Genomic DNA, 141995 nt, shown 5'->3' with positions numbered 1-141995 from the left:
CGATCAGGACTGAGCTGCCTTGGTGGAGCTTGGCCTGAGGCTTCGGTGATGAACAACAGGAATTTTGCAGGTTAGGAGTAAGGTGTATTTTGCAATGGTGTGTGCAGCCCATGGTTGGAACATCAGGGATGATAAGTAACTTCCATGTCAGCTCATTAAACAAGGGCTCCACTGTATTGCATTTGGAAGTTAAGCCCTTGAAATGTTACATAGAATTCTGTTTGTTCTTTTTCCCCCTTCTCGTCTGTTTCACTCTTTATCCCACTAGCTCCTCACTGAGATCTAAATGAGGCAGGAAGTAGGAGACGGACAGCACAGAAAGCAGTACTAAAAGCTTTCCAAGCCTGCTTTGGAGAAGTTTGCTTCCATCCCATCCCATCACTGGCCTCGCAATACCACCAAATCTATTCTCCCTGCAGGAACCTTGCTACGAGGCTGACTCACATCCCAAGGTGGTTTGTGGAAAAATCTGTATCGAATCTGTTATCTTCCCTCACTGAAACATCGGCTTTCTGAGGGTCTCATCTGACAATCTGGGTATATTCTACATACCTACCAGGGCTTATAGCTCCTGGTCATGCTGTATCCCTAAGTGTAAATGTGAGAAGCAGCGAGCGAAGTGCAAGAGTGGAACTCCTGGGGTCTAATCCTGGTGGCTGTGACACTTTGGAGGAGTAATCTGTGCCTCGTCTTGGGTACTACACTTGCCTCCCAGGCAGGCTGAGGTCTGAGTGAATCTTAAACACTAAGATGCTGTCGTGAAAGGTTCCTTACCCCCTTCTCATGTTACTCTGCATACTGGAGTGGAGGGCTAGGGTAATGGCACCTCAGCCTCAGGGACTTGGCTGATTTCTGTCCCGACTGGTTGTGCTGGGATTGCAACCATACACATCCTGTGTGGAATGTCCTTTTAAAGGAGCAGGAGCTTTGCATGTGCTAGAATGGCAGGTGGGCTTTGCTAAGCTCTGGGATTGAAACACCCCCGCTTGGAAATGGTGCTCCTGATCCCCTATCTGGTCTTCTGACAGCTGTGCTAAAGCAGCTCATTTGAATCCCAGTGAACCGAGGTGCTGTGTAGGTCTGGAACAGATGCTGCTCCTACCACAGACCTCACTTCCTGCTCTGTGCAAACTGGTGGCCGGCCTTCCCTAAGCACAAAGCCTCAAAGTAACAGAAATGAGCTGCGTGCTTTGCTTTGAGTGGAAGGTTTAACTATCTGATCTCTCTACACCTAAGGCTACCGGGACCTAGTAAAGTTAAATCATATTTTCAAATCAACTTCCTTGCTTATGCTACAAACCCCAACTTAGATCATTAAAACTCAGCTTTTAAAAAATACAGACCTCAAACTCTTCACTTCCTATGGTTTGTTTGCTTTTGCCATTTTCGCAGCTTGGACCATGAAAGTAGCCTAGTTTCACTTTACCTACAGTCCTCCTCAATTTCCTGTTCAAGTTCTCCTCCACCAGCACTTCCATGTCTGGACTGCAAATGCTGTAGAGGAAGATTCTGGTTTAGACTCTCCACTGGCATTTTAAAAATGTCATTGAAATACTTATATTGGTTTTAAGTTTTATGTGAACTTTTTACAACAATTTAGAGGTTACATTTGACTTGAATTTTTGTTTACTTACTAATCCATTTAGGGTTTTCTACTCAGTACGTCCTATCCTATCAATTCTGCTAGCTCACCTGAAGCAGACAGATATGAGCAGGGCTCAAACTCTAAATGCTAATTTCTAGTTGGTCCTGTCTGGGAAAGGATGCTAACTATATCCTTCATTTTAGCCTCTAGGACCCTGATTCAAATGCAGCCAGCCTTGGTTGTGATTGGGAATTACGGTCCCCTGACAGTTTGCTAGTCTGTGTGAAGTGGATCAAGCCAATTTGGAGTGGGCAAGTATCTGCATTCTAGAAAATAACTGCTTGTTAGCCGAAGTCTGGCTAGGCTGTGGGGCTGAGCTCCTGGGAGTCCTCATCATGGCTGGTACGCAGCAGGAAGCTTGTTCTAGCCTTTTGACAAGGAGCTTTACTACTTTTGAGCAATGTCCCAGGCTCTCCATCTTACGCAGAATGTTACCTTCCCAAACGTTTCGGGTTCAGGCAAAGGATAAAAGTAACACCCACTGGGTGTTCCTACCTGGATCAGTGCTTCCTCTGGACATGAACACATCACAGGCTGTTCTGACTTGACGCGAGTCAGATCCGTTTTCTATCTAATCACAAATGCCAACTCTGGGAAGCAATTTAGAAAACTTCAGATGTTTTATTTTTTTAAATATATATATATATAGAGAGAGGGGCCTTCCTGCATACAGCCACCGCTGATGCTTGAAACCTCGTTCCCTGGGGATGAGAGAGAATATTTGGTCTCAGAGTTGGGTGCGGAGGGGGAAGTATGATCCTGCCAGGCTCGTGTGGAATTAAGCTGGACATAAAATTTTCACACCCTGTCCCACTCTCCCAAAAAACTCAGCTTCCAAAGTCAGGAATGTTCTCTCTGGCAGAGTCTGGGTTGCAGCATCTGGAAAGAGGTGAAGTTTTCCCATCCCTAAAGGCCAGGGCCCTTTCTTTTTCCAAACCAGAACTGCATTAAGAACATGTTATTTATTTCTTACTGTCACGGGGCTAATTAAGGTACAACAGTGAATAACCTCTGTCGTCTGTATTTGAACAATACAAATTGTTCCACCACCCCTTCTAAGATGATGCTGTGAGGTCCCTCTGCTCTCTCTTGCTTGTAGTCAGCCAGGTAATCCTTACATGCTGAACATCCTTCCACTCCTCTATTAATCTGAGGGACTCTTCACGAGTTAACAAAATCTGCCTTAGCCCCTGCGGAAAAAACCCCCACCGAACTCTGTGGAAAGTGGGGAATGTGTTAGCTACCCCAATTTATTCCTTGCAACCCCCAGACTCAGAACCATTCGAGTGATGGGTAAAGGCAGGGTTGTGGCTAGCTTGATTCTCGCACATTTCCCTTGACACGAGGCTACAGGGCTAGTCAAGAGGAAAGCATGCTGCAGCTCCTCTAGCCACAGGCATGCGGGAGCTAGCCTAGTTCTGTGCCGAGTGTGCAAAGGACCATAAAGCAGTGCAATGCTGCTTAGGCACTAGACGCAGCCTTAGGGCAGAGCAATTGGCAGCGGCTTGGCTCCGAACAGATGTTTTCCCTTACCTGGAACAGGGCCGTGTTCCTAGTGCTGGGTTCGGCTGAAGCCAGAGTGGGAAAGGATCTGTCCATTTAAGAGAAGCGTGCAATCGATTGACCATCCACGGTAGAAATGGGAGTCTGGAGCAGACTATGGTAGCTGCTGATGCAGCGTTTCACCTGGACTGCCACAGAAATGCCTCCTCTCCCTGCACTGGAGGTAAAAGACTTTGGGCCGCTACATTAAGGGCAAGTGAGAGGGAAGGAAAAAGGTGACCATCTACCCAACTGCTGCTGTTTAAATTCCTTCAGAGGGGAAAGGACAAACCTGCTCGGTTCTCCTTTCAGCGTGCGGGGAAGTGTGTGTATAAAATCCCAAAGGGCACAGCTTGACCCCACTGTACTGCTGATCCTGTTTGTTACAGGGCTGAGCTGACTCCAAAGGCCTGTCTACGCTTGAGTGTTAATTCCGCTTTAGGTAGGGTGGGGTACCCAAGCCCTGAAGACCCACGAGGTGTTGCAGAAAGTAGCGTGGGTAGGTCAGTCAGTGGCGCTATTTTCCTCTGCCTCCGCCCTGCCATTGCACAAGGGGTAACCGTTACAGCTGGCACTATCCTTTCAACGAGACGCAAACGGGAGCTCTGCCTCCGATGTGGTTCTTAAAAATTCCCTGGATCTTTCCATCAGTGTGAGGTTCAGTGCTGGAGTCCTGCTCTGGTCCAGTTTGGGGTAATTACATCCCCCGCACATTCTCAATCAGCTCTGGTATCCTCCTTCACTTCCTGTCCTAAACTCAGGCAATATCCCTTTGCCTTGTTGAACTATTGGTACATTCCACCCCAGAGGTGGCTGCATTTCCAGCTATGCCTACATTTGCTTCCTCACTGTTGCACCTTCTTCAAAGGGGGGTGTGAGTGTAGAAACAGCTCCAAGTGTCTTACCAGCATTTTCACTCCTGTCGGAACTTTATTTGAACTTCAGGAGCATGTAAGGGCCTCACCTGCAATCAGGGCCCCGGTGTGCTTGGGCACTCTACAACCAGCTAGGAAGAGACAGTCCCTGCTCTCTGGAGCTTGCAATCTATGGCGCTGGACTGTCAAAGCGGCAGCCAAATCCCACTGAATTTCAGGCCATGTAATTTAAGAGCATAGCCAAAAAGGGGGCAGGGAAAGGGACTTTCTCACAGTTACACGTCAGAGCAGAGCCGGAGCCAAGAACAGAACCTCGCTTTCGTGCCATGTACGCCGGCTGCCTTCTCCACTCCACTGCTCTGCGTCCTCTCAGCTGGGCCTTTCAAAGCTGTGCCAACGTTCAGCTGCACAATGAAGCGCGCCCCTTTTACAGATAGGGCAACCGAGGCACAGAGTGGTTAAGTGACTCATTCATGGTCACGCGGTGAGCTAGAGTTGGCAGGAAAACCCAGCACTCCCAGCCTTCGGACGTCTGCTCTAACCACTGAACTGTGCTTCCGAAGTTAGGACTAGAACCAAGGAGGCCTGGCACTCCCAGTTCTCGCTCAAACCCCTCCCCCTGGTAGACCAATCACCCCGATGGAAGTATCACGTCCCCAGAGTACCTGCAACTGGCTTGAGCGTTGTTCTAAAGGTCAGCTGTTTATCTGGAGGGGGATTCCAGGATTTCCTTCCCTAGTTCAGCTAGTCCGTTTATGAAAACTAGATGATACAAGCCCGTTGTACCACAGAGGCCGAGCACACCATGTATGGCAATGAAGAGCGGGAGCCTGCATCCACCTCCAGAGAACAGCCCCAGCAGCCGTCAGACCAATCGGAGCGGACGCTGCGATCTCAGTTCTCTGCTCAAGCCTGATTTTACACTAGTCTTCAGTGCTTTGATCTCTGCCAGGGGGACAGATTTGTACCTGGCTCCTTACCCCCGCGCTCCTTGGCTGCCCTGAAGGAGCACACCCTTAGGGAAGGCCGAGCTGTGCATAACGCTGCGTTTCATAAAACTCCAGCCATGCATGCCGAAGGGTTGGCGTTTTTCACACATGCCCTAATGCCCACGCTTAGACAGAGCCAGGCCACCCTTCGGCCAAACCCAGGAGCTGGGGCCAGGTTACCATTTTGGGTGGAACCAACGTGCAAGTTATTGGCGTTGTGATTTCAACCCAAACCGTGCAGTTTGAGGTGAGTTTCACCTTGAGCCTTTTGCCTTGCTAGCGGAGGGACCCCAGTGACGGGGGTTTACCAGGAGAGGGGATCCACTCCTTGTGTCTGAATAACCCCTCACAGCCGTTTCGTGAGTTGAGGAGCAAATAGTAAGTGGTCTTAGCCAATGTAGCTGTGAATTCTGCACAACCTTCTGCCCATGCCTGGGACCCCGTCCCCATCTGATGATCTCAAAGCACTTTACAGGCATTAATGAACTCTGCCCCCTCACATCTTGAGCAAGGATCATCCCTGAGCATATGTTGTCACTACAGAGTTAACCTGGGTCTAGGCACTAGGTTAGCCCAGGCAAATCCCATGGGTCTTAGTGCTGCTCTGTTCTAGGGTAAGCACTTTGGGTCAGCATGCTGGGATGAGGGTCTCCCAGGTGACCCCGCTGCTCATGGGCTGTGGATATGCAGCAGGCCTTGTGGAAGATGGGGGCTGAATCACCAAAGTGGGGTCTAGGAACTGGTGGGAGCCTTCTGGTGCAGAATACAGCCCTGAGGGAATTGTGCGAAGGCTCCGGAAGGCTACGAGCACCCGAGATAAGTAACTGGGGTTATAGCCCGTGTCCACACTGAGATGGGTGACAGCCTGAGTTAAAACAGAACCTGAGCTCTGACCTATACTCCCAGGTGGGCAAGCCAGCCTGGGTTCAGAGCACCTCCATATTCAGCTGTGTGTGTGTGTGTACGGTAAGGTGGTTAGGGCTATAACCTGCGTTAACACTGCAGCAAAGAGTAGCCAGACCCTGTTTTACAGATGGAGAGCCTGAGACAGAGAGAGGCACAGTGACTCGTCCATTACGCCAGCGGCAAAGCTGAGGATAGACCCAGGATAGACTCCTGGCCCTACTCTTTTATTTCCTCCCTTTTGACTATCTTAAGCTTCGCTCTACTCACCAGCTGTATATAAAATCGGCTGAATGGGCCAGGGGACAACGGGCATTCCCTGTGATGCATGTAGCCTTGGTGTAAGACCGCCTCCTTTGCGTTATTGCTAGACTCAGCTCCCTGATTGAGGATGTTGCTATGGGTGCTTGCCATGCATGAGCTGGCTCGGTCATTAGTCCCCCGGCTGTCGGGCAATAGCAGCTTCGGTGACTCACCCTGAAGTACAGCCAGACTAGAAATCCATGGCGTTGTTTGGAGGACCAGAGGTTCCCCTTCCTCTCAGTTTCACCAGACATGGGATTCTTCCCTTCCTGGGCTAAACCATTGGGCAGCATTACTGGGAGGCTGTCAAATGGCTCCCACGGTCCACCCCCAAGGGAGGTCTCATTTCAGCATTGGCTGAGCAATCCCTCTGCAGCATTACTCAGCTGTTAAACACCACCTGCATTCTGCCTCAGAGGTGGCTGCATAACAGGGCGCGGTAAGCAATCCTGGTACAGCGTTGCTCTTAATCACCACCTGCGTTCTGCCTCGGAGGTGGCTGCCCTTTACTGGTGGGGCAAGTGATATTATATCAATTTGTTACAGTTTAAAAGCACTTTTGGATTCTTCAGGATGAAATGGCAGGTAATGTTAGTCCTCAAGAACAACCTGTAAGGTAGCACTTGGAAGCCTACTTGGGAACTTCAGCTTGGAGCAGAAATGAGTGGCCCGTTTACTTAGGGACAGCTCACGGAAGCATCTCACACAAAGGCCCCAGAGCTGAGATTGCTGCATGTGTCTGGTTGCAACTTGCCCTATGACACCCTCTGGGCTTTGGGCCCAGAGAATGAGAGAGGGGCTGTTACAGATAGCAGCTGGGAATGGGAAGGGGTCTTTGGGAGTGGATGAGGCCATTAAAAGGGATAGCTGGAAATGGTGATTGGCAGGGCAAGGGGTTGGGAGGGGGTAGAGCCAGCTGGACATGGCAGTTAGGATGAATTACTTCACACAACACACTGTCAACCTGTGGAACTCATTGCCAAGGGAAGTTGTAAAGGCCAAAAGTATAACAGTACAAAAAATAATTAGATGAGTTCATGGAGGATAGGTCCATCAATGGCAATCACTTGATAAATAAAGGATGAATCACTTGATAAACTGCTCTGTTTCTGTTCATTCCCTGTGAAGCACCTGGCACTGGCCACTGGAGCAAGACAGGATGATGGGCTAGATGGACTATTGGCTTGACACAGTATGGCTGTTCTTAATTCAGAACTGCAGGTGCGAGAGGAGTCTGGGAGGTGGAATTTGGTGGTTGAGAGGAGGGCACTGTTCTTTTAAGGTCTGTCTGTCAGACGTTGCTCAGAGTCAACTCAGATGGGAAAGACAACCTGCTTCTGGGGTGCTGGTATTGTTAGCTTTCAGGGACAGAGTCCCAAGTTCACAACTTCACACGTTACAGGGCCAGAAGGGATCATTAGATCATTATCCGACCTGCTATATTGAAATACAGGCCACAGGCCGCAATTGAATGACTTCCTGTTTGAACCAGAGCAGGTCTTCTAGGACAACATCCAGTCTTGCTTTGCTGCTTAGGCTGAACTAGGGGAAATGTTTACATTCTAAGAGGAGGAGCTGGGGTTCCTCAGAGGAGGCACAGATAGCGCGGGACTGGGGAGCCGCTTTTCCACTGGCCAGTTGTAACTCCCAGTGCCAGCTGCAACAGAGAAACCCATGAGGAGGAAAGCAAACAGGGTCCCTTGTAGCAGCCTGCGTCAGGAGCATCACAGAGCGAACAAAGCCAATGGCTAAGGTATCTTGGGAAGTTGCTAGCACTCAGTAGACACACGTGTCTGTCTAATCCATCCCTGCAGCGAACGATCAAAAGACGGTGTCTCCTAGCTGGCTGTGGGCAGCTGGGTTCCTGCTGCCATAGTAAATGGGGTGGGGGTTGAGTTGATACAGGATAGTCTAGGGAAGGGGTTCTCAATGTAGCCCACTTAGTAATGTGGGGAAGGCTAAGAGTTTGCAACCCCCAGGAGTCCGCTAGCAGAGGTCACTACACGGGCTGGTTGGGAATTTTTCTACATATTGTTTTTTCATTGAAACATGTCGATTCGTCAAAACCGTTTGCCAAACAACTTGATGAATTCCCGACTGGAAACCACGTGGAGAAACAAAGGTCTGAAATTGTCAACGTGTTTCATTTGGACCCAGTCTGAAATGAAAAATTCCAGTTTCCCACTTCTGAGACCCCTTTTTCAGCTTTGAAATTGCAGCTAATGAGGCTGAGAAGAAGGTTGAAAAATAGGACAAAAAAGTCAAAGTTTAAACAAAACCTATTGAATGACCCAAAACAAACAAAAACTCGGTCTTCAGTGGGCGAATATTTTTGACATTTCATCTAATTCAAGACAGGAAATTTCAAACTCTGGAAAATATCTGTGGGACGGCAAAACTGCTCCTCGCCAAGCTCTAGTAGCTACTGAGGAAGAAGAAACTCCCTGCCCCCAGGGACAGTGTGTGCTGCATCCACAATACCCCCCAAGCCCTTCTGCTCTTGATCAGGGCTGCCCAGTTGTTTTTTCCAGTTTATATGTTGTTCCTTTTTACCCTTTATCAGTGCACCCTTCTGCCAGGGTCAATCATTTAGCAAGGGGCTAGTTAGCCAGTGGTTAGAGCAAGGCACTGGTAACCCAGGACTCCTGGATTCTATTTCTGGCCCTATGTTACTGGTTCTCAAACTTTCTTTTTCGAGGACCACTTGAAAATTGCTGAGGGTCTCGGCAGGCCACTTAATGATCTTTCCAAATGTTGTTTGTACCGTTAGCTAGCTATTGTAAAGCACTTTGGGTAAAAGCGCTATATAAAAACACCCTTAATAATAAACTTTTTTTGTTCTACAAATAAAAGCCCACAACTCATACTTAATATCAGTAGTCTTACCTTTCTAATACAATGGATGTGCCCTCTCTCCCGAGCTGGGGCTGGGAAGGAGGGTCTCTCCCCGGTAGCCACAGCCCTGGAGCTGAGGAAAGTTGCCTCTTTCTCTGGCCGCCGCAGCCCTGCGCATCCCAAATTCCCTCCACCACCTCTTCTGACCCTCAAGGCCACCACCTCACCTTACATGTGCGTCTCCTCCAGGATCCAGGCACGTAATTAGCGGAGCCACGCCTGCATGGCTCCACTAATTAGGGGGGTGGCCCCTCATTCTCTTGTGTGCGGCCACCCAGGTGTGCACCTTAGAGGGAACTATCTGCGGACCACCTGAATGGAGCTCATGGACCAGAGTCTGAGAACCTCTGCCCTATGTGATCTTGGACTCACTGTGCCTCAGTGTCCCCATTTGTAAAATTAGCAGAACAAGCCCTGTTGCGAAGGGCTTAATGGCTTGAAAAGGTGACTTGGAGGTCTATGCAACAGGTTTTAAACATACACACTCCCTTGATCCCCAGGTTCATATCTTGAAAGAGTCAACTGAGAATTCCATGGAGTTTATTGTGCATGGGACCTTAAGAGGAGACCTTGTAAGCTGAGACCTGATCTGCTACATATTGACATTAAAGATCCCAGGGCTCTTTTCAGAAGAGTAGATTTTTTTCCTCTGGTATCAACTAAACTTTTCCCTCCCTCTCTTAGCCTCCTCTCCAGAGGTGGTTGCATTTCAGTGGCACATAGAACTTAAAATGCTTCCCATTCCCAGAGTGCCTTACATATGCGTATGACGTATGGTCAATTACAGGGCGTGAATTTCATGTCAGACCAGGAGAGTTATGTCTCATTCTGGCTGCAGCAGGAAGGACCTAATATACATCTGCCAAAAGAGACTGGACTTTCCTTCTCATCTTTCTTCTTGTGCAAGCAATTGGGCCTGTTTTATCCCCTCTCTGTTATTAGCCTTGGGCTGCTTCCTACCTGTAGCAAGAGAGAATTGAACATATTTGGCGAACTTCCCCCTCTCCACATGGCATTTGTATTTAATACCACAACAGAGCCTGACTGTGTTACTAACTACTCTTTCTCCTGCAGCAAGAGACCCTCTTCACCTTGGTTTAATTATTCAGCTGCACCTCTGTTCCCCTATTTTCCTCTTCTGACGCTCTTGATTTTCCATCAGAGCATCTTGCAAGTTTCACTTAGGTCTTGTCTACACACACAAGCTGTACTGCTTTTACTAAACCGCTCTCGTTAAAGTGATACAACCCCCTTAATGTGAATGCAGCTTTACTAGTACAAAGGTGCTTTATACTGGTATAGCTCTTCCTATGTAGCTCCAGTGATCAAAAGCACCTTTCTGCCAGTATAACCCACGCTAGGGATTGTACTGGTACAACTATTTCCATCCCAACAATCCTCACCACTCTAACTGAAATATCTGTATGACACCAGTATGAAACCAGGGTGTGGACCAGGCTGCACTATTATTATTTACCACTTCTATTGTGGTAGAACCACAGAGCCCCAGTCCAGGACCAAGACCCCAGTGAGCTACGTGCTGTATAAACACAGACCAAAAAGAAGCCCCAATGAGATCAGAGTCAACGTCTGCCTTAATTTCAACCTTGCCTTCATCGCAGTTTTTAGGATAACCAGTCTGGAAATTCTGTCAAGCCCAAAGCCTTTTTGGAAGATGGGATCCTCCAAGGAGTTTATTTTCTGGTTCTTTGGGGTTGTGGCACGTAGTGGGGGGGGGGGCAGCCCTTAGCTTCCCAGGGTCCAGCGATGAAGGCGCTTTCAGCTCTGTGACTACAGCATTACGTTTCAGTTAGATCCTGGGCTACCTTCCAGGTAGCAAACTATAAGCTTTCCTGTTTCTTCTCAGGTGTTAGTCTGGGCTTCCCCTCAGATTGGGTGACCTCTGATGCTGTCACAGGTGTCGAGAGGACACGGGAAGTGACACTGCTGGGGGGGGGGATGCTGCTCAGGTGGACATGGGCAAGAGAGGCTACTGCGCCCTATGCGGGCTCAGGAAAGTTGCTTCACGTCCCCATTGCAGGAGTCACCCCCCAACCCCAAATATGGGGATAAGGAGAGTGTGAAGGGTGAATTAATTCATGTTTATAAAACCTGTTGAAAATGTGAAGCACAGCTACCCTACCGTGTTCCGCTGGGAAGAAGGATGTTGTACGGGCCCCTGAGGTAGTTATTCCTTGCTCCTTTGAAAACTTGTATTTCCACCATGCCAGCCATTGCTATCAGCCCCAAGGGACAGTGGTGTGTCCTACTGGCAAACATCTCTAATCCCACCACTATCCCAGTGTTCTTTATCTATACTGAGTCGTTAGGTCTAGCTACAGACAATGCTGGAGGGAAATCTGCTGCATTCACACCATTATCTTCTGTCTTCCATTGTATACCTACCATGTTTCAAATGCCCTCTGAACAGGGGAGGGCTGAAGATGTCCTAAAAACCCCTCAGCTCCCCCAAAAAGCTTTCAAAGAGATGTGTATTAACTCCAGCACTTCCTTTCATGATGGGTTTAATCATCCCTAGGAAGCACTTTATTACGAAGTTAGCCACAAACCCTTTTAGTCCATTTCCCATACTCCCTGGAGTCCCAATATGTCCTTCCCCTCTAGTCCTCATAGGCACAGCACCTTCCCCTGCAAGCCCAGTTCCCAGAATGCTAACCCATCCTCCTGTAACCACAGTCTCCTACAGGAACCTAGAAAAAGGTCATACCAACAATACAAATTAATAATTATTAACACCTAGTTATTTTCATCAGTCCATCTCAAAGTACTTTCCAAAGGTGGTCAGTATTATTCTCCCCATTTTACATATGGGGAAACTAAGACCTGGCAGGTATAGCAGAGCCAGGAATAGACCCCAGTCTGCTGTATCCCAGCAGTGCTCCACCCACGAGCCTATACTATCTCCAGTGATCCATTTAGTTCAGCAACAGGTCTCCAAGAGTGGACTGTACCTACCAGACGTTGCAGAGGAATGTATGAGAAACACTATGATGGACAATGATGGGCAACCGACCCATGGCAGCGTCTCCTTAACCCCAAGCAGTGAGTGGCTGACTAATGCTATAGACCAGCCATTACAGACAGTGTTCCTATTGACCCAGGCCCTTGAGCTGCAGCCCCTATTGAAAAGGAGAGTATCCACAGCTACATTAGCATAATAATTACATATGGGCTAGAAATCCTCTTGCTTTAGAGCATGCACCAACCACTAGCTGCTTAGGAAGAAACTGCCCCAGTGGGCAGAGGATTCCAGAATTGTCCATTATGAGTTTCTTACCCCTTCCTCTGAAGCCTCTGGCACTCGCCCAGATGTATTATTGATCTGATCCCATAGCAATTCCTACATTTCTAAAACCACAGTCCTCTCCAGACACAGCGCTATTTCTTCTGATTTAAAACAGGGCCTCCTCAGTCATTCCCCAATCGTACAACCCCAGCTCCTAGAACCCGCTCGCTTCACATCCTTTCATATGGCCCCAGCTCCTGTCCCTTGTAATCCCAGCCACATATAGCTTCCTTTATGGCCTCACCCCCGCTAGAGCCCCAGCAGCCCCTTGCCCTGATGGCCCAACCCCCACCTAGGCCCCCAGCAGCCCCTGATGGCCCCACCCCTCTCTAACCCCCCAGCAGCCCCTGGCCCTGATAAGCCCCACCCCCTCTAACCTCCCCCCCACCCCCGAGGAGCCCCTGATGGCCCCACCCCTCTCTAACCCCCCAGCAGCCCCTGGCCCTGATAAGCCCCACCCCCTCTAACCTCCCCCCCACCCCCGAGGAGCCCCTGATGGCCCCACCCCCTCTAGCCCCCAGCAGCCCCTGATGGGCCCTATCCCCCCCCGATTTAGGTCCCCAGCGGCCCCTGATGGCCCCACCCCTTCTAGCCCCTGGCCCTGATAAGCCCCACCCCCTCTAACCTCCCCCCCAGGAGCCCCTGATGGCCCCACCCCCCTCTAGCCCATGGCCCTGATAGGCCCCACCCCCTTCTAGCCCCCCCTCAGCTCCCCAGCAGCCCCGGATGGCTCCGCCCCCCGCTAGCCCCTGGCCCTGATGGCCCCTCCCCCTCGGGAACTTCTGCTGACGGCCCCGGCCTCTCCATCCGCTTCTCTGGGCCGCCCTTGCCGAGCCCGGCCAAACGGGCCAATCGGCGCGCGGCGCCGGAGCCCCGCTCAGCCAATGGCCGCGCGTGCGGCGGCGCCGGCGCCGGCCCAATGAGCGCCGGGCGTGCGGGGCGCTGCCAGCCAATGAGTCTGTGCAGCGGCGCGGCGCGGGCCCGGCTCAGCCATATCCCTCCGCCCGCGCGGCTGCCCGGCCCCTTCCCCCCCCGCTCCGCCTAGTCGGTGCGCGCGCTCCCCCACCCGCGCGGCCCTTTCTCCCTCCGCCGCCCGCCCGCCCCGGGGTCCCCCACGCACCAGGAGCCGAGAGCGCGAGCGAGCGAGCGGGACCCCGCCCCGTGCCGGAGACGCGCCGCCGCCATGGAGCTCATCACGATCCTGGAGAAGACGGTCTCGCCGGGTAGGGGCCAGCACGTGGGGGAGGGCCCGGGGAGCGGCCGGGCGGCGGCGGCCGCCGCCGCCGAGCCCCGGGAGGGCGCGGCCGGGCCTGAGGGGGTGGCCGGGCCTGGCGGCGGGAGGCCGGGCTGGGAGGCGGGCTCCGGGCGAGGCCGGGCGTGGGGCCTGCCCCGGCTGGCGGCGGGGGGCGAAGCCGGCCCTGCAGCGGGGCTTGGGGAGCGGGAGGGGGGGCCCGAGGCCGGGCGCTGGATGAGGGCGGAGGCCGGGCGGAGGCGCTAGGCCGCGGGGAGCCCGTTCGCCCCGCGCCGGGCCGGGCCGGGGGGAGAGGAGCGGGGGGAGGGGCGGGCTCGGGCAGTGACTGACTCCGGCTCCCCCCCCCCACCCCGCAGACCGCTCCGAGCTGGAGGCGGCGCAGAAGTTCCTGGAGCAGGCGGCGATCGAGAACCTGGTGAGCGCCGCGGGGCGGCGGGGTCCCGCGGGCGGGGAGCGCCCCGCCCTGCCCCGCGCAGGCCGAACCGCCATCAAGGGCGCAGCCCAACTTGCCGGCTGCCAGCCGGGGCGGCGGCCGGCCAATGGTGACGCGCCCGGGAGCCGCGCCGGCCAATGGGGGCGCGGAGCCGGGGCGCGGGGGAGGGCGGTAGGCTGCGCGGCGCTGCGTGTGCCGCGACGGGGCCTGCGCTCCATGTGGGGAGACCGGGCTGCGTAGGGTGCGCCCGGAAGAGGCCCTGGAGCTGGGACACCCCCCCCAGCCACCTCCCTGTAGGCCCTTCACTTCCCCTCTGTTCCCCCCGCCCCAGGCAGAACCTGATCCTTCATCCTGCCCCCTTTATCTTGTGCCTGCCATGCTGGGCCTTTACCCTTCTCTGCCTGCTCTCAATCCCCCCCCCCCCCCCCCCATTGCTCTCATGGGCCGGTACATTCCTTCTTCCCTTTGCCAGGCCTTCTGATTGTCTCATTCTTGGCCCCTTCGTTTTCCTCTTTCCTCTTCCAGTGTTTGGATCCTGTTTACCTTTCATCCTAGCCCCCTTTACTCTTAAGAGGACCCTCACTCTCTTCTGAACTAGGCGCTTCTCCCCTCACTTCCCCTCCCCCCCCCCGTCCCCTCCCACTTGTCTGTGGCCCAGATAAGGTGGAGGTAGGGGATGAAGGTGTTAACACTGTTGGGGTCCACTGCCCTGGGTGGAGCTAGAGCAGATTTAGAATGCATTTAAGGGAAACGAAAGGCTCCGGGTCACTTTGTTCCAGAGGGAAAGGGTACTCAAAAATCTGCAAATGACACACTGCCATTAGTGTGTTATGAACTCTTAGTATCGTCTACACATGCACATACTAAAATCAAGGGAGGATTAAGTTAAAAATATGTCCTACCGTTAATGTATGTTGTGTGTGTAATCAAGGCACAACATTACAACCATTACTCTACAATAAGGGTGCATGGATCTTATTCTTAGAATTGCTATTCTGCTTTCATCCTGGAGGCAATCTCTGGTTCTTTGTGTGAGTGATTAAATATGAGTGAATTATTGCATTCCTCTTTGCTGCTGTGAAGGTTAGTTGGCACTGACTTGTCTGATGGATTGGAGGTAAAAAAAAATTGGGTGTTCAATTTTTTGGCAAGCATATACATTCTTTCCTCTCCACCAGCATAAATTGACAGCCTATGCAGGTTATTTGTATGTAATTTAATGTTAAAGGCTTGTGAAATCTGGTAATCAAAGTTGCTTACTGTTTCACATTAGCTCCAATTCTCTGGCTAACTGTTTAATGAATCATTGCCCTCCAGTGAAACTCGAGTTTTTTCTGCCCTTACTTTGGGGCTCTTGCTGAGTCTTCCTGCAATGCTTCTGTGTGTGGAAGCTGTGAGTACACCCCAATTGGGTTTGGGTTTGCAGTCTAGAAAAATTAAATAAGAAATTCTAAATTAGAATTGTGATTTTTGGGCCTAGAATGAATAAAGCTATTGTCAGTAGTTTTAAAAAAAAAACAGCACCTAACCATTTGAGGGAGACAGGTGAGAGAAAATAAAGAACTGGTGACTGCTGGCTACTCTTACCTTTAGTGGATTTTCCTGGCATAGTCTTCATCAGATATATGGCATTTGGGGAGTTGAGCCCACTGTTTCCCCTCAAGGGATGTGTCCTTGCAACACTTTCACTTTCTATCCCAAAAACATTCCTTTCCTGAAAGCTTCCCCCATTTTTAATTTAATCCAGGCTTGCAAAATTTTGTGTCTCAAATATTAATACATTTTTGATGGATAAGTAAACGTAGCTTTTTCATTATGGTAAAAGGTGAACAAGTAGATTTCTTGCCTTGGGCATTGCATTTTTCAGGATATTTTTGCAAGACTGATTTAGCTTAAAATGGTGGTTTTAAACTATATATTTGTTTACAAACTCTGCAGTTTGGGTGTTAAAACAGATTCTTTGATAGCTTATTTAACTTTTTTAGGGGATATTTTGGACCATGAAGAACACACGTTCCTCTGTCCTCACTACCTGCTTAAAAATGGCTGCATAGCTACTTTTAGGTAGTCTTTCTTAGGCCCTGGTTTCCACTAGAAATTTTGTTTGTATTAACTATGAGTGCAGTTGCACCAATTTAAAAGATTGGTTAAATGCTAGTATAAAGTAGAGAAAACCATTTCAGAAAGGCTTGATTCCACCATGTCTGAATCACTTTGGTATGAATTGATATTGAAACCAGTGCAGCTGCACCGAAAAACACATACACAATTTTTAGTGGAGACAAGGCTTTGGTCAGTCTTCGCACAAGAGTCGCACTAATGGAGCTCTTTCTCCATACCACACAAAGCAGAAACGTATCACGTGTCAAGCTGTCAAATTGCGAGTAGTCCAAATCCTAAAGACTTTTTCACTTGTTACCAAAACCAAACAGTACAAATGCAGGTATTGATAAACATACGTTAAATAGCCCTGCAAAAATGATATCTTTGACATTAGAGAAATTGTGTAATAAACTTACTCTTACAGAAATATTTTACTGTATATAAAGCACCTGATTTGAGCTTTTAAAAGCATTAAAAAAATTCCAAAAGGAAACTGGCTTGGTGCTCCCCTTGGAAAAAAGAAATATTTTTTTATTCGATGTGACATTTAAATTCATCTTAGTTTTAAGAACACAGACAGTCCTGGGTGATATAGGCCTTGGAATAGGACCTGAGTGCTTTATTTAAAGGCCTACTTTAAACAGACAATAGGATTGTGAAAGGTATCTGAGTGTCTCAAGTAGTCTGAAAAAAATCCAACAAAGTCACATCTAGTTAGATTGCTTTCCGGTAGTTCTAATTAGAATCTTAACGTTCGTAATCTTGGTATAAAATACAGTCATTGTATGGTAGCAGCAGTATGCTATTGGTCAGATACTTTCCAAATTGTCCAAAGAGTTTTGCTCTTGTTTGGTTGGGTAAAAATTTAATTCTCTTTAGTTAGAAAAACCTAATGGATCGGATTCAGATTAAGAGCAGATTATGTGTTTGTATCCATTGATAAACAAGTTTTCTTCTCCTGACCCAGCCCACTTTCCTTGTGGAACTGTCCAGAGTGCTGGCAAATCCAGGGAACAGCCAGGTTGCCAGAGTTGCAGCTGGTTTACAGATCAAGAACTCTTTGACGTCTAAGGACCCAGATATCAAGGCCCAGTACCAACAGAGATGGCTTGCAATCGATGCCAATGCTCGCAGGGAAGTCAAGAACTATGTAAGTAACTTCTGTACTTCAGTGAATTCCATTTTTGTCCATTCACTTCCAAACAGCTTATCACTTTTCCCACAATATGGCTGAGTAACGAACATTTGACTTATTTCTCACTGTTAGAAAAATTGTTACTTTTCTTACCATTATGGAACAATGAACCTCATTTGTACTTAATACTTTATGTTGCTTTAGCACCTTTAATCTGAGGAGCTGTTTCACAAGCATTAAATTGCAGAACACATCTGAGAGGTAGCTAAAGGATAGGAGAGGGAACAAGTTCACCAACTCTGTAATGCAGCTATCTCTGGGGTAGAACACAGCACTGTGGGGTTTTTTAATTTCTCGTAAACCGAGGTCTAGGGCTGTGTTGCTTTAGTTCAGGGGTTCTCAAACTGTGATATGTGTACCCCTGGGGGGGGTACATGAGACCTCTCTGGGGGGTTCGTGGGAGAGACTGTGTAATGGTGGATTTTATTTATTGCATTTTCATAATAGGCTGCATAGATGAAGCTTTAAAACTCTGGGGGAATTTGCGTTATAAAATACGGTAGTTAATTTATTTCAAGATAGACCAATGAGAACACAGAGACACTGACGTACAGAGCACTCAACTCCAAACACCATACACCACAGGTTCAGTTGCCCAGCAACTGTCCAGTCTAACTGAGCTCGGAATTTAGTCAGGGTTGTTTTGGGGTTTTTCCCCAGTTGTATATGTCCACTGTAACTATCTCTGTATGTAACAGTAAAATATGGGCAAATGGCTAAAGAACAGGTGGTGTTAGGAAGAACACACAATGCATCAGTGATGAGAATGGTGGGGGTATGTGGGCATCTGGTAGATCTGGAACAGGGTATTTCCATAAGAAAAGTTGGGGAACCTCTGCTTTAGTTATTCCTCTCCAGTCTTTGCAGCCTGGTAAGTACTCTTCCCAATCTCGTCGTTGCCGGATGTGTAAAATATGTGGCAAATGTCTACTTCTGATGCTTAAATAAGCAATGTAGGATAGTGCTTAGGGAAGAATAATATGTCCAGCACCCATTAAGATAACGTTAGAGGGTAGGTTTTTCCACCTCTGTTCTGCTACTAGTTTTTCTCTTCCTTACCATGGAAAAAAAGGTGGGATTTGCTGTTGGAGCATGGTGCTTGAAGGAAAAGTTATAGGTGAGGTTTTGGGGCAAAAACTGAGACTGCTTTTGTATTGTGTTAAAGCATTCTTCAGAAGCACATGAATAGCCAGATAGAAAGATTTCTGAATGGTGAACTGTGATTCCAGACTTTTTGGAGGATATAGTTTTCATCACTAGTAATTTACAGATGCATTGGGATTTGATTTTTATTCTTCATACTTGAACAATTTCTTCAATTTTTTTTTAACCGTGTTAATTGTAGCTTCCATTGTGAAGTCTCTGAGACAGGGACAGTCTTTCTGTGTGTACGCTGGGCCTAGCACACTGTGGGTGTTTACAGAATACAGTTAAAATAGTTACCTAAATTCCAGGTGCTGAAAGCTACCGCTAAGTTTTGTAAAGATGTGGAGTGTCTTTGTGATTTGTCAAGCTAAAAGCTATGACCTTTGTCAGAGGAGATGGCAAGAGATTTTAGCTGTGCTAGCAAGTGGTTAGCATGAAGAGACATAATGCTGGCCTGGCAATAATGACTTTCCAACAAATAACTGCTATATTCTTTAATGACAATGGGTCATTTGCTGTCAGCCAGAGTGTCCTTTGTGCTGGTTATCTTTTTGACTTTTGAAGATGTATGTGCACTTGGATCTATGCAGAACTTTATAGTGGGTACATTCTGGATGCAAATGGACTACCCATTCTGCATAATCATTTGTCTCGGATAATTGGTGTCTTTGAATGTTTAACACTTACGTAGTGTTCTCCAGAGTAAGGTTGGATGATTAGATATTGTGTGATGATTTAACTTTTTTCAGTTATTACTTTCAATGGGAGGGGAAGGGGGTAATGCTGTTTTGATGTTTTTGACTTCAGTTGTCAAATGTGTGTCAGGAAATTTAGTAGCTTTTGTTTCTGGTAATAGTATAGTTACAAAATAACAGATCCCTAGTTTAGGAGCTGCAGTGTTGTAGTATATTGAAGGAAACTCATCAGTTTCATTTGCTTTTAATACTGTCCCTCCAAAGAATTAAAGTAATAATCGTTTACTTATTGTCATTGGATCATCTGGTGCAAGTGATCTACTGAGAGAACTTTTTGAGTTAAGATTCCTGATGACTAGCTCTTTCTTAAAAACTTGGAGAATATTCTTATTTGCACTACCCTTTTTCCTGTTTAGAAGTTAAGTGGGAGTTGTGACAGGGCAATTTCCTGTGATATCTTTGGGAGATCTTATTGAACTAAACTTAAATAGCTTTGGAGTCCATTGTATTATGAATGAAAAGTGTATATATTATTGTGAGATTATATGTAACTTATCTGGGGAGGAGACTTGGCCAATGTAAAACCGGAGAAGTGTCAAAGTATTATTTTAAACAATATGCCAGATAAGAAGGAACTTGGGGACAAACAAAATTAAATAGGTTTCCTAGGAGACACCGGGATTGGGTGGGGAAGGGGTGAATGCAAGTTCCCACCTCCAGACCCAACCTTTTGAAGCTACACCCTGAAAAGAACCATTATCTGACTGATAACATGTTCATGGTCTCTAAAGATCAAAGACCCAAGCTGTATATAAAAAAAGATTGAGTTATGAATATGCTTGTTCTGGGCTAAAAGCTGGTAAACCCTTAATAGGATTTAAAGGGCTGATTGCCTGCCAGACCCTTGTTGGAGTTGGGGCGGCGGGGGTGGGGTCATTTCTGGTAAGCTTATTAGCGTATGTGTGGGTTTTTACTGTTTTTAATGTATTTTCTCTGTAATGCTTTCACTTTAAGAATAAATGTACTTGCTTAGAGAGGGCACTGTGGTAACTTAAAACTGGGCAATTACAAAGCCTTTGGAGTGAAAGCAACGTGCAGATGCTGACCAATTAAGGCAGATTGGTTTGCTGGGAAATTCTCAGTTTAGACTGGGGACTGTGCAGCATGGAAGAACACTGATCAGGATGGAGAAAGATGCCTCTCCATCCAAGCGAGATGATGGCTGGGAGCCAAAAACCTAATAGTGGATGCATTTGCTGGATCACAGGGGGGGTGCAGTTGACCTAAACTGTGACAGGAATGTGTTGACCAATTGCTACTGTCTGATTATCAGTAGCCTAATGTGAAATGAGTTGGTGTATCAGTCGCATTTGGCTCCAGCTGGTATTGTGAATACCAAAGATTGAATGGCCATGGAAGCTTTTCCCCTATTCCTAAAGGTCAACTAAGACAATAGTGGTAGGTTGCTTGGGAGAACCTTGCAATACCACCAACATTGCTGTACCTATTGTATGGATAAATGGAAGATCTAAGTATCCAAGGCTGAGTGCCTGCAATTAGTAGAATTTTTTTTTTAAAAAATGGAAGTTATTTGTTGAAGTGGAGAGTACAAAATGTCTTCGCTGCTGAACAAAGACTAGAAGGACTGTTCAGCAAGTCAACCAGTTAGAATAAGCAGAAAGGTCACAATAATTTGTGCCATACTAGTCAGCCAGAAGCAGTTCAGTGCTTCCTATTGGGACAGTTTGACTTAGAGATTCAACTGTAACAGAAATTTAAAATATTATTCACCCCCACTCAAAAATAATCTTCTCATAAGCTGTCCAGTTATATTTTTGATTTGGAATGCCATTTATCCAATTTTTTTGTGATTAATTTTTATTAGTTTTCATAATACAAAGAGGTAAATGACTCCCAGCATATATATGTTTACCAAATGCTGCCCATTTCCCAGGATATCCAATGCAGTTATTCAGCTTTACAACTCATCAAAGCTGCAAGACCAGGCGATAGAGAATCGGACAATATTACACAGGCATAACATGTTAGGGCGGGGGGGAGTAACAATTTAAAAAAACTTACATACACAGGCAAAACGAGGAAGGAGAGGGTGGAGGGGTGGGAAGTTGGAGCGGAAAAAGCCGAGAGGTCAGGTAGAATGGAAGTTTAGCATTGTTTGAGCTATCTCAGCATTCTTTGTCAAGTGTATCAAGAAATGGGGTCCAAATTGCTTCAAATTAATGTAATTCTTCTCTAAGTTGAAAAGCTTTCTTTTGCTGATGATTTTTCTGATTTATAATCTTATAGAAGAAAAAGGGGAATTGTTCCCTTCCTGTTTCATTGCATATGGGCACTCTTCACAGAAAATGAAGGGTGCCTTTGCGAAATGTATGGAATCATGCAGACAAATCCTGCTGCCTGGAGGGGATAAACAACTACCTTGTTAATATAAGGGCAAACTCATTTCAGATGCTGGGGTTATATGCTTGTTTGTAGAGAGAGAGAGACAGAAAATCTACCTGTTTTAATCCATGTTTGTGGGTAAAAATAAAATTGATCAGCTAACTCATGCTAGTTAAATTTGCTGTACTCTCTCCCTCCCTTCCCTTCCCTTAAAGTAGAGATCTTTGATTCCAATCTTCTTATGTTGGGTCTCTGATATCAAATAATCAAAGTGTAGACTATGAAATTGATTTGGAAATATCTGACTAAATTGCTGATGTTTTCTCCACAGGTGTTGCAGACATTGGGTACGGAAACATACAGGCCCAGCTCAGCCTCACAGTGTGTGGCTGGCATTGCTTGTGCCGAGATTCCCATGAACCAGTGGCCTGAACTCATTCCTCAGCTGGTAGCTAACGTTACAAATCAGCATAGCACTGAACACATGAAAGAGTCAACGTTGGAGGCGATTGGTTACATCTGTCAGGATATTGTAAGTGCGTTCTCTTGAATATATGGTATGCAGTGTCTTTTCTCACCCTTTCTCCCTTCTAAACTTGTTTTCTCTAGACAGCTATTTGCAGTCAACTGCAACAAACCCGTATAGGCTGTTTTGTTGCCTGCAGGTTGAGGATGTCTATACTAAGAGTTAGGCAGCAGAATGATTCCCCACAAAACCCACGGATGAGACCAAAGTACAGAGTGGCATCTGAAGGAAGAATTGACCTGGTTTCACGACATAAATCCAGGTCATCTTTACTAAAGTGCAGATTTAATCATGGAGTGTGCATGGTGTTCAGCCTGTGGAGATGGGTGCCATTTTCAGAACCCAGTTAAATGTCCTGATGAGTAAAATGATTACAACTAAGTGGTAAATGCTTACTGAGGTTGTCTCTGGGGACTCGAAAGTCTAAATTATTTCATTATATCATGGGCTAGGTATCTTCTATATATTGACCAAAATATTTTGCTCTGTACAGCACCTTCCTGCCAAGGACCTTAAGAAAACAGCGGTCACAATTTTTGTGAACAACTTGTTTTTAGTATCAAACTGTGTTGTGTATATAGGACAAGTGGCTGATCTGAACTGCACTTAAAAACCCTGTGTTCTGACCTAAGGCTGAAAACAAAAACTGGCTTCCTGCCTGTTTCTGTGTAAATGCCATTGAATGGTTGTTTTGCCCCTTATTACACTTTGGAAAGAGTACAGATGTGCTCCTTCTGAAGTGTAAAGTGCAGTGCATCTAGTTCATCAGAGCCAGAGAAGTTTATAAAAGCAGTGCTCTAGTCAGGCAAATTTTCTGCGTGATGGCTTTCACAAGGAAAGCAGGAGGTCCGCTTTCACTTTTCAGTCTATGGTCAAACATCTTGTCAGTCAGTGTGTAATAGGATAAACATGTTTTCCCCTTCTACTGCTATTCATGCAGCAAGTGGGATATTTTAGGTGGTGTCCCTTTTACAGGAGAAAGGATGGAATATTGGAATCAAAGTTTGGGAAGCTTCCGTGGTAGACGGAGAGGTCTGAAGAACGTGTAATGACTGCAGAAGGCGGGTCCCCTCCTTGAAGAGGAGAGAGACAGGGAGCAGGCAGTGAGGGAAGCCTCATAGGGTAAAGTGAAGAAACAGTATCAGAAGTGTCAGTGAGGACAGGGAGTGGAAGAAACCAACAAAAATAAGGCAGGAGGAGAGACCAGAGGAAAAACAGATTTTGAAAGCGACCTGAAAAGATAAGTGTGCCTCTTGCTGCACTGAGTGTCTGAAGGGTTTGAGTTGCTGCCTGACTGATTTGAATTGAAAACTAAAAATTTTTTCAGTAATAAGTTCTGGGGCAAGTAAACAGGCTTGGGAGGGAAAATACGGATACTGAGATACGTAAAATGAGGAGGTGATTCAAAGTTGCAATCACTACTACTAGAATAGCGGGGCTTCAGGTCAACCATTGTCAGTTACAAATACACCCAGGATTTCTAAGTGCATGTCAGCCGTTGTCTGGAAGACAGCAAGTAATTAAGCTTCACTAATCCATAGTGGATTTTTTGATTGTCCTGGATTGCTGAACAGAATTTTTCCTAACAGGAGTCCCTTTTACAGTTTTGTATTGTGCCTCAATGTGATATTGATAAATCCTAACACAATAGTTTAGGGACCCTTGGGATCTTGCATTCCAGGTACTCATTTTTTCCTGTGGTGTAAGTGATGGTGTTCTGTATTCATCATTTAGTCCCTCCAACCCTGAATGATTAACCTCTACTACCTCTTTTGGTTATAGCTGTCCATCCTTGCATGATCCACTGGCAGTATACCAAACGTGGGCCTATTAGTGACCACTGATACATGCCTCTCTGCTCAAACGGTAATAGAGTGGAAATTGGCAGTTGTTTGACCTCACTATAACATAGCTGAATGAGGCAGTCTGAGGCTTGCTGACTTGAAGCACAGTGGTAATATTTAATATTTATTTTTAATATTTGGCACTAGCGATTCAAACTCTGGAATGCATATGCTGTTCAGGTGCAGCAGACTGTGCTCTCTTTGTTAAGGGTGCACTGCCTCGGAGTCACAGTGAGGTGTTAAGTTGCTCATATTTGACTCCTGGCGTTTCTAGTGAACAAAAGGCCTTATGGCCTTAAAGGACTTGAATTTCCTCTGGCTGTAGAATTCACTGCCAAACCGTACTGGGGGGGGCTTGATGCATAGGGGAGCAGGCACCTGAAAAGCAGAGAAGCAATCTGCTAGCCATCAGAACTTCGCCACTATTTATTCCTTGTTTCAGGACCCAGAGCAGCTTCAGGACAAATCCAATGAAATTCTCACAGCCATTATCCAAGGGATGCGAAAGGAAGAGCCCAGTAACAATGTGAAGCTAGCAGCTACTAATGCACTCTTAAACTCTTTGGAATTCACCAAAGCAAACTTTGACAAAGAGGTGAGTAAAGGAAGCAACGGAATTCTGGGTGCAAAAGGCAAGGAGTGAATCCATGGTCTGTGATGAGAAATCGTGCACCACGCTGAATTTTGCTTGATGCGTAATTCCACTGGAGCTGAGACTTGGGTTCTTGTCTGTAAAATTAAAGTTTTAAAGGCTGCTGTGATGCAGAAATACTGTGGAAGTGTTTGGAGAAGACTTATAAAATGAAAAGGGAGCATCACCAGCTTTTTTGGCTAAATATGGACTGAACTTAGAGCTTAGCCTGTTACACACGCTGTGTCCTAATCAAACACTCTGCAATGTTGTTGTAGCCCAAAAGTAAGTCTACACTACATAATTCATTCAATCTAAGTTACTTGGACATCAGTAATTAAATCACTTTTGCATGTCCACGTTACGCTCCTTGTATCAGTGGTGCGTGTCCTCACCAGGAGCACGTCCACCAATTTAACTGCCAGGGTGGAGCGTTGTGGGACAGCGTCTGAAGGGCAACAATGGTCAGTGTAAACAACAGTGTCTATGTTGACACTGTTGACCTAACTACAGCCATTAAAGCACTACCCCTCTCACGGAGGTGGAGTTAAGTCAGTGTAGTGGGCGAGTTTTATCGGTGAGAGCTACATTTTTAGTGTAGATGCTTACAGAGGTCAACATAAGATGTCTTACATCGACCTAACTCTATAGTGTAGACCATGGCTAAGCATGGATCAGCATTTCCTTTCTAGTGGTGTGGCAGCAATCTAGCTTTTTGACTCTACCTCTGAAATTGTGTGCCCTATTTGGGGGAGGTGGCATTAAAGTAGAGACCTCTGCTAGCATTCTGAGGTCAGTACACCCCTCGTGTTCCTACCATAGAGATTTCATAGAAAATGGAACTAGTAATTAAAGTTGGGATGCTCTCTTAATAAAAGCTTTTCCCTAGTCAACCGTTCAGCGGTTGTTGATTTCAGTTGGTGCCTTAACGTTTGAGCTGGTTGAGTAATCCATTCAGCTTGCATTTGTAGTGGACTTCTGCCCTCTAAATGGGCCTGGGAGTAGTAAATAGAATGTTAAATTATTGTATTCCCGATCTCCTCTTAACCTCCCAGAAAATTAGTGTCCCAGCTAAATCGGCTTTTGACATCCCTTGTAATAATTGCTGGAATAAATCTAGGGGATGACCATAGCTTTTTTTTTTTGTAGAACTTGCTTTCCCTAGTGCTGTGACCTTCTTTTTTTGGGAGGGGGATTAGAGCAATGTACCTACTTGCATGTGACATTCAAATTTGGGATTCACAATTGCAGTGGCCGCTTATCATTTGGAAGTAATTATGAAAACGCTGTGTGGCGAGTGGCTGCCTATATCCTTCCTAGCTCTTGTAGCAATGTAATGTTGGTGGCAATAATTGCTGAGACGATCAGGTGCTCTCTGAGCCAAAGAATTAAAATATAATCCTGTTTGGAAGATTTTTAAACCCTTTTGCATAATTACACTTCTAATTCTTTTTCATTTGCAGTCTGAAAGGCACTTTATTATGCAAGTAGTTTGTGAAGCAACGCAATGTCCAGATACAAGGGTAAGTGATAATATAACATCTTGAACTGTCTGTCGCTGCACCATCCAGTGACCTCTAGAATTTTAAATCTTATATTTAAAGAAATAGTGCTATATGAATAAGTATATAAACTCGTTTTAATTGGGCTGTGGAATAATTTTAATCACTAATAATTTGCCTTGGTATTTGCTTCCCTTTGTTTTAGTCGTGTTCTGTTTGGCTACAAACATGCTAATATTGAGTATTAGTCTCTGAAAAGAGTGTTTGTGATGGTTGCATGAATTCTGCTTCGAGAGTAACGTTTTCTTGACGTGCTCAGAAAAATGACCCGCTTCCTTCTCTGACAGGTACGAGTGGCTGCCTTACAGAACTTGGTGAAGATAATGTCCCTTTATTATCAGTATATGGAGACATATATGGGTCCTGCTCTTTTTGCCGTGAGTACTGTAAATCAAAAATGGAATAGTGGCTTAACTCCAGTGTGCTCATGCTTACAATCCGAGGGACAGGAACCAAGAAAATTGCTCCCCTGTGTCTCCCACTCCAACCCCTGCAGTGCAAGAACTGGAGAGGGAAGAGCAGCCTTCCGCTCATGTTCCCACACTCCCCAATCTGGAAAGAGGGCATCTTTCCTTCCTAGGGTGGGATAGAACCATTTATACATTACCATAATTTGCAGTTATAGTGACTTTCCTCCACAAAGAATGAATCCTTGTACGGACATCCTCTCCTGAAATTATATCTATTTAATTATATCAGTGTTGTAGTGGTCACATTTTACAGATTGAATTAGATGACATGCACCCAAGGTTTTGTAGTCACTGGCAGAGCTAGGAATAGAGCCCTGAACTCCTGATTCTTGGTCCCCCTACTTTAACTCCAAATGTATGGGAAATAGATTTTTTTTTTTTTAATCTGAACATAAAAGCATCTCACCTCTTCACAGCAACGGTTGTCAGCTATGTTCATAGTGCCCCTCCCTCTGTGTTAAGTGGATTGTAAAATAACTAATCCCAAACATAGGTAATCTAAGAAACGTTCAGATACTCTTAGACATTCCTTATGCTTTCCCCATCCCTTTACACAGGACTGGATTTCTGCATGTTTGTTTAAAGTAGGACTTACCTGCCACTCCGCCTGTGTGAAGAGGAAATTGGTTTTCTGCCCCTTCCTCATTGGAATTTTCTTTTCCATTTCTTCTGTGTGGCAGTTGCTACTAGAGGATGGGTGGGCACTTAGCTTTTAAAAACTGCATATTCACAAATCACCTGGCAGTGCTGTAGTCACAGGGGACGGGACCTGGCACTTTTCATTGCATGTTCTTTTACAGGCTTAGGGCACTAAAGGCTGAGTCTAAATATAAATGTGGTCTCTACGTTAGCTGCAGGCGTGCCTGCTTTTCATTTTAATTTCTAAAGCCCTTCTCTTCCTGAACAATTGCAGAATATTTCAACCTGGATGCTTATAGTACAACTATAATGCACCCACCTCTGGGACAGAGCACTGCAACTAACTAGCATATACAGTAGCATTACATAGTAGTGAAGGGGGAAACATCTGTTTTTACTAAAGAGCCATAGAATCTTATATCCTGGCAGAGGACTCAGGACTTCTGACTTAGGTCTCAGTTAAAGAACCACATATTGTAGTTGGAACTATATTTTGAAGGGACAGTAAGCCTACATTAATTTCAGATAAATAATGGAATACACAAAATTCACAAACTTTGCCAATATCTCTAGATTTTTCCATCTCATAGGTCGCCTTCTGCCTCCACACCACCCTCTTATGTACCACTAAACCTGGGCAATACCTTCATAAGCAAGACATCCTGAATGTAGAAAACAGCAGGTCCCTATGCAAGAATTTCTAACAGTATCTTCTCTAGTTTTTGGTATAACCCTATCTTTTTTTTGTAAGGTCTCTCTACAAACACCCCTATTCCAATCAAATCCATGTAACCAATGACTGGAGTCGCATCTCTGTTTGTGCTTGGTACTGTGAACATTTGTGTCTAAGCAGTGTTCATGAGCAATTGGTTGCTATTCTGCAGTCCTTAAAGGCTATTCTCCCTATTGCCAAGTCGTACTCTCTTAAAATGTGGAGGTATTGTTTAGCAGCGGTCTCCACTTGGAACTTGTATTGGCATAGCTACATCTCTCTGGAGTGTAGATTTTTCACACCCCTGTAAGTCGTAGCTATATATACCTAACCTTCGGTATAGACAGGGCTAGTTCAACAAAAGAAGTTTTCTGTTGACCTAGCTACCGTCTCTTGGGGAGGTGGGTTATCTGTGCCCACGGGTGAACCTCTCCTGCTGGCATAGGTAGGGTCCACGCTGTAGCGTTTCACATGTAGACAAACCCTAAGAAAGACACGCTCTCTCGAGCTGTCTCTTGTGTCAGGACATCTAGGTTCCTGTACCATGCTGCCAATATGTGGCATCTGAATTACTTTCTCTAAAATGTCCCCTTTTTCTCTACCTCTCCTGTTTCTGAAGATCACAATTGAAGCAATGAAAAGTGACATTGACGAGGTGGCTCTGCAGGGAATAGAATTCTGGTCAAACGTCTGTGATGAGGAAATGGATCTGGCTATTGAAGCATCTGAGGTGAGCTTGGAATTGGTGTTTTGTGGAGGTCAGTGTTAGGTGAGTAAAACAGGCAACTGTTGTTTCGAAACATTGAAAAGGAGGGACTGAACCAGGTCTGGAAGCTCCTTTGTTCTTCCAAGGTGCGATTTGATTTTTTTTTTTTTTTTTTTTTTTTAAATGAGAGAGCTGACTCTGAACCCTTGTGTAGCAGTCCTAGGTCCATGATGAGAGATCATGCACCACTCTGAGTATTAAGTGATGCATATCTATTATGGAAGCTGAGACTTGAGGCTGCATGGTATACAAGGCAGTATGCTGGCTTCACCCATTTCCGGCTGCTGTCTTTATGAAGAGCAATTCAGTAGCAAAATTTCTCATTCACTGGCTTAGACGGCTGGATGTCTGTCAGGGGTTTACAAGTAAAGTTTTGTATTTGCAAGTATCTCAAGTTTGTTTAGCAGCTGCAAAAGCTTTTTCCCAGCTCATTGTTTTTGGCCAATAACTTGCTCTGTCCTTGACAGGCTGCCCAAATATTTCTGGGGTTGAGTGCCTTGGAAATACTTACTACAGTTGAAGCACAAGTTGCAGGAGTGTTTCCATTCTTGAGTCCCTATAAGTTGCTTTTGTAAGTTCTCCAAATTTCTATCCATCAGGCTGAAATTCTTCAGGCTGAGTGGCTCTCTTGAGGTAAATTTTTTGGGAAAGCTGGAGCAAAATATTTCTGCTGTTCTGAGATGGGACTAGAACAGGACTTAGTTTGAGTGCCAGAGTGGCTGGGAATTGAAACTCAGCAGGGCTAAAGAGATGTCTTTGAATATTCTGATGAAGTTAGGTTGTGATTTGGGAGTTTTGGCTATTTGAAAAGAGCGTTTGTAAAGTGCATATTTTGGGCATGATTTTTTAGCATTCTTTTAAAGACAAGTGAGGTCCCATATGAGTGGCTGATACGGCCGCATAGTGAACACACGCATTGGTTTGCACATTACATTGAGCTTTGTGCATAAAGTTCTCAGCATCTTGGAAAACTTTAGATCTCTTGCCTCATTAAGGCTTATTAGAGCCCTTCCTCGGTCCTTGTACTGAACAGGGCCACATGAGTATTTTCTTAGGCTGAAGTTTCCTTAGTGCTGTGAATAATAATGATTTCTGTACCACGAGCCAATGACATGATTTAGGAGTTCAGTGATACTGGCACCAGTAGTTTACCTCTAGGAACGTTTAAAGGATTACATTGTGTATAATACATGAGATTTATGGTTTTGGTTATAAAAAGCAATTGGCTAAAATAAGTTCGTATTCTTTAGAGTGGATGGATTGAAAAAGAAAATGGTGTCTTGTTCTCCATTCAGATGCTCTTTCTTTCCAAGAACTGGTAGTGTAAACTTCCTTCTTTAAAGGGAGCTAAATGTATTTTTCTGCTGAATGCTCAAAATAGCAAGGGTAAAGGGACAGTCGGCACAGAGGTCTAGTCTGTATGCTAAGTGCCTCTTACCCTTCCTGTTTGGAGGCATTTAGTAATTGTTTAATTTGTAAATATTTGCAGTTTGTCTTCAGCATATTTGTGTAACGTGGGGAGTGGCAGCATGCGTTTGCGGAATAGCAAACTGACCACATATGTCAAACATTTAACTAGAATAGAATTCAAGAAGTCCTCCTGGGAAAGAGTTCCAGCTTTTGCTGGTGATCTTACAGCATAAAGTAGATAACTTAGATGTAATTCATTTTGTGACTTTTATTTTTATTTTATTTTTTTTCCCCCAGAAGGAAAAGTGTTTCTGTATAGCTATTGAGGATTGTTTTGTAACCTTTCTTTCTAGGCAGCAGAGCAAGGAAGGCCTCCAGAGCACACTAGCAAATTTTATGCTAAGGGAGCACTACAGTATCTGGTCCCAATTCTCACGCAGACACTAACTAAACAGGTGAGTTGGAGGTTCCTTACTATGTGCATTGTCTGGAGTTGTCTCTGTGCACCAAGAACCTTACGCTTATGGTACCAGCCTTAAGTTACACAAGCCACTGCTGGAATGCTGTCAGTCCAATTATGTAGGATAGAATGCCATTAGTTAAATAATGTGGCCCCTGGTCATTGAATCACTATTCTGTTTTCATAGATGATTCACTAATGAACTGGGACTGGAAGATCCTTTAGGCTCTTTATAGAGTTGTTGGTAAAGGCATGCTTGTTCTGAACACCTCATGTAGCAGTCCTTGGTCTATGATGAGACATCATGCACCACTCTGACTGAATGATGCATTCTTTGTGAAAGCTGAGACTTGAGGCTGCAGTGAAGCTGGTTCCAGCCACTTGAGGTGGTTTTATTATTGTACAACATTTCATTAAGGCAGGTTTCCCTTTCCGATTACTGAAAGCTTTTGATAGGTTATCATGAGTCTGCAGTATCATTTAGCATGAAGTGTTTGGTGTTTGTTTGTGGAATTAAAAACAGGACATCAAGGTTTTGTTTGCCTCATTTAGAACCCCATTTTTGGTTTTTTAAACCTTAAATTCTAAGTTCTGAGTACCACATTTTACCACACTTGTTTGTTTTTATGAGGACTTCTCAGGAGCTAATTTAGACTGTGGAACAAACCGAATCCAAACAAAACCTAATGAAATCACTTGCTGTACCAAATCTAGTTAACATATTAAATAACAGTTACAAAATTCATGTAGTATCAAGTTCCTTTGTTTGCTCTAGTGTGTCTCAAACTTCACAGGAAATAGCTGCAATTTTTAATGGCTGTTTGAGATTGCTTCCCTGTTCCATGTTTTATTGCTACTTGCCTGAATAAATGGTTCTTTAACAACCTTACAGCCTCCTGTGATTGAACTAATCAGGAAGCATAAGTCATCCTCAGATGTGCACCTTCAAAGGAGTTAGGTTAACAATGGCAGAGCCATCAGCTGGAAGGAGAAGCTACCTAACTGGTTCCATCCAAGCTAGAATGGGTTACTCTTCCAAAGGCTAAGCCTGGGGTTAAAGGAGACCTAAAATCTCAGACCCTGAAAAGGGTGTGGTGTGTGGTCTAGAAGAGGCTACTGAGGGTGTCAATTAACTGCATAGAGAGTCACTGCTTCTTCCTGACAGAGATGGAGCTAGCTGGAAAAAGAGAACTTACAAAGGAGTAGGTCAGTGGTTCTCAAACTGTTTGTTTCACGGGCCACTTGAAAATTGCTTAAGGTCTTGGCAGACCTCCTTAATGATCTTTCCAAATGTTGTTTGTACTGCTAGCAAGCTATTGTAAAGCGCTTTGGATAAAAGCATTATATAAAAAAAACTGAATTATTAACGTTTTTTTGCTCTACAAATAAAAGCACACCACTCTTATTTTAATATCCGTAGTCTTACCTTTCTAATGCAATGGATGTGTCCTCTCCCCCCGCCCCCCCCCCCCCCCCCGCAGCATCCCCCGAGCTGGGGCTGGGAAGGAGGGCCATCTCTCCCTCTCTCCCCCACTGCGGTAGCCCCCCGAGCTGGGGCTGGGAAGGAGGGCTGTCTCTCCCTGGCAGCTGCCGCCCTGGAGCTGGGGAAAGTTGCGTCTTTGGCTGCTGCAGCCCTCCAGGTCCCAAATTCTCTCCACCCCCTCTTCTCACCCTACTGCCCCCTCCCACCTACCTCCTATTCCCCCCGCAACGCCACCACCTCCCCTTACATGTGCATCTTCTCCAGGGTCTAGGCACCTAATTAGTGGAGCCACACCTGCACAGTTCCACTAATTAGGTGGGTGGCCCTTCATTCTCTCATGTGCGGCCACCCAGGTGTGCACCTTAGAGGGAACTATCCGTGGACCACCTGAATGGAGCTCACGGACTACTGGCGGTCCGCGGACCACAGTTTGAGAATCTATGGTATAGATAATACCCATGCCTGCAGACCTTTTATTGTGTTTACACTTTGATGTAAATTGTTTTATCTTCTGATGAAAGAATAACACTTTGATTTGAAGATGATGTTTGTTTGTGTGACTGCAAAATTATGCTCTCGTTGGGCTCCTGAAGGGAAACTCATACAGGAGCCAAAACAGAGTTAACACAGTTGGGAACCACAGGGCTCCACCCAGAGATCCATTCTGAGTGGTTGGACCATGTGGTTCCACCCAGAGTAAGGTGCCCGTCACCTAAAGAGGTGTACTCCTGAGAGAATAAAGGGGCTCTAGGGCGCAGTTTGCCCAGTAACTGACATTTACTTTTTTACGTTTGTAATGTGGACTGAATTCATGTCAAAACAGTCAGTACCTGTTCATATTCCTTGCCCTTGGATCCAGCAAGATCATTTTATCTGTAAGCGGTAGAAGCAAAGTCTGGCTGGTAACAGATATTTTTGCTAAGAGTGACCCAAGTGGTGTTCTCTTCCCAGGATGAAAATGATGACGACGACGACTGGAATCCCTGTAAAGCAGCTGGGGTTTGCCTCATGCTTCTGGCAACCTGCTGTGAAGATGACATTGTTCCTCATGTGCTGCCCTTCATTAAAGAACACATTAAAAACCCAGATTGGCGATACAGAGATGCAGCTGTCATGGCTTTTGGGTGTATTTTGGAAGGGCCAGAGCCCAACCAGCTCAAACCACTAGTTATTCAGGTCAGACCAAGTTTTTCTTGGGAGGTTGGCTTGCTTGGACAAAAATATTTGACTTAATGTAACTACTTTGAGCACTACCCAGGAAGGGAGGTCCGAGATCATGGTGGAGTGTAACCCGTTAGTTTTGCTCAGTTGCTGAACAATCTGCAAAGGAGATTTTTAAGACGACTAAATTTTAGCAGTATTGTAACATGCGGGTGTTTGCATGTGTTCGGCCAACTCTTGTGATCAGTTGGAGTAGCTATCTTTAGAGCAGGAACACCTTTGTTTGTGAGGCACATGGAAGGCACACTCAGCCCACACAGCTTTTGGTTAGCGCAGGCTTTTAACCCTGTGTGTGTTAACTCTCCCTGTGAGGCAGTACGTAGGATTTGAGAATTGAAATTTGTAGGGTTCAGTGCTCCTGGCCTTGTCACTACGGAATACTTTACTTCATGGGCCTTCTTTACATCAAAAGGTGGCTTCTTAGCTTGGGGGGTCCCATTTATCGGTAGACCATGGAGTAACTACTCTTAAAAGACCATATGCCCAAACAAGTGCAGGCTCATTGGCATCATGCAAGTGAATTAGGTATGATTCTGACTTACTACTAACTGTGTGGTTCTGTTCCAGGCCATGCCCACTCTAATAGAACTAATGAAAGATCCTAGTGTGGTGGTTCGAGATACAACTGCCTGGACTGTGGGCAGGATCTGCGAGCTGCTCCCTGAAGCTGCCATCAATGACATTTACCTCGCTCCGCTGTTGCAGTGTCTCATTGAGGGCCTGAGTGCTGAGCCCAGAGTGGCTTCCAATGTGTGCTGGGTAAGGCAGGACTCCACTGTTATGTGACAGTATGGGCGGGGCTTCTACCAACAGGTGTGGGGTTGAAGGATTTACTGACCAATTCTTGTAAGCACACCTCCTATGTAAAATAGAGGCGTTCAGCAGCCTATGGGGTACTCACTTAAATGATGTGAAGAGATGACTGACTTGTTCATCCACCACAAGAAACCTTGTGTGAACGAGCCTCAAGTCTGTAGTGCCACCCTCTGGTGGGACAGGAAAAAAGGAAGGAAGCTGATGGGGAGAAAGCTAACTGGAAAGATGCTCAGGAAGGAATCCAGTGTGTGAAGTCTTCAGTTTGAAAATGCTGGGGCGACTACTCTTCCCTACAAAGACCTAAGTGGTTATGGTAACTGTATAAAAGAGAGGTCTTCAGATGACTCTGTTTTAATGCACTCTCTTTTGTATTGTCTAGCTTCCCTCCTCGGGCAGCGAAGGCTGCTCATTCATCTGACGGGGGAGACAGGATGTTTTCTCTCCATATTAGCTGAGCGTACTGTCTCTGCAACACTAACTCAAGGAACACGAGATACATCTCATTCCCTTGCCTATGGTCAAGTTGTGCTATGGCCAAACCACTGGGCTGGCTTGGCAAGTTCAACTTTACCTTCTTCCTAATGCATTTAATATTAGGCAGCCTATCTGAACAAACTTGTAGCGTCCTTGCAAGGAGGAGGCATGCCTTTTAACCAATCAACTACCTCTGCAACATTTTTGAGTCCTTTTGTTATGTTCCAGCAGAGATGTGTGAGGATTATGATGTTAAATCAAGCATTAGGAGCTGTGTAATTAACATTTTAATTTTCCTTAGTATATTTTCTCAACTGGTCCCAGGAACCTGTGGGGCCTCTGCTCAGCCAGGGGCTCTTCCTGATCCCATTGACCCTGGCAAGGACTCATGTTACTGGGGCTTTTTTCTTCTGAAGACGTGAACGAATGTAAATTTTGCAAATCAAAATGAAAATCATAAGGCTTTCACCTTTTCATCTGTTCAGTTCTTTTGTCCTTTAAGGCAGTTGCAGTCACTGCCTGGCCCTGCAGCTGGCAATGTTAGCATTCTCTCAGGCCTTGTCTAGACTAAGGTTTTAAAGTGAGATGATAGTACAAGTTAGCTAACAGGTGTCAATTCACGTGTTAAAAGCCTCATAGAGTCAGGACTGTGCGCCTTTAAAGAGTAGGCTATTAACACATCTTATATCCTAGTCTTGACAAGGCCTCAGGCTTCATTATTGGTTTGAAACGTCACTACGCTTGGGTAGCTGGCCATGGGGACGAAGTCATTAGTCCTGCACTTGGCCTTCTCTGTGGGTGACTTTGATGACTCCTAGTGTTGGTGCCTGGACTTCCTGCCCCTCGCTTGCTACTGGACTATAAACAACGACAAGTTTTCTTCCTGCTAGTCAGCTTGTTTCATATTGTGAGCTGAATTTTCATTCCGCTGACCGTTTCCTATTGTGTTCGGCGAATTAATTTGGCCACACATCACAGTCTCTCCTAGACCATTGATGCTGCCATGGGAATGACTGGGCAGGCTGACAGATTATTACTTTAAATGTGTCACTTGCCATCCCTTAAACTGGCGAGGCCATGTATGTGGCTGGGCTAGTTTGTTATGATAAACTCACTCCATTGTAGAGACTGTAACCTGTTCTGTATTTCAGGCCTTCTCTAGTCTGGCTGAAGCTGCCTATGAAGCTGCAGATGTGGCAGATGATCAAGAAGAGCCAGCAACCTACTGTTTATCCTCCTCGTTTGAGCTAATAGTTCAGAAACTTCTGGAGACCACAGACAGGTACTCTCAAACCAGCCGGCCTAATTGCTGCAGAAATGCCTTTTTTTATTCCCCTGTCCCACTCCTGTTGCCTCCTAAAGCTCTTATGTGAAGTGATGTGTTAAGGGTGTCAATTCATCATGGCCTAAAGTTTATGTGACTTGGAGTATCCCAAGAGAAAAGTCATATTTACACATACAGGGATTTTTCCAGTTTTTGGTCTCATTCATCCTTATTGATATCTCTGGAGCATACTGTAAATGTAATTTTCTCCTCCAATGCTTTCCTTCAAGTTGTGGAATATCATGTAAAACTGTACACAGTCAGAAACATACAGAGGTCTGCACAATATTCAGCAAGCCATTTCAGATATCCTGTCTGTCCTGAGAGTCACTAAGTAGTCAAGACTGTAGCAAGACAGACTAGAACTGTGTGTGTGGTGTGCCTTTCATCTCTGTAGTTTGCATGTATGCAGCGTATCGTGGTGTAGTTTTTATTTTGATACTACAGTAGTACCTAGAGGCCCCACAGCAGATCACAACCATGTTATGCTAGACATGGTATACACACAATAGCATCTGATGAAGTGAGCTGTAGCTCACGAAAGCTTATGCTCAGATAAATTAGTTAGTCTCTAAGGTGCCACAAGTCCTCCTTTTCTTTTTGCGAATACAGACTAACACGGCTGTTACTCTGAAACCACACAGTAGCATTGTCCCTGGCCCCAAACAGCTCGCAAAAATAGACAAGACCGCCATTTTGCAGATGGGGAGTAAGGCACAGAGTAAGTGACTTGCCAGAGGACAAATAGGGAGTCTGGCTGATCCAGTAATTGAACGTTGATCTTTTGAGTCCTTGCTCTAGTGCTTTAACTACCAGATCAGTCTTTGAGGTGGTACCTCGAGGACGAAGGCACATCAGGAGAGAGTGTTGGGAAGCTTTTTCTGAAAGTGCAGCCCCTGCTGTCTGTGGCTAAATAAAGGAGTTTCAGCATCTTTCATTAACACAGATTAATAAAACCAAACTATCAAAAATTTAGCCTAGATTCAAGCCTTGGTATGCAGTAATTAATAGTACAGATATGTTCAGCTTCTGCTGTAGCATTGAGGTTTAACTTTTACTAATTGGTCAAACAAGGTCTGTATTGAAGCCAGCATGGCCACTTAGAGCAAAAAAATAAACTCTTAAACTCTTTGCTTCCTGTTTAGGCCGGATGGACACCAGAATAACCTGCGGAGTGCTGCATATGAAGCTCTGATGGAAATAGTGAAAAACAGTGCCAAGGACTGTTACCCTGCTGTCCAGAAGACAACTTTGGTCATTATGGAGCGGCTGCAGCAAGTGCTGCAGATGGAGGTAGACAGAGGCCAAATTCGCTACCAGGGGCATGGGGCAAATGTAATACTCAGCGGCATAATCACTTGGCTGTATTCTGGCTTTAGTCTCTAGCCAATGAGTTCTGCTGTTGATTGTCTATATATATAGCAAGTGTCTTTTGAGAAGCTTGAAGTGGAACAAACAAATTTAAAGCTGAATTCCTTCTGGTCATAGCACTGCCATTGCTGTGACATCTTAGTGTCCATGGTACAACAGCAGAGATCTTTCTTCTAAGTATTAAAAGAACCTGTTTTTGTTCTCCTGCAGTCTCATATCCAGAGCACATCAGACAGAATCCAGTTCAATGATCTTCAGTCTCTACTATGTGCTACTCTACAGGTAAACCACTTTCCTACCAGTGCTGACATCCATGGAGAGGAAATAGGTAGAATCTTGTGACAAGCTCATGCATCCCAAAATGTGCACGCTTGCAGATGAAATTTTTAAAATGAAATCCCACTCCTTACACCCAAGTTAGTGTGAAAGGGGCAGAGAAGTTTAAACATATGAAAGGATGGAGCCATTCTTACAACTAAGTGCCTGGTTTAAAAACAGCAACAAAATACTCTTGTTTTTGTGGAACAGAACACATCTTACCAGCATGTTTAAAGTAAAATACCTTTTGCAGTTTCACACTGGCTGTCATGTTAGTGTAAGATTGAACAGTCACTCACTTTTGTCAACACTCATCAAAGAAATTAACAGCTTTACCTTGTTCACTGCTGCTTGTGGTTGGAGTTCAGACTCATTCAAATATGCACTAATTAAAATGCACTGAGTGTCCTTGAAATTAAACAACTTAGTAAAGAACACCTCACCTGTTTCGGGAGCATTAGCTCATTCCACTTGCTTACCTAGTCTTAAAGGCTACTGAAAACTGCCATCCTTATTCTAAGCCTCTCGGGAAATCCATCAGACAGTTTTTCTGCTATCACATGATCGTTTCCTGCTGTCTGTATTGCAAAGGGCTGGAGCTACTGTGGGATCGTGCCTACTGTATGTTTTCCAGCATTGCTGTAACTTTTTTCTAATATGCAGTATTGCAATTAATACCTCTGTTTGTTACTGGAAAATATTAGCATATTATAAGCTTTAATACAATTCTCCAAAATACTTTACAGTAGACATGGATTCAGCATGCTCTGTGCAGGATTCAGAAGCAGACCCTGCTCTCTTTTGTATGGTAACATTCCTAGAGGTGTGTTTGAACATCAAGTACACTGAAATAAAAGCAGTTATTGAACACCCATCTTTATTTGAAACTCACTTTTTTCCCCCGTTTTTGCTGTGTGCTCATTATGGGTTCATGACTTCTCCCATTTCCATTAACGTAAGAGTCTGAAATGATTTTAACACCCTCATGTTCAAAAGCAAGTAGCATCAGCTGGGGCTCTGTGAAATTTGGAGAGAATGAAAGAAAGTTTCAAATCACGGAAGCGAATAGTAAGATCCTTGACCCCATCAAACCCAGCAGAATCATAGATGTCTGATGTCTGGAATCTCTCTCATCTCAGTAGTATGAGATTAATTATCCCCTTTGAGTTGCCTCCAGTCATTTGCAAAACACTTAATAGCACTGATTAAAATTTTCAGTTCGGTTTTACTTTTCTAAGGTATACTGTCAACCTGAATCACATTTCTCTGAATTTCATACTTACTGTAGTTACAATACTTAACATGACTAAGTGAAAAATTAATGGAGAGCACTTCTTTCAGCTTTATTTGACTGAACTTTGTATGTAATCAGTTTCACTGTTTCTGGTGTGTAGGCAGTCATTTGTCTCCTGCTGAAAAGATAAGCGTGCAACATAAGAAATTACTTTAAAAATATTTGTACAAAGAATTTTAAGAAAAAGAGCAAGACCTACTATTGTAATGGTGAAACTCACTTTCTGAAGTGGGTCAATTTAAAAATTCAAGTTCAAAACATTCCCGAAGTGTCATATGTGAAATATACTAGTTTAAATTTTTTGCCAAGCATGTGGAGGCAAGTGGTTAAAGGATCTTTGTGTCCTTCACTTGGTGAATATTGGGGCTTCTTGTTTGTTAAATAGCGAACTGCCAAAACTAAATTTCTGAGGTCAAGTTAAAGATGGTGATGGGGAGAACTTTGCAGTGAAAAGAGAGCATATATAATAGTTTGGGGGGGGGGTCTTTGAGGAACCTGGTCCTGTTCTATAGCACTGATGGTAAAATGTGTCCAGCCTGTTAATACTATGGTGTACATGAAGCACGCAGAGCAACTGGAATTCCCTATCTCTTCATGGGGCTACCAGCAAAGTTCAATTACATTCCACAATCGGAAATAAAATTGCTGAGAGATTGTTACAGTGGGAAATAGGCAGTGTTAAAAAGGGATTGCTTAAGTCTAGCCAAACATAATTCCAGTCATAAATTAAATGCCCAGAGAACAGCCTCTCTAGCAGGAAAGATAAACTCTGCTTGTTCTGTAGCTGGAAAAATCAAGGAAAGATAAAATGAGAACAGCGTTCTGTTCTTGTACTGACAAAGCATTTTTTGCAGCAATGGTGTTCAGAGCAATGGAAGATCTTTTTTTAAAAGCATAGTATGGCTTTGATAAAACTGTAGTGTTCTGAGCTAGTGTGGAAAATTCAAAGGAAGAATTTACCCTAGTGTATATGGGAGTATTACAGTCTCTTCCTTTTCTCCCCCCCCTTCCCCCATACCTAGAATGTTCTCCGGAAAGTGCAGCACCAGGATGCTTTGCAGATCTCTGATGTGGTTATGGCATCTCTGTTGAGAATGTTCCAGAGCACGGCTGGATCAGGGGGAGTGCAAGAGGATGCCCTCATGGCAGTCAGCACCCTGGTGGAAGGTCAGTAGTGGAGACTGGAAAAAAAGTCTCTTGCTTTATGCAATGCACAAACCGCTCTGAGTGAGTAAATCAGACTTGCAGGTTTGCAATTGGCACTATGTCTGTCCCTGCCAGCTGCTTCTGTTGATGAAGGCTTAACGTATAACATCCTTTGCTAAATAGTTGCGTTTACGCAGATGCAAATTTGACTGCATAGCTATTCCAGAATAATGCCTTCAGATCTGTGAAGATTTGAGGCTAGCCGGTCAAACAAATCAGATGACAGCTTGATTCTCCTTGACTGTATTTCTTGTATGTGTGGTGTTTTTTCTGTAGATAACGTGGGTACTGTGTGTGTTGAATAGGCAGTATATAGGACTTTCTCTTTATTTTTGTACAGTGCTTAGCACAATGGGCTGCTGGTCTCTAGATGCTATTGCAATGAAAATTAATATTCTGATTTACGTTTGCTGTTATCTGTTACCATTGATTTGTGTAGTTATGTCAGTGGTTGATGTGTTTTTTGTGTCTTTAAAAACCACACAGTGCAGAGACTGAAATTTATTTTTCGTTGCAAATTCTGATTCTTACTAAAGTTGAGGTTGTGGCATACCAGACAGTTTTAGAGCTTCATTGTGATTCCTCTTTAGAATGCTGTTGCTATGGCATGATATTGAGCTCTAGGAATGCATTGTGTTTTCAAACACTGTATGTTTGGATGTGAAAGTTGGGTGCTGTTAGAAATCCATAAATGATTTCACTGTTGGAAAAACTGTTAATCTCCTTTAAAGACCGTGCTTGATTGGGAAATGGTTCTAGAGAAACAGGAGCCTGTAAAGGGACTTATTTGAATCTTCCTTCATGTTTCTGAGGCCATTAGTGTGGCTAGCTCATTGAGGGGCTGCTCTCCTGGGGACTGGGCCTGGTTTTAGTGCAGAGGACACATGTCTAATTGCTCTCAGAATATATGAGAGTCTGAAAAAGCAGAGAAGTTAATTCTGGCTTCCTGGAGTACCTGCTTTCTTAGAACAGGTTTGTGACTTTGCCCGGCCGGCACCTCCTTCTGGGGGGGTGTTATTTGTGACTACACTTGAAGTGATCAGTATCCTTTGAGTGGAATCAATTAAATTGATTGGCCAGGTCTGCAAGTGAGGAAGCAGAATGGCTGATTGCTGGGAGTTGGTTGTGACCCTGGCTAATGGGCTGACTTGTGAATAAATGTTATGACACCCTTTTTGGGCAAAGCCATTCTTGTTGCCAGAGGTTAATAGTAACTTGTGGGTTAATTTGTAATAAGGCGCTGGGGGAAAGCAGATATGTAATATAAAAGGAAGCCTTTTCTTTCACCAAATAGTTAAATGTTCTTCAAATACAAGCGTCCCAAATATTCATCTACGCTTGGGCCCCACAGTTCTTCCACAGCTAAAATAGAAGCTGGACAACTGTTCCAACAGGAGGATTTTACTATTGTCTCATTCGTGCTGTCCCCCACCCCCAAAGTAGGACTTCTCCAACGGGTGTAGTGTGGCCTGGCGCTGCCCCGTGCACCCCCACGCTACTGAATGCTGCGTGGAGAACCCCACACAAGCGCAGCCGTATTTTTTGCCATGATCCCACTTTCACTGTCCTTTTGCAGCCACAAAAAAACCAGGTATGTGAGGTCTGGGTAATTCAAGGCTGAAAACCACTGCTCTAAAGGGTGCTGTGTATATATTGTGGGAAACTCTGTAGCCACTTCTGAGCACAGGAAGGATCTGTTCCTTATCTTCAGTGGCCTGCATCTCCTACAAGTCTCTTGAAGTCCATTTTATTACAGAAGGCTGTTTTCCGCTGGTGCTCAATTCTTCGTGTAAAATTTAGTGGAGAATCAATTTGTCATGCTTCTGTTGAATGTGCATGCTCTTCCTGAGAGCTGGAACGGGCTGGGTTTCCTTGTTTTAGACATCAGGCAAACATGTAGACTATCCTGTGGGGATTAGACCTAATCAGAGTGTTTTCTGTGCAGTCTTGGGTGGAGAATTTCTGAAGTATATGGATGCCTTCAAACCCTTCCTGGGCATTGGACTGAAGAACTATGCAGAGTACCAGGTAGGACCTGAACCTGGAAGCCCCAAGTTCAGAACGTTTGCATCTGTTGGTAGTTAGGGATTTACAGAGTTCTTTGGGATTGCATCCCCTGAGGCCTATCGGCTTCTGGTGAGGAAGCCAGCAGGTGAGCACTGTAGGAACTCAGTCATTACTGGCTGCACTTGTAAATGAATTTATAGACTCTCCTCTATTTAAAATGGTCCACAGCAGGCCGTCATCAGCTTGACATCTGAGGTTCTGCATTGACTGCATATTCAGTGGCATTGATCAGGAGAGAAGTTGCTACTAGGAATGAATTTCTAATAGACCATGCATGCCATGGTATTTACTCTGGTGCTGATCCTTAGAACGCCTGGCTGCTGAACATTTTCAGCACGTCTTTAAAACAAGTATCTGTCACTCGTTGGTATCTGGAACTCTCACCCCCGATCGGGTAAACTTATTCAGCTCTCTTCTTTGACTTACCATTTCAACGGTTAACAAAGCTCTGACTTCTATGGGCAATTGCAGATGAGGGTCACTATTCAGTGATGATTTTATTTCCTGCCTGTCGCAGTGCCGTAATTTAGTGTTTAATAGGCTACCGCTGTAAGGACAGGCAGTATGGGAAATACCAACTTATATTGGGTTGGTGCATAACTTACTGTTCCCTTTGTAGGTTTGTCTGGCTGCAGTAGGCCTAGTTGGAGATTTATGTAGAGCCCTGCAGTCCAACATCTTGCCTTTCTGTGACGAGGTTATGCAGCTGCTCTTGGAGAACTTGGGGGTAAGTGCTTACCTACTTTCAGCCAGTTAAGCAAACGAGCTATTAGTGGTGATAAAGGGAAGTGAGAGGCAGAGACGGTATTGGGAGAAGTTAGAGATGTTTGAAAAAGTTATATCGGGAGACATAAGCAATATATAGCTAGCTAACGTGGTAATTTGTAGAGAACTCAGGTGTCCTCTGTGGGAGGAGGGGATGTAAGTTGCCGGTCATTCATCTTCATTTCCAATCTCTCTCTCTCTCAGAATGAGAATGTCCATAGGTCCGTGAAGCCTCAGATTCTCTCTGTGTTTGGCGATATTGCCCTGGCCATCGGAGGAGAGTTTAAAAAATATCTAGAGGTTGTATTGAATACTCTCCAGCAGGCCTCACAAGCCCAGGTCGATAAGGTAAACTAGCAGCTAACTTGGCAGTTCCTTCTCATCCAACGTGAAATAAGTCTGTCTTAGTTGCTTGCCAAAGGTCATTGTACAGACATGTTCTTTGTTTTCTATCTAGTCTGACTATGACATGGTGGACTACCTGAATGAGCTGAGGGAGGGCTGTCTGGAAGCTTACACTGGCATCATTCAGGGACTGAAAGGAGACCAAGAAAATGTGCATCGTGAGTATTTTGTCCTGTGGCAGCATCTTTAGGGAAGGGGAGACCTTTTTTAAAGATATGCTGTAACTTAAGCCTGCTACACTAAACCAGTCATTTCCTTTCAGCGGATGTGATGCTTGTGCAGCCCAGAGTAGAATTTATTCTGTCTTTCATCGACCACATTGCTGGAGATGAGGATCACACAGATGGAGTAGTAGCTTGTGCTGCTGGGCTGATAGGGTAAGCATTCCAGACTCTCTTTGGATAGAGGATAAGTGACCGTGCACTCTCCAGGTAGATTATTGTTAGTACAGTAAACAAAATACATTACAAGAAGAGCTTTTTTTAAGATTATCTGCCTGAATTGGAAATGGTTCTTGAGAGACCAGAGCCTGTAAAGGGACTTATTTGAGTCTTCCTTCATGTATCTGAAGTGCTAACCACAGAATCTTCAGTTTAGGAGTTTTGTAACTCATTGTTGGGTTCTAAACCAGGAACAGGAGTGAAATTGGAGGACTGTGCAGCATGGTGGTTCCTCACCACAAGCTGAGTACCAGCCCTGGTGGGTGGCCCATTTGCTCCCTGTCAGTCATTGCCATGAAGGGGCAAATTGCATATGCATTAAAAGGTGTCAGGGACAATGATCTTAAAGGAAGGCTTCCTACAATGAAATTTTCAGCTTGTGAATTGACAGTGAAGGGCCCAGTTCAACTGTCATTGAAGTCAATGGGAGTCTTTTCTCTTGACTTCAGTGGGAGTTGGATGAAACTTTCAGGGAGGACATCCTTTGGACAGGAGACATGGATGTTTCCAGCAAATAGCCGTTTAGGAGGCTGTTTGGCTCTCATGTTGCTGACCATCTGCAACATTTAAAAGGGGACATTAGCCGTGAGTCCGTCTTTTCTTGTTGCGAGCAAAAGCTGATCTCACTGGCATGTTTCTGGTTGTGGCATTCAGCAAGCATTAAAGCCCATTCTCTCCTCTTTGTTTCCCACAGGGATTTGTGTACAGCATTTGGAAAGGATGTACTGAAATTAGTAGAAGCTAGGCCCATGATACATGAACTTCTAACTGAAGGAAGAAGATCCAAGACAAACAAAACAAAAACCCTTGCTACCTGGGCAACTAAAGAACTGAGAAAACTGAAGAATCAAGCTTGGTAAGGAGCCTTCTCCCTTTCCTTCATATTGCAAAATGACCACACAGGTTAAACTTCTAAGCTCAGGCCCATTGGAGGAGACACTTCACAGAAGCCTCTTGCTGATAAAAAGGCTTTTCCTTGTTTAGTCCTCCATAAACTATCCATTTAAAGCTATAAAGCCCAGATAGCCACTGCTTGCTTCTGGAGAAAAGAACAGATGCTTGACAGTAACAAGTCTAGAATAAGGTCCTCTCCACACTGGAATCAGAACTATGCTGCTATAGCTAATAAGGAGTTTTAGTAGGTTTCTCTGGGTCACAGGGGCATGGATTTTTCTGGGGGTTTCGTGGTTTATTAGTTGTAGCTAGTAAAATTTTGACCCCCAGTATGAGTAAGGGCTTTTAAAAGGAACAGAAGAGCGGGGAACAGGTTTCCTGTGCACTGGGGGACATTGTGATTCCTGAACTTGGAATTCACGGAAAGAGGGCCACTTCTGGTTTTGCAAAGTTGCTTTTTCCTCGCCTCCTGTAAGTGGCCTCACGTTGGCTCCAAAGAGGGCCTTTTTTTTTTTTAATTTCTACAACTGTCCCTCTCTGATTGCAGATCTGTTACCATTGGGATGACACCCGAGACCCCCACTGGAAATCTCCAATCTTTTGAAAAAACCCGGAAGTGAGGAGTGTGCACGGATGCTGAATGTTTGGGAATGAGAGGATGAGTGAGTGAGGCTTGAAACACACCACATTGAAAATCCCGCCACAGCAACAACAGCAGCAGCGCTGTTAGTGAGCTGAGCACTGACTTGCGTAGAAAACCTGACATCGGCCGTCTTCAGGAAGAGGGAATGACTGGTTTCTATCAAAAATAAGCAGTCTCTTCTTCCGACAGAGACTAGAACTAGCTTTTCTGTCTTTTGGCCAGTGCGAAGCGGAATGACTAGTTTGGGAGAGAGGAAACTAGGTTCAACTGTGGTGCTCTTTGTTTGAGGTCTGGCTTTTGCTGCTGAAGAGAGATGGAGTCTGGGTCTCTGGCCCGCCTTCTGTAACCTTTGCCACACAATGCTGTCAGTGCATGGGATAAAAGGAGGGGTGAAGGATTTTCAGTCTAAGAGTGAGTGTGTGTGAATGAGGCGGTATCCACATTCTCAACTTCAAGTCATTGCAGTTTATCTTTTCCCAAAAAAGGGTTAGCAGTTGCATTTCATAAACTAACCGAAGTTCAGTCTACTGATGCAGCATAAGAGGTGTAAAAAGAAAAGAGGAAAAAAAGGAAAGTCGCTCTTTAGGGCTTTTTATTTTAGGGAAACACTGACGAATGTTCAGAGCTCCCGTTCTGAGTGACGCTTTTCATGATCTTGTTTCATCAAAGCGCCTTTCCTTCCTTAATATTGTTCAACTGTGAATGTAGAAATGGGGGAGGGGGGAAAAAACTCTTGCGTTAGAGGGAATAGAAACAAACTGTCAAACAAGATTTCAGACTTAAACAAAACAAAAAAACCCATAAATGTAAGTGCTCCGAATTGGCAATGAGAACGCAAAGGGAAAGATCTCTCCTGACTTGTACTGTAGCAGCCCGAACACCCACTAAATTGTGCCAAAGAGTTTAAAAACAATAAAGTAAACTTCAGGTAATATTTTGGATTGCAAAATGAGGATAAATTCAATGTTCAAACAAAATCTGATAAAATGCCATTTGGAAACTGCTTGGCCTTTTGTGCTCTTTTATTTGATCGAATTTAATGTGGTATTGGTCTCTTGCTGCACTTCAAAACAAAAAAGGAAAAAAAAGAGAAATTTATATAAATATATATATACTGGCTTGAGCTTACACAAGACGGCACTTGTAAAAGGTTCTATTTTTCCACTGCAGTTGAAGATTAATAAAATGGTGTCAAACATTCCCCAGTACTTTTCTTTTTGTATTCTTGGTCTTTCCAATTAAAAGGGGAACCCATTAGCTTGTTTTTAACAGTGTACCAAAAGTCTGATGGGCAACCTTGGGACAGACTGGCTGTTTGCCACTCCCTTAAGCATACAGCTTTGTTTTATTCCCTAACATGAAGGATGTGAAGGATCAAAATCTCTTGTCTCTTTTTAAATCAGTTTTTTTGTTCTTTGAGGCATAGTCCCTCAATTATTCTGGATTTTATCAGCAATAAGACATGAAAAATCGAGAAGGTGTAGGGTTTGAAACAGTTTTTAATTTCATCTTTATTATGCAGTTATTGATATTACCAGCATTTCTGAATTTGCAGCTTAACTTGGGCATTTTTAAAGCTGTTTGCCTGTGGGAGGGAGAAGGGAAAACCTTCATCTAGTATTTTGCAAGAAGCAGGTACAAATCTGTTTTATCCCCTTCCTTCTTTCCGCAACTGATCCTGGAATCCATGATGATGGAATCCACTTCTGTTGCCCATCTGCACTGCAGCATCCACAATAGCTCTTGTACAGGGTATCGGATATGTGCCTTTCAGTGCCGGGTTCAGAATGCAGTCAAAGTGCCGACCTTTGAACCAGTGTACAAAAAAAAAAAAAAATCCCAGGTGTTTAGAGGAGAGGACAGCTCTGTTTGTGAATTGGGAGAGTTGACCACCTCCTAAACATTGGTTAGGGAGAGACCTGGGTCACATTTCTATTAATGCCTTTTCTTTTCGTTTTGTTTCTTGACGTGGGTTGGGGTTTCCTAAAAAAGCCATTCCTGAAGTTGGGGAGGGGGACGTGGAGGGGAGAAATCTGGTCATTCCTCAGTGCTACCTGTTTCTGTCCTGTGTGGCTGTTCAGCTGTAGACAGCAGGAGAATAAAGTACGCTGAGACAGTAGTAGAAACAAATCTTGTGTCTGTCATGTTTTTGTTCCAGGGAAAGCAGTTCTTGAAACGGTTCAAGCTAATCCTTAACAACTTTCACACAAGCAACACCATCCCACAGTGTGGTAGTGAGGAAAAACTGTCTGTCACCTCCAGTGTTGGTGCCAGGCCTGCAACTGTTATCCTTTAATCCTGTAACCGCTGTGGTTTGGAGAGAGGGACAAATATATAAATGTTTTTAAAAAAAAAAAAAATCTTAAAAGCCAGTTTCACTGCCTGGCAGACTTACTTAATGGGTTAAATCCTTGATTTTTAAATGTGCGATTTCAGCACCCGGATCAAAATGTGCTTGTTTCAGCAAAGCATTTTGGTAGCTCACAGCCTGGGCTTTGCGCCACCAGCTTTGCCCTGCCACATGAGGGAAAGGTTAATGTGTGATTGGGGAAGGGATACAGAGGGCCGGAAATATTGCTGTGCTGGAAGTGGCTTAAGAAGCTTTTGGTCTCAAGTAGCAGTTCAGTTCATATTGTGCTGTAGCATTTCTGTATGTTTCTTACGCTTTTCTTTTCCTGGTCAAATGTCTTGCCAAAGGCAGCTAATGGCACTGCCCTTGCAGCTGAACGGAGGGGAAAAAGTTAATGTAACCTTTCAAAGTGCCCACTTAATGCAGTCCTAGTCCTAATGCGGTCCAGTTCAGAACCAAGCAACCTTAACTGTCTCAATTCTGTCAAATTGTCAGCCAGACCTAATGAGGTTGGTGCTTATTTGGCTTCTGAGAGTACGTTTTTTTTATATATCTTTAATCTGTATTGACACTTACATACTGTTACTGTGTCACCTATGAATTGGCAGTGTGACCTGTTGACGATGACTGATCGGAAAGGGTCCCTCTTACTAACAAATTGGTACCACTGATTTTATTTACCTTCTAAATAAAAGCTGCTTTATTTTGGTTTTCATTATTTTTGCTGCTTCATTTTATATAGCTACCGCATCTCTTGCCAGAAACCCTCCTCCTCTACTTTGCTCAGTGAGACTGTGTGGGTGTACTCTCTGATTGCATGAATGACACTCTCTCTCGTCTAGTTTCCTGTTTGGGGGAGCTGGAGGTGACTGATGTCTCATCCGCCCATATGTGCTATTCTGACATGCATCATCACTGAGCAAGGAATAGCAGCACTGTACAAAACTTCATGGAAGAAGTCTGGCTTCTTCGATCAGGGTTGGCTGTCTGTTTTGGTTTTTTGATCTCCAGCGCTGCCTCTCTTCTGTATGTGCATTTGCTGTGTAGCCTCCTAAGTGATGGTTAGTTATTTGCCTGCCTCCTTCCTCCCCCCCGCCTCCCCCGGCCATAATGCATAACTTGAGCAGCGGGGGTAGAACCACAAAGCACAGGTGAGAGGCTTATCAACCTGTTTGTAAAGGAGGACTGAGCTTGCTGGGATCCCACTTACTGCCAATTAAAACCTGGGCTTATGAGTGTAACACCCACTGCTCACTTTGACAAAACTAGTCTCTGCACATACATATGATCTTGTGTTTAGATAGCGGGATGAACGAGGTGGCTTTGGCAGTCCCTGAGAATCTCATTTCCCCGTTTGGGATGTGGCCATTTCTGACGGCATGGCAAGCCTATGACATCTTAGGCAAGTATTGATGTCTAGCTGTAGCAAAGGAGGCGGTGCAGGGAGGTAGAATGCAATGAGTCAACAGGGTCTTGCCATTACCCTCTGATTACCCTCTTAGGTGAAGTCCCCAGGCATCCACTGAGTGGGCAGGGCTTTAGTTTTATGTCTCATCTCTTGAACCAGTGCCTCCCAAGATTGTGGCCTTATGATGTGTGGAATAGCTCCCTGTTTCCAGCTGCTCTGCAGCATTAAAAGAAGTGAAAATCTGTCTTTTCCATGGAGGCATTTGCAGCTGGGCTGTTGGGTGATATGTGAATGGGAGGGAAGATCTCAGTACTGAGAAACTTGAGAACGATGTCTTAGCCAAGCCTAGTTAGGGACTTCCTAATGTGCTCACCTATATCCTACCTCCTTCCCCCCCCCCCCCCCAACCTCAGGAGAGATGGTAGGCTTTGTCGGGGAGGGGGAAGATGGTACACAGTCCATGCAGTTCCTACAATCTGTACTGTGAAATCTCACCTAGCTGATCAGAGAAATTATAGTACCTTCCTGCTCATACAAGTCAGGTCGCTAGAGCCAGCTTTTACCACCAGTGCTGCTGATGTTCAGCTTGTACGAATCCGAACCAGGATGAGTACCATTCTGAAAGGCGCACTTGTGCTGATCAGGTAAGGCCTCCAGGGAGGTGATTCATGGTGTATGTCTCATTCTCCCTGGATCACGGTGCAGCTGGTTCCCCGTTGCCACGACACACTCCCTACGCCTTGTACTTGCTGCATCTTCAGCTCCTGACAGAGGTAGCAACAGCAGGAATACTGTGGGTTCATCCCCCAGGCTCTGTTCTGCCAGTATTACTTCTCAAGAGCCATCCTGCAGTTCAGCAGGTTAAAATTGTGCGCCAAATAGCCTCCTTCAGCCTCAGGGCCCTGTGTATCTGATGGGTTCAATGGCATTAAAATCACCTCTCTGGAACTGCACGCTGCCCCATTAGGACACAACCTCGTCTATGATGGTGTTAACAGTAGCCTCCACTTAGGACCCTTCCTGCTTCCTTCATCTAACTGCTGAGTTCTGACTGCCTTACTGAGAACACTGCATCTGAATGTAAAACAGCAGAGGGGCATTGCGGTGCTGTACAAGAGTGAGGGCTGGAGACCATCTGCAGCACCTGCCACCCCGTGATCTGAAAGCACTGTCCATTCACTAAGCTTCGCAACCTCCTTCTGCCTGATGTGAAATGAACAACACTACATAAGAACAGCTATACGGGGTCAGACCAATGGTCCATCTAGTCCAGTATCCTGTCTTACGACAGTGGCCAATGCCAGGTGCTTCAGAGGAAATGAACAAAACAGGTAATCAAGTGATTCTGTGTCACCCTTTCCCAACTTCTGGCAAACCAGAGGCTAGGGTCCCCATCCCTGCCCACTACTGTACCCTGTTGAAATGCAGGGGCAAACCAGTGAGATGGAATGGAGTTTCTCTCACTGGAGTTCAACCAGGCCCCTAGTGTTAACACATTTCTCTTTTCAAAGGTTCCTGGAGCCTTAAATTACTATCTGGTCAGGACCTCTTATTTCAACACCTAACAGCCTGGTGTTCTCTTGTAGTCGGGTGGGGAAGGAAGGGAGGGTTGGTTCTGTAACAACGTGCCAGCGTAAAACAAGGCACGAGATAGGCCCGTGTAAACTTCAGATGTTTTTCACTGTCTAGGCTTATGAACCTGATAGGCAGACTCTACGCATGCCTAGAGCTAGGACTATTTGCCCACTGATTTGCATATCCATACTGGCCCATGTCCTCCTACCCTGGAGAGCAATCCCACAGAAGTCCCTGTGGCTTCTTGCAAAGGCAAGTGAGATTTAAGATCATCTCCATTGATATTGCTAGCTCACAGACAGTGGTCCACTTACCCAAATAAGGGGTTGAAAGTACCAGAAAAGAGGTCTCTAGATTCCAAAGGTGGGCTCTGAAAAAGAGGCCTGTATTATGCCACAACCTCATTAAATCATTTGATTTTCCCCCTACCCAGTTACACTAATGCCATCCTGCAGCTACAGTTGTTAAAGCCACAGATGCTTTACGTTGCTTCTGGTGACATCCTGATGCCACAAAACTTATTTAAGAAAGCCACACCAAGCTTGCCAGCCCAAAGTAGCGCCCAACATCCAGAGCATCTTTTGGTGTTGGTGACTTTGTCAAGACCAAAACTGTGAACGTCGTGGTAATGTCGCAGAACCTGCAGTGCCTGTAAACTGGCTGCTGAATGGAACAAGGGTGAATCCTCTTTGATCATCAAATAAAAATTGTCCGTACTTAAGAGGGGTTATAAATAACGTAGCTGAGCATGGGATTTGATTGCACTTTAAGAACCAATTACTTGTACTTGCACCATTAGTTTTGTCCTGAATGTGGGAGGGGAAAAAGAAAAATAGGGTGGGTCCTCAGCTGATGTAAATTCCTAGATCCCCAGGCCAAAAGGAACCATTGTGATCATCTAGTCTCAGCTCTTGTATAACACAGGCCAGAGAACTTCCTGCAAAATAATTCCCAGAACAGATCCTTTATAAAAATACCTAATCTTGATTTAAAAATTGCTGGTGATGGAGAATCCACTGTGGCCCTTGGTAAATTGTTCCAATGGTTAATTATTTTCACTGTTACAAATGTATGTCTTCTTTCCAATCGGCATTTATCTAGCTTCAACTTCCAGCCATTGGATTGTATTAGACCTTTCTCTGCTAGACAGAAGAGTCCGTTAGTAAATATTTGTTCCCTATGTGGGTTCATATAGACTGTTGTCAAGTCACCCCCTTAATCTTCTCTCTTTTAAACTACATAGATTGAGCTGATCACTATAAAGTAAGTTTTCTGGCTCTTCTCTGAATCCTCTCCCAATTTATCCACATCCTTCTTGAAATGTAGACACCAGAACTGGACACAGTATTCCAGCAGCAGTTGCACAAATGCTAAATGCAGAAGTGAAATAACCTCTCTAATGGACTCGAGAGTCCACTATTTATGCATCCAAGGATCTCATTACCCCTTTTGGCCACAACGTCGCACTGGGAGCTCACATTCAGCTGATTATCCACCCCCAAATCTTCATCCTGTAAGTACAGCCTCCATTCTTTGTTCCTAGATATATACATTTACATTTACCCATATAAAAACACTTTTATTGTTTGCTTGTTATCCAGTTTACCAAGCGATCCAGATCACTCTGTATTAGCGACCTGTCCTCTTCATTACTGACCATTTCCCCCCATTTTTGTCATCTGCAAACTCTATCAGTGATGATTTCATGTTTTCTTCTAGGTCATCGATCAAAATGTTAAATAGTGTAGGGCCAAGAACAGATCCCTGTGGGACACACTCGCTTAGTGATAACTCCCCATTTACAATTACGTTTGGAGACCTATCAGTCAGTTTTTAATCAATTAAATATGTGCCAGGTTAATTTTATATCATTCTAGTTTTTCTAATCAAAATGCCTTTCAGTACCAAGTTGAATGCCTTACGGAAGTCTAAGTATATTATATCAGCCTGGTTACTTTTATTGAGCAAACTTGTGATCTCTTTTAAAGAACAAACGAACAGTTGGCCAGGATCTATTTTCCATAAACCCGTGTTGATTGATACTAATTATATTGCTATCCTTTAATTTTTATTAATTGAGTCCTTTATTACCTGCTCCATTGTCTTGCTTGAAACGGATGTTAGACCAACAGGCTTATAATTACCCGGATCATCCTATTTACCCTTTTTCAATTTTGGCATAACGTTAGCTATCCAGTTTTCTGCAACTTATGTAGTGTTCCAAGGCTGGAGCTATGCTGAATTACACCAGCTGAGAATCTGGATTTAGGGGCTTGACTCCCCTTGAATTTCAGTGGAGTTTGGCTCCTGACATTCCCTGTCATGCTTTTGAAAACCCCAGCCTTTAGTTTCTAATTTCAAATGAATGACGTTAGCCGCAGCACACAAATGTGGCTGCAAATGAGGTTGATTCTTTAAAGCATCGCGATCTTAACAAAGAGGAGGTAGAACACAAGTCTGATCTACAACAACTATGTTAAATTGACATCAGAATTTACCAGCCCAGGCATAAAATCTTCCCACTTAAGTAAGCGTGCATCCTTACTGCAGCCGTGGTACCAGACAATGCTGAAGGAGGTTCTTGAATATCAACATTTAAAAGCCAAGCCTATAGGGGGAGAATGAAGAAAACTAATGATATTTTATTATGCCTTCATTTTTTGCTCTTGTTGGTTTTGTTTTTTTTTAAGTTTCCCTGGTAAAAGGACAATTAGGTTATTTTTGCAAGATGGAATGGAGGAGTCCAATTCTGCAAACCTTCTGGCATGTGAGTAACCTAGGTGAGCAGTTCTACTGATGTGAAAGGGCTGCACAGCTCCCCAGCTCCTGCTGGCTATTATTAAAGCAATATATTCAATAATACCGAAGGAGAAAACAGACCTGTTTGCTAAATGGAATTCATGAAAGAGATGGTGGAAAAATGGATCTTCGGGCTCAGATGGCATTCCTGGTATGTCTGGAACCTCCCGTGAAGCCTGAGAGTTTGCAGGGTGGAACGAATGTAGGACTTTCTTGGGTAGCAGCATTGTCTAGTGGGTAAGACACTGGGCTGGCAGCCAAGCCATCTAGATTCTATTCCTGCCCCTCACCTGCTGTGTGATTTTGGGCAAGTCACTTACCCTCTCAGTACTGCTGTTTCCTCTCCCATCTTTGGGCTTGTCTGCTTAGATTGTACATTCTTTGTGGCTGGGACTGTCTTTCTGATTATTTGTTTGTACAGATTCTAGCACAACCCTGAGCTTCCTTGGGAACTCCAGGCACTATGGTAATTCAGATCAGAAGTAAGGATTCAGCCTCTCAAGTGCATGTTCGTTAAGCAGTGTCAGACAACAAGCTGCTGGTTTGTGGTTTGCCTTCGGACTACTGGGCTGCGACTGAAACAAAAGCCCGTCTTTTGGGCCAGCCTACATTGGGAAATTAGTGAAAACACGCGCATTGTGTAGTTACCCTTGTGCAAATCCTATGCAGACACGCTGCAGCAACGCAAAGTGGCACCTGCAACCAGCTGCAGCTTAATCTGGTGCCCTACTCAAGGGAACCAGTTTGCACCCACGCAGCTTGCCTACATTACATTTGGGCCGTGCAAATTTCCTTACCATAGACCGAGCCTGACAGGTAGGGCTGTGGATCCCCCCCAGCACCAGCTGCGCAGCGGTCACTGGTGAGCTTTCATGGCTCTCCCCAGAGCCACTGGAAAATCATAACCACTTCGGGCCAGCGCTGCTGTGTTAATGGTAAATGAACGCACAATTTAAATAAAGGTGGTGGTATTACGGTGGTTGGTCCATTGTGCTTGGTGCTGTACGTCTACAGTCTGAAACGGTCCCTGCCCTGAAGAACTACAGCCTAAATAGACAAGGCAAAGGGGTGGGAGAGGAAATGGAGGCCCAGCAAGAGGAAGTGGCTAAATGTGGTGTTTTTCACGTAGTCTATGGAGCCTCCAAAAAATACTGTTTTGTTTTTTTGTTTTTAAACTTAAAACTCTTCCTCTGGGCTTGTGAAAGACCCAGGTCATGGTGAAAACGTACCACAGCTACTACCAGACTAATCTCTTGGGAATAAATCTTTTATTCCTGGCACTCTGTCCATAAGCATTGCCACCACCCTGTTGTGAGCGCTGTAGCGAGAATAAGCGCGCCCTATTGTGGGAACTGCCTGACATGGCCTGTGGAAGGCGGGTTGCTTCTGTTTTGAGATGCTATTTCATAGCCTTGAAAAACGATTCTACGCCCTGCACCAACTCATGGCTTGCAGTAGGTCCAAACTCATCTACTTCCCGGGGCTTGATTTCATTCCAAAAAGGACCTTAAATTGAGTTAGGAAGCTTGGTCTTGAGCTTAAGCCACTGGCTTGGGACTTGGGAGATCTTGGTTAAATTCCTGGCTCTGCCACAGGTTTCCTGTGTGCTTTTAGTCAAGTCACTCAACCTCTCTCTGGGCCTTAGTTCCCCATGTGCAAAATGGACCATTTCCCCTCCCCCCCACCCTTTGACTGATTTACTCCCTGGCTTTATAGACCACGGAGGACCTAGGCAGCTCTCACAGCTTCCCCTACCTCTTTCTGTCAAGGGCATATTTTCCCCACTGTTCGTAATTCACATTAAGAGCTCTTACATCTTGCTCAGTGCATAAGAACGGCCACACTGGGTCAGATCAAAGGTCCATCTAGCCCAGTACCCTGTCTTCCGACAGTGGCCAATGCCCGGCGCTTCAGCGGGAATGAACAGAACAGGGAATCGTCAAGTGATCCATCCCCAATCACCCATTCCCGGCTTTCGGCAAACAGAATACTATCACTTCATCTTTTCCTTGGTCAGATGCTGTAAAGATGTCCTTCCAAGAGATTCTTAGCCGGTTTGTCTCCCAACATCCTAGCTATGGCCCGTGCCCGCTGAAGTCATTGGGATTTCTCTACATTTACTGGCCTTGGTTTTCTGCAGATGTCCTGCAGTTCCTTATTGTCCCCCGCTCTCGCCTTAGATTATAACGTCGTCAAGATAGAGCATGTCTCTCCCCTAGGAGGTTGTGCAGCACCTCGCTCTGTTTAAGTAACTTAGTTACCAAGTTAACATAAATATGAGAGAGAGAAACACAAACATGAGATGCTTGAAAATCCATGCAGAGCAGGTGAGGTGGAGAGATGTAGGGGAGACTGTGATAGGAGGTCTTGCACAAACAGTGGAGAAACTAAGAGGTGAAGGGGAGGTCAGATCTAAGCAGGCAGAAGGAGGAGAGTCAGAATATTGTCCATGGAGGGATTTAAGAACAAAGATGGCAGTTTTGAACTGGATTCTGCAATCGCTGGGGGAGCCAGAGTTGCTGTTTGAGAGGGAGATAGGTGGTTGTGTTCTTACATCGACAGAGAGAAGGGGTGAAATCCTGACTCCGTGGAAGTCTATGGGTGTTTTGCCATTGACCTCAGTGGAGCCAGGATTTCACCCAAGCTGATGGTTTTTTTAACACGGGTCCATGACATTAATGCTTTAAGGGCTCGTGCATGTGGCAATTGATCGGCACACTTATTGCAGAGTAGCTACCCACTCTGTTACTTACAAAGCAGAGTAATTATTCTAGATAAAATCTCTTTGATTCCGGAATACGGGCCACAGGGGGACATTTTACCTCCAGCCCTTTGTGGATTTATACAAGAAGCCAGTGTATTCGAACAATCCGAGGGAGTAAAACTACAAGGTAAGATACCCTGGCTCCTTCCTCAGGTGGGTGATTGCCCTGTCACACTGGCACAGCTCCTTCGACACCAGAGATGTTCCTCCTCCTTTTCCCTGCTGGGTTATCGGGGTTGGGGTTCTCTGGGGGTTGGTTGTAGAAATGTGAGACCATTCCTTTGCGTGGAATATCGGGGCCAGATCAGGCTAACCCCTTATTCACGTGGGTAATCTCCCCCAAGGGCGTCCCTTTGCAAGAGCAGGATCTGGGTGCATGCGTAATGCAAAGTGAGCAGTAAGGCTTGGATACCTACAACGCCAATGACTGGGGATGCTAGACAGTACCTGTAATACAAATAATATGCCAGATCCAACTTTGAGGCAGAAAGCTGAGGACAAAGGCCTAGAATGTGAAGCGCCGAACTCCCATTGATTTCAGACGTGGAATCCAAGTGGATGACAGTAGGGTAAATAAGAGGTGGGTTTTTTTGTTACTGCCCAACCTGGACTGGATTAGAGCTGGCGAGAGACTGGTGAAAGCCCCCATTGCCAATCTGTTTGTTATCCGGAACCACGTGAGCATCTTTTCCTCAAAAGCATTGTTGCCTTTGCAGATCTTGATTGTAGCTGGGATTTTCAAGGCGCCTGAGGGAGTTAGGGACCCCATTCCTATTGACAGTCAATGGGAATGGTGGAATGATGTTTCAGTTATAGTAATGTGAAAGGAACTTCTTTGGCTAATCTGCTGCCTCCCCTCAATTCAACCGTTTCAATAAAGAAAGCACTAAGAGGCCAGATTCTTAAAGATAGTTTAGGGTCCTTTGATTTCAGTGAGAGTTGGGTACCCAATACCTTTAAGAATCTGGCTCTAAGTTTCATTTAGCATTAAGCTTCACCAATGAGGAGAGAATGCCTGATGAGAAATGAAACCAGGAGGTAGGGCGCAACTTCAAAATTGATCAAAGGAAATACTTTTCCACAAAGCGTGTGATTTGATTGCAGAACTTCCTGCCTCATGCTATTGTTGGGCCCCAGAATTTAGCCAGATGAAAAGAGGGGTTGGATGTAGTGGGAATAAAGGATCTAACTCATTTTCAAATGGAGCTTGATAAGTTTATGAATGGGAGTATTAGGAGTTGTCTGTGTTAGTAGGGGACTCCACGACCCAGGGCGTCCCTCCTGGTGGTGTGTTCCTGTGGATAACAAGGATGGCCTGAGCTGTTATAGTTAATAGTAAAACGGGTTCTGTGAGGGACAGTCAACCTTACGTTTCAGGGTTTTAGCCAATCTCTATTAGGGTATGTTTACACTGCACACACAAGCTCGGGGTCTGGCTCAGGTTTGAGCCCAATCCCCACTTCCATCCACACACGAGTCAGCAACACTCAGGACCTGGGTCCTCGGACCCTGCGAGGGGGTGGGTCAAAGCCCGCTGTGACTCAGGCCCGACACCTGTCAAAACTGGCCTTCTAATATCTCTGTGTCTGTGCATTTCTACTGAGCCCATCAGACTAGTCTACAGCATGGAATCTTCTCAGTGGAACGTTATAAGATTTTAACCCACTTGCAAAAGCAAGGTTAAGTTTCATATTTCAGTCCGAGAGCGTCCAAATGTGCTATCCCTTAATGCTCGTTCTGGGGCTGGACTCAGGTTTCCAAGCGTCTCGCTCTTTTCCCCTCCTGTGCTAATTCTTGCAAGGACGTCAGTTCTCAGCTGACTCCAGACGCTGAATTCAGATGCCGTGACACCTGCTTCCCCCCCCCCAACATGCACAGACAGAGGCCGTGCTGAGTTTTTTCTTTGCATCGAAATTAACTTCAGACCTGATAGAAGGCCTCAATTTGCACTTCAAAGTATTCTGCGGCAATCTGCGAGCGTGAACAAATCCTGAAATTCTGTCTCTTGGTTTTTTGTTTTTTTCCATAGCCCTATTTGCGGTAGAGGAGCGAGGTTGGGTTTTCTTGTTAAGTCCCAAACGCCAAGGCATATTTACAAGCCTGGCTTGTGCATTTTAATTCTGCTTTAGTGAAACTCTGCTTCCCTAGAATCAGGGCTATCGATCTATCTATGGAATATCACGCAATATCTGTCTGTCATCACCATCGGTATTCAATATCTATCTATCTCTGCAGTGCACAATCACTGTAATAATTGAAAAGGAGTACGTGTGGCACCTTAGAGACTAACCAATTTATTGCTCAAATTGGTTAGTCTCTTAAGTACTCCTTTTCTTTTTGCGAATACAGACTAACACGGCTGTTACTCTGAAACCTGTAATAATTGAGCCCACTTGACAGGGTGCTTAAGAGTTAAGCACAGACGAAAAGGGAAATGAATGCATTTTGCTGCTAAAGTTTATTAACATGAACACACACTCATATCTACCCTAACCTGAACACACACACACACACCCTACTAACCTTTACTCACCTGAGTAATCGTCCCTCTTGTCTGCTTTTAGAGGTAAGGACTGGGCAAGCAAAGATTTGCAGACTCAGGCCCTCAGAGCGTAAGCTTGCTGGGGCAGTTACTTTGGCGCATTGTCAGTGTTCAGCGGCTAATAAATGAAAAACTGTCAGGCTAGTTTCATCTTCGCTGTTGGGTGATGAAACATGAAAACACAGTTCACGATATGCAGTAGCAGGGCAAATTATGCTGCTTGCAATGGTGAAGTAGGGGACACTCTTTGAAAAAATATATAATTGACTGGAGTGAGTTACTATGACAATGTCAAAGCACTTTCCCAAGAGCTAGACATTATGAAGTCTATTGACCAGCAGAAATACTTTAGCGTCTTTCATCGCCATAGCACTTTGTGCACTATACACAGGGATCACATCCCCCACGCCTGAAAAGCAGCCACCTCTGGGGCAGAACGTGGAAGCTGTGTAACTGCTTCCAGCAATGTTACGCAACTGCTTAGAGCAGGAAATGAAGAGGAGCATAACCAAGTGAAACTGCAGAAGGGGTGGATGCGAATGGAATTACCCAAGGAGGGGTTTGGCCCGAACAGCGGGGGATGGCAGTATTGCCTAGTGGATAGGGCATTAGATGGGGACTCAGGAGACCTGGATTCCTTTCCTAGCTCTGTCAGTGGCTTGCTGCATGACCATGGGTAAGTCGTGTCTCCCCTTGTGCCTCAGTTTCCCCATCTGTAAAATAGGGTAATAATACTGACTTGCTTTGGAAAGGGCTTTGAGATCTAGGGATAAAAATAAGAGCTAGGTATTCCTATTATTAGTGAAAAGTGTCATAGTAGGATTTCTTTTATTGCACCATACAAGACCCACCATCCCTCTTAACCCTGGGCTGGGACATTGGTTAAACTCTTACCTAGAGGGAAGACTGTCGCCTACTGAATGACCAGCACTGCTTCTTAGGGGCCCACCCAAGTAACGACGTAGCACAGCCTGTGGGAGCTGGAAGGGTCAGAGCACACAGCGATCTGCCACTGAGACAAGATCTCTTTCAGCTATCAGTGAATTTCCCCTTTGTGGGCATGCAGAGACAACTCATTCAACAAGTGAAAAATATGACTGAGAGAAAAGTCACTGAGTAGCTGACTTTAATATCCATATTCCTGTTGGTTACACTAGCACAAAATCAGACACTAAAGGACTACCCAGGATCTCCTGAGTACGTGGCCCAGCTGTGCCACTGAGGGTGAAGTCACGTCACTCTGACTCAGTTTCCCTATCTGTAAAAGGGAGATAAGAGCCCACAGAGATGAAATATGGTGAAGATTCATGTGTTATTTGCAGCATTCATCTCGGGTATTTACATACAAACACAGTTTGGTTTTCCAATCAACCACACATGTTTACTTCTTTTTCCATTCTCCCTACTCCAGGAAGAAAGGCTTTCCGGTGAAGGCAGTGACCTCTGAGACGTAGGTTCAATTCCTGCCTCGGTCACAAACATCCTGTGTGATCGTGGTCAAGATTTCGAAAAGTCTTTTGATTTTGGAAGGGCAACTGGAACCTCCTTAAAGCAGCCTGGTTTTCAAAGCACTGAGCATCTGCTCTCTGGACACCCAGGTTTGGGGCACCCCAAATCCCCAGGTCAGTTTCAAATCTCTCTGGGTTTCAGTGCTCCATCTGTGAAATGGGGTTCATGAGGCTTCCTTTCTCCCACTCTTTGGTCTGTTTTGTCCATTTTAGACTGTAAGGCCCAGATCTTGAAAGGTTCTTCGGCTCCGACTTTCCATGGAAGGACAAAACCAATGAGGAGTCCGGTGACAGACTAACAGATTTATTTGCCACCGGACTCCTTGTTGTTTTTGTGGATACAGACTAACACAGCTACCCCTCTGATCACTGGAGGACAATGTCTCTTACTGGCTGTGTGTGCGTCCCCACAACTGGACACCTCAACTGGGGCCTCTGGGTGTGACCTCAGAAAACCAACAACCATCAACTCTACAGCCCTCTTGACACCGACAACGATGCGTTTGTTAAAAGGATACATTCAGGCCCTGCATCAACCCCCGTTAACATACACGGCTATATGAAAACCCGCAGTGACAGCTTCACCAGAGAAAGGCTAACAGTTATTAATAAAGCCCCTGGGCAGCTAACTGAAAAAATAATGTAATTCCATAATGGAAGCCTCAAAATAGAGAGATATTTAAAGAATAATATGTTCTCACTGGGGAAAAAAAAATCCCACGCCCCATTGCATGTATTTAATGGGGTTTGGTTTTTTTGTTTTTTTTTTCTCTCCCACTGTTCTATTTAAAATGTCTCAATTTTATTTTGATCTTTCATACATAATATGGAAGTAATCTACTCCTACGGCTTTCTTGAGAAGACTTGAGAAGGAATAAATCAGTTTGCAGGAGCTCTCCAACAAAACAAAACACTTCCCATCGTGTCAATCAGGGCTGCGTGACTAGTGAACTGGGGAGCATGCTGGGGGTTGTAGATGCTAGCATGAAATACATCCTTTGGAGGAAGTACCACCCACAGTCCCCCTCATGGAGACCTCTTGCCCATGATGGGCACACAGGTAAAGTGATCATGCCATCCTAAGCTCCAGTGAGGTTGGCTGGAGGGGGGTGTTGAGAGTCGGTTGTTGCATCAATGCTTAGACTCAGTGGCCATAAACTCTGCACCAGGCATGCCCAGGAGTTACAGACTCCCGCTGGAAGGCTGGCATAGCAGTTACAGTGTGGCTCTGGGTGTAGGTTGGTGGGATGTGGGGGGGATTCAGTTCTCCGTCTCTGCTTCGCTCCATGCACAGAGTGTGTGTTTTATCAAGGGGGGGAGAGACTGGCAGACTCAGTTTTTCCCCTTGGGTATACAGAATCCCATTTCAAGCAAATACCCCTAAACCAAAACAATCTCAGTCAAACCTTAGGCCTGGAAATGATCAGTGTGGAAAACCTCTCCAGTGGGCACTTTAAATGCCCCTGAATTACTTAGACACTTTTCACAATCCCACCCGTTATGCATCTAGGACATCAGCATAAACCTAAGGGCAGAGGCCAAGCTCCAAAAGGAATGAACTAAATTTGATTCGTGTGTAAAATTTCCAGCACTAGCAGGGGGAGGAAACGACACCAAGGTCCTGAAACTGCTGATCACCTTAAACGAATCAATTATAACCACAGGCAGAGGTAGTATTTACACAGGACTTCCCCTAGCCAAGCGACTTGCAAACATCCCCTCCTGAGGGCTCCCTGCAGCTTTGTGAAGGAGGAGAAATTTCACAGACGGGGGTGGGGGTGGGGAAACTCACAGGCCTAGGGTTTTCAAAAGTGACTGTCGTCTTGGGGCTGGCCTGAGCCTTCTTAAAGAGGCCTGGTTTTCAGCAGGGACAGGCGACGGGCTGCAGGCCTCTGAACATTGGGCGCCCGAAGGGAGGGTCTCAGATCTGGGCCCCCCAAAAACGAAGCAGAAAGAACAGGAGGACTTGTGGCACCTTCCAGACTCACAAATTTGTTTGAGCCTAAGCTTTGGGAGGGGAGGGAGGGAAACTGTGGCTAACTCAGTGGGCTCTGGCCGGCCGAGGTCAGTCGCCTCTTGACATTTAGACTGGGGGGGGGCGGGGGGGAGGCAGACACCAGACAAATAACCACGGAGGAGATTGAACCTGCCGCTCCTCTCTGGGAAGTTGTGGGATGAGCAGCAGAGGCGGCGGCCAGCTGGGGGAGAGGAGAGGCGTGGGGAGGTTTATTTCCCCAGCTCCTCCTCTTCCCTTAAAAACACATCGCTGCATTTAAAGGGGGGGGGGGCAGAGATTGAGGGGGGGGGGGATAAGGGGACAGGATCCGACCCTCTTGGAAAGGACCAGGGCGGCTCTGGCCCTCTCGCCCTGTGTCTGGTTTGTTTATTTGCTCGCCGGGCAGGAGCCGGCATGGCCCAGGCGAGCCCCGGCCAGGCGGGGAGCCGGGCGAAGGGGTGAGCCCGCGGGCGGGCGAGCGGTGCCGGGCTGGGTGGGGATCCAGCCGGCCCGGCTCGGCTCGGCCCGGCCCGGCCCGGCCCGGCGCGGGGCCACGTGGTGCGGCCGGCGGGGGCTAGTGCGAGCGGAAGAAAGGGGCGGCAGGAAAAGGGAAGCGGCGGAGCCATTCCCGGTGGGGGGCGAAGGAGCCGCCCCACCCCCACCCCGGCGCTGCTCGCGGGGATCCGGCCGCGCCGAGCATGGAGCCCGCCGGGCTGCGGTGAGTCGGCTCCGCCGCGCTGGGCGCCTGCGGCCGGGGGTCGGGCCCCCGCCCCCGCGCTGGGGGGTCCCACGGGGGGCGGGGCGGGGCGGGGCTGTCTCCTCCGGGCGGGTCCGAGCAACGCGGGCTGTACCGGCCCCCGCGCCCCCCAGCCCGCCCCATTGCACCCCTGCCTAGAGCCCCGCATCCCGACACCCCCCCGGCCCCATTGCACCTTCGCTGCCTCCCCCCACCCCCGGCCCCATTGCACCCCGGGTCCCTCGCTCGCTGCCTGGACTCCCGATCTCCCCCCCCCGGCCCCATTGCACCCCTGCCTAGAGCCCCGCATCCCGACACCCCCCGGCCCCATTGCACCTTCGCTGCCTCCCCCCACCCCCGGCCCCATTGCACCCCGGGTCCCTCGCTCGCTGCCTGGACTCCCGATCTCCCCCCCCCGGCCCCATTGCACCCTTGCCTAGAGCCCCGCATCCCGACACCCCCCGGCCCCATTGCACCTTCGCTGCCTCCCTCCCCCCCGGCCCCATTGCACCCCGGGTCCCTCGCTCGCTGCCTGGACCCCCGCATCCCGACACCCCCCCGGCCCCATTGCACCTTCGCTGCCTCCCCGCCCCGGCCCCATTGAACCCCGGGTCCCTCGCTCGCTGCCTGGACCCCCGATCCCCCCCCGGCCCCATTGCCCCCCGGGTCCCTCCCCCCCGGCCCCATTGCACCCCTGCCTAGACCCCCGCATCCCGACACCCCCCGGCCCATTGCACCCCTGGTCCCTCCCTCCCCCCCGGCCCCATTGCACCTTCGCTGCCTCCCCCCCCCGGCCCCATTGCCCCCCGGGTCCCTCCCCCCCGGCCCCATTGCCCCCCGGGTCCCTCCCCCCCGGCCCCATTGCACCCCTGCCTAGACCCCCGCATCCCGACACCCCCCCGGCCCCATTGCACCCCGGGTCCCTCGCTCGCTGCCTGGACCCCCGCATCCCGACACCCCCCCCAGCCCCATTGCACCTTCGCTGCCTCCCCCCCCCGGCCCCATTGCACCCCGGGTCCCTCGCTCGCTGCCTGGACCCCCGATCCACACCCCCGGCCCCATTGCACCCCGGGTCCCTCGCTCGCTGCCTGGACTCCGGCATCCCGACACCCCCCCCAGCCCCATTGCACCTTTGCTGCCTCCCCCCCGGCCCCATTGCCTCCCGGGTCCCTCCCCCCCGGCCCCATTGCACCCCTGCCTAGACCCCCGCATCCCGACACCCCCCCCGGCCCCATTGCACCTTCGCTGCCTCCCCCCCCCGGCCCCATTGCACCCCGGGTCCCTCGCTCGCTGCCTGGACCCCCGCATCCCGACACCCCCCCCAGCCCCATTGCACCTTCGCTGCCTCCCCGCCCCGGCCCCATTGAACCCCGGGTCCCTCGCTCGCTGCCTGGACTCCCGATCCCCTCCCCCCCGGCCCCATTGCACCCCGGGTCCCTCGCTCGCTGCCTAGACCCCCGCATCCCGACACCCCCCCAGCCCCATTGCACCTTTGCTACCTCCCCGCCCGGACCCCACAGCCTGCCCTCCCCCCCACCCCATTGCACCCCGGGTCCCTGGCTCGCTGCCTGGACTCCCTCCCCCCTCCCCCCAGCCCCATTGCACCTCCGCTACCTCCCCGCCCGGACCCCCCAGGACGCCCCCTGCCCCGGCCCCATTGCACCCCAGGTCCTTCCCCCTGCCCCATTGCTCCCCTGGTCCCTCGCTCGCTGCCTGGACCTCCCGATCCTGAACCCCCTGGCCCCATTGCACCCCTGCTACCCCCCAGCCCCATTGCACCCCTGGTCCTTTGCTCGCTGCCTGGACACCCCCATCCCAACCCTCCCGGCCCCATTGCACCCCGGGTCCCTCCCTCCCTGGTCCCCCCAACCCCATTGCACCCCGGGTCCCTCCCTGCCTGGACTCCGCACCCCGACCCTCCTCCAGCCCCATTGCACCCCGAGTCCCTCCCTGCCCGGACCCCCTCAGCCCCGACCCTCCCCCGGACCCATTGCACCCCCACTCCCTCCCTGCCCAGACCCCCATCCTGACCCTCCCTCGGCCCCATTGCACCCCTGGTCCCTCCCCTCCCTTGCCCCTGCATCTGGAACCCCCCCATCCCAACCCTCCCCGAGGCCCCACTGCATCCCTAGTTCCTCTGTGCCCGGACCCCCCATCCTGACCCTCCCCTGGCCCCATTGCACCCCTGCTCCCTTCCTGCCCTGATCCCCACCCCCAGACCCCTATATCCGTGAGTCCTCCACACCCCAACCTCCCCGAGTCCCCAGACTCTATTGCGTACTGACCCCCCCACACACTTCAATGCTTGGTTCCATTGCATCTGTGATGCCCCATTTCATACTGATCCCTGCATATGTGACCCCCACCACTAGCCACTTGATCCCATTGCATGTTTGATCCCTGCCCTCACCCCCCAGCTTCTGCATCTCTGACCCCCCCAAACCCTGGCCCCCTGTATCTATGACCCCACATGTGCACCCTAATTTCCCCAGACCACATTGTATACCAACCCTTCCACCCCCAGCCCCTGGTCCCAATGTATCTGTGACCTGCCTGGTTCCCTGCATCTGTACCACCTGTCCAATCCTAATCCCCTCGCCTCTGGTCCCTACCCTGACCCCCAGCTCCCTGCATCTGTGACCCCCCCCCCGCCCCACATTCTGATCTCGGGCCAACTGCTTCATAGCATCCTAACACCCTGCATCTATAACATCCCCCCATCCTATCCATTGTATCCATGACTCCCCCATCCTGACACCCCACCGCAACCAATTGTATCTGTGATCCTCCAACCTCTGTGTGCTGACCCCTGCCTACATGACCCCCACACCCCTAACTCCCTGATCCCATTGTGTCTGTCCCCCCATTGCTTACTGACACCCTGAATCTGTGACCCCTCTAATTGTGATCTTCCTCCATCCTGATCCCAGGGCACCTCTGGGCCCTCCATATTCTGACCTCCTGCATCCTAAGACCTGTGACCCCATTGCATCTGTGACCCTCGCAGCCTAACTCCCGGGACCCTGTTGTGTCTGTGAGACACTCCAACCCTGATCCCCACCCCCCATCCCCATTGCATCATTGTCCCCCCCATCCCATTGCAATCCCCGCCTCTGTGACTGCCCCCCCCCCGCGTTCTGACCACTCTGCATATGTGACTTGTAAAGCTAATACAGCTGCACATGAAGCCCCCGCCACACCCTGGCCCATTCACGTGACCCTTCCCCCCAAGTATGGCAAGCATGCCCCTCCCCCATCCTGCTCCCATTGTGTGTGTTCACCCCACTCTCTACACACTAGAGGGATCAGCTGGACAGACCCTTCCCCTCCCACCCCCATCAGCTCTACTTCGGGCTCAGGGACCAGACATCTGGAAGCAAATGCAACATCTGGCTGCTTGGGATGACTCTGTGTGGGGTGAGAGGGAGGGGCAGGGAGTCTGGGCTTGCAGGCTGATCTCTGTGAAGGCTCACAGCAGGGAGCTGGGGCTTTACCAGCCAGGTAACGGTAGCTGATCGTTTGCAAACGTCTTCCTGGCTGGCTGGAGCGGACGCAGGGATGTTCGGCTGGCTCCCAGGCCTGCTCTGGTGCCCTCCATTTGGGAAGTTGAGTGTTTGCATTGCGGTTCGCAGAGCAGAGAGGAAGGGGATAACGGTTTCGCGGCTTGTTCTCACAACATCGCTGTTGCCTGCACAGTCAGACTCGCCCTTTACACGGGATGCGGGTCACAGGCCCGTGTGCACGCTCAGGAGCACAGTGTTGCACGTTCACACTCAGTGTTACGCACCCTGATGCACGCTCCTTTCACACGCACCCGGCCTTACACGCCGGCACGCTCACTGCTACCCTGCGGCATGTGCCGGTGTGCACACTCAGGCTCACGCACGCACATTCATACGGCTGGTCACACACACTGTCGCACTCTTTGCACCCAGACACACACACGCGCGCGCTCTCTCACGCTCCTCTACGCCAGCTGGCAAGCTTCCCTCCCACATCGCGCACGCTGGCGGGATTTCGCTCGCACGCTTGAGGCTCACGGCTGCACACCCATGCGCAGAGGTGCTGGAAGGAGAGAGGCTGCCGCACCCCTGGGCTGGAAGTGGTTCCCATTGGATGCAGGGCTTGCCGTTTGGTTCAATGGCTCTCAGCAACCCCACAGTGCAAAGTGTTCCAGCCCCCCCCTTACCCATGCGCGCCATCTTTGCCGCCTTCCCCGATACCTGGAGCGATCCCTGTTGGGCAGCGAGTTACTGCTGCTTTGGTCACAAGTGAAAGAGAAAGCAGGCAAGGGAAATGAAAAGTAATTAAGGGAGGAATCTTTCCCATCACCGCTGAGTAACCAAGAAGCTCAGGGGCAGGAAAGAGATTCAGATCTGCTGGGGGTGGGGAGGACACAGCCATAGCTGGTTTTTTGTAGGGGCTGGGGAAGGTACGCTATGAAAGGGGGTAACTCTCGAATCATCTTCCCCTGCTTTTTAAACTACCGGGCCTGGGAAGCTGTTGTTATCTGGGATGGTCCCATGGTGAAGTGGTGCCTGTCAAATGTCAATGTCGGTCTGAGTTTCAGTGAATTCTTTTCAGAGTAGCAGCCGTGTTAGTCCATATTCGCAAAAGAAAAGGAGGACTTGTGGCACCTTAGAGACTAACCAATTTATTTCATAGAATCATAGAATATCAGGGTTGGAAGGGACCCCAGAAGGTCATCTAGTCCAACCCCCTGCTCGAAGCAGGACCAATTCCCAGTTAAATCATCCCAGCCAGGGCTTTGTCAAGCCTGACCTTAAAAACCTCTAAGGAAGGAGATTCCACCACCTCCCTAGGTGGCGCATAAGCTTTCGTGAGCTACAGCTCACTTCATCGGATGAATTCAGTGGAAAAACTGAATTCTTTGTTCACTTTGCCAGCTCTTAGTGGGAGAGAGCTGGGAGTAGGCAGTGAAGCAGGCACTGAGGAGGGTCCTTGGTCCCTCTAGCTCTTGTTGTCCCCCTGGGCGATCTGCAAACCAGAGCTGGGTTTGGTGCTGTTGAAATGCACCAGCCAGCCGTCACGCTGCACAGCTGGGGCCCAGTGTCTCCCCTTGGGACAGGAGGAACTCCCACTGATTCCTGTGGGATTGACTGGCTCCTGTGGGAGAGAACCGAAGACGATGGGGATGGCCAGGGTATGATAAACTATTGAGAATCAAGCCGCCCTTGGGGAATTTTGGCCAAGGAGTCTAGCACCTGCCTGGTGTTTGGGATTGTGCGTTCGTGCTGGAAATTGATCCTACCGGTTACTTGCCTACCTGCTTTTGAGGCTCAGGTGCACCGTGATTCTGCAGCTGGGGAATGTTTGGCTTCTTGTTCCTTCATGTAAATAAAATGTTTCTAGGCCTTATGGTTGCAAAGTTCATCACTCAGACGTAACTGATGCAATCATGCTTGCCAGTGACACCAGTTCAGGTATTTCTGGGGGGCGGTGATTCAAGTTCCTATCCCTCCCCCCACAGAGCCTGCAGACAGCCTGAAACCAAAACACAGGAGAGGTGAACTGCCTTGTTCATATCAGGGGGCGGTTAACTCTGAAAACTAATGATGACACAATCAGTGTCAACTATTAAACTATTGTTAACTAGTTAGTTACCTATTGGTATACTTACTATTATGTTTATTGCCGTTTGCCACCACACCTTCCCAGGTGCCAAACACCTCACCTGTCCTCTCCCCAGCTACTAAAACCCACAGCTTCACCTATGCCAAGAACTCCTGCAAGGCAGTAATGCATTTAACTGCAAAGTTCTGCAGCAGACGGACGATTAAAAATGTAGAGGCCTTGTAAAATAAATGGCATGCAATAAGTGGGGAAGCTGTAGCAATTGCATGGTTTGCTTTCCTATTGGATTCAGTGAATGTCTCAATGTTTTGATTTGTCCGACACTGCTGCAGACTCTCCAGGCTGTTGTACAGGGCTGCTGGAGAAGGCAAGGGGTTACTGGAGAGTGCACAAGCCCCGAGGACGCTCAGCATACACGCTGTGCATTCTTGAGTATGTTTCATTATCCCACATTGTACGGATGGGGAAACCGAGGCACTGAGAGGCAAAGTGGTCACACAGTGAGTCCATGGCAGAGTGGGGACTAGGACCCAGCAGTCCTGCTCTAACTAAACCCAACTCCCTTTCCAGATCCAGGAATGGAACCCAGGAGTCCTGCTTCCCAGTCCATTTTGTTGTAAGCACTCAAACCAACTCCCCGCTTCGAAGCAGGAATAGAACCCAGGAGTCCTGTTCGCTGGGCGGTGCTGCCTTTGCTTGTCTCAAGCAAAACTCACATATAAGGGTTTCCTGATAACTTGGGTTAGGACAACTGCATGTTGTTGTGCCCAGTCCTCTGGGGTAAGCTCAGGCCTCTTAAGGAATAACCTGTGACATGGGAAACGGAAATAAATGCGTCCCCTCAGGGTGGGCACAAACCAGAACAAATAACTGAGACATGAAGGACTCCAGAATGGTGAGTGAACTGTTCTGAAGGGCACCCGGTGTCTCGGAGCGATTTCTTGCAGACGGTTGATTCATAGCCCTGTGCCGGCCAAGAGTCAGGCCAGCACGAGGCCCGGGTGGCAAGAGAGGAGATTTAGATCTAGAAATGTGGAAGGAGGGAGAGGGAAGATTCTGATGTTGGAGGAAGTGTGGGATAGTGGTCAGAGGAGGGGACTGGGACTTGGGGCTCCTGGTTTCTCATGCTAGCTGAGAGAGGGAGGGAGGTCTAATCAAGCAGGGGATTGGGAGTCTGGGCTCTGGGGTCTATTTCTGGCTTTGACATGTTCTCTTTGTGGCTAACCACCATGTTTTCAGGTGGCTGCTGATTTCTGGGCGCTTCCAATTTTTAGGGAGCCCAACTTGAGAGGCCTTAAGGGGGCTTGGCTTTCAAAGGAGCCGAACCCCTACAGACCCCATTGACTAGAGCAACCGTCACTCAGCACCCTCCAAAAGCCAGGCCCCTACAGTACCTCAAGGATGGAGGTGCTGGGGATCTGTGGCCACTCTTGGACGAGCTAGACTTTAACCCTCCTGTGCCTCAGTTTCCCCATCTGGAAAACAGCTCGACAACCCCTCCATCCCCCAGTACCTCATGGCAGTGGTCTCAGGATTAATTACTCTTTCCAGGGTCCAGGATAAATGCCAGGGTTTATTACAAGCTCCTGTAATAGCCTGCTCCCCTAACAGGCTCTGTGTTGTGCTGGCTTTATGTCCTCTCTGTAAATACAGCATCTGAACAGGCAAGTGTTACGGGAGAGCGTAAAGGTCATTTAGTGCCCGAGGTTGCCTTCTCTTTTAGCCTTCCTTATCCCGCTGGATGTACTATCATGGCTTTTCCTGTAACCCCAGAGCCTGCTCTGCGACGGGCTAGTCCAACCCGGCTCGGCTTGTGCTGTCCTTTCCTGCAATGGCCTGGAGTTCCCAGCGATGCCCTTCGCTGGACCAGTGCCAGCCGGGTGCGGGGGGGCTGTGGTGTTGGCGGCGGTGGTGAAGCAGGCATAATAGTTTAATAGCTGTGCAGCTTGAAATGGAACCCAGGGTTATGAAAAGCTCAATTAACGTCAATTGTGGATGGAGGGATTTTGAGTCAAAAGGGCTTGGAATCAATCTAACGGGCTTGTTTCAAACCTCATCTCTTTAATGTCATTCGGCCCGTTGCAAGGCGGTTGGCTCTGATTCGATGCTGTTCGTACTACAGCAATGCATAAGGGCCTCGACAGCAAGGGGTAGGTCTTACAGAGGCAGTGTGGTGCAGTGGTTAGAACACAGAACTGGGACTCGATAGCCTTGGGTCCTGTTCCCACTTCTGCCGCTCACCTCGAGCAAACCACTTCCCCTCTCGTGCTGGTGGCATTAATGCTTTGTGTGACCGTATCTCCCACGTGCTCTGTTCAGATTGCTGGCAAGCCCCGTGTTCTCCTCTGGACATGTACAGCTCCTGGCACAATGGGGCTTGCTTGTGACCTCTCTCATTAAAAACACGGTGTGAGAGACAGTCCCTGCCCCAGAGAGCTCGCAATCTAAATAGGCAAAGGGGGAGGGATCAAAGAGGTTTAACGAAAAGAACTGAGTGTCTGAATTCACATGGCAGGTCAGCAGCAAAGCTGGGATTAGAACCCAGGTCCCCTGACTCTCAAGGTCTGTCTTCACCACGGAGTTAACTCCCCGTGCTTGGGCTGCACTCGCGAAGGCCCTGCCTGCACTCCAGGTAGGGTGACCAGATGGCACATGTGAAAAATCAGGAGGGGGGGTGGAGGGTAATAGGTGCCTTTATAAGAAAAAATATCGGGACTGCCTCTCTAAAATCGGGACATCTGGTCGCCCTAACTCCAGGCTTGGGTCGACGCCAGTTACCTCGGCACCCAGCCACCGCTGTTAGTACATCGCTTGGGCGCGTGCGTCCGCTCGCCCGGGGCGCTTGCGTCGATGCAGAGTGCGGTGCACTGCGGGTAGCTACCCCGGTGTGCCACACGCCGCCGTCCCAGGCAGTGCCTTTTGGGCTATTTTTGCGATGCATTGTGGGGTAGAAATGAGTCGTGCAGGGATGACTGGAAGCAAGGAGTCAAGTTCCCATCATGCAATTTTCTCCATCCCATAATGCCATCCGTATCCTATAGACTTCTGGGGCACATCCCACAGCTCTTCGTGCTGCAGGAGGGATTCTTTCCCAGGAACCTATGGGACAACTTGCCTGTCCTTTCTGGGCACATGGGGGAAAATTGGAGACCGGGCAGTATTCGGATGGTGCTAGCCCAGTGTTTCTCGAATGCGGCCACCGTGGTTGCCTGTGGTCACCAGGGGCTTTTCTTGCAGCCACAGCCTCCAGTGGCCCCTCCCCTTGCCCCCTCTGGAGCCAAAAACATCAGAGGAGCAGGCAGCCAGTGAGTTCCCCACCTCCCTGGGTGCCGTGAGGCTCTGGCTTAGGGCTTCAGCCCTGGAGTGGCAGGCAGCAGGCTCCCGTCCTGGACCCCGGCTGTGGATGCTGGTCCTCGGCTCACCCCTGCACCCCGTATCATCCCTGGCCCCCACTGCCTCCCCGCCACCCCATCCGTCCCCCCTGACGCGCTCTGCCTCCCTACCCGCCTCCCCATCCAGAGCTTAATTCTGGCTTAATGTGAAAAGTGATATTAACAAATATTACTTTTCGCAACAGCAGACTTACTAGCTCGTAAGTATTTATTTATTTTTTTTAAAGACACCAGAAAGCAAAAGAAACGCGACGATGACAACAACAAAAGACAAGAACGTGCAAAGCACCTTATTTGCGTTTCTATTCTGTTTAGGTCCGGTAAGGAATAGAAACAACTGTATGTTATTTTTATCATTGAGTCTGCAAAAAAACCCAACCTCTGCATAAATAAATTTCAATGGTTTGGACGGGTATACGTGCATATTTATCTGTTTTTCCTAAAGTTACTTAAGTATTTTAGGAAAAATGGTCAGAGTGGCCACCAGCAAGAGTTGATGGCCGCACTCTGAGGTCACTGGAAAATGTGCGGAGAGAAGCCCTGCGCTAGCCGGCGTTCACACTGCAGAGAGTCTGGGGCAGCAGCTGAGGGGTCTCTCCCTTGGGGCTGGCCCAACTCCAGTTACAAGCACCGTGCATTTGAGTGAAGGGTTTGTGTGTGAGTGGGGCTTGAGTTGTAACTTCTGTGTTAACTTAGCAGTGAAGGCAAGTCCTCTGCCTTTCGCCTGAGTTTTGGGGGATTGCGGGGGTGGCATCTGGAGGTTTGTGGTTGTTTTCCTACGTTGGTTCATAGTGTGTGTTTTGTGGTTGGTTGGTTTGTTTGTTTGCCCTCTGAGTTGGGGTTGACGTTGTGATAATGCTCTTTGTAGGCTTTATTTAATTGAATGCATTTAAATACTAATTCCCTCAGCAAAGAGAGTGGCACTGTAGCCATCCTCTGGCACAAGCCACAGAAAGATCTTTGGGAAACAGCTGTTTGAAGGGCGCCTAAGAGCCCGTCAAGGGCAGGTTGGGTGCTGGGCGCTGAACGTACGCATAGTGACAAGCTAAGCAGACAAAGGGTGGGAGAGGACGTGTGACTCCCCTGAGGTCACACGGTGGAGCTGGGGCTTTCCTGACTCCTAGCCCACCCTGCTCTAATAACCCTGCCGGTCAGGCTGCAGAGACATCTACTCAGAGTTATTCTCCCCCATTTTACCGAGGGGGAAACTGAGGCACAGAGGGGCTAAGTGACTTGCACAAGGTCATGCAGAGAGTCTGTGGCAGAACTGGGAATTGATCCCAGGTCTCCTGCATGCTAGGTCAGTGCCTTAACCCCTTGTGTCACTGTTAGTTAAGCATGGAAGAGAGACATTCCCACATGCCCTGGCCCTTTCCCTGGAGGGACCTGCATGGCGGTGAGAGACAAGTCTTAATGGCCCATTCCTTTCCTGAGGCTGCCAACAAGGGGGTCAGCTGGTGCTAGCTATGTCAGAGGCACCTGTCCGCTAAAGCTCTGGATTGCAGCCCCCGTCTCATTCACCTAGTTCCATAAACAGCTGGGCGGAACGTCAGGCCCTACTGATCTGAGCCGTATTTGAACTGGTGACCTGACGAGAAGAGGGTGCCCCAGCATCCTCTGTGGGTTTAACGCAGGTCTGCGGTGCCTGGGCAGGCAAGCATTGGGGGTGGGGGGTGTCTGTGCCAGGAATCAGGAGGCGCGGGCTGTGCTCTTGGTGATGAGTGTGTCTTTCTATAAGGAACGCTGTATTCCTGCCTCTTATTTGTAGGGAGGAAGGGGAGCCTTGTCGCTAAGGCGCTGGCCCGGGAGACATCGGGACAGGGATCTATTTTGGGTTCAGCCACAGACTTCCTCTGGGACCTTGAGAAAGTCACTTAACCCCACTCGGCCACAAATCAGAGAGGAGTCTTATGCTGCTGTAATGTACGCCTTCCTTTGGCCCACTCATCGCATAAAGAACTCCAAGGCAGACTTCCTTCAGCTCGCCCCCGCTGGCTGACACGTCACGGGTGCCTTCCCCCCCGCGCTGTGAGAGCCTCGTGCGACACTGGGCATGGCAGCCTCCTGTCTGAATTTGCTGCTGTAGTTGCCCCATCTATCCCATGCGGATCCTGGTGCTCAGATCTTGTCTACCCACGAGCAGTGTAGCTAAAATCCTGCATCCCCCTCCCGGAGTGGCCGCAGGTTTACTAGTATCAAGCTGCTTATACTGGTCTAGCTTAGACCTGTATGAGGAGGGGAATATGCTCCACCAGTATAAGGCATCTTTTTACCAGGATAACTGCACCCACGCTAGAAATTGTACTGGGATAACTGTGGCCATAAAGAAAAACCTCGCCCCTAACTGACATAGTGATACCGGGACAAAAATCTCTGTGTCGTGCAGTGGCGTCCAATAGAAATTCGATGCTAGCTACGCTTGGTGGTTTTTAATTTTTCTTATTAGCCACATTATTAAAAAGCCACCTGCGTTAGCCACAATTCAATAGCCTATTAGCCAGATGTGCTGGGTAGCGCTTTGAGATCTACAGAGGAGAAGGGCTATGTATTAATTCTGAGCAGATCTTAGCGGTGACTTAAATGGCTTTCGTCCTCTCCGCTGGAAGATGCTAAAGCCAGCACCAAGTTTGCTCGTCGGGTTCTGTCCTCATCCGCCCCCTTTGCACTGACTCACTGTGCAGTCGGCATCGCTGTGTCATGTCCCCAACTCCCATCTTTTCATGTGTTTGGGGCGGGGGAGTACTTAGATAGTTCTGGTCCCTCTTCCAGGCTCGCTCCCCTTTTCAGCCGATCTGTTGGCAGAGGCGTCACAGTGCTGAGATCTTTTAATTCCCCACCATTACCTGGGTTTGTGATTTATCTGCCTCCCACGCTCAGAAGCATGGAGGCCTAGCTGTCCCGCATTTCTCTTGTGTTCCAGGACGGGGGGCTTTTTTAAACATTTTTTATGGCAGTTCATTAATAAACACAAGCCCTTTTCCCTGCCAGTATGAGATGGGCACCCCTCACTGCCCATTTCCTGGTGTGCTTTAAAAGAAATCTCCGACATCATCCACCAGCAGCCACCAGTGTGTCTCCCCCAGAGCTAATGCTGTGGTTAAGTGGTTTGTCCAAGTGCTTTGTTCTTGTGGCTGGGCTGGGACTTGAGAGGTTTGGGGTGACTTCAGGCAAGTCTCTCTGCGCCTCAGTTCCCTCCCCCCACCCTCCCCCCGTAAAATGGGGATAATGCTTCCTTGGTCAGCTTCTGGGGGTTGCAAGCGCTCTTGGGCCGGAGCACCGATGATTAACCACTAGGCCTTGCTTCCTCTCTTCACCCTGGCCCCTGTTGTTCTTTTGCAGTCAGGAGTCGCTGTGCCCTGGCGATTCCCGCTGAAGGCCCGTCCCGAGCCGTGCGATGGACTCCATGTTCGAGGATGACATCAGCATCCTCACCCAGGAGGCCCTGTGCCAGGATGAGGTGTGGCTGGACAGCCCCAACACGGACCTCTCCAGCGAGATGTGCTCGGCTTCTCACTTTGCCCTCATCACGGCCTACGACGACATCAAAAACCGCCTGACCAGCCTGGAGAGGGAGAACTCCACCCTCAAGAGGAGGCTGAAGATGTATGAGATCAAGGTGAGGCGTGAGAGGGCGAGCGTTCTCCCCCCGCCAGATCCAGGGCGGACCTGATCCCGGCCAGGCGAATGGCACCACTGGGACAGGCGCCAGGAGTCCGGGGATAACTGTAAGAGCAGCTGTACCAGTGAGGCCCGGCGTGTGCGGCTCTGGGGTCACGCACGTAGTAATACACAGCTGGGCGTGCAGCTCTGGGTTTGTACGCCTGTTCACAGCTTCGTGGGCAGCATCTCTGGGGTTTTAGATTTGATGGGGGGGGGTTTCTGGGCTCACACGTGTTTCTGTGGATTGTATGCGCAGTGTGCAGCTCTGGGCTTGTCCCCGTGATTGTACACCGCTGGGCGTGCAGTTTCCTATGTCTCTAGCACAATGATGCTTAACCAGAGTGCGTCTCTGTTGCGCTCGGCGCTGGACGGAGCTCTGGGAGTCCCTCCGATCTGAGCCGAGCGCTGTTCTCCGGGGCCGGCCTGCGACTTGCTCCATTGGATGCCAGCTGGGGGCAGCCCCCGGGCTCCTGGGGAGTTGCCGGGGCTGCTGAGTTAGGGCGCCCCGTGCTGCTGTCAGCGGGTTCCTTCATGCCCATGTCTGCTTTCGCCCCGTGGCTGCAGTACCCGGTGATCGGCGAGTTCGGAGAGGAGCGCCTCTTCTCCGTCTACGACACCCAGGAGTGCTCCCTGCTGAAGAGCGAGAAGGCTAGCCTCCAGCAGCAGCTGAACCAGTTCCAGCATGAGGTGGGTGGCTCTAGGGGCTTGGCACCTCGCAGCTGGCTTGCCCAGGCCCGTTGGTTCCTAGCTGAAAAGATCAGGGTCGTGGCAAGGTCTGGGAGATGGAGCTAGCCAGGCCCTGTGCTGCAGAGGTGTCTGTGTGTCTGGAGGGCCCGATAGAGGGGGATTCACAGCCCCGCTGATTGTGTTGGGGGTGGTTTGCAGAGCCCGATAGAGACGATTCTCAGCCTTTGGGATAGAAGGATCTGCAGGCCCCTATGGAGGAGAATTCTCAGATGCAAGGGGGTTAAGCCTGGCATCCTGGCCAAATTCCAGTTCCTGTAATTACACTTTGCCAACCAAAAAGCCCCTTCCCGAGCCATTTAAGCTGGGCATGCTGTTTTTCTTCTCTTCCTGTCTGAAACATTGCTGGGTGCTGTTAAACAGCTGCTGTGTTGCACCCCAGAGGTGGCTGCATTTCAGAGGTGGTGTCGGCCTATATAACACTTGTCAAGCACTGTGGCTCAAAGGGGCTGGGAAAATGGAAGCTATTTATTATCTTCTATCATTGTTCCTGTATCCACTTCTTTCTCTGGCTGGAGCAGGATCAGCGTCTCCCCCACTGCTAACGTATCAGAGGACCCCACGGCAGAGCGGCTCGGATCTCGGCCTTTAGTACCTTTAGCATGTGTCCATTGTTATAACGCACCCCCTGCCCTCCTTTAACAGGCCTGGAGAGGTCCGGCCAATGCTCCACTCGGTGGCGCGTCTCTCTGCTCCCTGCGAACAGCTCCCTTTGCTTCTTTCCAGCTCCAGAAGAGCAAAGAGAGGGAGGAGCAGCTGGACGAGATGATCCAGGCGTATGAGAAGCTGTGTGTGGAGAAGGCCGACCTGGAGTCGGAGCTGGGGGAGATGGTAGGTACCAGCGAGTGCCCTGCGTGAGCCGCGACCTCACGGTCTTCAACCACTCAAAAATAGGCCAGAGGAATCCAGATTGAATAATCCACAGGTAGCTAGGAAGAGGGTAGTCAGGGGGCTAAGGAGCTGGCCTGGCCTGGGACTTAGGAGATCCAGGTTTGATTCCCTGCTGTCGCCACAGACATCCTGTGTGCCTTGGGCAAGACCCTTAGTCTCTGTGTCTTCCCCATCTGTGCAGTGGAGTAACAGCGCTGTTGTGAGGACAAATGCATTAAAGACTGAGGCACTTAGATGCTGTGGTAATAGGAGGCGGCATAAGGTACCAGATAGTCTGTTTGTTCTGTCCTTTGATCTTGGAGTCTCTCTGGTGGCTAGAACAGGGGACTGAGAGACAGGACTCTTTGGTTCCATCCCTGGCTCTCACAGGGAGTATGGCCCAGGTCCCCAAAGGTATTTAGGCCCCTAACTTCCTGGAAGTTTAGGGGCCTGTCTTTGCTGCTCTGGGCCTGTTTGTAGGGAACCGGTGTCAGGACTCCAGGATTCTATTCCCAGGACTCCTGGGTCCTATTTCCAGTTCTGCCGCTGACTCGCTGTTGCTGGGCAAATCGCTTCACCTCTCTGTGCATCTGTCAAGCAGGGCTGATGACACTGACCTGCTGTACTCTACCTCGCGGGGCTTCGCTCGTTTGAGCTCTGTGCTAGGGGAATGCAGAGCGCTCCAAGACAATTACTGTAATGGCTGAATTCGTGCATCGGGCAGTATAACTCGATTACTTACCTCGGTTAATGCCTGAATCAGAGTCCGCTGCAGTGCGGCTTTGAACGTGACTTTTCCTAATGCGTCTTATCACTTCCCCTTCGCTTTGGCAGTGCTCTCTGCTCCCTCGGGCTTCCTCTTTGCTTCCAGCTGTACCCCGGCCTTGTGTTGCTCTCAGAGCTGCATGAAGACTGCGAAAATGCTTCCACGGCTAGTCATTTGGGCCCAGATCCACAGGGGTATTTAGAATCCAAACCTCCGTTGGAAACCTAGAGCTTAATTTCTCTGAGAGTTAGAAAGTTTTTCTAATATCTAACCTACATCTCCCTTGCTGCAGGTTAAGCCCATTACTGCTTATCCTACCTTAGAATCATAGAATATCAGGGTTGGAAGGGACCTCAGGAGGTCATCTAGGCCAACCCCCTGCTCAAAGCAGAACCAATCCCCAACTAAATCATCCCAGCCAGGGCTTTGTCAAGTCTGACCTTAAAAACTTCTAAGGAAGGAGATTCCACCACCTCCCTAGGTAATGCATTCCAGTGTTTCAGCACCCTCCTAGTGAAAGTTTTTCCTAATATCCAACCTAAACCTCCCCCACTGCAACTTGAGACCATTACTCCTTGTTCTGTCATCTGCTACCACTGAGAACAGTCTAGATCCATCCTCTTTGGAACCCCCTTTCAGGTAGTTGAAAGCAGCTATCAAATCCCCCCTCATTCTTCTCTTCCGCAGACTAAACAATCCCAGTTCCCTCAGCCTCTCCTCATAAGTCATGTGTTCCAGTCCCCTAATCATTTTTGTTACCTTCCACTGGACTCTCCAATTTTTCCACATCCTTCTTGTAGTGTGGGGCCCAAAACTGGTCACAGTACTCCAGATGAGGCCTCACCAAAGTCGAATAGAGGGGAACAATCACGTCCCTCAATCTGCTGGCAATGCCCCTACTTATACACCCCAAAATGCCACTGACCTTCTTGGCAACAAGGGCACACTGTTGACTCATATCCAGCTTCTCGTCCACTGTAACCCCTAGGTCCTTTTCTGCAGACGCACAGAGTAGTCGATTGCAGTCCTCTTTGTAACAGCCTGTAACATATTGCAGACTGTTCTCAGGTCCCCCCAAGTCGTCTTTTCTCAAGACTAAACACGCTCAGGTGTTTTTGTACTTTTTTCCCCCATGCGTCGGGTTTTCTAAACCTTTGATCGTTTTTGTGGCTCTCCTCTGGATTCTCTCCAGTTTGTCCACGTCTTTCCTAAAGCGCGGTGCCCAGAACCGGACACCGTACTCCAGCCGAGGCCCCTCCAGTGCCGAGTAGAGTGGAATAAATCCCTCCCGTGTCTTAGGGCTTACAATTCTGGAGTGGCGCTGTTAGCCCTTTAGCAAAGACGCTGCCCGTGCTGCCGGGATTTCTTCTCCTGTTGGCCTCCGTGAGTGGCAGTAGCCAGCATCCTCCCATCAATCTACCTCTGTCTGTACCAGTGATGTAGTTATACCAGCCTAAGTTCCGAGTGTAGATGTCCAACACCCTTGTTAACACCCCCCAGAATGATATTCGCCTTTTTGACAACTGCATCGCACTGCTGACTCATACGCCCTTTGTGATTCACCGTAACCCCCAGATCCTTCTCAGCAGTACGAACACCTAGCAGTTATTTGATCAAAAGGGATTTGATTTCTCCACCCCTCCCCCAATGTATTTTGCGCTTGTGTTTATTGAATTTCATCTGGTTCATTTCAGACCAATTCTCCAGCTTGTCAAGGTCTTGTCCTGTCCTCCCGAGTGCTGTTAACCTAGTTGTTGTTATGTGGGCTAGGTAAAAACCTCTTATGTTCATTAGTTTAACAACCGCCCTTCGTTTTGGTGGAATGTAAGAAACAAAAGTGGTCTCCAAGACAAAGGCGCACCCAAGGCCACCCAGAAATTCAAAAGATCAGGCAAAGAGGATCCAGCTGAGTGTTGTTTTTGGGATACGGACATGTCTGTGGATGGGACAAACAGCACAGGAGAGAGACACAGGGACTGTGTTTATGCAGCGCTCAGGTTGTGACAATTGAGCTGGTGGCTTTTGATGCAGTCGACTGTCCATTGCTGAGAGGTTCCTAAGGTGGGATTTTTCCAAAGTGTCTAAGGGAGTTAGGCACCCGACTCCTATTGTAATTTGAAAATCTGCCCCTCCACGCTGGGTGTATTTCAGCTACTGAATCTCATAGGTGTTTGTGTACCCGCCTGGTGAGTGTGTGTTACAGGTACCGATCTGTGGGGGATCAGAGCCTGTTACACAGGCCAGCCGCAGAGCTTTCGCTCAAGCGGTAACGGCTCCTGGTTTTCGGTCACGAGGTCCTCAGTTCAATCCCTGGTGTGTCAGTCACAGTGGCGGCCATCAGATTCGCTCTCGGGCTCTGACATGTATGTTCAGATTGTACAGCCCCGTACGCTACATGGGGCCAGGCCTCCTGCAGGAAGGGCCCACAAACCATGTGGTGTGCAGGGGAGGGGGGGCTATACTTATAGCACAGATCTCTTACCTTCACCCTCTCTCTCTGCACCCCTTTTTTCCCCTCCTCGCCAGAGAGCTTTGGTGGAGACTCATCTGAATCGGATCCGGAGCCTGGAGCAGCAGTTGAGACAGAGAGATGGCAACTCCTTCCAGAACCTCAACTCCCAGCTGCAGAACCAGGAGGTCCAATACCTGTCTCTCCATGGCAGCCCTGGCCTGACACATGGTGAGTCTTTCATTTCTGGCCCGGGAAGATGTTTGGCTTTCCCCAGCGTGGACCCTTCATAATGTTGTCCGTTGTAGAGGGACTTGTAATACATGGGGGGCTTATGCCCTCGCTGGCCATGATTCCCAGCTCCTTCAGGCCACTTTTCTGCTCACTGCATTCTGGGGCAGTCATGGGCCTGCTCAGTCATTGGTGTTTAGAGCAGCCTCAGGGTTGCTCTAACTTGGTCTGCTTTGCATGGCGTTGTATGGGCCCTGGGAAGCAGAGAATAGCTGGAGTGCGCTGCCCTCTCCCTCCCCATCCCAGCCCCCAGAATGGAGTCCCGCTATGAACTCAGTGAATATTTTATAGGGTTTCTAGATTTTAGCACTAAAAGGCATCATTATGACTGTCTAATCCAGTGGCTCTCAACCCAAGGCCCATGGGCTGCTTGTGGCCCAATCAGCACGCAGCTGCGGCCCATGTGATGTCCTCAGGGCCGTATGGGTAGTATATATATTGTGTGGATGCAGCCCACCTAACACAGCAAGAGCTGCATGTGTGGCCCACAGTGGTAAATAGGTTGAGAACCACTGGGCTAATCTAACCTCCCGCACAACGCAGGCCGTGGAATTATACCATACATAAGAACGGTCAGACCATAGGTCCGTCTAGCCCAGTGTCCTGTCTTCCGACAGTGGCCAATGCAGGTGCCCCAGAGGGAATGAACAGAAGAGGGAACCATCAAGTGATCCATCCCGTCGCCCATTCCCAGCTCCTGGCAAACAGTGGCTAGGGACACCATCCCTGCCCATCCTGGCGAATAGCCATTGATGGACCGATCCAGGGGCGGTTCTGAGTCCGGCCTGTTAGCTTACGGAGTACTATGGGCTGTTGATGCTCTCGGTATATTTATGTCCCCCTGCTGAAAAGAACGGCTCTTGGCCACACGTCTCTATGGCCCCGCGCCCGGTTTGCTAGGCCGCTCGAAGGGCCTGGGGATCAAAACCCGTGCGGAGGCACGGTGCTTTCCGGCCAGCAGAGGGCACTGCCGCCCCTCCGTTTGTCGCTTCTGTTTCTAAAGCCTGCCCCAAGCCCGGTTAATGGCCCGTTTCAGACTCCCTGCCACCTGGAAACACCAAGTCTGTTTCCACGGCTTTCGTGAGAGAGATTGCGCCGGCCACCTGTTCACAACTGGGTGGCAGCTCCCGATGAAGTGACAGCCATCGGCACTCTGATGGCACCCGGCTCTCCGAGCGGGAGGGTGGCTTTGAGGATGCTGGCCAAGTTATGCCACGCTCTGGGAGCCAGGCACCGTTCTCCTCTAGAGTCACGGGGTGGGTGGGGGGGAAGGAGAGAGGCGCAGAGACCTGGGTGGGGGGGGAAGCAAGCTCCCGGTTCCGTGCCTGGACCCCACCCCTCTGTGAGCTGCTGTCAGAGTGGACCACAAAGCAAACCCACCGGCTCTTTGATCACCAGCTGCTTCTCCTAGTGGTGGTTTCACCAATGAGTGCCAAGGGGGCTTTGCTGGTGGTGGGAGAATGAATGGCTGATTTTCCCCCCCAGCCGCCCCCGGCTGCTTGTGGCTTGACTCGTGTTAAAGATTCCCAAGATTCGAATGATCCCCCTGCCATAGAAAAGGGACCCCCAGCCACCCCCTGTGACTTCTTCACCCCTGAGAGCCACAGCCGCCAGCCTGATCCGTCCGGCGCAGGCACTTAGGGGATGAGCTGCAGCGGAATAAAGATGCTCTAATCACGGCAGCTATCCAGGGGCGAGTCACTGGGGCGAGCGTGAAACTTGCCGGTCGATATCATTAAAAGGAGGAGTTGTTGAAAACCCAAGAGGAAGCTGTCACTTTGGGTGTCCGGGAACCAGACGTGGGCTGCTGGCCAGCTCAGCTGGATCAATGGATGCCCGCTGGGGATCTGGCCCCTTGGCCCCAGTGGAGTGACGCTGGTTTGCCCCAGCGAGGGATCAGGCCCTGGGGCTTTTAAGCCGGAGCTCTCAGGCAGGTTCTTGCTGCTCTTACTGGGAGTGCGCGTAACACGGACATGGGGCTGCTTGGTGTATCTGGTCACGTCTCCTCCTAGTGACCAGCCCTGGCTAGGAGAGGGGCCTGGCTAATGCCGTCACTCTGCCGGCTCTAGGGGCAGCAGGCAGTGCCTTTGAGGTGCAGGGCCCTGGTTTGCTCCTAGCTGCAGACTGGGGTGCCCGTTTGTCCGCGGCTTCTGTTCCCTGGGCGCTTCTTGCTTTGCTCTGTTACACACACAGGGCTGGTCATTCGCCTCTTTCTGTGGGGCTGATCCCAATAGGGCTTTTGTGTTCTGACCTCCCCCCAGGAGAGGGATGCTGGCGGGAGGGAGCCAGCCTGTGCCAGTTGGGGTGGGTCTGCCTCCCCCCATCACCTCCCTTCACCGGCATTGTCCTATCCCTCTCTCCAGTGCTGGATCGGTCCATGAGCTGGCAGAGCTCCCGCAGCCTGGAGCAGCCCAGCGAACTGGAGGTGCACAGGCTGGAGGCTGAGCTGGAGGAGGCCCGGCACGAAGCCCAGAGCTCGCAGCGCCGGGAGGAGCAGCTGAAGGCAGAGTGCGAGAGGCTGCAGTCTGAGCTGAAGCAGCTCCAGGAGACCCGGGCTCAGGTGAGGGGGCAGTCGGGCCGCTGCGGGTGTTTGTCTGGGCCCGATTGTGCCCTGGACTCCTTGCAGGATCAGGCCTTGTGAAAGACCGGAGGCCCAGTCCTGGCTGGGGCCTTGTTGGCATTTGGAATCGGGACTTCTGTTTGCCGGGAGCTCCCAGGGCTGGTTGCAAACCTGTGTCTCCCCCCACAAGCTGAGAGCTCAGGCAGGGCCGGGTCCCGCTCTCGGCCTCCCTGCTGTAACTCCGGAGCCTGGGTGGAGTCATGACCGACAGAGAGCCGAGCCCGGTTCTGGTATCTTTCCCTGGCAGAGGGGGCAGCTGCTTGTCAACCGGAAGGAGATCTCCAAGCGCACAGGGATTATTGGCTCTGCCTGATCCCTCTGGCAGGGGGCTCGCGCTTGGCTGCGGGAGTTTGGAGCTCTCTGCTTTGTGTCCCCCGGGGTCCCGTCTCTGGTGCAGAGACGTGGGGCCGGTAGGACTGGTGCAAGGTTTGCTCTGCTGGCCCTTACTTAGGCTAGAGGCAGTGGGACACTGGGGGAGATGGCTGTGCCCCTTCTGTGGCTGATCCACAGATGATAGCCTGCCACCGCCCTCTGCTAGCGGGCCAAGTCCTGCAGCTCAAATGCCAGATGCCGGTTCTCTGGGGCTAGAGGCCCTTGGTCCAACCCCTGCAGCTGACCCCAGCTGTGCCTCCCCTGGGGAAGGGATTCCATGTGGCGGCTTGATAGGGGTGTGTGGCTCTTGGTCTATCCTGAGAGAGCAACACCCGGGGAGAGAGGGGATGGCTGGGTTACCAGCTGCGGAGACTGAGAAATCTATCGGGACCGGGATGGGAGCCACCCTGGAACGTGTGCATGAAGGGTTAGGGTGCCCTGCTGATGGTAATGGGCGGTTTGTCTGATGTTCCCTAGGACCTGGCGACCAGTCAGTCGGAGCGGGACATGGCCTGGGTGAAGAAAGTCGGTGATGACCAGTAAGTGCCCATCAGTATGGACGGACGTGCTTCTGCGCAACCTGGGGAAGGGGGAGAATCCTGCTCCACCCGATGCAGGATGTGGGTGGCCAGAGCTGCAGGGCGAATGACTTGGCAGCTGGATGCTTCTCTTGTCCCTGAGACGGCCCAGGGACCTTGGTCTGAAATGGCTCTTAGTGGGAGAGAGACGGTGAGCGGCACGGTGAAAGGGCCCCGTCCCTCAGCTGTTTGCCTGCTCTGAGTCTCTGGATCAATAGTGCCCGTGGGCCTGAGCCACCAGCCCTCCCTCCCGTTGGTGTTGGTGAGCGGCGGGGGCTGCGGGATCAGGCCCTGTCTGTGTTTCCACTGGATCCAGCGCTGAACCATCCCTGGCTTCAGCTCAGCAGGGGGCCCTGACTTTCCAACGTTTCTGTACTGGGCTGGGGCAGCCTGATATTCCAAAGGGGTGGAGTGCCCGGAGTTGCCGATTGAAGTTGGCAGGTTCTTGGCGCAGTGAAAACAGGGTCCCCTTTTCGCGGCCTCAGGTCAGGCTCCCTGGATGATGGAGGCGCTTGAAACCCCTGGCTGAAAACGCAGCTGGGTATGACTTGCCCAGGGAATCTGTGCAGAGCAGGGGAGAGAACCCAGGAGTCCTGGCTCTTCGTTCCCTGCTCTAACCGCTGGCCAGCACTTCCTCCTGCTAGCCCGCTCTCCCTCTCGGGTCTTAATCGGCCAGGAAAATCTCCCCTTCCCTCTGCTGCTACCCCGCCAGGATGGGGAAATGCTCAGCCCCTCCTGGGGACTCCAGGGAAAGCCCAGTTGGTAAAGAGAGACTGCAAGGTTCCCCTGCCGCGGAGCAATGGCTGGACCGTGCCTCTGGAGATGATACAACCCGGTACCTCCTCTGCTGCCCAGCTGACTCTCAGAGCCCCTTAGCGCCTGTCTCCTCCCCCCATGGGCTCCTGCTGGCCCCCCTGGCCTGGCAGTGAGATTCCCGGGGTGAGGGTCACCGCGGGAGCTGTGTGTAGCTGGGGATGGGTTTGGCCGTGGGGGGGCTAGGGGGCTGCAGTGTGTGGCGGAGGGATACTTTGTGTGTGTGTGGGGGGGGTGAGTACAGCATGTGGATAGGGGTACTTAGGGGAGGGCATGGGGGGTGTGGTCTGTGGTGCAGGGCTATCAGGGGAAGAGGGTGGTGTGGCGTAGGGATACCGTGGGGAAGGGAGTGGGGGTAACAGCATGTGGCGTATGGATACCGGGGGAGGCAGGGCTAGTGGCAAATGGCGTAGGGATACTGTGTGGTGGGGGGGTACGTGGCATAGGGATCTCTCTCGGGTGAGGGCGTACACATGTGGCATAGGGATACTTGGGTGGGGGGGTGGCAGCGTGTGGTGTAGGGATATCTGATGGGGGGACTCCAGTGTTTGGCTTAGGGATACCTTGGGGAGTGGGGTGGGCAGCGTGTGGTGTAGGGATATCTGATGGGGGGACTTTGGCGTAGGGATACCAGTCCCTCGCCGAGTGGCTGCAGCCCGGCACTGCCTGGCCGGTGTAGGGAGTATGACCCGTTCAGGGATCCGGATCTGCTTGTGCACAGTCTTGTCCACGTGCCCCCAGTGATACGTGCACACGCTCCCCGTGGCATGCGTGCCCCGTGGCTGGTGTAGCAAACCCTGTGAGAAAAGCCCAGCGGGTTCTGCTCCTAGGGTCCTTCTCCCGCACGGTTTCTCCCCGAGTGCCCTCGCCCAGCGCTGGTATCACATAGCACCCAGCTGACACTTCCTGTCAACCCATCGGGAAGCGTCTCCCGGGAGAGCTGTCGCAGGCCGACAGGCGAGGCGCGTGAGCGGCCCCTGCACGGCAGAGCTCCCTGCACTGAGGGGGGCAGCCCAGGTGAAGCGGCTGGGTGGGTGCGTTCCGGGGGGCAGCAGCGAGCTTGTCCTGGTGCCTGGCATGACGAGTGTCAGATGGGCGGCGGGTTTGACCCTCCCTTCCCCACCTTGTGCCCCATGCACAAGGGCAGGGCGCAGGAGAGGTGCTCGTCCCCCGCGAGGGCATGGCCCGTGTCCCTCCACACTCAGAGCAGGCTGGCAGTAGGAGTCTGGGGTCCTTGCTGCAGTCTCCAAAGAAGGTGGCGAAGTTCTGGGAAGCCTTGGTCGCCCCCTGGGCAGCGTCCCCAAGGGTGGCGCAGCCATGTGCGGTCCGCAGCCTGGCCCTAAAAGGTTAAACCTTGCAATACCCAGTGAGGGCGGTAGCTACGCTTCTATCAGTGCACAGAGGGGTAAACTGAGGCACAGAGTAGGAAGGTAACTTACCAAAGATCCCATTGGCTGCTGCAGGAGCTCAGTACTTCACAGAATCATAGAATATCAGGGACCTCAGGAGGTCATCTAGTCCAACCCCCTCAATCCACAATTTTTGCCCCAGATCCCTAAATGGCCCCCTCAAGGATTGAACTCACAACCCTGGGTTTATCAGGCCAATGCTCAAACCACTGAGCTATCCCTCCCGCCTGGCCCCACCCTCCCCCCGGATACTTGGACAGGAAAAGAACCCAGCAGGCCTCTGCTCTAACCACTAGTCCACAGTGTGGATCATTGGTCTGGTGGGTAGGACACTGGATGGATTTTTGGAGACCCTGGGGGCTGTTTCCGCCTCGGCCACTAACCTAGTGTGTGCAACCTTAGGTAAGTCCCTTCCCCTGTCTGTGCTTCTCTCTCCCTTCCCCACCCTGTGGTTTCCTTGGGGTAGGGACTGTCTCTCCTTCTGTATTTGTACAGCGCTGAGCACCAAGGGGGTCCCGATCTCGGGGGAGGATTCTAGGTGCTACTGTCGTGTCCTGCCGCTCATCACGCGTGTCCTAGCGAGTTCTAGATGCCTGATCTCTCTTGTTCTCGGGGCACTGGAGAGACTCAAGCCTACCTGATGGCTTTTCTATTTCTCGCAAAGGATTCTCTCCTGTTCAGTGTGACAACAGAAAGGTGGGAATATTGCACTGAGCCCTGCTAATGCCCCGGCGTGGTTATTGAACGGGCTGTCCCCAGCTCGGCCACCCCCATCTCGGGAGCGCCTGTGACTCCCGAGCGCACATCAGCTGCTGAAGAGTTGAAAATAAACGATTCAAAGCCGCTTGGCCTCGCCTCCTTTTCCTGAGGCCCTGGAAGCCAATCGACTGTCTGAACTCTAATGGGTGTTGAAAAATACCTGCCATGGCTGGGAAGATGGAGATCTGCGGCTGACATATTTCTCCCCTCCCTCCTGCTGTTGAACCAGTGTTGGGTTTTGTGACCATGACTGGGAAGTCGAGGGCAGAACGCGTGGGGGCTGCGTGCTTACAGGGGCTTTTGGGTGTCTGTCTCCCGGCTGCCCGTTGCCTTGCCTCTTATGGTGAGGTTCATACCGGTGCTGGTGAGGGCCCCCCCTTCTCCCCTCCCCCCCGCTGTGCCTGATCTGCAGAGGATATGAGCCAGCTGGGGACCCTTGGCTGTGTCATTCAAGCGATGGCAGCTCCTGCTTTTAGCTCTGGGGTTCCCCAGTTCAGTCCCTGATGTGTCTCTCACAAGGGGAAGGCGTAGCAGACCAGCCATGTGTGTTGGTGGTGACATAGACTGACAATTTCCTACAATATCCTGAACGGACTTCATTGAATTCGGTTAATGCCTTTGGGGTCCATTGTCTTAAAAATCCCTGTGTGTGTGTCCCTTGTGGAATTGTCTGTTTCCACAGGAAGGGTGAATAGAACAGCAGGGGGTGACTGACGGGGCAGATTCACTCAGGTTGTAACACCTCCGGAGAAACGGCCCCAACATGCACTAGGATTTGGATAAGGAGCCTGGTTTTAAACAGGCCTTCTTCCTGATCCAGCAAACGGACAGGTCCAGGGAGGGCCCCGAACCTTAGGGAGGGTTGGAAGGACTGGGGCTTGTTCGATGCTGAAGCAGTGATGAACTGGTAACCTCAAGGACTTCCCTGGGGTGGGTGGGGGAGGGTTGAAGAACTTACCCCGACCCTAGCAGGGATTCGGGCAGGATGAGTTCTGGTGAGCTCATTAGCATGCACGTGGGTTCTTGCGTTATTCGTAATGTTTTCTCTGAGATACTTTTTACCTTCACAGCAAAGTAGGCTTGCCTGGGAAGTGCCATGTGGTGACTTCTGTTGACAATCGCTCGATGGTCAGTCTCGGACAGCCTGTCTGTGCTGGGAAATACACAGTGAAAGGCAGGGAACTGGGCAGCCTGGAAACACCCTGGCCCGAGGGGAGAGAGATGCAGGGCTCCGTCCAAGAGAGGCAATAGCTGGGGAGCTGGCAGCCTGACAGCGGGTGCCCTGGAAGGGCAATACAGGTGCAGTTGTCCTGAACTGTGGCGCTGGGGTAACTGATCATACAGAGGCACTGATTCTGTTCTGTGGAGGCTTGGTCAGGCTGCTCCTTCAGCTTAAAGAGGACTGGAATTGGCTGTAAACAGCCCCTCAAAATCCCCCTTCCTGCTCCACCCATCCCCATCCCAAGTAGCGACTGGATGGAGGTCAGTTAGAGCAGACCTAAGCCACCTTCACCCTCTCTGTCCGAAGTGAAAGAAAGGAGTCACTGAGAAGCAGGCCCCAGAATGGAGAATCGGGCCCGTGGTTCCCGCTGGAGGCCACAGCAGAGACGGGCCCGGCAGTGAAGGAATCATGTAACGCTGGCCCCATCAGGGTGCCATGCAAATCCTTCCATCTAGTCAGTGTTGCCCAGGGACTGGCTGCTCCAGGCTGTAACAGGGCCTGGGAAAACAGCTCCTGTGAGGCAACTGGGTGCCCGCCAAACGTGGGGAACAGCTGGGATGGCCGGGGGCTCTTTGGAGGCCTCCGCGAAATGAGTTGCGGGGGTCTTAGTCCGGTCCACAATGCAAAAAAGGGCCCTTAGCTGGCACCCTCACTAGCGGTCTCGCCGGGGAGGCTGTGGATCGAAAGGAGGGGCGGTTGGATCTCCATTCTTGCCCTCAGCAGTGGTGTCTCCAGGCTGGGGCCGCGAGCGTGATGCTCGGCCCAGCCCTGAACTGCAGAGCAGGGGACTCCCGATTTCAGCGCTCTCCACCTCGGGCGCCCGAGAGAAAGTTCCAGGGCTCCCATCCAATCCTGGGCGCATGCTGGCACAGCTCCCTGGGCTTTGATGGAGCGCCTCGCCGTTGGCAGCTGGCTGCAAGTCCGGCCGAGACGGGAACTGGCTTCTCTGAACCATGCAAGGCGCAGCCGTCCTCCCTGGGAGGACACCTCCATAATTAAACTATCGCAGAGTCAGCCCCCTGGAAAACAGCCCCCGCCTGCCTGCCTGCTCCAGTGTCTGGGATTCCCCCGCCCACTGCCCGTCCCTGAGTATCATCTGGGTAAACATTTGGTGTGCTTCCAAGTCGGCTCCTCCGCTCAGGAAGCTGATTACTGGATTCCCTCTTTCGTTAGCTCTGCTCTGCTGGGAATCCCTCCCCAGGGGATCCCCTGGCTCATTTCCTGCACGCAAGGCCCATGCCAGTGCCGCTGTAGCAGCTAATCAGGCCGAATCCGAGGCAGGATCTAAAGGGGGTGGAGATGCACCTTCCGAAGGGTGTGTGTGTGGGGGTCCCTCACGGAGCACCCCTCCCCTCTACCATCCTATTAAGGAGCTTCTCCTTTGGGGCTGGTGTAAGTGAGGCCTGATGGGGAGAAGAGAGTGATTCTTCAGCAGCCGGTGGTGGTTCTGGGTCAGTGCTAACTGCTTGGATTCCTTCTCCCTGTCCCCTCCGACCTTCTAGCTAGCCTGGAAGTCGGTAGCTAGTGAGCCCATCCTGTGTTCCCACGCGGCAGGTGTGTGTAAGAGATCAGAGGGTACCAGCCCCGACAGGGCATGCACCGCCATTATTCCAGCTTCTTCTTGTTCTGGGATGGATTTGTATCTTGTGATGCTTTGCACTTCCGGGGCGCTTTTCACGCCAGGCTTCAAAAGAGCTTTAGCGAGCGCTAATTAATGAAGCCTCTGCACCGCTCTGAGTTGGGGGATGGGCCAGGACGAGGAGCTGGGCCATCTGGATTCTGTTCCTGCCTTCTCTTGTGCAACCCTGGTGCAAGTGGCTTCCTTGCTCTGTGCCTCGGTTTCCCTGTTTGTAAAAGGGGGTGGGGGGATGGTGGTATAAAGCATCCTGACACTGACTTCATTAACGCTTGCCAGGAGCTTTGTTGTAAGAGTCCCAGTGACTCTTCTTTCCTTAGCCTGTTTTGCTGACAAGGAAACTGATGAGCAGTGAGTTTGTGGCAGAGCAGGGACCGTAACTCAGGAGTCCCGGGTCTCTGTCTGCGTTTGAGCCGGGAGGTGAGGAGCTATTCCCGGCTCGTGTCCATGGTCCTGTGTTAGCTCGAACAGAGCTAGCCTGCTGAAAACAGCAGCATAGCCCGGGCAGCAGTTTGGGCTAGCTCCCGGAGTATGTACCCTGGGGGTCTGGGCAGGCCGTACTTGGGTGGCCACAGCACCCCCCGCACCCCTAGTTCCAGCACCGATGACTGCGGGTACGTGGACGTGAGCTGCAAATCGCACCTCCTGGCTCAAACTTAGTCCTGTGGTCTACTAGCCGACGCTTCCCCCACGTGCCTGTGTAAACCTCTTGGGTTTTTCTGGGCCTCGTCATATGTGGCTCACACAGACGCAGGCCCTCCCTGCTGCCCCCCAGCACTGACGCACAATCCTATTAAATGATTGGTGAAGAATGCATATAATCTAAATCTGTCACATCAAAATCTATACTCTGAGAACGCCAGCGATAACCCCCCGCCCATCCCCTCCAGGAAGGAAGGAAAGATCTTTGCACCTTGAATGTGTCATCCAGCTAATGAAATTCAGCTCTCCTGGGTCCTTAATTTAGAAGACACGGTGGCATGGAAAGTTGCCAGCTAAGAGAACTGTATTTTACACCCTGCTAGACTCGATGTGTTTGGACCATCCAGTCATGTGTCTGATTGCTGCAACTTTACTGGGGGGCAATAACCATTTCTTTATCTCACCCTTGTGCTTAATAACGACTTCATTAAAGTCTTGTCTGGGCCTTGCTCCCCGTTCATTTAACTCAGGGGTATTTCTTTTGTTTGTTCCTTTGTTTCACTGTAAGTGGCATTGGCTGGGCACTGCTGTGAGGATGCTTGCAGGGGTGTGTTTTTTTTTCTCTTTCTTTCTTTGCAACACACCCTAGCTCAGAGAGGTGTGATGCGAGCTTTTGATCTCCGGGAGGCCAGCTGCATTTGCATGATCTCATTCTAAAAGTGATTGTTTCAGGGTGGGGAGCGCGAATAAAATGTGTGAAAAGCAAAACACCACTGGCATTCTCTAGCTGTTTGTGCTGAGCAATGAAAGCCCTTAGCAGAGAGCCAGGACACCTCTGCAGCTAGACTCAGGGAGAGGAGAATAAAGATTTTGAATGAACTGTAAGTACATGCTCCCATTGATCCACTCCTCTGCAAAAGACAGATGGTGCTTGGTGCTGGAACCTAGCTGTGAGGGCCTCTCGTGGCTAAATGAACTCCCCTCCCCTTCCCTTCCTCCTATGGTTTTGAAGAGTGAGTTTATGTGGCCCCTCTGCATCCAGCGGGACATATTTGGTCTCTCATTGTGTGCGGAGACCCAACTGCAGTGTCTGCATGGCTCGGCTGCTGGGAACTCTTCAGCTTTGCTGACTGCTCCCCTTGGCCCTAAGCATGGCACGAGTTTGCTTCAGAGAGCACGAGTCCATGTGTGTAAGAGGCGCACTGTGAGGCTAGCAGCAAAGCATGTGGGTTCCGCTCCCAGCTATGCTGCCTGGCCTTTGCGGTAGCACCCAGAGGTTCCAGCCCAGGATGCCTGGGTTCTATTTCTGACTTGTTTGGGGTGAAACTTACCCCCTGTGCACCCAAGAGCCAGCACCAGGTGTAGTTGCCACCAAAGCCTTGAAAGGTTTAAAATTGAGCAAGCCACTTAATCTTGTCTGGGCTTGATTCTTTCCGGGTGTCAATGGAGTGGATTTCATTGGTGTCACTAGAGTTAACTCCAGATTTACAAAAAGAAAAGGAGGACTTGTGGCACCTTAGAGACTAATCGATTTATTTGAGCATGAGCTTTCGTGAGCTACAGCTCACTGCATCGGATGCATCCAGATTTACATTAGCATAAGCAGATACCGCCATTGTGTGTAAACGCCGGTATCCTAAACTGACTGGGGGGGGGGGGGAGAGTTTTGCTTTAATCAGGACTTGCGTGCTTTGATCTTTCCAGAGGGTGGGAGCTGGATTTACTCTGGCTAGTTCAGTGGTGGCATTCATCTTGGTTTCTCACTGGCTGTTTATTTTTTTTAAATTTTGCCAGTTTACGGTGCCGAAAATAAAGCCGGATCCGCTGTCCATGGGGCGTTTCTACCACGCGATGGTTTGAAATGCCACAAGAAGACAGGTTTCAGAGTAGCAGCCGTGTTAGTCTGTATTCGCAAAAGAAAAGGAGGACTTGTGGCACCTGAAATAAATTGGTTAGTCTCTAAGGTGCCACAAGTCCTCCTTTTCTTTTCACAAGAAGATAGCATCTTGCTTTATTTCAGTTCTGGAGCATTAAGGAACCTTCGTGAAAAATATAATCACAAGTTTGTTTGTTTTTTTTAACCCTCCCCCATATGTGACTGAAATAACAGATATGGAACACCACCTGTCCCAGCATGTATCCGTGCTAATCGCAGGATTCCTCTCCTATATCTAATGTCCGAACACGTCTGTGGCCTCTTAGACATTGACAATCTGGATCCTCCTGCTTCAGAACTGAAGGAGACCCTCCTTCGGCTACATGCAGTTACAGCTGGGTAGGAAACGATTGTCCCATCCTGCAAAAAGCTTTTCAGAGTAAAATAAATGCCCCATTCCACACTGGGGACAAAACCAAGACCTTTGCTCACTTTTTGAAAACTGAGAGACTAACCGACTCTCCTGCCCCAGAGCGGCGAATAGCCTGGTGGTTAGGCACTCACATGACATGTGCAGGAGCTGCCTTCAAGCCCTGCTCCAAACCAGGCCGAACGGGGACCTGAACCTGTCCCTCCTACGTCGCGGGGGAGCATCCAAGCCATTTGCGATTGGGACATGTCACTCTTGCTTTGACGAGAAAGTCCATCCTGCACCTGAAACGCCTTCTTGCCACAGCTTTTGTCGAAACTGACTGACCTTTTCCGACAAAAAGTTTTTGGTTTCTGCAAATCGGCCCTTTCTGACCCCCTCCCCGCCCCCAAAGTTGAGCTGAAAAATTCTGAACCAGTACTAGCTGCAGTACAAGGCCTATGGCAGGCAGTTATGCAGTTCCGATGGTCTCCAGCAGAGAGCAGCGGTGACTCAGCCTCACACCAGTTCATTGCACTGGCTGCTCAGGGAACGGACCTTTAGTTGCAAAATCGATGAAATGATGACAGAGCAGAGATGAAACACGTGAGCCTTTAGTCCTGGTCGTACTCCTGCTGAGGTTAAATGGCAGGATCTCCAGGTCCTATGGCAGGATCAGATCCTCGGCTGGTATCATTTGGAGTAGCTCCATGGAAGTCAGGATTGCTGGGGGAGATCTAGCTCAGGGGATCTTGAAAAAAGCCCGATGGTAAAGGGGACAAAAATGCCGCTGAAGATAACCAGGCCTTTAGTTTGTGAAACTCTTATGTGTCATTCCGCTACACATTCCTTGCTACTTGCCCTGGCTTCAAAAATCGCCTTGGAAAATTAAAAAGGAATCAACAAAAGCCCTCCAGAGTTTTGAAAGAAATAACGGTGCTGAGAAAAATGGCCGTAGTTTAGACAAACAAACAAAGAGCAGATTTCAGAGTAACAGCCGTGTAGTTAAGGTCAGTTCTTCTGTGTAACGCTGCAAGACGCTCACTGATTTCCCCAAGGGCCAAGTCTCTGCTCCGACGTGCTGCTGGGAAACAGTTGTGTGGAGTTACGCTGCTCTACCAAAGGGAGGAATCCTGGCTCTGTTCAGGGAGGGGATGGAGCAGAGATGATTTGGGATAGTCCATAGAACTAGGATTAGGATTCAGGAACTGATTCTAAGGAGGGCCTGAATAGCAGGAAAGGCTGGTAGACAGGGAGCTCTGCTGGTGTGGGATTGTCTCCCAAGGGGGGGCAAGGCATTTTGAGCCCTCTGTCACTCCTGGATGGTCTGATTCTGAGCCCCCAGTGGGGCCCGATTCTGGTCTCATGCCACCTTTATGCCGATTTGCTCTGGCACAAGTGAGAGCTGACTCAGAGCCTCATGTTCAGAGACGCTGTGTAATCCGCCACGCCATGTTGAAGTCAGTGGGAGCTGCGGGTGGGCACTGCCTCTGAACATCAAGCCCTGAAACTGATGCCTGGAGAAGGAATGAATAGCTAGTGGCTGCATGTCCTTGGGGATTCTTGCAAATGGGGCAGGGGAGCATGCCCTCTGAGCGGGTTTGTAAGACTTCCTGTCCTGCCCCTGCTCCTCTCTCGGTTTGAGAGGGTAAGTCTCTGATACAGAAACTGACTCAGCTGAGGAGTTTACAGGGTAAAAATCTCAGAGGCTGACCCGCTTTTCCAAGTAATGCTTTGTTTTCTAAAAAAACTATGGGCCTCATTCTGATCCTCGGCCAGAGAAGCACCCCTGAAGGCAATGAAGTGTAATGTGAGGTCACTGTGGGAGGGGGTGGACGGATGAAAGCATTTTAGCCGGGAACCTCTCTCTTTCACTTTTTCTTGCTTATTAAGTAACCCCCAAATATCAGGAAGATTGTTGATTTACTAGAATTTCTTCAGTGTTGCCTACCCGAACCGTCCCAGACTTGTGAGTCCTGGCCCCAGAAAATTGTGAGATTGGCTTTAAAATCGTAAGATTTTGAAAAACAATATAACAAATTTGGATTTGTTTTTTTTGCTTTCTGATTTCTGAGCCTTTCCTCTATGCTCAGGCCACATTTTCTGGCTTTTATCTGCAGCCATAAGGGCTAGACACGTTTTGTTTGTTTTGAATGAATGAAAGCTGAGTTTTTCCCCATAGTCACATGTCTCCAGGAACTGGGTCTTTAATATCTCAAAATATCACAAGACTCATGGTAAAATTGCAAGAGTTGACAATGCTGCTTTGGACAGTTTCAGCGGGTCAGATCCTTTGCCATGCTCGATTTTACGCCATAATTCCCATTGAAACCAACGAAGAGTTCTGCCTAAAGACAAATACGTGCTGTGGATTCCCACCATGGTCAATAAGAGCTCTTGCTACTCAGCATCTCTGAAGATATGGGCCCTTCCTCTTTTCCCCTCTGATTGCAGATCAGATCCTGGACTTTGCTTGAAGGATTTAGAGTCAAATTATGATCTTGGTTCCACCAGGATCAAGCCAAAGTCATTCCACACACCAGTGCAAATGGAGTGACTCTGTATTGATGCTGGTCTAACCGAGAGCAAATTTCTGCCCCAGATGCAGCTGAGTGCTTTCTCGTGAGGTTGAGAAAAAGAATCTCTTCATGTGTTTGAGGCTATTGGTTTTTCTCCATGATCACTCATTAGTCATCCTTTAAGCTTTGCAGTGACACCGATGGCTCAGATCATCCATCCTATGGTTTCTACATTCATGTTGATTTCCCACTGCTGGATCTGCATCTGGAGGGGGTTAGCCCCACATGGGTTTGAGGGAGCCTTGCATAGCTAGGAGAAGGTAGCCAGCAATCTTCCCCCACCCCCTAGGTAACATTAATCAGAAAAAGAATGGAATCCTACACAGAAAAGCACAAGGAAAGTCAAGTTGTCTATTCCTGGCATGTCAAATCGAACCTCGTCCAGAGGGACAGGACAGTGCCGGCGAGGGGGCCTGACAGTGATGTATTATTAAACAGAACAGAGTGAGTTTTCACAGACCAGATTAACTCTGCGCTGCTAAGATTAGCAAGCAAGCCGGCTCTGCTTTGTGGACAGATAAAGGATGACATGGAGCACAGGGGCTAATTCTAATGTGGCGGAGTGTAGATGGGAAAGGTGCTAGCTGGGCTCCAGGGTCTGTTTGGTTCGGTTTGGTTTCACGGCCAATAAAAGAATGCGATCGAAAAGCGAGGTTGTGAGCAGAGGCAGAAGAGTAAGCGACGGAGTTCCACGCGGCAGCCAAACTAAAGTCAATGTAGGTCACGGGCGTCCGAGCGAACATTCTTCTTCTGGAGCGAAGGGCCCGCTTCTCCCTTCGCTCGGATCCTCAGCTGCTGTAAAGCTGCGTCACTCCGCTGTCTTCAGTAGAGCTAGGCAGGTTTATGCCAGCTGAGAATCTGGCCCAATAAAACATGAAAGAAAAGGGCCTGATTCCTTCCTCGCTTATTATTGGATGAGATCTTCATCTGGTATAAATCAGATTAGCTGCTAGGGACACAGGACTGGAAGGGACCTCCTGGGTGGTCAAGTCCTCTTCCTGTCCCGCCCCCTCACCTGGTATCGCAGGCAATCCCATTATCCAGCTCCACCGTGGGCTTCAGTGAAGTATGCTCACGTACACCAGCTGAGGATAAGGCCCGTTGGTGGTGGTAGCCCCTAGAGGCCACAACTGAGATCAGGGCCCTGTTGTGCCCGCTGCTGTACGTCCACATCTAAATGTATTATCCGCGTTTTACAGATGGGGAGCTGAGGCACAGGGAGGTGAAGGGAGTTGCCCAAGGTCACCCAGGAAGTCTGTGGCAGAGGCCGGTCTTCTGATGGCCAGGGCAGTGCTTGAGCCATCCTTCCTCCTCCACCAGCGTCTCTCTCTTCACGGCAGATTTTGGCTCTCTGGTATATATAGCAATAGGATGAGGCTGCATAGTTGGTGTCCTCTGGACATGGATTAAACTTTAGGTCTGTGGTTTAGTGTGGGAGGCCGAAACAATGGCTGAGGGTTGGATTCAATTTGACAATGCTTGAGATTGTGCAGTCTGTTCTTGTGATGTCAGCTCTTTCTCCTGTTTGGCGCATACATTTTGCTGGATCACCTGCTCTGGTGCAATTCGTGCAGTTCTGGGCCCAAATCTCGTGAGACTGGCTGGGTTTGGGAGATTTCAGTTGCATCCAAATGAGTAGTAACTGGGCATCATCCACTTCTGCCGCTAACCTGGAACCCCAGTTGTAAGGGGGTTTAGATCCATGGAGTGCATTTGTCCACATGTGATTGTGTACAGATGGCTCAGAGGATGGAGCACAAGCCACAGAGCTTTTTAGTTTTAAGTCATCAATTCAGATCTTCCGTGGTTAGCAGCAGCCCGGTCAGTTCCGACTGATGGCTCTTCAAGGCCTAAGAGAGAAAAGTACGTCTAAGCTTCCCCATTCCTTTCCATGCAAGGATGTCAAATTATGTAATAAATATTAATACATTAAGCAGAGTAGCCAGCCCCACTTGGTGTTTTTCTTAAAGTCCCAGCTCCCCGAGTCCTGTGATTTGGTGAGACTCTTGACATTCATTTAAATAAAAGTAAGCTTCGAGCCCTTGTGGGTTGCAGGGCAAAGCTTGAAACTGTGGCCGCGGTGTATCTTAAAGGCTCAAAAGCCAGAAGGCAAATTAAAAATGAGCCCCCTGTTTATTATTATTTTTTAAACCTCACGATTTTTAGGCCGGTCATGAATTTTGAGGCCTGACTCCTGTTTGTTGGAACGGCCGGGGTTGTCAATACTGATTAACCCTCACAACCCCCACCCCCGACTCCCTTGGGAGGTAGATCATTGTATCCTCTCTGCTTAGCAGATGGGAAAACTGAGGCAGGGATAGGTGCCACAAGGCCAATCAGCGAGCCGAAATTAGAATCCACATCTTGGGACTCCCAGAGCGGGGTTTTAACCCCCTGCGCCTTCCTTCCTCCCTGGCAATGTGCTTGAGAAAGATGCCCTACATTTTGCAATGCAGTATTTCTTCCTCCCCGCCCCCCCCCGCCCCTTTGTGTCAGGTCACTTACTGCACAGTCAAAAATTCTGGAAATGTAGTGAGTCCCCCCCCTGCCTGTTGAGGGCAAGCAACCAAAATTCAACTATTTTTTTTCTTTAAGAGAAAGAAATCAACATTATTTTTAGAAGCCACACACGCCCACTCGCCCTCCCCCGTAAAGAAAAATCAGATTCGGTTTTAATTTTGGAACAAAATTTACCTCCTCAGAGTTCTCTTTTCTTGTAAATAAGGCTCGTTTTTGTAACCTGTTCTTTTCCACCTCTTTTGGGTGTGAACTGTACAGTATCTGTATTTTTAATCTTTGGCTGCCTTTTCTTTCTTTCTTTCTTTTAGCCGACTTAGTCATTCTGCCTCTCTAGTGTAGGGGAAGAGAGAGTTTTAGATTTGCATCAGATTCTCTTGTTTCAACATTTTTCTTTTGAATGGAAGATTGAGAAGATTTCCAAAACCCTTACAGGATATAGGAACACAACTTCCATTGACTTTCTGAAGTCTGCCCCAAACAGAATACCTGTGTAAAAACATGATCTTTTGAGTCCAATCTTCAAATCCTATAAATTGACATAGCTGCATTGAAATGAATGGGCCAGATCCTCAACGGATGTTGAAGTCAACAGAGCTTCATCAGTTTATTCCAGCTAAAAATCCAGTCTTTTCTTTATTAATTTGTTTGCTGAGAGTCTAAGGATCTTAGTAAAACCACAACAAATATAACCCGGCAGCAATACATGCTAATCAAAGAAATTGACAAGATTGCAGATCTACTCTGAGAAAATCTTTATTCCTGTCTATTCCTCTGTACCTTGTGTTGTCATTTTATCAGTGTAAAGTTTACCCTTCCTTTGCACTCACGTAAAGGCACAAGAAATGGAGAATCAGACCCCCAGTGTTACGAGCTACATCTGATGTAAATATAAACAGATTTTCTAATGTCACTTAAACTACAAACAGAATGTTCTATTTCCACCTAAAATTTTAACGCTCCCGAAAGCCGCCGTGTTTTGTTTGGGTTTGTCATTTCTTTTCTAGTTTGGCCAAAGGGTGGTTCAGAGTTTGGACAGGCAGTCGGGTTTATTCGAAAACGTAATGGCGGTTTTGTTTGGTAACTTGTTCCAAATGTAGAACTCAGGTTGAGGGGCTCTGAACCACATGGTTAAAAAGTAGCAGAGATGGAAAATGGTAGCAGTGCTTAAATTGTAACTTTTCCTTCCTGGGGGAAAGACGTAAGGCTCTGATCCAAAAAAGCCTTTAAGCACATGCTTAAGTATCCCCATTTATTTCCATAGGACGAGTCGTGTTATGGCTAAGTATGTGCTTAAATGGATTTGCTTGTGTGGGCTCAGTTCTAGATCTGTTGTCAGTTACCCTGGTGCACAGAGGTGAATTTCACTGAGTGCAGAACATGGCCCCTCAAAAGGTAAGGCATGTTGTGAATATCAAAACAGGCTTTTTACAGGTTATAGAAAAGTTACTGACGGGGAAAAAATGAGCCTTCAGAAGTAAATTTTACAATTACAGGCTCCTGCAGACATCACACTGGTGAAAAACGCTGACGTCAATGGGGCTTCTCATGTGAGTAAAGCTACTCGTGTGCACCGGAGTTTAACTGCAGCATCAATGGGCCTGATTCTCAGCTGGTATAAATAGACATTGCTCCATTGAAGTCCATGATGGTTTGGTTTTATCTCATTGACTTCAATGGGAGCTAAATCAGACCCTGTACCTTAGTATGATTATGTTTAAAATAAGACCTGCCCCAGCTCCCCTGAACCGCACTCTTTGGTTCTGCCTGACTGGCAGTCTGCAGACGTCAGTTTGATTTCAGACTCTCTTGCTGGGAAATGCTATGTGCTTGCTGCCTTTTTAATTTCTTGTACGTTTGCATTTTGTCGATGGTTTTGTTGCTGTACGTGATGCAAAGGAAATCCATTTTCAAAAACAAACATGAGGGGGCATAAAATAATCATTAGGTAAATTAATGTAACCAGGTTCATTTGCATGGGAAGGGGAACTGGGCTGGCTTGGGGAGATAGAAGAGGATTTGAATAATGCAATTCCCCCCCCCCAATGGAAGAGAGACCCAGAGTACATGCTGCATCTGAACCATCATGTGTTGGGAGTCTGTTATATCTCCCAAGTTAAGCAGGTAGAGATGGAGACAGAACTCAGATAGGAGACCTCTGGATCATTGCAGTTCATCATGGGGAACTCTTCACTGTGAATGGGCATCGAGGCAGGGCCCCGGTCTGGGGTTAAGGAGGGTGCCTGTCTTTCAGACGTGAGGTTACACCAACATCCCAACTGCTTGTGGTTCTTCCAAATCCCCAAGGACCTTTGACGGGTGGTGGGATGTTAAACATGGATGTCCTGCCTTGCGGAATAGCGACCTGCCTCCCTGAATTCCTATGTTGGATACAGTATTCTGCACTTCCTGTCCTAAACTCTTGGGCAGGGTCACTGTGTTTCGCTCCAGGGCTAGCTGCCATTCAGCGGTGGGCTAGGAACTGATTGCAAAGTGCTTTAGATGAAAGCTGCAGTATAGACGCCAGTTAGTGTCCTCCACAGAACCGGAAGCTCTCTCTGCAGATGGTTCCATTCTCCTGCCCCTGTTCACGGGAAACTCCCATGGATGCCGATGACGGGCAGAACGCTATATTTCACACTGCAGGGATCTCTGTGCATTTCACAAGTCCCTAATTAGCGAATTAACCCTCCCAGCACCCACAAGGGTAGCTCATTAGCATCATCCCCTTTTTACAGGTGGGGAAGTCTGGGGCCGGGAGAGGCAACTCTCCTGGAGTCACTAAATGAGTTCAAAGCTGGGAGGAGAACCCAGGAGTCCTGACTGTGTGATCATGGGCAAATCACTTAAACTGCTCTGGTCCTTGGTGAAACGGGGAGAATTGATACTGACTCTCCAAGTGCAATAGGCTGGACGCAGGAATCGCTGGGTGAGATTGTCCGGCCTGCGTTGTACAGGAGGTCAGAAGCGATGATCAGACAGTCCCTTCAGGCTTTAAAATCTCTGAACCCGCCAAGCCTGCCTTCACAAACGTCTCTTGAGCACTTTGAAACCCGAGCGTGGGTTGCAGCAGAGCTGCTGTTATGGCTACCCTGTGCTTGTACAGCACCTGGCATAATGAAAAATCCTCATCATTATTCCATCTGGCAGGCGCACAGAGCACCATGGCACCTTCTGCTTCCCGATCCCATCGGGGTGGGGTTAACTGTTCTCGGCCATTTCCCCCCACCCCCCACCCCAGTGTCTCTGGCTTAACGCTGCTGCTTTCTCTCCCCCCCCCCCCATGTGGAGATGGTAGATAAGCCTGTGGTTTGTGCTTTTATTTTTGCTCGGGTTTGTGCTGTTTAGCAGGAGTGCTATTCACTCACGCCATCTCGGCTTTTTGGCCGTTCTTGAGTAGGTCGTCTTCCTCTCCGCCCCCCCGCCCCCCCCCCCCCCACGATAATGCTGCTTGGGATGCGGACCTGGGGACAGGCCTTGCTACAGGCCGGCATGCAGGAGAGAGTGGAAATGTCTCCCCGACCTGCCCTGGTCTGGCCGAGGCATCACCTCGCCCAGCAAAAGCAGGGTGGGTTTTAGTGTTGCATGCTGCCCTGAGGTCAAGGGGTCAAGGTCGTAGAGCTTAAGGTCAGATGGGATCTCGCCTGTGTATAGGACAGGCCCCTAAATCCCACCCAGCTGCCCCCCGCCCCAAGATGAACAACTGGAATGAGACTAAAGTGTTACAGCGCTTTGAGGACTAGCCATTGCTGGTGTCACTGGGCCGCTGCCGGCATACCCGGGGCTGTGAGAAGCCACGTTGTCACCTGCCCTTAGTGTGACGAACCTGGGTCCGTGTCCACAGGGGCCAGCTGCCTGGCTCTCCCAGCCCCAGGCAACACGCGGGCTCCACTGTCCTTCCGGAAGCTAGGGATAGAGAATCCCCCCGGCATGCACTGACAATAGTTCTGTCTGGTCAGGGATTGTAATACTTTTGATCTAATTCCAGTCACCCTCTCCAGGGAGGCAGAAACTCCTCTCCAATCCCTGCACGTCCTTTTGATCCCTTCCCATTCCCCCCCCCTCCCCCTTGTTTCGATTGCGAGAGAGGGAGCAGGGTACAATAGCAGAGGCTGCGTTGCTCAGTGGAGCGGGTGAAATCCTGGTCCCAGCAGAAAACGGCAAAACTCCCACTGATTTAGTGGGAGCCAGGACTTCGCTCCAGGACTCCTGAGTTCTACCTGCGGCTCCCCCGCTGGTTTGCGGTGTGTGGGGCAAGTTGTTGCCCCTCCTCTGCTTCAGTTTATTGGGCCTGATCTGCACTGAAGAAGTTTGACCCGCGTAACTACTTTGGTAAAAGGTGTGACCATTTTGCCGGTGTTGCTATGCCAATAAAATAATAACACCTCCCTCGTATTATAACGCTTTTCATCGGTGGCTCTCAAAGCACTTTACAAAAGAGGTTAACATCGTTTTACAGATGGGGAAACTGAGGCACGGGGAGGGGAAGTGACTCACCCCGCAGGCCAGTGGCAGAGTCACAAATAGAACCCAGGGGCTTGTCCACACGGTGCAGGAGTGTGCATCAGTGGAGTGTGAATCCTAATACACGCCAGCAATCGCCCCCTCCCGCCCCAGCAAGTTTCTAGCACTTATGGTTGTGAAAGAATCTGAAGTACTTGATCCAAGGAGACAAGCTGAAAGCTCAAACCAGCAGGCAAAGAAAAAGAACTCCACTTTTTTTTTTATTTTAGATCTCATGATTTTTAAGCCAGTCTCTTGATTTTGGGGGGTCGGGGGGTCATGGGTTTTGAATGTTTGGGGTTTGTGATGCTGCAGCAGGACTGAGCTCCGACCATAATCCCGGACTGATCAATCGAGCGCTCTGTTGACTTCTCTCTAATAGGATGTGTAGCATCAATCGTTGTCGTATCTAGGATCTGACCCTTCCCGATTAGGATCCAGATGTGAGGCCTGATTTCCCCCCTTACTTGCACCAGTAAATTGGGAGTAACTCCGCAGAAGCCAATGGGGTTGCACTGATGTAAAAAGGGAGAACCAAGCTCAGGAATTGTGTGTTTGGGCCCATCTCTCATTAGAGATGCCATGGGTTTGGCCAACAACATCCATCAAATGATAATCCCTAACTACCCTCTTTTAATCAACAGATCTCACAGGTCTTTACAAAGGAGGTCAGTAGCATGAGCTCCATTTTACAGAAGGGGAAACTGAGGCACAGAGAGGCGAAGTGACTTGCCCAGATTCGCCTAGAAAACCAGTGGCAGAGCCAGGACTAGAATCTAGGTCATCTAAATCCTTGGCCTATCTACTAGCCCTGGAGGCAGATCTGGGGCTCAACGCGTGAAGGATCTTTGGAGCTGGCATTTCTGTTTCAGTGGCTGTTTCTTTTGACATATGCATTTAGAGGACTGGGCCAGGTCTTCCACTGATATAAATCAGTGGAACTCCATTGACCCCAGCTGTTAATTTGGCCCCGAAAAGGGGCATGTTTATTGATGAGAGATGAGTTTCAAATTAGCACATAAACCTCTTGCTGGTCTTGGTTAGCAACCTCCTCTAATTTCCTCGGAAGGTGATCCGTGTTTTGCAGAAGGAAGCATTAGCCCTCGAAATAGCCAGCAGTTTTGTTTTTAATAAGAGAGAGTCTTTTTTTAAATTCGGGTTTTTTTCTTTTGCAAGCCTTAGAGGCAACCAGCATTTAATTCGGTGGTTTCCTCATTTCAGTCTCATAGGCAGAGCTTCAGGAACCTCTGACACTGCAATATTGCACTGCAGATATTCATCACAATCACAGCAGTTAAAAACCCCCCAAAATAAGTAACTTCATTGCATATGTTTTCTATACACCCAGCACCTTCCAACCCAAAGCACTTCACAGACTGTACACCAATTGCAGTTTCACTCGACTGATATTAGGGCCATATTATGCTAGGCTCTGTACATAACAGAGTGTGAGAGACCGTCCCTGCCCCAAAGCACTGGCAGTCTAAATAGACGAGGCAGGTGGAGACTGGGAGGGGAAGCGTAAGTGAAGTCTCTTGCCCAACAGCAAGTCGGTGGCAGAGATGGGGCTAGAACCCAGGCTTCTTGAATCCCTGTTCAGTGCGCTACACGTTAGACAGTGTGTCTGTTGTGTAGACTTGCACCACTGAAATGCAGCCACCTCTGGGGTAGAAGACAGCCAGAGTGCCAACTCCAAGCAAAATAAACGAAGGCTGAGATTCTTGCATATTAACATGACTCCAGAAGCTGGGGCTTTGAGGTCATTTTTTTTATCCAGGACACTCATGCAACTCCACCACCTGCTCCAAAAAGTGTCTCTTAAATGATCGCTCAGCATTTTTCTTCTCTCATGAAGTCCTTCCATCCCACTCTCAGTGCGCTCGCTCGGGGTGTAAATAGGGAAGCCCATTCAAATGACCTCATGCGTTTGCCTCTCGGCTCCTGTTTCCCTCCCTGCAGCGCTTGGGGGTTGGCGATTGTAACTGTGCATCTTAAAAGCGTACGCAGCAGAGCGGCAAAGGCAGCTGGGAGCATCGGTTGCTCGTTCACGCGTCAGTCGCTCTTGCCCTGCCGGACCTTTCTTTTTAAACGGGCGCTTCCCAAGGTGGTTTGGGTTGGAGACAGGCCTGGCGAATCCTTGGCTCTGTATGTGGGAGGGAAGGGGTTAAAACCCAAACCCTGGACTAAACTTTGCAAACCTGCCGACCAAACTCACGGATCTTCCTTCCCCATTCCCTGTTAAAACAGTAGGGTCTTCTTGAACTACTCCTGCCCGAGGATGGCACTAAAAGTAAGGTGCACAGCCCCCCCACCTCTGCCAGCAGCCGAGGGACGCCCCCCTTTTTAACCATCAGAGGGAGGGTCCGGAACAGCCTCCCACTGGGAGTTGTGGGGACAAACCACTTCATTCGTTTTAAGAGAAAGCTGGACAGATTGTCTGATGAAGTTGCTTGTGATGCTGGGGGCCAGGGCTCACTTCTAGTTGATGTCTTGCTTATCTAAAGCTCATGCTTCAGGGTTCCAGCAGCAGAGGTCAGGAAGGGATCCCTCTCTCCTCCCAGTGTATTCTGGGCGGGGTTTTTTTAAGCTCCTTCCTCTGAAGCATCAGCGATGGCCACGGCTGGAGATGGGACACGGGGCGGAGTGGGCCAGGGCTCTGAGATAGCACAGAGCATTTTCTCTCTCGGGGGCTTGCCTGGCTGGGTCTTGCTCCCATGCTGAGGGTCTCCCTCTTCGCCACATGTGGGGTCGGGAAGGAGTTTTCCCCCAGATCAGATTGGGAGCGACCTTGGGGTTTTTTTTCACCTTCCTCTCCAACGTGTGGGTCACTTGACTTAAAGCTAAAAAGCTCTGTGGCATGTCTCACGTAATCATTTCTCTACCAGCGCGCGGGCTTCGGCCCCTCCTAGTCTCTGCCCATAGAATCATAGAATATCAGGGTTGGAAGGAACCTCAGGAGGTCATCTAGTCCAACCCCCTGCCAATCCCCAACTAAATTGTGGCACAAAACAGTCTTGTCTCCTGGGTAATGCTTTGGTCTCCTGGCGGTTGTTGGAATTGGTGGGTGGGGGCTGGCCGGTGTTGGTGGCCTGCGATGCACAGATCAGACTAGGTGGTCTGGGGAATCACTTCTGGCCTTAAGCTTCATGACTCCCTGGGTTGGGTGAGCAGAGCTCCTCCTTCTCCGACACCCTGAGAGCGCCCCCCTCCTCTTTTTCAATCTGCTATAACCACGGGCCCTAGCACTGTGGTAGCCACTTGGCGGCTGATCAGTAGCCAGGCTCTGCGGCACCCCTTGCTGGCAAGCCCAGCCTGAGCACAGAGCGGGCGGGCCGGATCCCCTTCATCTCGCCTCTTTATTTTGCAGCTGGAGGAGGGTGTAAATGGCACGGGCAGACCCGTTCTGGCCCCCCCTCCCCCAGGATCCCAGATGCTCCCATGAGACCACACCTCCTTGCGAAACATCTTGTCCCCTCTTCCCCCGCCTCTGCCACCCACACCCATGGGCCCCCGCTGCGCTCTCTGCTGACGGAGAGCGTGAGGCGTGGGGGCGGGGGATGTGCGGGAGTGGGGGCCGGGGAAGGGCTGACCACAGCATTTTATTAAAAGAGTTGAGGCTTGTGGGACTGGGGGAGGAAGCAGAAGCAAAAGAACAAAAGAGTAAAAAGAAGCGCGTAGGAGCCAGCCCAGCTGCAGCCTCTACCTGATTTCCCATCTCAGCCCGGCCGCGTGCAAACCCCGTGAGATGCTGCCCGTGTGCGCAAAAGAGAGAACGGCGGTGGGGGGGGGGGGGCAAATCATTGTATTGAGAAACTTGCCACAGCTTAGCGGCAGTGCGCTGCTTTGTGTCTCGTGATCCGAGAAAAAATAATTTGACTTGAACTCCTGGTGACTTGAATTGTGGTATTCAGGAGGCCCGGGTGTCCTAGATTGTGGGGGATTGTTTCTTAGAGGACGTGGCCTCTGAGTTCGTAGATTTCAGGGGCAGAGGGGATGGTGAGGTCATCTAGGCGGGTCGGGCTCTCACGTTTCACCCAGATTCCCCTCTGTTGAGTCCAGTAACTTCTTTGGGCTTGTCTACACTTAAAACACTGCAGCGATGCGGCCAGAATGCGTCAGTGAAGACGCTGCCTACGCTGAAAGGAGATGCCCCCGTCGGCGGAAGTGATCCGCCTCTCCAAGAGGCGGTCGATGGGAGAATTCTCTCGTCCACCTAGTGCTGTCTACACCAGGGCTTGGATCAGTTTAACTGCACCACTCAGTGGTGTGAGCGACATGTTACACCAGCCAAATTTCCTAGCGTCGACCAGGCTTTTGACTAACGCAGAGATACTCAGACAGAGTTTCCAGAGCTGCAAATAGCTCTTTAATGCATCTCCTGCGGCTCTCTGCAGTACATAATATTAAAACACCCTGTGATTTAATGATTAACTGATCTAATGTCAGGTTTCAGAGTAGCAGCCGTGTTAGTCTGTATTCGCAAAAAGAAAAGGAGGACTTGTGGCACCTTAGAGACTAACCAATTTATTTGAGCATAAGCTTTCGTGAGCTACAGCTCACTTCATCGGATGAATAACTGATCTAAGTTATTAACCAGTCAGGAGGCTTTTCCTCTGTTATTAACCAATTGTAGTTGATAAAATACTAATACTTGGGCAGTCATTTTGCCGAGAGAGAGAGAGTGTGTGTGTGTGTGTGTGTGTGTGTTTCATTTGAGATATATATATATATATATATACACACACACAATGAATTCACACGACTGTGACTCTTTTGGGTAATGTTGACCACTAATTTGTCTCCTGAAACCCTGAGGTCTGAGTATCGCTGGACTCTAAGGCTTTGTCTATACTGGAACTGGAATGACAAATTTTCGGTTGTTCAGAGGTGTGAAAAAAACCACTCCCCCGAACGACAAAAATTTTGCCGACGAAAAACGGCTGTGTGAGCAGCGTTCTCTCCTGCCGACCAAGCTACCGCTGCTCCTTGGAGGTGGAAGTTTCTTGTTGGCGGGAGAGCTCTCTCCTGCCAACATACGGCGGCTACACTGCACACCTTTCTTCTGTAGCTGTGTCGCTAAAAGGTGCATAGTGTTGACGTAGCCTGAAGCGAACCTTTCAGGAGGACAAGGCGGGTGAGGTGATATCGTTTATTGGACCAAGAGACCAGCTTTCCAGCTTACACAGAGCTCTTCTTCAGAAAGGGAAAGGTACTCAGTGTCACAGCTAAATACAAGACAGAACAGATTGTTTAGCACAAGTAGTTAGCACATATTCTAAGGGACCATTCAAGGGGAAGTGGCTAAGTTAACACCTCTGCAGACGTAGGACAAAAAAAGGGGAGGAGTGAGTTAGTTACAGATTGTTTATTGTAATAAACCATATATCCAGTGTCTTTATTCAGGCCATGGTATTGAGTGTCTAGCAAAATTATGAATTTATGTTCCCAGGCTCATCTTTTGAGAGTGTTTGGGCAGGTTTCCTTTGAGGATGAGCACGGAGAGGTCAGCTATGGAGTGATCACTTTGGGTTCACCCACAGGGGATGGGGGTGTTTTTTGTCTTTGGTCCTTTTTCTGGGTGAGTTCATTTGAGAGTGTAGTGATTGTCTGGTTTCACCCACATAGTTATTCGGGCGTTTAGTGCAGTAGATGAGGTACACCATACATTGTGATAGGCATGTTTGGGACCCCTAGATCTTGAAAAGTAGGGATCACCTCCCCCACCTTGTCTCTCTAATACCCTGGGACACACACGGCTACAACAACACTGCAAACACCAATGGAAAATACCTGCTGGGAAAGCATGTGGTCTTGATCTAACAACATCAAGAAATGGAGCATCCACCACTCTCCTTGGGAATTTGTTCTAAGGGTTAATCACCTTCATTGTTAAGCATTGGTGCCATATTTCTAATTTGAATTTGTCCAGCATCAGCTTCCAGCCAGGGTTCCCATTTATGTCTTTCTCCCCTAGATTAGAGTCCTTTAGCACCTAGCATTTTCACCCTGTGAAGGTACTTTGACACCAGGATAAATCACTTTTCAAGTAAGACAATGTGGTCTAGTGCATAGGGCTAGGATTTAGGAGACCTCTGTTCTGTTCCCACCTCTGCAACTAATGAGTTGTGTGACTTTAGGCAAATCACTTTCCTGCTCAATGCCTCAGTTTGCCCTCTCACCATTTGTCTGTTTACACGGTAAATTCTTTGGGGGCAGGGACTTTTTCTTGCTAGATATACAGATGGTGCCTACCACAATGGGTCCCTGAACTTGGCTAGCCCTTGAGGTGCTGCCATAATGGGACAGACGTACAAGTGGTATAAAGGTCCATGGCAGTGGTTCGGAGGCTGGGAAAGAGAATGAAAAGCTTTGGACTTTTTGATTTAGAGAGAGGACAAACAAGAGGCATGAGGGAGAGAGAGAAAATGAAGAATGGAAGAGAGAAGGTAAATCAGGCGCTCCTATTTATCCTTTCCTATAATATGTGGACAAGGGATGTCCAGGGACAGTGAAATGCAACTTTTTGGTTTTTATACCCAGGGAACTTCCTGTTTCTGGATATTTATCATAGCCAAGAGCTTAGAAGGATTCAAAAAAAGTTTGGCCATTTACGTGGAGAATGAGCATAGCCGCAGTTCCGTTACACAGGGTAAATGCTTCATAGGGGTAATAAATCCGCATGCTTCAGGGCATGAGTGAATCATAAGCTGTCTGGGGTCAGGAAGACCATCTCTCTTATGGGAAATTACTGCGTGATTTTTCAGTATGGGGGTTTATAGGCAGCTAGTGCTGAGGGGCAGGAGATAGTGGCCCATTGCTCTGACTCAGAATGGGCTGAGAACTTTTACTGCAATCAGTGGGAATTTGCATGAGGATTCATTCACCCACCCCCCACCCCCCGGTGAGATGAGTAACAATTACTTATTTGCAAAAAGAAAATGGGGACTTGTGGCACCTTAGAGACTAACCCAATTTATTTGAACATAAGCTTTCGGGAGCTACAGCTCACTTCGTCGGATGCATTCACGAAATGCATACAGCTCACGAAAGCTCATGCTCAAATAAAATGGTTAGTCTCTAAGGTGCCCCAAGTCCTCCTGTTCTTTTTGCGAATGCAGACTAACCCGGCTGCTCCTCTGAAACCAATCACTTATTTATTATCATCCCTATTTGACCCCGGGAGAAGCTGAAGTTGAGAGATGTTAAACAACGCACCCAAAGTTGACATGACAAATGAGCAGCGGAGCTGGGACTAGAAACCAGGACCCCTGGCTCCCACTTCTCAGCGAAGTGCTAGTCCCCATTCTGCTGTTCCTATAGTTGTACAGTGCTGCTGGCTGCTCGCCCTAGGAAACGAGATGTCCTATTTCATTCTGTTGCGAAGCACCAAGTACTTTTGTAAGCAGCAAACAATTGGAAGGGGATGGTCTTGTGGTTAAGGCAGCAGTCTCATACTCGGAAGACTGAGGTTCAATGCTGAACTCTGCTCCTGACTGCCTCTGTGACCTAAGTTATTTAGGGCTGGATTTTCAAGTCCTCCGCTCTTCCCTTTGGGGCTAGAGAATTAACAACGCCCTGAGAGCTGCCGTTGTGACACAGACGGGTCACAATAGGCTGCCCTCTTTGGCAAATCTGTCCCTGGATCTCTCTCAGTTCCTCCATCTTTAAAATGGGATGATTGCCTATTTAGAATGTCAGCTCTTTGAGGCAGGGACTGTCTCTTACTATGTGTCTGTACAGCACCTGGCGCAGTGGGGCTCCAATTAGGCGCTACCTCAGTACAAATGGTCCTCGCCCTCTACGGGTCACCGGACATGAATCCAGAGATTGGAGGTGGCTGGTTTTTCGGGGCGGGTTTGGTCTGAGATCTCTTGTCTTCAGTGACTTACCAAAACCCACCCATTTTATTTTTAAATGAATATATTTTTGGAAGCGGGGGGGGGGGGGTCACATTCAGAAACTGTCGAAATTTTCCGTTTTCCATGCAAGACTCCTGTTGGGGAGGAGATTAATTGCAAACAGCTTTTCTGCTGCGTCAGGCTTCCTGAAAGGCTGTGAAGTGTCTGGGGTGGAAAAGTAGATCTTGGGGCTGTTTCTTTCTGCCATTAACATCTGTTCTGGGAGTGAGCGAACATGTTATTCCCCCTCCTGCCCCATCGCCGCAATTAGCTGTGGCCGGGGGTGATGCCATCAATAGACGGCGCCTTGTGAAATTGGGGCGAGGTGGAGAAATCATGGCGCCTTGTGCACAGAAAAGTTTCCTTCCACTGTGGCGGGCAGAGCCCAGTGGGGCAGTTTGGCGAGCGGGTGCTGAAAATGCAGCAGCCTGTCCACCAGTTGCCTTCGGTGCACAGATCTCCTCCCTGCCAGAGCACTCACAGGCTCTGTGGTTTGGGCAGTTCCTTTGTTAATTTCAGCTCGACGTCTGGTTTGCTGGGGGAAAGGAACAGGAGTGCAAGGTGGGGACCGCTCCGGAAGGAGCTCGGGGAGCTGAGCTGTGGAAAATCCGGCCACAGGTGTCCTGGTGGGAGCTGCAGTACCTTTGAATCTGAGCATCTTCAGGACAGAGTCTGGCCTTCTACAAGTGGCTCAAAACCCATTGTCTCCTGAGGCAGAAATCCAGGTTCTCTCTATCCCAACACAGGCCAGTAATTCACCCCCACTGCCTGACCCTTGGTATGGAATATACAAGGAATCAACATGCAATAGGCATAAATCCTGCAGGGCCTCATCATTATTATATGTGTTACAGTGGTGCAGAGAGGCCGCACAGTGCCAGGTGCTGTACATACTCCTAGTAAGAGCTAAATGGACAAGACAGAGCAAGGTATCGTTATCCAGAGCGGGAGCTGACATGGATTAAGGGCACTCGTCTCTTGAGAATCGGGCCCTTCCTTGATCAAGGAGCCAGTGGCATGGCCAGAATTTGAACCAAAGCCTCCCGAGTCCCAATTTAGGGTGTGTCTACACAGCACCTAGACACCCCCGGCCAGGGTTTCAGCACTTGCCTGCTATCTTTTTAAGGCGCACCAGGCTTTTGCTTGTTTCCAGTGGTTTAAAACCATTCCAAGCTTGATCCAGATGCCTGACGCTGATCGGTGCTAGAACGAATCCTTCACTGGATGGCTTGCAGAAACCTCATGCATGATTGCTCCACTTTAGCTGCCTTCAAAAGGAGAAACCTTTCCCCCTTCCCAGTCGCATCCAGAGGTTGCAGATGCTCGGAAGGTGTCATCCAGAAAACTGAATCCCCATCTCCCCCCTTCCATGCGAGTTTGTCTGTGCTGGGAGCTCGGGCTCAGAAACTTGCCCCTAGCGCTCGCCTGGGCGGTTGGGGGGGTCTTTGCAGGCAGCGCTGTCCTTGAGGAGGAGGATTTACGGAGCGTTGTTAAGGGCACCCGACGCCGACCTTGCGAGGTGCTGAGTGCGTTCTGCAGCTTGCAGTAGGTGCTCAGAACCGCACAGGATTTGATTTGGCGGGAGGTCTGAGCCCCTGTGTCTTCAACCAGTGCAGCAGTGCACCGCGGCTTTCGGGAGTGGGCTGCACGGGGCCCAGGTGGACCTGTAGGGCACCAAGGTAGGATGGGAAGATGGTTCAAGCACAAGGGGAGACAGGGCATGAAGGTCACTGCAGGGCGGGCTTGGGGTCGGCCATAGGGCTGGGTGTTGCCGGCGGGGGGGAGGGGGGCTGTTTCAAAAGAGGGCAAATGTAGGCACCCAGCTGAGAGCGGGAGGATCAGTCACAGGGGCAAGGATGCAGAGGAGAATTGGGGATGGATCAGGGCCCAGTGATGACGCAGGCCCATTGTAGCGGCCAGTCAGCGAGACGTCCAGGGCTGAACTACCCCAGTGCAAATCCAGAGAAAGCGCTGAGTTTGTATGGGGGTCGCTGAAAGCCAGATTGGCTCCCGAGGTCTATCCGGGGACTGGGCAGAGGAAGAACAGCGTCCATGTAGGATGGGGTGTTCGGGGAGGAAGTGCGTGCCTCGGGGTGGTAACTGGCAGGAAGAGTCCACTTGGCGAGAGGCCCAGCGGGGAGCCTGGGGCGCTGGAAGGAAGCGGGGGTGATGTTTCTTGGGCCACTGCAATAAGCTGAATACTGGGGGCTGTGTCCCCCAGGCCCAGGGGCTCTGGGGACCCCTCGCCCAGGCGGGGCTCACCTATCCCCGCCCTCAATCGGCAGCTGAACGCTCCTGCTGAAAGCCGGCGAGGGGGGAAGACGGGAAGGAGGCGCGGCAACTCCCTCCCTGCACAACTTCTGGGCATCGCCCCGCGAGTCGCTGGAGGTGTGGCACCCATCTCGCAGGCTCAAGAACCACACGCCTTTCCTGAGCCGCCTGCACCGAATGGGCCCCCCGAGAGGTTGGTCACCCTGGTTAGGCGGTGGGGGATTTTTTTTTTCTTTTCGCTCTTGCTTCTAAAATAAACCTCCGCTTTGTGAGCATGTTGCCTAACCCACTTGCAGCCACACACCCTGGGGGGGGGGGGCTTTTCTTCTTAACCAGCCTTTATTTGAAACACTCACTTTTCCTGTCTTCAGAAGCACAAACCTCACACAACTCTCCTCGGCCGCCACCGACATGTGTCCCCACTCTCAGCCCCGGCCTTCGCCTCCCCTTACAGGAAACAGTTCACGTTTGCGAGGCCAAAATCCCAGTGCCATGGCTTGGAACGGCGCCAGTCTGTTATGTCTGCCACAGCGTGCCAGGCAGCGGTGGGGGACGGCAGGGGAGAGTCCTGCTTTGCCATGCCTGGCCTGCCTTTTGGTTGATTTGCATTGCTAGTGATTGAACTGGAGAAGGAAGTTTCCACTCTTTGATCTCTGAGGGGCAGAAGGTTATTTTGGAGGAAGGGAGGTTATACTCAGGGCAGTGCTTTTTCTAACCAGCTCCCCTGCCCTTGCCAATGTGGGACCCCCCCCCCCAGCAGGGCCTGGTGGGCTGGGTTGGGGGGTTTTGTTTTGGAAGGCAGCAGAAGACCGAGGGAATGGCAGGTTCCCCTGTGCTAAAACACGGGCTCCAAACGGCCACAGTATTTCAGGTCTGAAATATTCATGGGGCGGCGGGCGAAAGTCGGGCATCCTGGCGGCTGTTCGGGCCTCAGGGAGCGAGAACAAGGTGCTGGCGACTGCCTTGCCTGTGTGAGATCAGCCAGCCTAGAAATCCCCTCTCCACCTCACCTTGCCTTCCACTGCAGCGTGGCCTAGCGGTTGGAGTGACTGGGACTTCGGAGAAGTCCTGTGGCTGATGTTGGAGAGGACGTCAAGCCAGATGATGTTGGAGAGGACGTCAAGCCAGGTGGTCCCTGCTGACTTTAGAAGTTGTGAAGCTGTGGAGTGGGGATCCTGGAGACCCGGGTTCTCTTCTTGGCTTGGCTGCTGGGTGCCTTTGGGCACTCCGAGACTCAGTTTCCCAGGCTGTACAATGGGGAGAATGAACCTGACCTCCTCTGTGAAGTGCTTGGAGATCTAGGGATGAGAAGAGCTAGGGGTGACGATTATTTATTATTCGCGGGTCTCTCATTCACATCCAGCCCACTGCCTCTTCAGAGTGAGCCTGCAAAAGAGTTATTGAGCCCATCTCTGTCCTGCTGCATGTCACAGGCTCCGACGCACCGTGGTCACCCCCTTGCTTAGAGAGTAGGGATGGCTTTAGGGGATGGATTCCCAGCTCTGCCACTGGTTCGCTCTGTGACATGGGGCAAGTTGACAAGGGGTACGTCTCCACAGCAGCGAATCTCGGAGCCCCCCTCTGCTGAATGGGGACAATGATGTTGCCTTGTCCTGCTGCAGGCAGGGGGTTAGTTTCCTCATTTTGCAGAAGGGAAGGGAAGGTGGAAAGGTTAAGTGACATGACCAAGGCCCCAGAGACTGCTGCTGCCAGCGGTGGGATCAGTGGTCCCTTAATGAGGTTATTAAGGGCCTGACTCCAGCGCCTGTTGAAATCAATGGGAGGCTTGGCTGGGGGAGGAGGGGGCTGCTGCTGCTCTCGTGAGCTGACCCTGGTGGGGCCAGAGGAGCGGGCTCCGCTGCTGGGAGGGGCCTCGTAACACCTAGCGCACCAGCCATAGCTCTGACAGCACAGCCACAAAGCAATCCCTCCCCCAGACTGAGGGGCCGCAGGCTTTTTATGGATCCCAAAGGCGTCCACCTCTGGGCAGGAGCGTGTGTGACCGGCCTCCTTTAGGAAACATCAGGGCTGGCTTTTTGTCCCAAGCGATCCGTGCCCACGGCAAGGCCCGGGCTCAGGGCTCTCTCCGCGAGACTGGCTAGGGACTGGGCACCAGCTGGGATCGATGGCGAGTTCCTAGAAGAACAGGGGAGCACGTGAGTTTCCGGACACCGGGGAGCTCCAGGAGGTGTAGCTGCTGCGGTGGCTGACGGAGGAGAGCTATAGACGGAGGAACCCCGGCGCTGCTGGCCAGGGCTCTGCTCTGCTGCCTTCTCGGGCTCACAAGGGGCTCCTCTGGGTGAGCGTCATGCCCATTGTTCACAAAATCCTTCGAGTCGGATCCTTCGGGGCCCTTCGTTTTGTCGCCCGTCACTCCCGCCGGCCGCACGTCAGAACAAGCAATGGCCCGCTTCCAGGGGGATGTGTCCTGTGAACAACGGAGTGAATACAACCCCCGATTCTTTAGGGGTGGTGGGCGGGGGAAAGGGAACGGCGAGAGGGGGGGACCTGTCCGCTGCTGTTACGTGAGGCATCTCCCAGGTCCCCTCGGTGTCACAGTCACTCAGCTCAACGCGGCTGCTCTCTCGTGCTCGGCGTGACAGCCCCTCGGTAACCTCATGAGACAGGTTCTCCCTTCACATCAACATAGCAAATCTGTTTTTTTTTTTAAAGGCGACGCGGAAGTTGTTGGGGAGACTTCCACGTGTTGACGACTTTGGCAGGGCCGCGGGAAAGGCATTGATGGAGCCGGCAGCCCGGCGGGAGGAAAAAGTCGTCATTTATCTGTTGCCTTGTTTGTTTGTTTGTTTTGTTTGGAAAGCCAGGATGCCTGGGTTCCATCCTTGGCTCACTAGGTGACCTTGGGCAAGTCGCTCGACTTCCTTAGAGCCCCGGTCTCAGTTTGTAAAGGGAGCTGAGTTCCGGGGCTGAAAAAACTGCTGTCTCCTTTTGTCCGGCCCTATCCTGTACTATGATATATAATGTGGGTTATGGTACTGCCTGGGAGTGGACCAGGACCCCGCTGAGCTAGGGGCTGGTCAAACCCAGAACAAAAAGTCAATCTCCGCTCCAAAAAGCGTACAATCCACGTATAGGGCAAGAGAGATCAGCTGGGTACAGACAGGTTAGCGATGGCTGGTTGGTGTGATGAGCCGCGGCCTCCGCTCGTTTTGTTCTCACCTTGTTCTGATGATCTGTGTTAACGTGCTTCACTCAGCCTATAGGGTCGCAGGTCCTGGGGGGAGATCAGACAGACCCCCAGAGCTCTCACGGGGCCTTCCCTAGACTCCCAGGAGCCCCTCTGCTAGCAGGGTCCAGCAGCTGTCCCCTTTTCCCAGGGCAGTTGGCTATGATTTGCCCCTGCAGTTGCCCCTCGCAGTCGTGGGGGTGCAGCGGCTCAGCAGAGCCGGGGGTGGGGGGCCTCTCCCTGTTCCCGAGCTGGGCCGTCTCCTACGGGGTTGCTTTACGCCTTGCCCTGCTGTCTGCCCTGTGTTAGAGTCAACCTGGCACTGGCCTACACCGAGCTGACCGAGGAGCTGTACCAGCTGAGGACCCTCAGCTCCCTGCAGAGCCAGATCCTCCGAACGCTGCTGCAGGAGCAGCCCATCAACGGCGGTGAGCACGTTCCCGGGGGCGAGGGGTTTGCACGCCGGGGCAGCGGGTTCGGTTCCCGGCGGGGGAGGTCTCCAAAGGGAGATCGGCACCATCGCCCTTGACCAGAGGGGCCCGGAGTTTGGGATCCGAAAGGGGAGAGGGGCTGGGGAAGGATGGAGAGCCCCGAGGTCAGGCTGTCACCCCTGGGGGGACGAGCCCCTCCCTGGGACGTCCCTGCTACCCCTCCTGTGCGCCTCAGGCCCAGAGGGTCGCCCTCTAGGGGCGGAAGGGGAGATGGCTCCTGGATTCCACCCTTGGCCTCTTTCCCTGATCGAGATGGTCCCTGTGCCCCACGTAGGCTGAGCTGGTCCCTGCCCAGCATACCGCCCCCAGGGCACTGCTGTCTGTGCTGCACACTGGCGGGCGGGGGTGTGTGTGTGTGTCCCCTTGCTGACTTGCTTGTCTTTTGTCCCATTGCTTTGCAGGCCAGAGGCACTCCCCGCTCTCGCAGCGCCGCTCCCCGGCGCCGCCCTGCCCGTCCCCGGCTCAGCAAGGCCGGTCCCCGGTCCCCCCGTGCCAGTCTCCTGCGCTGCAGCGGCGGTCTCCCGTCCCCCCGAGCCAGTCCCCTGCCCAGCAGCGCCGCTCCCCGGCGCCCCCCCCGAGCCAGTCCCCTGCCCAGCAGCGCCGCTCCCCGGCGCCCCCCCCGAGCCAGTCCCCCGCCCAGCAGCGCCGCTCCCCGGCCCCCTCCTGCCCATCCCCCGCCTCCCAGCACCGGGCGCCCCCCGCCAGCGAGAGGAACGTGATGGATCTGGGGTACTCGAAGCCCCCAAGCCACCACATCAAAGCCAGCTTCCAGGGGCGCCGCAGCTACTCGGAGGTGAGCGACGCTGCCGTGTACCGGCAGGGCCACTCCCTGTGGCTGCAGCCCGAAGCCTCCACGCTGCCAAAGCACCGTCCCTACGGCGAGGTTTACATCGGCGGGGCCGGGGGCGCCAGAGACGCCTTCGAGGAGCACCTGCGCTTCGAGAAGCAGTCCTCCGACGAAGATGAGTGGACCGTTCCCAGCCCCCCCAGTCCCGAGGCGGGAGCCACCCGCTGTGCCTCTTTTTGTGCCGGCTTCCCCATCCCCGACCCCGCCGCGCACCGGACAGCTGCCTCCTACTCCAGGGCCGAGCACGCGCAGTCCTGGCCGTCGATCAACGTAAGCGCTAGCCCCGGTTACTGCCTAACCCATTGTCCCGCTGCGAGCTTCTTCGCAGCAGCGCCACCTCCAGGCCTGGTCTGGGCCGGCCTTGCCGAACCCCCGGCCCTCACCCCTGGACTCGGGGACGTGTGTCCCCGTTTCTCAGCAATGGGTCTGAACCAGAATGTAGGACGCAGGGAGGAAGAGGAGTGGTGGTCCTGTGGCTAAGGACGGGGAGAGCTGCGTTCCATTCCTGGCTCTGCTGCTGCCGAGCTGCGTGACCTTGGGAAAGTCACTTAACCACTGTGTGCCTCAGTTTCCCCATCAGTAAACCGGGGAGGGGGGGGGCTGTGAGGATCAATCCAGTCCGTGGCTGAGGCAGTTGGTTACCGTGGTGCTGGAGGCCCCATGAAAGCCTGTAACCAGATAAGAAATGTGGGGAACTTTGGCTCCCAACCTTAATCTGAGCTCTGCCTGGTGGACCCCAGCGGTGGACAGCAAGTGCTGGGAGAGGCATCCTCTAGTGAATCCCACTAGGTAGCTCCTGTTACAAGGGGGATTTTCCTCCGCCAGCCCAGCATAACTAGTTTGGCTGAGTGGTGGCTGAGGGGAGCTGACACCTATGTCTCTGCGTCCTTGAAGGCTGCCAGGAGGGGGAGGGTGGGGTGTAACCCCCCAAGGAGTGGCCTGAAATTAATGAGGGGGGAATTCAGGCTGAAGATCCCAGCAAAGCCTGCTGAGGGGGAGACCTGGGGGCTGCAGAACAGTCTCCTGGGGGCAGAAGGCAGTTCAAAGGGAAGACCTGGGCAGCGCACTTAGACCCAGCAGGGTGGATCCCCGGCTGGTGTGAATTGGGGCTGCTCCATTGACATCAGCTGGGCTTCTGGCCCCTCAGCTCTCTGGGGAGGTACCTGGGACTCTCCTTTAAGCAGAAATGTCATTTTTTGCCCCCTCTCGCCCCGCAGCTGCTGATGGAGACGGTGGATTCTGACATCCGAAGCTGCCCCCTCTGCCAGCTGGCGTTCCCTATCGGCTACCCGGACGATGCTTTGATAAAGCACATTGATTCGCACCTGGAGAACAGTAAGATCTGAGGCTCCTCCTCCTTCCTCCTCATCACGACTTCCTTACAGCCCTGGCCCCCTTTGGATGCTGCATGAAAACACGGGGAGCAACACGCCTCCCTAAATACCTCCAAGTCTTCAGTACCTGCAGGAAAGACTGAACTGTAAGAGACTCACCTCTCGCTCTTCCCCTCACCTTGGTTTTAAGTGGGTTTCTTTTTCCCTCCCCTCCCCGCCCCGGGGAATGGCAGGATCTGCAGTACTCCTTGTGTCAGCCGGGGGAATGCTCTGGTCCAGGTACTGGGGAGGGGCAGAACAGTTAGTAGTGGCTTCTTACAGAGGGTGTCGCTTGCCTTTTACTGCTTCTTCCTTTACAGCTCTTGCTGTGCCATTTGGTTTCTCTGGATGATCTCAGGGAGGATTGATGGAGGATGGATTCCACCCCCCACTCTGAAAGCTGCTGCGGTGAGAGGCACAGAGTTTCCATGCACCTGTCTGCGGGAATCTCAGTGCAGTTTGAGTCTCTCCCCTCTCCCCAGGGGTTTAATTGTTACAGGGCGGTTGGTTCTCTTCAGCTTTGGTCACTGTTGGCCCCTGAGAGCTTTCAAACCAACCTGCCTTGGCCTTTGGCTGCTAGTTCAAGCATCTTTCCATTAAAATCCGTCCCCGCCCTTTCTCTCAGTGACGCTGTTGAGAAACAAAACCCACTTTCTAGAGGTGTAGCATGGACATCCTATAATATTGCACTGAACTTAATGTCGGCTAGGGGCCGTATCCTGATCTCTGCAAAGTCAATGGCTGCTTTTGACTTTGACTCTGGTGGAGCCCAGCTATGTCCCTAGTGTATTTATATTCTCTTTGATGTACCGTTTACTCCTCCTTCATCCTGACACGTTGCTTTGAGTAGCTAGTTACCGTGTATCAAGAATACCCTCTGTGTCCCACATAGTGGTCACGCCCTCACCTTGCCCGCAGTCTCGTGATGGCATGTGACACTGTCGTGATGGCATCATGTTAATTCCACAGCGGTCACCTGCGTGGGTCCAAGACCCACTGTCTCTCTCCGGCCTTACCAAGCATCTTTGCATTGTACTGATCTGCGACAAACCCATTCAGACTGGCCAGCTGCCCTCATTTCCCCCTGCCCGTACCCCGGGGACTGTCTCAGTGGAACTTCATGGAGTCATTCATTCATCAGAAGTGCCCGTACAGTGAAGATCTTTTGGGAGTATCCCACATTTCCTAGCGGGACCCAGAGATATTTTTTGTGCTGGGCAAACCCCCACTCCTTCATCATTCACCAGGGCGCTGATGAAACTAGCAGCCGTAGCAGTGCGTCTCTGGGTAGGCATCGGCTGTTCCTCTGGGCCAGATCCTTGGCTGGTGTCATTCGTCCAAACTCTGGGGCGGGGAAGGGAAGGAAGAGACTCTCGCTCGCTGTTGGCAGCGCTGTGGGCTGGGAGGTGGCGTTTGCCCTCCGGCCCTTTCCACCCCAATGCTCTGCCTAGAGATGGGCCCAAACCATTAACAGTTAATCTGGAGCGACTAGATCGCTGGCATTTCAAGGGGTATTCAGATGCAGGGTTTGGGCCCCACTCTCAAATTGTTCTGGGGAGTGGGTGTGGTGTGAAATTGGTTTACTTAGGGTGAGGATTCTCTGGGCCCAAGGGGAATCCCGAGCTCCTTGTCTGAGGAAACTCTCAGATGGGGAGGGCTTGTCCACACTTGAAAGTTAATGCGGACTAAAGCACAGTGTAAATGGAAAGTGCATTAGCTGTTCCTGATTAACCCCCATGTATGGACCCTTTTATTCCACAACAAGCGTGCCCCGTTCCTGTTTAGTTTCACCATTGACCGGGGACAAGGCTGGAATACGAGGATCCACAAATGGAACAACTCCACGGGTAGTTGAGCCCTGGATTGTGGGGTTCATCCATGGAACTGCGAGACCCCAGGAAGTTAGAGGGTTCCAAACTGCCATAAGAAGGGCTTGTGGTTTAACAGGGATCAGAGCAGGGCCAACCTGCAGCTCGGGTGACCCTAGGGGCTGGCCAAAGTGATGACTAGCCTCTGGCCCCACATGCTGGGTGGCCGAGGGGTGCGTTACCGACTGATGGTGCTGGCCATCCAGGGTGGATGGATGCCAAAATTATAGGACCATGAATTGACTGATGGGCTTGATGTGGACATCACGGGGTGCGGCGCTCTGGCCTGCGTTACGTGTACCTGACGCACAAGCCACCCAGGGGTGGATCCATGCAGGAGCTTGGATCATATTGGTCCCTTCTGGCCTTAATGGGCATGTCTCCACTGCAGTTAAACTCTAGTGGCTGGCCCATGTCATCTGACTCGGGCTTGGGCTATAAAACTGTAGGGACCCTTGTGGGGTCGCAGGCTCCAGCCTAACCCCAGACATTTACAGTGCAGTCTCATAGCCCTGCAGCCTGATCCCCGCGAGCCCGAGTCACCTGAGCCCCGGGTGTTTAATCACAGCGTAGACGTACCCAAAGCCTATGAATCAGAGAGCAATTCCAGACGCTTCCAAGCAGGGCTGACGCCGGTGCCCCTGGGTAAGGTGCCTGAGTCTAGCGGGGACGCGGGCCTTTGGGAAAATGCATTCAAACCAGTTTTGTGCATTCTGGGGAGGTGGGGATGACACCCCGCCACTCATGGCTCTCCCCCCCATATCTCATGTCACGCTGCATCTGGGGCTGGAAGTCGTGGCATTGGGCAAAAAAGGGCCCAATCCTGCGAGATTGCAGAAAAATTCCAAGCAGGCTCTGAGCACCCTCAAGTCCCACTGAAGTCGGCGGGGGCTGAAAGGGCTTGAGTCTCCTTGGAAGGCCAGCTGGCATAAATCGATGTAGCCCCTCTGCACCGATTTACACTGACAGAGGAGCTGGCCCCATCCTCCTTGGCTGATGCATCACTCCTTTCCATACTCTGGTAACACACGCTCGCCCACAAGCTGTGGATGTCACAGACAAGACAAAAAGAAAAGGAGGACTTGTGGCACCTTAGAGACTAACCAATTTATTTGAGCATAAGCGTTCGTGAGCTACAGCTCACTTCATCGGATGCATACTGTGGAAAGTGCATCCGATGAAGTGAGCTGTAGCTCACGAACGCTTATGCTCAAATAAATTGGTTAGTCTCTAAGGTGCCACAAGTCCTCCTTTTCTTTTTGCGAATACAGAGTAACACGGCTGTTACTCTGAAACAGACAAGACAAGCATTTTCAGCAGGCGGAGGATTCCAGCCATATTGAAGTCATGTCACTTTAAGGTTGGGGGAGGGGCCAGCACAGGGGGGAGGAGTCAAGGGCTAGAGAAGTGCCCGTGAGCAATTTAATTTCCCCACTACTGACACCACTTGTCCCACATCCACATGAAATCTACCTCAGAGCCAACGAGAAGCAGAAAGGATGGAGAAGCAAGATGGGGCTGAGCTGCCCAGGTCCGTCTGTAGGGGTCTGATGCATTCTGCATTGTGGCGCAAAGCCTGATGCGACAATGCACGGCTCTGTCTGAAGAGCCCAGAGCTACCCCTTCCCCATGCGTGGCCTGCAGAGAGCTCTCAGTGTGTCGTTTATTGTAGGCTGCTCCGGGCCTGTTACTTCAATCCCCCCGTTCTAGTCCCACGATCCAAAGCAGAAATACGTGATGTGGTATAATCTCCGCTCCTCTCCCAACCGAGCACCCAATCGGGAGATCCAAGCGGCCTGTCAGTCATCGTTCTGTGCTGCATGCTCTTGACTGACCCCTCTCGATACGGCCCGCCAACGAACACGGGCCCCTGAGATCCCCAGCTCAGGAGAACGTGGAGAGACATTGGTCTGTACGTATCTTCCTTTTGTGTATGTTCTCTTTGAAGAGATCCTGTGCTCTGTGAAACAGAATAAGTCAAATAAAAGTTACCTATAGACTGAAGCGTCAATTGGCAGCCAAAATCTCTTCTCTTTTGGGCTCTGTGGGTCAGGGCTGGCTCGTTCGCTTTTGCAGTTAAATTCCCCAGGATAACATAATCTGCTTGGCCAGGGACAAAACGTTGGTCTAGTACTTGGAGTAGAGGATTGGGAGTCAGGACTCCTGGGTTCTATTCCTGGCTTTTGGAGGGAGTGTGGTCTAGTGGTTAGAACAGAAGAATGGGTGCCAGGACTCCTGGGTTCTATTTCTAACTTGTGGGGGCGAGGGCATGTGGTCTAATGGACAGAGCTGGGCACTCCTGGGTACTACTTTCAGCTCTGGCAAGGAGTGAAGTGCTTCCCAAACTTCTGATAAGAGTGAGCCACCCCTTAACAGATAAATTGTTTGTTCCATCCCCCTCCCTCCCCGCCTCTCCTTTTCACGATCACAGCTTAAGCTCATCTCTAGCTGGCAGTGAAATTATATCCCTGACAGCACGTCTCCCAGGGAGAGGGGTAGGGAATGGGTCTGATTCGCTCCCGGCTTACACTGGTGTCAAACTACTAACTCCACAGATGTCTGTGAGTGCTGGATCAGGCTTCAGCTGGGTGGGCTGGAACCTGATTCACTGTGTGAGAACAGCTGGTCCGTGAGGGGCTGTCTCGGCTATGTTAGAGTGGGGTGACTCTGATGGTCTCCGGGACTGAGCAAGAGCGGGCTAGAAAATGGAAATTCCTTCCTGAGAAAAAGTTGACTTTTTTTTTTTTTTATTTTCTGTCCCTAATGAAAAGTCAAAAATGTGAAATTTTTTTTGCAGGAAGGGAGGGATTTCCAGATTAAAATCTGTATGGGGAGAACCACAATGGAATCTTTTGGCATCCCAGAGGCTTGCTGGGAAGGCTGTTGTCGATTTCACAGGCCGCCTGCTGGGGGAAAGTGAAACTGACAAGAGTCTTCCAGGGGCTCCCTCTTTGCAGTTTTCCACCAGAGAAAATCAAAAAATGTTCAGCAACATTGAAATTTTCCGCCTTAGCACAACACCAGAACCCTGATCTCGGGTACCACCCTCATGCAGACAATAAGGCCGGGTCTACACGGAGCTAGACGCAGCTATGTCGCTGCGGGATGTGACCTAAACCCCGATGCAGACAGCGCTAGCTTCTCCCAGTGCTGTAATGGCGTCTACATTGACACGCAACAGCGGCGCCGATGTGGCAGTTTAAATGTAGATGTAGCCTAATAACCTCCCTGCTTGGAAGTGTCGTGGATCATGGGAAAGATAGGATTGCTCTCTATAAACATATCAGAGGGATTATTTAAGTGCAGTACCAATGTGGACACAAGAACAAATGGATATAAACTGGCCACCAGGAAGTTTAGACTTGAAATTAGACGAAGGTTTCTAACCATCAGAGGAGTGAAGTTTTGGAATAGCCTTCCAAGGGAAGCAGTGGGGGCAAAAGATCTATCTGGCTTTAAGATTAAACTTGATAAGTTTATGGAGGAGATGGTATGATGGGATAACATGATTGTGGTAATTAAATATTCATGGTAAATAAGCCTAATGGCCTGTGATGGGATGTTAGATGGGGAGGGATCTGAGTTACCCAGGAAAGAATTTTCTGTAGTATCTGGCTGGTGAACCTTGCCCATATGCTCAGGGTTTAGCTGATTGCCATATTTGGGGTCAGGAAGGAATTTTTGCCTTCCTCTGTAGCATGGGGCACGGGTCACTTGCTGGAGGATTCTCTGCACCTTGAAGTCTTTAAACCACGATTTGAGGACTTCAATAGCTCAGACATAGGTGAGAGGCTTTTCGCAGGAGTGGGTGGGTGAAATTCTGTGGCCTGCGTTGTGCAGGAGGTCAGACTAGATGATCATAATGGTCCCGTCTGACCTTAGTATCTATGAAAGAACCTGGCAGACCAGTCTTGGTGTGGGTGTGGGAACCAGAGGCACAGAAATGAGGCTCAAGCTCACACAGCAGGTGCGTGGCAGAGGTGGGGATTGAATCCGCACCACTTTCCTTTCACCCAGTGCTGGGGAATGGACCAGCTTGTGCTTTCACCACTACAAAGACCTGATGTTAGTATTGCTGGCCAGGGAAGGTGAATGAGTTGAAGTGACCTCGTAACCGGGCTCTACAGAGCCTGATTCATATCATAGCTGGATTGTTTCAGATTTACTGTGGTGTTTTCACAACAGTAAGATTAGAACCACAGGGGGTGGGAGGGAAATAGGACAATCAAAAGCAAAAGCTATGCAAGTCCCCAGGCAGTTAGGTGGGAAGCCTGTGTGAGAATGTTCCCTGCGTTACCTCCTCCAGCCCCGACCCTGCCATGCGCCCCCACCGCTGGATTGATACCTTTCGCATCCCTGGCCGGGGGGGTGGGGGTGACACGGTAAATAAAATCCATGGGAAACATGCTGACTACTCCACACGCTCCCCCCGCTCCTCCTGATCTCACTTCTATACTAGTGTGAGGCATTGATCCAAAGCCCACTGAAGTCAATGACGGGAAAAGCTGCCGGTCGGTAGAGTTCCCCCTCCCACGTTACACAGCCCGGCTTTTCCAGCCCCTTCAATGGAACCCCACTCCCCATGGCGGGTGCGGGGGAGAATGGGGCTGAATCAGGGCATGGCAGTGCCCCCTGGAGTTTATTGGGAGAACTGCAACATGTCACTTTTTTGGTGCTCGGGGTTAATTCAGGATGCTGGAAATTCAGGATGCTTTAAGAAATGCAGCTAGATCCATCGTAAATCACTGCTGCTTTTCAAGACTGAAGCGTGGTCATCGGGGTAGTTACCTATGAGTTTATCCACTTCCAAGCAGGGATATTATTATTATTTGTATCACAGTAGCAGCTAAAGGCGGGGGTGGAGATCAGGGCCTCAGGATACCAGGTGTGGGTACAACACACAGTAAGAGCGAGTCTCTGGCCCCCAAATGCTTACAGTCTAAATAGACAAGACTGACAAAGGGTGGGAGGGGGACAGAGGCCCAGGCTGGAGAAGGACTTGCCTAAAATCCCACAGTAGATAGCACCCAGGTACCTTGACTCTTCGCCAGTGCCCTATTGACAGCCCCATGCTTTGGCCTTTTAAGGTGCAAAGAGGAGAGGCTGACCACTAATCAGGTAAGTCCGGCCCCAGCTACCTGGTTTCAGGAAACAAATAGCTGTGGTACCTGCAGGGATGCAGCAGTTCAAAATGGATTGCCAATTGGGCGGGCATATTTTTTGGAAAGAGTGTTGAAAACCTAGTCTGGGGGGGCAGGAAGGGTTCCAGCCTTCAGAATCTGAACCCACAGGGCTATGTCTGGTGCAAATGAATTCCTGAACTCTTCTGGGGAGAAGAAAGCACTCTGGTCTGCAACTGAAGAGGAGATAAGCATAAAACACAAGCCCCAAGACCAGGAGAGATATGAGGCTACAAAGCACATAGTGGTTGAAACCACAGAGGAAGCGTGTAGCAAACAAGATGTTTGGTAAGCAAAATACCAAGCGAAATAGAGGCAATGGAGGAGAGAATATGCCTGATGAAAGAGCATGGAGAGAGAAAGCCAGATCCACAGCTGGTGTGAACCAACGTAGCCCTATTTAAGTCAATGGACTACATCCCCAGCTAGTATAAATCGGTGTTGCTGCCTTGACATCAATGCAAAGACACTGATTTACACCAGCTGGGGATCTGGGCGGAAGCCTTGTGCTGTTGAATTCAATGGGAAAACTCTTGAGGCTTTCAACCCTGGTCCATAATAATATCAAGCTTAGCCAAAGTCTACTGCAGCCAATTTAGAGACTCCATTGACTTCAGTGGGCTTTGGAGTGAGCAGGTTGGTAGCATCCAAGTAAGTCCGAAGGGACCACAGGAAGATGGAAATACCTAATGGGTTAATAAATGTTTCTTCTGTAGGAACAATGCCTGAGCAGTAATTACAAACAGAAGCGAACTCCTGGATGCGGTCTGAACAAAATGGTGAATTTTGGGTTGCAGGGCATTTGGAAATTTCCACTTTTCATTCTGATTCGGGATGAAAGGAAAAGTTAGAATTTCCCACAGAATGGGAGTTCTGCATTTTGACCAGCTCGAGGCGTGACTTGAAAATTGAAAATCTGGCTCTTACTCCGGTTTGGTCAGATGGAAAGTCAATGGGACTTATGCTCCTAACTGGCGTAGGGTCTGTCTACACGGCAGTGGGAAGGTAGATACAGGAGCTAGCTTTACTTCAGCTAGCTCAAATACCAAGAGCAGTGAAGTCATGGCAGCCTGGGCTAGCCACCCAAGTTCCTGCCCAGGCTCCTGGGTAGGCAGTGCTCGGGCAACTAGCCCGGGTCTGACTACAAAAGCTGCAATCGCACCCCTCAGTGTAGCGTTAACAGAGCCTTTGGTGCATTAGAAAACTGCCCCCTCAGTGCTTAAAGGGGAGCTGAGCTCTTCTGAAACACTGGCCCCGATTCTGGATGCTGAGCAGTTGTAAGTCCGGCCTTGAGCCCTTTGCAAAACAGAGCATCATGTGGATAAAAGAAAAGGAGGACTTGTGGCACCTTAGAGACTAACCAATTTAGTTGAGCATGAGCTTTCGTGAGCTACAGCTCACTTCATTGGATGCATACCGTGGAAACTGCAGCAGACATTATATACACACAGAGATCATGAAACAATACCTCCTCCCACCCCACTGTCCTGCTGGTATAGCTTATCTAAAGTGATCATCAAGTTGGGCCATTTCCAGCACAAATCCAGGTTTTCTCACCCTCCGCCCCCCCCCAAACTCACTCTCCTACTTTCCACTCTTTCCCCCCAGCAGTTTGTTCTGTCTTTTTTTCAAACCCCACATGAGAAGGCTTCTGCTGTGCTTAGTTATTCTTTGGTGAGAGAAACTTTGCAAACAGGCAACTAAACCTGAAGCAATCTAGGTTAACGCTCCCTAATGGCGACATCCGAAATAGGGTGTGACACTTTCTTGGTGGCACCCAAACCTTAGCTTGTTGTGTAGCCACCCTGCCTCAGTGAGAGAGAGATTTGCCAGTGCCAAAGTGGGGGTGACAACTCCCTGTCACCCTGATCTGTTAGCCACCCCCAATCAACTTCTCAAAATTCTGTCCTTCACGATGTTCTGTTTACCCTGTGCTTTCCTTTGTTCTATTCCCTTCACCCAAAATAAACAAGAAAAAACCTTGGAACCTTTGCTTTGTTGGTTTGTTTCCCACCTTCTCACTGGAGAATCTCGCCACGATCCAATTTTCCAGTGTCTGTAGCATGAACCTGAGCCACCCAGCAAGCTGGGTGTCGGCCCTGCCGACTACGCCCCTGCAACGCTTTCCCTGTTTAGCATCAGCAAATCTCTTGCTGAGGGAGAAGGGTAACAAGGCGCCTTCCAGACGCCTTGAGAAAACGTTAGGCGGGGGCACCCTGAAATTACTTCCAAGCATTTTCTCAGAGCTGGGCCATTGCTCTCAACCCAGCCCTGAGGCTACAAGAAAACCACATGGACGCAGCTGGGTTCAAAATAACTCTACTAAAACTATTCACGGACATGCAGGGCCTGGCCTCATATCCACCCTGCTTCTCTGTTTGGGGCTGGTGGCTTCTGCAGTAGAACACAGGGAGGCCCAACCGCAAGGTCCTGTGTGACCTTGGGGACATCATTTAGCCTCTCTGTGCCTCAGTTCCCCTCCCTGTACAATGGGGATAATAGCACTTCCCTGCCTCATAGTGGGCTATGAGGTCAGTATGGGAAAGATTGCGAGGTGCTCAGACAGGTGGGAAAGGGGCCCAAATAGCTAGCTAGAGCGAGGGAGGGCTCCCACACCATTTAAAGGGACACTACCCAATTCTATACATGACGTATTTCCCCCCGCCTGAAAGGACACTTACAAAAAAAAGCACCAACGTATTCTACCAAACGCCCCTCTCATTAGCTATACAACACACAGCCATGGTGATGCCCCAGCGCCCCGTGGTGACGGCGAGCACAGCGGGTCAGGCCTGAGCATGGCCGCAGCCGCCGTGGCTGGGAGAAGGAGGTATCCCGGCTCCCTAGGGCTCTGTTGAAAAGCCCAGCCTCTGGTAAGGAAGCTTGTCCCCTAGAGGTTGGCCGCACAATGGGAAGACCACAGAGGCTATGGTTAGGAGGTGGGATTGAAAAGGCAGATGTTTCCTCTGGCTGCGTTGCTTTATTTCCCCGCTCGGTGCCGACCCACTGAGGATAGGAATCTGTTTTAGCTCCCCCCTGTCATCCTGCCTTCTAGCTCAAGCCACAGCAGCTCATGCTCCTAGGTCTGGTGATCCCTGGGTCAGCCCCGATGCCTCAGCCAAGAGGGCAGCCAACAGATGTGCTAATCACACTGTGCTAATTACAGTCTGCAGTTCCTTCCCCTGTGCTCTGCAGCATGCCTGCTTTGATCACAGCCAGAGCGAAAGGTGCCACCATTAACCTTCTCTGCACAGCCGCAACCAGCTGCCTCAGCGGAGGGGCAGGTCAGCCGGGCCTCGGACCGCTCGCCTCTTGGAAAAAAAAAACCCCAAAGCCGCTGGGTCCCCCGCACCTGCGAGCTCATGAAGCCAGCTGGCCTCGGGGCTTGTGCTGTAACCACTGGAAGTAATGCGCCTCCGTGGCTGGGGAGCTAGCTGAAAGCGGGGAGCGTGCAGCGAGCCACCCAGGCACCTGCCTCCTCAGCCAGCTCCCGAGGAGGGTCGGTGCTTCCGGCGCCCCGCCTGCGCTCGCAGGCTCAATCAGCAAGCTCCCCAGGTGGGGGCGCTGATGTGTGCCACAGAGATCACCGTAGCCTGCGTGGTGGTCTGGTGGTTAGGTGGTCGGCAGGGGGGTGGGAGTATTGGGGAGCCATTTTTTCATCCCGCTAAGGTCCCTTTACAGAGGGGGAGGCAGAGTCGGTGCAAAGGGGGCCCCTGCTGAAAATCACCAGGGGATCCACAGGCTGGATTCCCCCGCCCAGCTGTCTGGTGACCTGCCCTGTGACAGCCTGGTCAGGATGCACAGTGGCCCCAGAGTGCAGGGGGCGGAGCGGTTCGGGGGCATGGGTGGGCTAGAGGAGGGAGGGGCGTGGCCGGGACCGGTCTGCACCCTAGCATCCTGTATCTCTGCAACGCCTCCTCCGAGGCTCGGAAGCAAAATTAGTTGCACGTCGGGGTTGAACTGGCCCCCGGCAGTTTCTGAATAGGGGAGGCACAAATGCATGCACCACAGCAGGGCTGGACCTCCCCCCCCCACCCCCCGGGGAGTCAGGACGCCTGGGTTCTGTTCCTGGCTCTGTCACTCACTCGCTTACGACCTCAGTCAGATCACTCCACTGCCCCGTGCCTCCCTCTGTCCAATGGTTTAGTGTGGAGCTGCCTCTGAGGGGTGTTGGGTGAGCTCCTTAAAGTTGAGGAAGAGCTTTGAGATCCCCATCTGGCCGGTGCTACGGACCGGCGGCGCACTATTAAAGTGCAGGGTGCGGCTGGCAGCATGCACCCCATCGGGCTGCCCCAGGCAGGGCCGAAACAGACAAGCTCCCCGTCTGTTTGGGTTGGTTAACTGGGGAGAGTCCTTGTGCCCCACCAGACAAGTCCTGCAGGACAGCTCCATGGGATAGCTCCACTTAACGCTGCCGATTCTCGAGGCCGGCCAGCCAGCATAGTTCCTCCCGCAGCCGGGAGAGGCCCCTTCGGACCTGGCCCCTCTGCCGGGAAACCTGCAGCTTGCGGGCCTGTCTGCGCTCACCCCCGGCTACACGTGTGGCCACGTGGCCTTCTCCAAACGTAAGGCTGCTTGGCTCCTCTGCTCCTAGGCCGGATGCTGCTCCCTGGTGCACGGGTCTGCAGTCTGCTCGGGGCAGCCATGACAGCTTCTTTACTCTCCCACTGGTGTGGCTGGCCTGCCCTTGCCCTGCCGCCAGCTGGAGGCTTGGCGAGTCCTCGGCCTCTTGCCGCCTGCACCTCTCCCCTGAACGACCACAAAAAGCCGATCTCTCCATCGCCCATCTCTCTGTGTGACTCTGCAACAAGGAGACCCCTCCACCCTCCACCCCAGGAGGACCAGGGATGGGGTGTACTGTCCCTTTAAGAGGGAAGCCCAGCTGGTTCTCCGCTAGCGCCTCCTGCTGTGAGAGGGAAAAGGTGCTGCGAGAAAGGATGTAGAGGCCTCTGCCAGGCCGCGCAGGATCCCAGGCTGGACTCGTTCTCAGTGCTGGTCCAAGCACGGTGCGAGCACAACCTGCCTGCCCTTGCGTGGGACGCTGTCTCCTTTGTGGGAGGGAGAGCTCCGTGGTTGGAGCACTGGCCTGCTAAACCCAGGGTTGTGAGTTCAATCCTTGAGGGGGCCATTTAGGGATCCGGGGCAAATATTGGGGATCGGTCCTGCATTGAGCAGGGGGGTGGACTAGATGGCCTCCTGAGGTCCCTTCCAGCCCTGAGAGTCTATGATTCTATGAACTGTGTGTGCGCGCGTGGGGGGAATTTACAAAGCAGCCCGCTCCTGTGGTCGATCGGACGTCGGTCTATCCTCCAGTCCAGGGGATCCCCCTCCCTTTCCCCACTAGCACCCCCTTGGCTGTGAACACTCTCCATACGCCCATCGTCGGAGTACCACCCTCTCTTTAACACATCTGGCCTCCAAATACCCTTGCAACACAGAGCCTCAAGAGCTTGTAGGGGCCTGACTCAGAGACTCAGAAGGCCCCGTCCTGATCAGCTTGGCTGACCTCTTGCCTCCCACTGAACTCAAAGACCCCCCACCACATTACTGTTCATAGTATGCTATAGTCGGTCCCGGCTGAACCATCAGCTGAGCCTCATGTGGCATCAAGGCAGATTGACGGCAGGATTTTTTCCTCCCACCAGCCAACACCTTGCAGCCTCCGGAGGCAGGTGAGAGCTGCGTTAATGAAGTTTTTCTTTAGGGCCCAGGCCTTGTGAATCAGAGGTGCTAATGGAAATCACTTCGCCGGGATAATTAGAACTTCATTAGTGGCTGGTACATGCTCCGAGGAGAGAAAAAAAAAAGCCCAGCCCCACAGATCACGAGGCTGATTGCATTGGGAGGGAGAGGGGAGGTGTTAATCAGTTTATTCCTTCTTTGGAGGAAGAGGGTGCTGCTCCCCCGCCTCCCTGATCGCTCTCTCTGATTGAGTTCCTGGTTAGCCAAGGGGGATCTGGGACTCAGTTTGGCTAGAATAAGGCCTGACACCAGAAATGAACCTTTTCTAAGCCCTTGAGGAGGGGGGTGGCTGGCTCAGAGCTATCAGGACTAAGTAACTTTCTTATAGCTAGTGCGCCAGTTCAAACCCAGCCTAAGAGGGGTAGCAGCTGAAAGCTAGGGCTGGTTGGTGAGTCCCAGTGGGGTTCAGACCCTGCTATTATTTCTAAGACAGTAGGGCCTAGAGCCCCCTGCCATGAAGAGCTTGTGACAGACAAAAGATGGGCAGGGAAACTGAGGCACGGAGCAGGGACGTGACTTGCTGTGGGTCACCCAGCAGAGCTGGGGAGAGCACCCAGGGTTCCTGAGCTGCTCAGTGTGTTACCCACTGAGCAATGCAGCTAACTATGAGCTCCCTCCAAAGCAAGCCCGGGGTGGGGTTGTGATTGACCTGCTATAAAGGGGGGGCGGGGAGGTGCCATCTGCTGAGCTGCACCTTTGGAGGAACATGGGGTGTTTTGCTCTGCCCAGGGGGAAGGCATTGACTTGTCTCCAGCCCCTGGAGAAGAGGGTCGCTGGTGTCATATTGCCCTTGGGTGTGACTGGCCATTAGAAATGAACTATTGGCCCCCATGGATGGCTGGGACTGCACCCTTTGGAGAAAAGAAAAGGAGGACTTGTGGCACCTTAGAGATGCTCAAATAAATTGGTTAGTCTCTAAGGTGCCACAAGTCCTCCTTTTCTGTTTGCGAATACAGACTGACACGGCTGTTACTCTGAACCCTTTGGAGAGAGGAGGTTCTGTGAGAGCAGGGTGGCCTTGGCCAACTCTGTCCATCCCCCTTAACGTGGCTCCAGTTTTCCCCCTTCCCGGGCGGGACCCCAGCAATGGCCTGCGGAACAAATGCAAGAGCCGGGCAACCCACCGCCCTGGTATATAGCTGATGCCCCTCACTTGGAACAAGCTGCACGCTAGCCCTTTAAGGCAAGACCGGGCTCTGGTCCCCTGTGCAGCCCAGAGCAAGGGCATTCTGGGGGCCGTAGTCTGGAGGGGCTGATGGGAGGTGTAGTCCAGCGAGCATGTGACTGCGATCAGGTGATTGCAGGACTATTTAATGCGAACTCTGCCTTGGGCTGGATGGTTTGCGGGGGGAAGAGAATGGCCTCAGAGCTGGAATTCCGGATTGGACTTTTCCTAAAAGCAGGCAGGATCTGGAACAGGGCTTCTCAACCTCCACCCAACATGCTAATAAAACTCCATACCCCATGGGTGCCGCAACAACTTGCCCTGCCTATAAAAGGCAGGGCCGGCGTGAGGGGGTAGCAAGCCGGGCATTTACCTGGAGCCCCATGCTCAGGGCCCCGGACTTCAGCCCCATGCAGTGGACCTTTGGTTTTCTTCCCTGGGCCCCAGCAAGTCTAATGCTGGCCCTGCTTGGTGGACCCCCCTGAATCCAGCTTGTGGCCCCAGGCCTCTGGTTGAGAGCCACTGGTCTAGCAGACCTTGTATAGGGGTGAGGTGACCAAAGGAAGAGGTTGTGGGCAAAGGGACCCTAGACGGGGCTTGGGAGGGAAGTGAGTGTGGGCTTCTTGGCGAGGGCTCCTGGCTGGCCCTGGCAGAGAGGAATCCCTGCGTGAGCAGGCAGGGCTGACCCTGGGGGAGAGGTCTATGCAGCTGATCAGCCCGGGGCGGGGGAATGATCGCATCCCCAGCGGGGGGAAGCTGTAGCTGGCTGTGGTGCTGCAGGACTGTTCCTGCACCCTGCACTGAAGGGGCTGAAGGACTATAGCGCACTGGGAAGGCAGAAGGTTTGTTTTATGTCTTGGGCTCTTTTCGTTTGCCCCGGACGGGAAGGGCAGCAGGATTCCCCCACCCCGAGAAACGGCAGACCGGGCGGGCAATGAGGAGCAGCGGCTGGGGCCAGAAAGGTAAGACCGGCTATGTCGTTAGAGGGGCCATAGGGAAACGAAGGGAAGTTGTGCTTGGCGCTGGCGGCCTTTGGATCTCAGGTGGCCGTTTGCAGACTGGGTGGGGGGGAACGATAACAACGGAGTTTAACGAAGAGCTCAGCTGACCCGTATGAGCCGCAGAGGAAAGCTCTGGCTCCTCCCCTTGTGTGCCCCGCCCACCCCGACCTCTAGCGGCCAATGAAATGCCAGTAGACCTGTGACCTGCTCAGTGCTATGCTCCCTCTAGTGGTAGCGGGACCATGGACAGCGGTTGATCAATCCACTGCCTGAACGGATGCAGCAGTCCAGGGCACGGCGGCATGTCACGAGCACGTCAGTTATGCACTGTCATCAAGGGAGCAAAAAACAAACAAACCAATGATGGCCCTTCCAGCAAACGAGCCACTGCGGTTTCTGAATGGAACTAAGAACAAAATGAAAGTGACTTTTAAATAGACCATCTCCACTTCATAAAGAATTCTCACTTCCTTCAGCTGCGGGGAGGCTGAGGTGCAGGAGACAGATGTTCAATAAAAGGGCCTCTTCAGCTCTTCCTTGTTCTTCTTTTTCTTTTTGCACCTGGTTCTCTCTAGGCTCAATCCAGTCTCTTTAGCACATGAGGGTTCTCCCAGAGGAGACAGCTTTGTGGTGCTTTGATTCTGTTGGGACCTGATGCTATTTCTGTAGAGCAAGACTGAGCAAATGCAGTCCAGATAGAGGCTAACACTAGAGGAACAGGACAGGAAAGAGGGTGACAGACCCGTGGTAGGCGCCTTTGCTTTAGGAACAGTGACTCCGGCTAGGTTGGCTCCTGGAGCAATGACTCTGCCAAGTACGGATGGGACACGGGGGCATTAGGTCTCAGGATCAGGCCCATTGTCTGCTGCCTGCTTAATCAAAGTACAGCATGTCCTGTGGGGTAGAGCATGCTCTAGCAATTGGAGGATGGAGCTGTGGGTTGTGTGTGGCTTCAATTGCTGTGTGATGCTAGCCACATCACGTACACTCGCTGGTCAAGGGACTGGTCATCCACCCCATGTGAAAATGAAGATACTGACTCCTTCCTTTGTTGGCCTAAATCAGACAGGAGCCGAGCTCTCTGTAAAGATGACCGGGATTTTTTTTTTTTTTTTGATGAAACACGTCTTTTTTTCCATCAAAAACCACTGATTAGTTGAAACCAAAACTCTTTTTCTCAGAAAGGGTCAGTTTAGCTGAGTTTGTTGACTGGAGAAAACTTTTTTTTGGAGGAGGGCGGGTGGGAGCTGGAAGGGGGCGGGGAGGGGGCTGAAGTGGCAAAATTGTTGAAATATCCCATTTTTGAAGCAGACGTTTCCATGTTCTGGTTTGAGATGACGTTTCAGGGTGAAACTTGAGCCCATTCTAGTACAACATTTAAAAACAACAACAACATGGGCATGCATTGCCACGCGACGTTTTGACTGGCATCAAAAACGTTTGCCGTGGTTGACTTTGTCCCCATTCAGGATGCACCCGAATTCCAAAAATCTCAAGTTTTCACAGAGCAGGAAGCTGGTTCTCTGTCTGTCTCTAGCTCTGTTGTTGCCCCTCATCTGTAAAAAGGAGATAACGCCTCCCTACCTCAAGGAGTGTTCTGCCAGGATGAAATCCACCAGTGATGGTGAGGCACTCGGATACTATCATTTTGAGCATTCGGAAGCTCTTCCGGGCGGGGACCGTCTTTGGAAGCATACAGCGCCTTGCACAACAGAGCCCTGATCCTTGACTGAGGCTCTAGGCAGTACTATAATACAGATCAGTACTGAGATGGTCGGAAGTAACCTACCCAATCTGGTCCCTGGTCGAACTAAGCTGCGTGGCTGTGTGTATCTGCATCGGGATCCCCACGCTCAGCTTTGCTGGTGTTGCTTTCCATGCTAGCTCCCACCCTCCCCCCCCCATCAGTGGAACCCCAGCAAGTGGAAACAAGTTTAAGCGACTTATTCCTCCAAAACTGAAACGTCCCCATTTGTTCTGATTTGACCAGATCACTTCTTCCAAGCTAGCTGGGGACTGTGCCAGTCCCCTTTGCCCGCTCCCCCCAGGCCCGAGCCCATGCCCCACGGCGGAGTTTGGGGGCACCAGGACGGTGTTGACTTCCTACATCTCTGCTGCTTCCATCAACTCATCTGCATCTCGTACAAAGCTTGTTGTGTGTGTCTGCTGGCATGGGTACCAACATGACTCAACAGATGGGACTTAGGAGCAACTCTGGCTATGTCATCCAGCAGGCTAGATAGAACCCAGAATCCCAGGATCCATGCCTCCCCACCCAAAACAAGCTGCTGGCTTCCTATCTTAGGCATATCTGATCCAGTGGGACAGATCAACCTGGCCCAGGTAAGGCAGGTGGGCCACCTGTGCTCCATATCCCATCTCCAACAGTGGGTGGTATCAGTTACTATAGAGGAAGGGGCATCAAACCCTGTGTGTGGCCAGTTGCATCTTGGGTGTGTCTCTGTCCCTAATGCAGCTGGACTACCCACCTCTGTCACCCCAGGAAATCCCTCCCATGCCTCATGCTCTGGTAGAGGCTCTCTCGAATCCCAGCCAAGGAGACCAAAGCAGATGTGGAGACCCAGGCCCATAAGAAATAAGGGCCGGTACAGAGGAGCGCTGGGCTCCTTCCTCCCCACACACTGAGCTGGTTTCCATGCTAGGAAATGTCCCTGCTTTGCTCATTTGCTCGATCCACCTCCCCGCCCCCACCACCCATTGTGCAATGCCTGCATGTGAGATTCTCTGGGGAGGCTGCCAAGCGGGGTGGGAGAAAAGGGCCAGGGAGATGGTGTGAAGGATAAAGGCTCCATCTTTGAAGAAACACCATTTACCAGAAACTAATCTTTCTATCTTGAGAGAGCCACCAAAAAAAAAGCCAACCCAGAACCCACAGGGCTGAGCAGGGCTTGCGACTGTCTGCTGGGGGTAGGAGAATGGGATGCGTGGGAGGATAGGGGGGAGCCCGGCGCTTGTCTGTCAGAGATAAGGAATGGGAAAGACATCAGGGTTTGTCCCTCGCCTGCAGGGAAACGTACAAGTGGAAGGGTGATGCCAGGCTGTGCGGAAGCAATCGGCGTGCCCTGTGGGCAAAGGTGAGAGGGCTGGAGGTGTGTGACACCTGTGATCTGGATCCGGGCACATCCCGCCCGGGCAGTTCTCATGTGCGCTGCAAAATTGCCCGAGGGCTGCACTGACTATACATCTACAGCCCAAGAGGTGGGACTTTCTCAAGTCACAGGTGATGCCGGAGGCCCGACTTTGGCCCCTTTAAGGTTGCTAGAGTTTTTTTCCCGAGGGCGGATGCTCAGCGCGTCCTAAAAAAAACAGGCCTCTTTCCAGGTGGCTCAAGTTGGGAGCGAGGAGACGCAATTCACAAGTCTTGGCCTGGCTTAGACTTGGATCTGGATTAGATCCCTGTATCCATCTGGAATGAGCTCCTGGCCCAGCCCGGGGTGTTGGCAGTGGGTGCTGTGTTTAGTTGGAAGGGAAGAAGGCTTGGCTAGTTTGGGTTGTGGTTCCCTTAGATCATTGGTTAGTCTTTGCTTCCTCTCCATGTTTTGGTAGCAATTGACCTGCAGAGAAATGGAACAGAGCAAGCCCCGCTGAATGTAGGGTGAGAGGTGGAGGGAGACCCTCCCAGCAAGGGTAAGAAATTCACACACGCACCCACCCACCCAGTCATATGATAGCATGGGGATTGCATACCTATGGCTCACAAACAGCCAGTGAGACAGGAAAGGGGGTTAGATAGATCACAGCTTTGCTCTGGTTTAGAGGGCTCCTGGACAGCATAGCCTAAAGGCTAGGACACTGGCCTATTTGGGAGACGCTGGTTCTGTTCCTCCTCTGCTAGTATTCCCTGCTTCGTTTCTCTTGTCCCCGGAGCTTGTAAGCTCTACGAGGCAGGGGTCATCCCTGGCAATGTGTATGTCCAGTGCCAAGCACACTGGGACCCCGGTAGCTGATTTCTCCCCTTCTTCCCCTTTCCCCGCCCCCATGATGGTGGAGTTACCCTGGGACTGAATTAGCTCCTATGTATCTTAATGTTTTAAACCACTATTTGGTATCCACCCCCGATCTGGACACTCCCCCCCCCCCCGCCTTCTCTCCCTCCCCCACACCCCTGATTCACTCAAAGGCTCCTCTCTTTTTCTAAATCATGTGATAAATTTCAAACACCCAGGGCTGTTGCTGTTTGAGCGTCTGTTACTCATCCCTTGCCTGCCGGGGGCCGAGTCAGAGAGGGTTTCCACCGGGGGTGGGGCTGATGAGTCAGGATGCTCATAAACATACCTGAGGAGGTGATATTTGGGGGGGAGGGACCCACTCCTGCACTTGCCCCACTTCAAAGCCCCAGAGACACTGGGCCAAACTCTCTGACAATGACTCCAGCGTGTTCACTCCTGATCTACCCTCTGTCAGCCGGGGGGAGGATCAGGGCTCTGGGTCAGGCGGCGTCTCTGGAGGCGCACGCTGCTTCTAGCCAGAATCTGCCCCTTCAGCTTTCCTCCCTCTCTGCCACCTTGGCCAGGGTAAGCCATGGCTGGCTGGAAGCCGGTGGCGTGCTCCGGCGGTTTGGGCAGCAGCTTGGGAATTGGGCTGCCTGGGTTCTGCTCCTGGCTCTTCCTCCAAACTGTTGCACGTGCTTACAGCACTTTGATCCTCGTCAACGACAGGTGCCAAATGCTACCGAGCCAAGACTTCCGCGCCGGGGTGAACCAACAACAGAGGGAGAAGCTTGCTCATGCCTCTAAACCTGCTTCTTGCTCCAGAATGACTCTCCCCAGCTCTGGATTCTCAAGCCAAGCCAAGATGTTGCTGCTGGGCCTTGGGGTGGCTTTTCTTTGGGTTTTCTCTTCCCGTAGCAGCCGGCTTCTCAGAGACTTTAAGGCCAGAAGGGACCATCATGACCATCTACTCTGACATCTACTCCTGGCCATTGCAGGACACCGAACCTCACCCGCCCGCTTCTGTAATAGACCTGTAATCTCTGGCTGAGTTACTGACGTCCTCAAATCGTGGTTTAAAGACTTCATGTTACAGAGAATCCACCATTTACGTTCGTTTAAACTCACAAATGACCTGAGCCCCCAGGCTGCGTCTATACCTGCATCCGCCAGGATAGCTCTGGAGTTGTAACCATAGTCCCGACAGCGTAGACAAGCCCTAAATCAGTGTATTTCCTCTCTGTTTACGTAACAGCCCCTGCTCGGAGGGATTGAACCCAGGACCTCCATCTCCCCAGCACACACTGCCACTATTTAAGCGAATGAATTAGTCCGCTAGTCAGATTGCATGTTGCTGCTCCCATCCCTCAGCCGGGTGGGGACGAGGAGTACCCTTTGCGTGCATTTCATACCTAGCTCTAAATAAAACGATATGAAGTAGCAATGGGCTTGCACAGAACCTGGGATCCCAAATGTTTACGTATTTGGGGGGGGGTATATTTAATCCAGACACAAATTTCATGGTTGATCCAAATCCAAACACTCTTCTGGGAGGTCTAGATATCTTGATCAGAGCCTTGGGGAACCAGCTCTCCCGAAAGGAAGCATATGTATCTGCCCTTTATTATCAGAGCCCCTAAAGCACATACAGCTGACTTGGCGAACATGCTGTAACCAAATGGTGATTGCATGATGGTTTACTTGCTGAATTCTTCAACTGCTTGACCTCTCTGCTGTGGCATTCCAGGCAGGGTATGGCCCCTGGTCAACAAGCGTGATAAAGCAGGCACTCAAGCTGTGTGGAAGCTTGTACATTTGTCTATAGTTGTAGCTGTTTATTAAACGCCTCAAGTTCAAGAAGGACTGGGATTCCGTAGAGCGTGACAGTGACACCACTGACATGCAAGGCTGTGTCAGTTGTGATTCTCTTCGCAAAAACGACGGGGAGGTGGGCAGTTGGGGGGGCCTTTGCAGACTGGTCAAGGAGCGAACATCCTCCGCCAACCCATCTCCAGCTCGAATGTGGCCATAGCTGACAGCTAAGTGCCGTCTCTTGTGGAGCATGGGCTTTTCTCCGCGTCCCACCTCCCCCTTGTCTATGCCATGAGCAAAGCCAAGACCTTCCTAATGCCATCCTCTTCCAGTGCAACCTACTGGGCATCACTTCCAGTTCTTCTCCACCAGGCATTGTGGACTGTTACTGTAACAAGCTCCAGTATGGTCGGTCGGTCGGTCGTATGCTTTCTTTAGGGGATGTCCTTGGGCGTGTCTTCCAAAATTGCCAGAGTATTGCTCTTTCTTGGGAGAGTAATGGTCCATGCACGTCTTGCCCCAGGTGGCTGTCAGTCCGATCATCCTAGTTTTCAGCCTAGTTGAACCCCCAGCTGGTGATCAAAACGACCATGCTAGCTGGTGATGTTACTCTTCTATCAAATCGGATCCTTTCATGCTCCTGCTCTGATATGTCAAAGGGACCTTTCCAGGATGCTGTTAGCTGCAGATTTGCATCTCGGTGCCGTGTGATAGCATTGGAGACTAGGAATGCATCCAATGAAGTGAGCTGTAGCTCACGAAAGCTTATGCTCAAATAAGTTGGTTAGTCTCTAAGGTGCCACAAGTCCTCCTGTTCTTTTTGCGAATACAGACTAACACGGCTGCTACTCTGAAACCTGTCATTGGAGACTTGGCTTTTCAGTTCCACACCAAACTGTTCTCGGTTGAGCAGCTGCATCACAATCTGCCTGCAGTTCTTAATCAGTACAGTCAGCAAGGGTCCTCATGACCAACATGACAGGCAGCAAGGCCTGCTTCAGCTAGGATGTCACTCTGGACTCAATATGCCCAAGTTAGAAAACAAGCTGCTTGTTGTGTGTGGAGAGACCCATATAGTGCTGGCTAGCGGACAGGGCACCGGCCTCAGCTTGAGGTTCTATTCCTGGGTCTGCCACTGACTTGCTGGATGACTTGGGCCAGTCAGTTCCTTGCCTCAGTTTTCCCACCTGTAAAATGGGGATAATGACACCCCTTGTAAAGTGTTTTATTGGTGAGTGCAAAGCACTAGGTGTGTTGGTCCTTTTTTACAGTCTTATTGAGAGGGGGCTGGGGGAGGGGAGAGGAGCGATTTGCACCAGCGCTGTAATTCCAGCTAAACCTTGAGCTTCAACGGAGTGAAACTTCAAACCTCCAACAAACTGAAGTTTTGCCCCAAATCTATCACAGGTGTTTTTTTTTTTTTTTTGTTTAACCTCCAAAAAAGTTCTACTTCAAGTGGAAGAAACCATGAGCTCTCACAGGGGTTTTCAGTTTTTGCATAATCAGAACCACTTTTGTGAATCCCAAACCAAATGCAAACCTCTGTGATCTCACGCTTCCCAGCCCTCCCTTTCCCCGTCCACCCCGTCTTGACTCTCGTCGGGGGGGAGGGGGCCTGTCCCGCCTACCCAAATGCGGGGCGGAGGGAGGGTGGCATCTGCAGCCCTGCGGCCTGCTTCCTCTGACCCCGCTGCAACTCCTTCTCCTCGGCAGCTCGCACAAAAGCGGTGAAACCGCACTGCTGGCTTGTGGTTTGGTCTCGTTCTCTCTCGTACTGTAGCAGCGCGGCTTCCACTCTGAGTCACTGGAGATGGGGCCGAGCGGGTTCAGGGATGGGGCGAACCTGGCGCTCTCCACAGCTCGCTTTCATTTTGCGCAGTGGGGGTGGCATAGGGAAAGGTGGGGGGGGGAGTTTCTGCACCTCGTAGAGGGTCAGAGCCGAAAGGGCCTGGGGCGCGCTGGCCTCCGTACGGCTTGACTTAGCAGACGCCACCGTAGAGCCGCTGCGCTCTTGGCTTGGGTACCGATGTGCACGGGGGCTGGAGATCAGTGGCATGAAGACCGATTTGCATGGGGGCTGTTGCAGAGCAGGACCGTGGACATTCGCCCTGTGGCAGTGGGGGCGTCCGCCGTTTACTCCCGTAGCTGGGTGTCTTCTCATTCAGCCTCTGCCACAGTCTCGCTGCATGACCTTACCAAGTCCCTTCCCCCCGCGTTTGCGAGCTGCAAAATCGGGAAATTTGCTTACCCAGCGGTGCAGTTGTGAGGCCTAATTAACTCCTTGAGGTCCCTACTATTGTGCTGGACAACTGGTTAGCACAATCCCTGCCCCGATGCCTGTAAAGGGCTGAGATCCAGCAAGAAAAGGAGCCCTTAAAATAGCCATGTGTCATGTGGGGTTCC

The 141995-nt window shown here is 50.3% G+C and overlaps 2 protein-coding genes across 2 annotated transcripts; both read left to right on the top strand.

Annotated features, from left to right (window-relative positions):
- Positions 1 to 13399: 13399 nt before the first annotated feature.
- On the top strand, positions 13400 to 48495 carry KPNB1 (karyopherin subunit beta 1). The gene is made up of 22 exons (XM_073326304.1): positions 13400 to 13682; positions 14068 to 14126; positions 17215 to 17397; positions 22018 to 22218; positions 24499 to 24651; positions 26151 to 26210; positions 26537 to 26626; positions 28690 to 28800; positions 30600 to 30701; positions 33141 to 33365; positions 33978 to 34169; positions 35852 to 35982; positions 37170 to 37317; positions 37606 to 37677; positions 40030 to 40174; positions 42159 to 42241; positions 42900 to 43007; positions 43250 to 43393; positions 43503 to 43608; positions 43713 to 43827; positions 44585 to 44746; positions 45332 to 48495. Coding segments are annotated over exons 1-22 (2631 nt in total). The 5' UTR covers positions 13400 to 13642; the 3' UTR covers positions 45333 to 48495.
- A 14411-nt stretch (positions 48496 to 62906) lies between these two features.
- Positions 62907 to 121835, top strand: TBKBP1 (TBK1 binding protein 1). Its single transcript, XM_073326063.1, has 10 exons — positions 62907 to 63087; positions 75432 to 75708; positions 76317 to 76439; positions 77223 to 77327; positions 80659 to 80812; positions 83236 to 83432; positions 84342 to 84403; positions 116473 to 116591; positions 117056 to 117771; positions 118719 to 121835. The coding sequence occupies exons 2-10, from the start codon at positions 75487 to 75489 to the stop codon at positions 118845 to 118847; spliced, it is 1827 nt and encodes a 608-aa protein (XP_073182164.1). The 5' UTR covers positions 62907 to 63087; positions 75432 to 75486; the 3' UTR covers positions 118848 to 121835.
- Positions 121836 to 141995: the final 20160 nt, after the last annotated feature.

This window comes from Lepidochelys kempii, chromosome 27 (genome assembly GCF_965140265.1).
Source record: "Lepidochelys kempii isolate rLepKem1 chromosome 27, rLepKem1.hap2, whole genome shotgun sequence".
NCBI lineage: Eukaryota > Metazoa > Chordata > Testudines > Cheloniidae > Lepidochelys > Lepidochelys kempii.
This window is presented reverse-complemented; position numbering and strand designations above follow the sequence as displayed.

Bases quoted from the DNA above. Each gene is read 5' to 3' on its own strand.
- KPNB1 (XM_073326304.1), top strand. From the start codon at position 13,643: ATGGAGCTCATCACGATCCTGGAGAAGACGGTCTCGCCGG. The intron at 24,652-26,150 runs GTGAGTAAAGGA...TTTCATTTGCAG, and splicing joins AAGCAAACTTTGACAAAGAG to TCTGAAAGGCACTTTATTAT. The intron at 30,702-33,140 runs GTGAGTTGGAGG...TTCTCTTCCCAG, and splicing joins CGCAGACACTAACTAAACAG to GATGAAAATGATGACGACGA.
- TBKBP1 (XM_073326063.1), top strand. From the start codon at position 75,487: ATGGACTCCATGTTCGAGGATGACATCAGCATCCTCACCCAGGAGGCC. The intron at 76,440-77,222 runs GTGGGTGGCTCT...GCTTCTTTCCAG, and splicing joins TGAACCAGTTCCAGCATGAG to CTCCAGAAGAGCAAAGAGAG. The intron at 77,328-80,658 runs GTAGGTACCAGC...CCTCCTCGCCAG, and splicing joins AGTCGGAGCTGGGGGAGATG to AGAGCTTTGGTGGAGACTCA.